At 51.7% G+C, this 140,411-nt stretch overlaps 2 protein-coding genes across 11 annotated transcripts; one reads left to right on the top strand and one right to left on the bottom strand.

Moving 5' to 3' along the window:
• Nucleotides 1-41,297: 41,297 nt before the first annotated feature.
• ACOX3 (acyl-CoA oxidase 3, pristanoyl) lies at nucleotides 41,298-95,494 on the bottom strand. Of its 5 annotated transcripts, none has more exons than XM_010384414.2 (18): nucleotides 95,369-95,494; nucleotides 90,516-90,673; nucleotides 89,905-90,138; nucleotides 89,023-89,097; nucleotides 88,462-88,551; nucleotides 85,241-85,384; nucleotides 82,286-82,374; nucleotides 75,992-76,088; nucleotides 73,375-73,557; nucleotides 71,002-71,124; nucleotides 68,741-68,861; nucleotides 66,046-66,168; nucleotides 65,610-65,723; nucleotides 57,761-57,876; nucleotides 51,144-51,318; nucleotides 49,579-49,646; nucleotides 46,163-46,249; nucleotides 41,298-42,087 (listed from the first exon to the last, which is right to left on the bottom strand). In XM_010384414.2, the coding sequence occupies exons 2-18, from the start codon at nucleotides 90,657-90,659 to the stop codon at nucleotides 41,968-41,970; spliced, it is 2,103 nt and encodes a 700-aa protein (XP_010382716.2). In that variant the 5' UTR covers nucleotides 90,660-90,673; nucleotides 95,369-95,494; the 3' UTR covers nucleotides 41,298-41,967. The 5 variants fall into 5 exon arrangements, with proteins under 5 accessions (XP_010382716.2, XP_030776127.1, XP_010382717.2 ...); XM_010384415.2 differs by having other exon boundaries at nucleotides 41,365-42,087; nucleotides 95,325-95,484; XM_010384416.2 differs by having other exon boundaries at nucleotides 41,365-42,087; nucleotides 95,337-95,484.
• A 5,879-nt stretch (nucleotides 95,495-101,373) lies between these two features.
• On the top strand, nucleotides 101,374-140,024 carry TRMT44 (tRNA methyltransferase 44 homolog). 6 transcript variants are annotated; one of them, XR_004054060.1, is made up of 13 exons: nucleotides 101,374-102,034; nucleotides 105,115-105,229; nucleotides 108,535-108,754; nucleotides 111,425-111,493; nucleotides 112,352-112,459; nucleotides 114,193-114,264; nucleotides 117,883-117,989; nucleotides 119,604-119,787; nucleotides 122,130-122,562; nucleotides 125,299-125,415; nucleotides 129,978-130,694; nucleotides 133,467-133,732; nucleotides 135,376-135,548. XR_004054060.1 is itself a non-coding variant. In XM_010384413.2 (11 exons), the coding sequence occupies exons 1-11, from the start codon at nucleotides 101,416-101,418 to the stop codon at nucleotides 130,205-130,207; spliced, it is 2,274 nt and encodes a 757-aa protein (XP_010382715.1). In that variant the 5' UTR covers nucleotides 101,374-101,415; the 3' UTR covers nucleotides 130,208-130,764. The 6 variants fall into 6 exon arrangements, 2 of the variants coding, with proteins under 2 accessions (XP_010382715.1, XP_030776108.1); XR_004054058.1 differs by lacking the exons at nucleotides 133,467-133,732; nucleotides 135,376-135,548 and adding an exon at nucleotides 139,694-140,024; XR_004054061.1 differs by lacking the exon at nucleotides 133,467-133,732 and having other exon boundaries at nucleotides 135,376-135,547.
• Nucleotides 140,025-140,411: the final 387 nt, after the last annotated feature.

Below are 140,411 nucleotides of genomic sequence, written 5' to 3'. Positions count from 1 at the left end.
TCCAGAAACACAGGAGTCCAAAATGTCTCTTCCCAGACACGCTGAGGAGTAGAACAGTGCCAGCAGGCTCCAGGGATGAGGGACCAGCTACCGCGTTCCCTTTCCCAAGCCTCAGTTTCCCCACCTGTAAGATGAGGGATATGGGCTCTGACTTTCTGAGTTTGGAAAATAAAGTGCTCCCCAAACTTGGCTTTCTCTGCCTCAATTTTTCTTAATGGAGAGTCAAAACCCCCAAATTACTTTCATCTAAGGGATGCTTAGGCATGGGCACACAGGACCCTCACACCTCGCTGGTGGCCACAGCCTCCCGCTGACACTGCAGTACAGTTTGGCTCTGTTCATCTGTTCAAGAGTTAAAAGCTCATCCCCTTTGACCCAGCAATTCTGCTCCTAGAAGCTCATTCCAGAGAATCACATACATGTGTGTGCCAAGAAGCACCTGCTCATGGGAATATCCATCCGTTCAGTTGCTAACAAGCCCTCACTTGGCCAAGCTCAGATTCTACTGTGGGGGACGGTGACCTTGAGTGCCCTTAGGAAAACAAATTGTCGCTTCCCCAGCTCCTGCCTCTATGAGTCACCCCGCCTATGTGCTCTGCCTGCAGCCACTTGCCCTGGCAGGAAGACCCTTGGGCAGGCCCCACCATGGCTCCACTCTGGAATGCTGGGCACTTTGCCCCACTGTGCTCTACAAGCGCCTCCCTTCCTTCTGGGCAGGTGACCAGTCTCTCTACACCCCTCAGCTGGCTTTCAGGCTGCATGCTCCTCTTTACCAACCTGTGGGTGGAAACGCCCAGTCCTCTCCAAAACACCCTCACTCCAGTCTCTAAACCAGGTTTAACAAACTGATGATGGACCAAGGTTGATACACCCAGCACCCCTTAGTCTCCCCTTGATCCCTCCTTCAGAGAGGTTCTGGGAACCAGAACAAATTCTGGGCAGAGAGAGTCCCATCTAACACGCCCATGACCATAGTGATGCCATGTTGACCACTCACCATGTGGAAGGCATTGTGTGGAGCACTTGATGTCCATGATGTCATCGGATCCTCAAGTGACCCTGTAACCTCATTTGTGGTCCACTTTTGCAGATGAGGAGATATGCTCAGAGAGGTGAAGGGACGTGCCCAGGATGCACAGCTGGAAGTTGGCAGAACTGAACTGTGAGACTGGGCTTATCCAACTGCAAAACCCAAGCTGTGTATACCACGCACGCTGCCTGTAGACACCCCGCACCCTCAGCCTCTGCCTTCACTTGTTTTTCAAATGACTAAGGGTCCCACCTTTGAGTCAGGATCTCTGAGCTGCAACCAGCCTTTGGGACAGGCTTAAGTTCAGAGACTGGCAGATACAGGCTGCCAATAAATATTTGTTGAATGAATGAATGCTTTGTGGCCTCTCCAGGATTGGGTTAGAGCTGGCATGCACACTCCTTACCCTCTGTTTTCTTCATCAGACCTCCCTGAGTACCTGCTTTGGGCTAGAGGAGACAGGGATTCAGAGAAGAGGCAGGTGGTCTCACTGTTCAACTCCCCTGCGCCCTCGGCACAGGCTAACTAATCATCAAATGCCGCTCCTGTGCAGGACGTGGGTGCAGTCTCAGAGGTCCTGAGGTTGTCGGAGGACAAAGAAGCAGGCTCCGATGATGCTCTGTCCCCACACCCTTGGCAAGCTCACCTGCAAATGGCTTCCATCATTCCAGCTTAGGGCCACTTCTGTCTGTCTGCCTGTGGTAACCTCAGGCCACAGGATCAGCCTGGGAGTGCGCCAGCCTGTCCGCAGTGCAGGCCGGACATGCTGGAGAGGCAATGTCTGCAGTTGCCCTCTGCTAGGAGGGGCAGCAGCTTATGGGTGAAATCAGTTTTCTCGTGCCTTGGTGGGGTGTGCTCCACAGTCTCCCAGAGAGCCCCACTAGGAGTGAGCCCCAGTTGCCCACAGCTGTGACCTGTGTGTTGATGCATTCTCCTTCCCCTGGCTCACTTGCCCGCACCCCTACCAAGGCTTCCTGGGATCAACAACTACTTACTCCCAAAATCTTGCTCCCTGGTCAGCTTTTGGGGAAGCCAAACTGTGCTTATTAATGAAGTCAGGAAGTGGCAGAGAGGGGACATGGCCCCTTCCCCAGCCTGATCCCCTCTACCAGGTTCCATTGCAAGGGAGGAAAAGCTCAGTGACCCATGATGGGGCTAGTCAAGTGCTTTAAGTAAGGGAGCAAGCTCTGTGGGCCCAGGAAATCAGAGGAGGCTTCCTAGAGGAAGTAGCACTGGATTCTAGCCTTGAAGGCTTAGCAGAGTGTGAGGGGCAAGTCCCTAAGTGCCTTTAGGCCTCCCTGAGACCTTTCCACTCTGGGTTCTGTAAACAGAGAGAGTTGACTGTGAACTGCAGTTGAATTTCTTGACAATATCCACTCCATCATTTATTATAAAGGCCTTTTAAAGTAAAAGACCCCAGCTGGAGGAATGATCCCCTCTTGGATGGGATCTAAGCCATGGAAAATTGGATGCTTCCCAGGTGTTCCATTTCTGCAGATATAAAACACAGAGGGGTCCAGATCCCAGGCCAGCCTGAACTGAGCTTCTCTGCAGGATGATCTCCCCACCAGAACCCCTGGACAGGAGGGTCTGCCAGATCCCAGGGAGGAGATGTGTGACAGCCAGCCTTGGTGACACTCTTGGGGCCCATCCAGTCAGTTATGAAAAGGCTCTGCTGCTAAACTCATCTGCCTCAGCCTGTCTGGCCTGTCTTCCTTCTGCATTTCTTCCTCTTAAAAAAGTTTATTGCTCTTTTCTAATGTTAAAAGTAACACATATTGATTGCAGAAAATCCAGAAAAACACAAAGAAAAAAAATTAAAATCACTCATAATGTCAACATGCAGAGACATCTACTAATGTTTGAGTGTGTGTCCATACAGTCTTTTTTTTTTTTTAAGTTCTGGACAGAGCAAGCAAGCAGTCTTTTTTGATATCCACAGAATAACTTACTAGGGTCTTGATTGGAATGGCATCGGGTCTATAAAGACTGACATCTTGACAATATTTAATCTTCCTATCCATGAACATGGGATATCTCTCCATTTATTTAGTTATTTGATTTTCCAGTCTTTTATCTATGTCTGAATTTTGTTGATTGAAAACACTCTCTAAGTAGGTTTCAGTCCTGCTTTCTCCCTTAATGTTATGTCATATTAAGCCTCTCTGTAAGCAGAGATATTAATTACTGCTTCATTTTTCAATATGTGGAGACACAAAAATGTGCCTAACCATCCACCATTATTGTACCTCTAGGTTGTTTTCAGGTTTGTCACTAACTATAAAAACAATAATAAAAACATGCTTGACTTTTGTTCATTAAAATTTCAAAGCAGTTCAGCAAAAAGCTTAGAAAACAGCTCATGCACACTCAACCAGCCATCTATATTACTGTGCAATCTGTGCCCACTCAGTGTCATTGCTGAAACCTACTGTATGTCAGGCCCTGGGAGAATCAGAGCACAGGAAACTCCTAAAAGTATGGGATCAGGGCAAGGGTCCATCTGCCAATGATCAACCAGGCTAAGTGTATGGAGTTGACCACTTCCTTGAGGCAAGATCTATGATTTTTCAAAAACAGCCTCAGATTGATTTCTTTGGGGACTTTTATGAGACTCTATTCCACTGTTGACACCTTCAGAACTCACTGTTGCTGAAAACCCTAAAACTTTAGAACAATTCCTTCATCCTATTTTCCTGTGATTTTTTTTTAATGAACTTCTTACTGGCTGTAACCTACATGCAGAAAAGGGCTCCAATTGTAAATGTACTGCTTGATGAATTTTCACAGCAGGAATACTCCATGTAACTAGCACCTGATCAGAAAGAGAACACTACCAGCCCCCCAGGGATTCCCAAATAAACTCTAGTCCTGTGATTCTCAATCAGGGGCAATGTTGCCTGCAGGGGCATTTGGCAATGTCTGCAGACATTTTTTATTGTCTTAATTGAGAGGAATGCTGCTCGCATCCAGTGGATAGAGGCTAAGGATGCCGCTCAGTATCCCATGGTGTACGGGACAGACCCACAGAAAGAATCGTCTGGCCCCAAATGTCCAAAGTGCTGAGGTTAGGAAACCCTGTTCAAATCTACCCTAATGTCTAACTGCACAGACTAGTTACACTAGTTAGACGAGTTGTGCTAGGCAGGCTGGTTTTCATTTACTCCAACAACTGTGCCTGGGTAGGTTTTGTCTTACAGAGTCAACTTCTGATTCCCATAGGTTACTTCCTATCTTCTTCCCAACTGAGCCCAAACTCTCATCAAATCCTGTCTGATTTAGGGCCAAAGCTCCCCGATGGCTCCCACCCCTCACTCCAGCCCAGATGCGGAATGGTGCCTGACCTAGAACAGACATTCCAAGGTCATGAATGAATGAATGGAGGGATGAATAAATGATGCTACCCCTGCCTCAAAGCCTGCCAAGTCGGAACAATGCTCCCCCAGGGACCAAGGCAGCTCACTGTGGTGTGATCCCCACAAGGCCAGGGGCTCTCAGGAAACGTGAAAAGCTGTCTCTCAAAGTTGAGAAGCCCTGGGGAGGAGTGATGGGTGAGCATCCCTGGTATTTCTCCCATGCTGGGGACCCAGAGATAGGCCCAAGAGGCACCAGCCAGCCCCAGCACTCCCCAGCACTGTGACTGACCTGGAAACAGATGAGCTGCATGACAGGGATGTCTATGGCTAGAGAGGCAGAAGGAGGATAATCCCTGGAGGAGGCCAGGAGGCGGCCGGCAAAACTCAAGGGACCAGGGGGACCAGGAGACTGGTCATACGCCCTAGAGCTCTGCCTGCTTTGACTTCCCAGGAAGGCAGGAGACTGGACGCTGGCCTGGGAGAGGGAGGGATGTGCCGGGTCCGGGGAAGGCAGTGCCAGAAACAAGCCCAACAGGCACACAGGGTCACTGGTCCCCCCTCAGCAATGTCCCCTCATACTCACGGCAGGCTGGTGGCTGTGCAGAGGAAGTGACCTTGGAGACAGCCCAGGCTAGGTGGCTCTGCCCTCCTGTGGGCCTGGGCCCCACCGTCCCTGGGGTGCAGAGCTGCTGGGGTAGTGTCAGGTCCCGCAAGATGCTGTCCTGTACTTCCACGGCCCTGAGAGAGGGCAGCTCCTTAAACTGGGGCCCTGGGCCCCACCCTAGTCCTAGCTCTGCACAAGCCACCTAGCTTTCCAGTTAGGGCGTGGGGGCGTAGGAGGGTGGGGTAGGCAGGAAGGACTTGGGAAACAAGGACCCGCTTAGAAGGTAAAGCCTCCAGGGCAGGGCCCCTCGCCACTTGTCTGCGGAGCTCCAGCCCCAGCACAAAGATACCAATGACACCCTGCACAGAACTGGCACAGATGTCAGGGAGTGTGTGATGGGCTACTTAGCCCGGGCACCAACCAGGATGGGGCAAATGGGCGTGGCCTCGCGTCCTGGCTCCCCCTCCTCCAGCTGTGAGACCCTGAATGAGTCAGTGCATCTCTCAGGCCTCAGCTTTCTCCTCTGTGGAATGGGTACAGGAGTCCCCACCTCACAGGCTCATCACGAGGAGTCTCAGATTCCCTGTGGGCAAGTGCCATGCACAGTTGCTCAGCTGAGGCTGGGAGGGCATTCGCTCTGTTCACTCTCTCCTTCCTTCTCTAGCGCGTGAGTCTGAGGCATGAACAGCAAAGAAGGCCACCTCCCAACCCCTCAGCACACACAAGTCTGTTCAAGGAAGACTTAGGAATAGCTGTCCCTGCTTCTAGACTGGCCAGCTGGCCATGGCTGAGGTCCCACAGGCTGGCAGACCTGGGCGGGGTGAGGTAGTGTCTGGTGCCGGGCCTGGGTCTGGTGCCTGCATGATGAGGGCATGAAAGCAGGGCCAGGTCGTGCACGGGGCAGCCTCCAGGGAGGCTCTATGAAGCAAGCCAGTGCCCCTGAGCCACTTTCCCACTTGGGACCCTTGACCCGTGCAATGGGAGAGAAAGCCCAAGCCGACCTCCTGCCCACAGGACTGAGAAGGATGCAGGTGGGAGGTCCTCAGGCCCAGCAGCACTCCTGGGGCCCTGCCAGCCAGACCATTCAAGGTCACAGGGACAGAGAGCCTCACTTGGTTACAGCAAAACACCTGCAGCCAGAGACATTGCAGAGAGTCACACATAGTCCCACAGACAGAAGTTCACAGTCCTGGAGGCACCCTGGGCCCTGGGCAGACCAGGAAGCTTCAGAGGCCCCGGGGCCTGGGTATTCGGGCCTGGGTGGGAACAGCCGTAGTGGGGAGGCCTGGTCATCAGCCGGTGTGTCTGCAGAAGGCTCTGGCGGCAACAAGAGTGACACCTGGTCCCCTCTGAGGAGCCAGCTCTGGCTGTGGGCTTGAGGCTCATGGTCTCCCTCCAGCTCTGTGCGGTTCGTGCTCTGTGCTCCCGGGGATGGGGCCAGGCCATGCGGGAACAGGACACAGCAGGGAACCCTGGATGGAGCTGTCACAGTGAGCTGCCCCAGACCCACAGGCAAGAAGACCCCAGAGGCCTTTGGGGGAGGTGAGGCTGAGGCAGGGGCGGAACCAGGCTCACGGAGGCCTCCATCTCCCCCATGGGCACCAGGAGAGGAGCAGACACAATGGCTTCATCCTTCAAGTTTTAAAGAAGGAGCCACTGAAGCTTGTGACCTGGGCATGAGAGGCATCCAGGCTGTGGCCTGTGGCCTGGGCACAGAGAGAGGGGCTGGGGAGCTGCGGGGCAGGCAGGAGGCCACTGGTCAGTGTCTGTGACATGCGCATCCACACACACCCTGGACTCACATGTCCACACCCATTAAACTCACACTCACACGCCTCACCCCACTACGAAGGCCAGGCCCTGGAGACATACCAGCAGCTGACCGGGTGGCTTCCCCTCCACTCTCCAGGGAGCCTTCTCCAGCCATGTCCCACACATACCATCTCTGAGCACCAGTGTCCAGAGGAAGGAGCAAGAATAGCATGTCCATGTCAGCAGAAGGTCAGGACCTGTCCTCATGGCTCTGGACATGCAAAGCCACCTTCCCCTGGAAAGCTTGTCAGAACAAAGAAGGCTGCTTCAGAAGACTCCCAGGGCTCACTGTGGCGGGCAGAAGGCCAGAGGAAGGAAGGAAGGGGGCTGACAGGCCCCCAGGGACTCACAGTGAATCTCTCCCGAAAGCACTGCTTAAGCACCATTCATGTGCCCAGCCCAGTATTGGTCACTTGAGGGCATCGGGGAACAAAATTCTCACTACCAGCCAGGAGCTCTGGGACCATCAAGGGCCGGCCTTTACCACAAGGCTGCTGAGAGTGGAGGAGGCTTGTCTCTGAGGCGCAGGTGTGGCCAGGGCCCTGCCAACACAGCCCTGGATCCAGCCGTGCCTGGATTAGGCATGATCTCCTGTTAGCCTTATCCATTGCTGAGGCAATCAATGGCCCCTTTGGCTGAAGGTGATCTGAATTGTGTTTCTGCATCTTATGATCAAGAGAGTCCAAACAAACCCAGTCATCGGTGAGGGTTTTCTGTATCTGAAAGTAATGATCTGAAGATTTGGTCCGAGGATGCCAGGGAGGAAGTGGGTGCCAGTGAGTCAGCCTCAGGTGCTTGCACCTGGCTGTGTCCTTGTGCCCCCTCTGCCCATCTGACCCAGGCCACGTGATGACTCCCATGGTCCCAGGAGCGTTTGCTTCAATGGACGTCTTCCTCCATTAAAACAAAAGTTAAAACTACATTTTATAGCTGTGTTGGTACAAAGATGAACACTATCCAGGCTGAATTCATTATTATACATGCATCATTATTATATTCACTTTTTCTTCTGACTTTGAAAGAAATTGAAACATTTCCATGTGTGTTTTCTTAGCTGGATGGGGAGTCAGCCCTCACCTAGCTGGGATCCGAAAGGGTTGGTCCCTCAGAGACTCAGATGTTGTATTCTATGGACAGAATGTCCGTGTCCCTCAGAGTTCATGTGTGGACACCCTAACCCACAATAAGATTGCATTAGGGGGTGGGGCCTTTGGGAGGTGATAAGGTCATGAGGGTGGGGCCCTCACACAGGGGATTTGTGACCTTATAAGAGAGGCTTGAGAGAGACTCATGCTCTTTCCACCACATGAGGATACAGAGAGAAGGCAACTGCCTGCCAGCCAGAAAGAGGCCCTCACCAATACCCCACCATGCTGGCACCCTGACCTCAGACCTCCAGCCTCCAGCACTGTGAAAAAGAAATGTTATTTGTAAGCCACCCAGTATATGGTACTTAGCTCTAGCAGCCAGGATGGACTAAGACATATACCCACCCTGCAGCACACCCCGAACACAAGGCAACCCTGCTGCAGAGGCAAACTACCCACTGGGCACACTGCTCAGGAGCCCATGAAGGGGACAGGGGGTTGCTGGACACCTGCTAAAATGCCCACGGGCACTGGCACAGGAGGGCCTGACAGAGTGAGACCACTGGACCATACAGGAAGGAAAGTCCACAAGGATGGAGACCTGAGAGGTGTGATCAGAAGAAGGTGATGCTAGTAGCCCAGATGGCCCCTGGGGACGTAGAGGGAGCACCCTGCAGAGCACCTGGCCAGGTGCTCAGTGACCTCCTCACCATCACCACCCATCAGCCCGATCTCAGGCACCCAGAAATTACTCTGGACACCCGGCTCCCTCACCCCACACCTCCAGGAAATCCACACCCTCCACAGCCCTTATTCCAGCATTCCAGACCCTCCACATTCTTGCCCTGCCCGTCTCTGTCTCATGGCCACCTTCCCAAGCCGTGTTCAACTGCTGGCAAAAGAGAGATGTCTGGAGCAATCCTCACTGCGTCTGGAAGGCCCCAGGCTACCTGGTTCAGGTTGCCGGACAGCATCCACGGCCCAGTCCTGCCCAGGGCCTGGCTCTCGCCAGCGTTCACAAGCTGGCTTTCTGCACCCCCTTTCTGGAAGGTTTGGGTTCCCTGGTTCAATCCTGATGAGCACACTGGACTTGGCTGTGATGGTCCCAGGAGGACAGTGAGTGATGCTGCCTGACAGGGAGGGCAGGGGCAGGGGAGGTGCCAAGTCCTCATGAGAACCACAGGGAGCCGGCAGGCCCAGCTCTGCTTTGAGGGAGGCTCCTGCATCCCAGAATGCTGCAGCTCTGAGGTGGGGACCAGGGGGCAACAGTCTGCATCAGGCCTTGGCTTCTTGAGGATGCACCAGAGGTCTGCTCCAAGCAGAACCTCAGGAGGTGTCCATCAGGAGCGCCCAGGGAAACCAAATTCCCCTGGCTCTTTTGCAGGCCACCCAACGGGTGGCAGTAAAAATAATAATAGCAAATACGGGTGCTGCTAAGTGCTCGCCAAACCATGTCCCATTATTGTTTTGGTTCTCAAAATATCTCTCTTCTTCCCGTTTTGCAGAAGAGGAAACTGAGGCCCAGGTTTCCAGATCTCCTAACCGTAGTGTACATAGTTGTAAAGGCAGCATTGTGATTTTAATCTTACAACCTGTGCTCTTAACCAAGACAATGCCACTTCCAATTCAAAGTAGACAGGAGGGGACAGAGTGTGTTCCCTCTCCAAGAGTTACCTGCTGCAGCGGGAGGCTCTGGAGCCTCGGGTGCCCTCCAGGGTCTTACAACCTCACTCTGGGTCCGTTCTCAGAGAAAGGCACAAGAGACACTGGGATGCATTTGGCAAATGCATCCTCAGTGTTCGGCTGGGTCAGGGTCATGTCCTCTCTGCTGCCCCTTGACTCCCCTCCCCCTCCTGCCAAAAGAAAGCCAATGGACAGGGAAGGGGGCTCTGTTTATGGCTGCACCCTCCAGAGCCACTGGAGGTCACAATGAGTGCAGACCTCTGGGCTGAAAGGTGAAATCCGGCATTTGCATTGCAGTTGACAAGGTTTGTCACCGAAGCAACTGAGTTTGTTTGCTTATGTGCAAGGGAAAGCCCAACACAGAGGCACTAGGTTTTTGCAGTGACAAAGACTTATTGCCAGGCAGCTGAACAAGGAGACGGGAGTTGAGCTCACATCTGTCACCCGCCATACCGGCCTTGCCACCATGGATTTAAGGGAGAGATTCTGAAGTTGGAATTTCGGGGCTGGACAGTGACTGGCTGGAAGGAAGGGAGTTTGGGGAGTCCCTGGGGCTTGGGCTGTTGCCCTAGCATTCTTCTTCATGCGTTGCATGGTCAGAAAATGGGAACATCTAATCTGGAGGTGGAGTTGCTGTCCCTCTGACGTCAAAAAGGCACTCATGGGGTGCACAAGTCTATTCTGCGCAGACTCCAGTCAGCCATGCTGGTTCCCCTCAGTCTCAGCTTAAATGAAAGGCACTGCAACAAACTTTTCTTTCTTGCTGTCCTGCAAGACAAGCTCAGAAAATTTTGTTAGTGAGCAAATTCTCTTAACCCTCTGGGGCTGGGTTTCAGGTGCTTACATTGTTTTTCCTCTTGACTTCATCTGGGAAGTCAGGTTTTCACCCCTATTTTAGAGATGAGAAAGGGAAGCTCAGAGCACAAAGCAATGTGCCTGACTCCCAGTGGGACCTCTGTTCATTGACTCTACAGACACTGTGTGCTAGGTCCTGGGTGTTGGTGAGGCTGGGACCCAGCCTGGGTCTTCTGACCCCATAAGCAAAAGGTTTCCTGGGGTAGTAGCTGCAGCCTCCGAAGAGGAAAGATCCTTCTCCAAGTTCCTGGAAATATTCAGAGCTTTGCAATGCAAGGCGTACTCCTCCCAGGGACCCTCCTGGCTTCTCTGGAGCCTTGGGCAAGTGACCAGGGCTCACCTGCCCCTGGGGTTGTGGCACTATACGATTGGATCTTTCCCAGTTGAGGTTCTTTCTGGATCCCACCACCCTGCCCACTCCTCCCCTAGAGTGATCGTCCTGGTGCTGTGCTCAGTGTCCACTGAACACACCACACGTACAGCCAACATTCTCTTCATGAGTGCTACTCCATGCCACGGGCAATGCGAGCCTGGGGGATGTGGACACAGACATGCTGGGTTGAGGCACTCAGCTCTTGTCCCAAGTGGTGCTGTGCTGGTAAACGTTTAACAACCAGCTCTTGGTTGGGGCAGTGTGACGTGCAGCATTCGCCAGTTTCCACAGTGAGAATACTCCCCTTACATTGCCAACACAAGGTTGCTGGTGCCGAGTTGGGAGGAGATGCACGCAGTTGGCTCTGCTAGCTGAGCAGGGTGAAGCCAGCACCAGGACACCATTGACTAAGGGCCATGGAGACCCAAGAGGTGGCTGTTGTAGGAGAGGGCCAGGGCCAGGTATGTTTTAGGTGTGTCAGGAAAGTCCCCTGCTCCAGGCGGGTGGATGGGGAGAGAGCAGTGCTGTGGTGCGGGAGAAGATAGTTCCGGAAGCACCACCTGCTGTGGGCCTACTTCACAACAGGCACTGTGTTCCGTGTGCCAGACACCACCTCAGCCAATGCTCACAGCCAACAGGTGAGATAGTTGTGACAGTAATACATATTGCACTTTTCATTCGCTGACATTGTAATGCCCCAGTGCCTCCACATTAGATGAATTTGAGGGAAAAAACAAAGTCACTATTTCAGCCTTGAATTATTCCGGGGTTTTTTTAGTCTAATCTCCATGACCATATGTAAAACCAAGACTTAACTTTTTTACTATCCAAAGAACACAGGAATGAGGGCCAAATAAGACTTTTCTAAAAGTCAATCATTTATTTGTTCATTTAAATTTTATATAGGTAACAGAAGAGGGAAAGGTCACATATAAAGAATTAGGAATCAGAACAGCTTTGGACTTGATGATAGCTATACTGACAACTGGAAGGTGATGAGGCAATTCCTGCAAAACTGCAAAACCTCTGCCTGCCTTTTTCTGTAGGAAAGAAATCTCCAAACTAGAATTCTATACCCAGCCAAACTATCAATCAAGCCTGCAGATCTGATAAGGTTATTTTCAGGCATTTAGGATTGCAATGATTTTTACTTCCCCAGAACCCTCATTAGAAAGCCAATAGAGCATGATTTGCACAAAAACAAGGGAGATATGGAATAGCTGATATGTCCCAAGGTCTAGAGAGGAGATTTAGACAACAGGCAGAGAGTTTGGGGTTAAATTAGCATTAGGCACACACACACACACACACACACACACACACACACACACACACACACACTAAAACAATATATCTTTACAGGGAAAAGTTAAGAAGGGAAAAGTAATCATAGTATATTACACAGCTCTGCTCTGAGTTACATTCACATAATCATGCATATCTATGTGGTGAGTTCTTACAATTTTATGTTGCCTCAACATTGATTTTGAATAGAAATTGGACTTTCTCACACAGAAACAGGACTCAATCACCATTGACATGGTTTCCAGTTCTCTACTTCCTCCCAGTTCCTTGATGTGTCGATCCAGATATCTGGCATATCCAACTTCCTCCTGGTGAGCATCTCCCTATGGAACATCCAGATACAACCTTCTTGACTCGCCCCACTGACTCACCCCACATGGACAGTGCAGACATGCCACAGTAGCCACCTCTCAGTCACAGCATGACTCCTGGAACTTGTGCCTGCTTGCTTCAAACCCACCGATTAAAACTCCCTGCAGGAAATCTGTTTAAATAATGCCCTAGATGCCAATAAAGGCAAGGCTCCTTCTGTCTCTCTCCCTCACATGCTCCCTGAACTCTGTGTGTGTGGCCTCTGGGCTTGCCATGTACCCCCAGGACCTGTAAGTAATAAAATCTTTATTTCCATCTTGTGTTTCTCCTAATCATTGAAAGGCTGCTTTCCATCTCAAAGATCTTAAACTAAAATAATCTGATACAAATCACACTCCCTTTGTGCTTGGGGGTGGAGTGATGGGAAGGAGGATGTGAGGTTAGGGGCAGGAAATGAGGGAAAGCTAACACCTCCTCTTCCATGAGGGGAAGTCAATAGGTATTGACTAAGCTGGAAAATTGAAAAGCAGCAATATAAGAATGTTATTTAGGAAAACAGACGCAAATACAGGCATACCTTGTTTTATTGCACTTCACAGGTACTACATTTTTTTACAAATTGAAGGTCTGTGGCAACCTTGCATTAAGCAAGTCTACAGGCACCATATTTCCAACAGCTTGGGCTCGCTTTGTGTCCGTGTCAGCATTTTTAAGCAAGAAAATATTTTAAAATTAAGGTATATACATTTTTAGACAGAATGCTAATATTATATGCTTAGTAGACTACAGCATAGTGTACACGTAACTTTTATATGCACTGGGAAACCAAAAAAGTTGTGTGACTTGCTTTATTGTGATACTCACTTTATTGCAATGGTCTGCAACCAAACTTGCAATATTTCTGAGGTATTCTTACACAAACAGAATTGGCTTAAAAAAAAAAAAAAAGGAAGGAAGTGGTTGCCTCTGGGGAAGAATAATTTGAGTGGGTGAGGTAAAGGGGCAGGGCACTGCTGGTTTTTATAGCAAGCCTTGGGGATTATTTAACTTCTTAGATTACATGCACATGCAACTTTTTTCTATGATCTTTTAAATGTTTAAATTGATACATAATAATTATATCTGTTTATTTGGTACATGTGATATTTCAGTACATGTATACAATGTGTAATGATCAAATCAGGGTAATTGGGATAGCCATCACCTAAAACATATGTCATTTTTTTGTGTTGAAATCATTCAAAATCTTCTCTTCTAGCTTTTGTTAAATATTTAATAAATTATTGTTAACTGTAGTCACCCTAGTAATCTTCCATTCATTCACCAACTTCTTCCTAACCCCCTCTCCCCTACCCTTACCAGCCTCTGAAAATTACTATTCTACTTTCTATGAGGTCAACATGTTTAGCTCCCACATATGAGTGAGATCATGCATTATTTGTCTTCCTGTGCCTGGCTTATTTCATTTCACATAATGACCTACAAAATCCACGTTATCTACAGATGACATGATTTCATTATTTTACGTGAACAAATTGTATTCCATTATGTATAACACGCTTCCTTACCCATTCATCTGTTGATGGACACTTGGGTTGATGCTGATTCCGTCTCTTGGCTATTGGGAATAGTGCCACAGTAAACGTGGGAGTGCTGCTATCTCTTCAACATTCTAATTTCATGGCCTTTGGATATAATCCTAGTAGTGGGGTAGCTAGATCACAGGGCACTTCTATTTTTAGTTTTTTACAGAACTTCCATGCTATTGTCCATAATGGCTATACTAATTTACATTCCCACCAACAATATACAAGAGTTGCCCTTTCTCCCCAGCCTTGACAACATTTTTTGGTCTTTTTGAATAGTCATGTTAACTGGGGCAACATGACATCTCACTGTGGTTTTGATTTGCATTTTTCTGATGATTAGTGATGAGCAACATTATTTCATATGTTGCCCATTTGTATTTCTTCTTTTAAGAAATGTCAATTCAAACCATTTGCCCATTTTTCTCTTTTTTTGTTTCCCTTTTTAATTTAAAAATTATTACTTGTCATTTTCAATACTTTTTATTTTTTCTTATTTTTCTTTTCATATCACAGCCAAGACCAACATTTGCTCATTTTAATTGGATTATCTGATTTTTGCCAAGTTGTTTTGATTCCTTATATATTCTGGATATTAATTCCTTGGTGGATGAATATTTAACAAATATGTTTTCCCATTCTGTAGGTTGTCTCTACTCTCCGTTGATTTTCTTTGCTGTGAAAAAGTTTTTTAGTTTGATATAATTTTTTTCGCAAATAGCTATTTGGCTATTTCTACTTTTGTTGCCTGAGCTTTTGAGGTCTTACCCAAAAAATCTTCATCCAGACCAATGTCCTGAAGCATTTCCTCTGTTTTCTTCTAGCAGTTTCATAGTTTCAGATGTTACATTTAAGTTTTTAATCCTTCTTAATTGCTTTTTTATATGGTAAAAGATAGGGGTCTAGTTTTATTCTTCTGCATATCAACATCCAGTTTTCCCAGCACCATTTATGGAGAGACTACTCTTTCCTCAATGTATATTCTTACCACTTTCATCAAAAAATCAGTTGACTGAAACTGCACGGATTTAATTCTAGGTTCTCTATTCTATTCCACTGAGTGATATGTCTGTTTTCATGTCAGTACCATGTTGTTTTGGTTACCATAGCTTTCATTACTATAATATATTTGCAGTCAGGTAGTATGATGCCTCCAGCTTTGTTCCTTTTGCTAGGGATTGCTTTGGCTATTCGAGCTCTTTATGGTTTTAGATGAATTTTAGGATTTCTTTTCTATTTCTGTGAAGAATGTTATTGGTATTTTGATAGAGATTACATTGAATCTGTAGATTACTTTTGGTAGTATGAATATTTTAACAATATTAATTCTTTCAAATTCTAACAAAATTAATTCCATGAACATGGAATATCTCGCAATTTTTTGTGTGTCCTCTTCAATTTCTTTCATCAGTGCTTTACAGTTTTTGTTATAGAAATCTTTTACCTCTTTGGTTAAATTTACTCCTAGGCATTTCATTTTTTGTAGCTATTGTAGATAGGATTGCTTTCCTGATTTTTTTAATATTGCTCACGATTGGCGTATAGAAATGTTACCGATTTTTGTACGTTGATTTTGTATCCTGCAACTTTACTAAATTGATCAGCTCTATCAGTTTTTTGAGGCATCTTTGGGGTTTTCTACTTTTTTTTCTTTTTTTTGAGATGGAGTCTTGCTCTTGTTGCTCAGGCTGGTGTGCAATGGCGTGATCTCTGCTCATTGCCACCTCTGCCTCCAGGGTTCAAGCGATTCTCCTGCCTCAGCCTCCCAAATAGCTGGGATTACAGGCGCCCGCCACCATGCTCAGCTAATTTTTGTATTTTTAGTAGAGATGGGGTTTCACCATGTTGGCCAGGCTTATCTCCAACTTCTGACCTCAGGTGATCCACCCACCTCAGCCTCCCAAAGTGCTGGGATTACCAGTGCACCTGGCTATCTTTGGGTTTTTCTAAATATAATCATGTCATCTGCAAACAGGGACAATTTGACTTTCTAATTTGTCTAATCCTTTCTTTCTCTTGCCTCATTGCTCTGGCTAGGAGTTCCCGTACTATGTCAAATAAAAGTGGTGAAAGTTGGCATCCTTTCAACTTTTCCTATTTGGTATGATCTTAGCTGAATGCACATTCACCTTTGATTAAAAACAAACTTAAAGAAAAGGCTTTATGATGAGCCATCAACTTTTTTAAGGGACAGCTCAAATGGTGGCCTAAGGGAAGTTTGCCACAGGCAGCGGATGAAGACCCTTTCTTCCCATCTACACATCAGGAGGAGGAAAACACAGGCCCAAGTGTCCCAGATGCGTGGAGAAGTCATAGTAGAGGAGGCAGGGGCTTGGGATGTGGGGCTGTGGTCGTTGACAGCTTCCAGAATCTTGGCCTCACCTCCCCTGTTAGATCTTAATGGACGCCCTTGAGGGCGGGGCCATGTTTTCCTCAGTCTTGGACACAGGCCTGGACCAGCTGCTGGTGCTCAGGCCTGCGTGGCTGGCTGACTTGGCCAGCTCTTGTTTCTGTGGGGGACTTTGTCCTGCTTCCTCCACCAGATGTAAAGCCAGTGATTGTATTTTTCTATTTGAAGGCCACAAACAGAGGGAAGGCCAAGGCTCACTTGTATTCTGAGAAAAAGATGTTCTGGTCTCTCTACACCCTGTGTGGGAACAAACAACTCCTCAATATGGAGGAGCGGCCAGAACCATGATCCCAGGTCCCATCTGTCTTTGGGCTTTGGGCTAATTTCCTCCAAATTACTGGCAAATTCTCCAGTTCCCACGACAGCTGCAAACACTTAGTTTTTTTTGTTGTTGTTGTTTTTAATTTTTTTTTTTTTTTTTTTTTAAATTTTTGAGACGGAGTCTCCCTCTGTCTCCCAGGCTGGAGTGCAATGGTGACATCCCGGCTCACTGCAATCTCTGCCTCTTGGGTTCAAAAGATTCTTCTGCCTCAGCCTCCCAAGTAGCTGGGATTACAGGCGCCTGCCAGTATGCCTGGCTAATTTTTACATGTTTAGTAGAGATGAGGTTTCACCTTGTTGGCCAGGCTGGTCTCAAATTCCTGACAGGTGATCCACCTGCCTCGGCCCCTCAAAGTGCTGGGATTACAGGTGTGAGCCACCGCGCCAGCCTGCAAACGTTTTGTTTTCTCCCTATGAGCCTTATGGCCAGATACACCAGATCCAGTTTTCAAATCCCTACATCTGCCCTAACCCCTGTGTGCCAGGGCAGTGATTGTGCTCCTGGGTGGTGAGGGGGACGTGGAAGGGATTTAACATGTGCTTGGTTCTGTGCTGGGCATTTTGTAACCCGCAGTACTGGGATTATAGGCCTGAGCTATGGTGCCCAGCCTGAAGTATGGTTTTATTCAGTGGCTCTCTCACACTGTCTGTCTCTGTCTCGGCTGCCCGCTCCGTCTCTGAGGCTCCCGTCGCTCCCACGCCTGCAGCTGCATTCCCTGGCCTGCAAGGCTGGCTCTCCCTTACAGGGTCAAAACCTTCACTCTCTCTCTTGGGCACAAGTCATATGCACAGCATCAGCAGGGCAGTTACACCTTTTACAAACAACAGTGACTCTGAGCCAGGTGATGAGCCTTCCCATGTTATGGCTGTCTGTGAAACCGTTTTGCGATGTGTGGATTCATCTCACAGAGTTAAACCTTTCTTTTGATTCAGCAGGTTGGAAACATTCTTTTTGTAGAATCCGTGAGGGGACATTTCAGAGCCCATCGAGACCTGTAGTGAAAAACCGAATATCCCGCGATAAAAACTAGGAAGAAGTTATCTGTGAAACTGCTTTGTGATGTTTGTTTTTTAAGTCCTGCTCTTGCCACTAGAATGTAAGCTTCAGAAGAGCAGGACTGTTCATTCTGCCCTCTGTGCGCACCCAGCCCGGAGTGGTGCCCAGAGCAGGCAGGTGTGCGGTGTGCACGCGCTGAATGACTGCCTGGTGGGGATGAAGGGCACAGGAAGGACACGCAACCTGATCTTTATTCTAAGGAGCCTGCACTGGAACAGGATTAGACTGAAGGTGGCTCTGATGGAGGGAAGCATGGAGGAGGAGCTGCTGGCCTGGTGGGCTCAGGAGGGCCCCCTGGAGGAGGTGAGCCAGTGGTCGCTGTCACATTCAGAGACCCTGAGGATGTCTGACTGCCCTGCGAATTGGGCTCTGCAGAGGGCAGGGGTCTGCTGATTCGCTGTTGTACCCCAGGAACGACAGGCACCCCATCCACGGTGGCCTTTGTCCAACAAGTATTCATTGGACGCCTGTCATATATGTGGTTCTGAAGACCCGGAGGAGAACCGCAGAGCCATGGCCCACCCCTCATACCCACTGAGAGCTGGTCCCTGGTACAGAGGCAGGCTCCTGGGGCGGCAGAGATGGGTCGGGGGCAGGGCGTGGGGGAGTTGAAGGCACCAGTGCGGGTTGGTCTGGGAACAGCTCCTGGATGAGGAGAAGCTGGGAGGACAGTGACAGGAATGATTCTGGAGTGGAGGGAACCGCTTGTGCAGAGGCTCTGAGCAGGAGGCCCGTTGTCCCGCTTTCCTGGAGCAGCCTCAGGGGGTTCTGGAAGGCCTGGCCAGATCCGCACAGAGAATTCCAGCCAGGCAGGGCCGGGCGCTTGCGAGCTGACCTGCCCCAGAGCAGCTGTCAGTGCTGTCCGTGGGTCCTGCTGCGACCTGCCAAGGGGCCTGCTGGGGATGAGTGGAGGACTGGTAGTATCAAAATCCCATTCCGCTGTTGTGTTTTGGTTTGGCTGTGTGTGTGTGTTTAAGAAGAAACAGCTGCAAGGCTGAGAGAAAATGGATGTTTGGAGAAAGTTCTGATGCTCATAAACTCAGGGCTGGCCACGGTGAGCCCACATACCACGGGGCTGAGCTGCCTGGTCCGGGGTCAGAAGTAGAACCTGGCCACAACAGTGACAGGCCTGCCTCCTTAGGCCTCAGACTTAGGCCAGCACAAATTCCTCCTTCCTTCTTCCTCTCTGACGAGCTCACAGCCCTCTCTGCAGAGGGGCCTCAGACCCAGCACACTCTGTGGGTGTCCCACGCACGGCTGGGAGCCCAGCCCCTGGGCAGGCAGGGTCCCCGGACATAGCCATAGCATCCCGCTCAGGGATTTCTACCCCCTGAGATCCCTCCGGGAGTGGGGCTGGCCCTGTGTGTCCTGGGGTCCCCCAGGCAGGACCCTCCTGCTTCATTCTGTTGGCCGCGTGGCAGCAGCCATCACCTTCTACTGAATCCCAATATGAGCTGGGGCTGCCATCCCATTGAGTCCTCACAGGAGCCCTGCCATGTAGGTGATGCTGTACCCAGTTTACAGATGAGAAAACTGAGGTTCCGAAAGTCTGTGCCACTTGCCAGGGTTCTGGAGTCATGGCCAGGAACTCTGACACCAATACACGAGATCTTTCCCTCCTGGATATCCAGGTCAGGCCCAGGAAAGGGACAAGAGCTGGTGGGTTTAGGGGAAAGGTACAGGCCTGGCAAACCCAGAACAGGATTCAGGCTAGATTCCTGCATCAGTGCTGAGAGCTCAGGGATGCTGAGCTCCTGAGGACAGAGCCCAGGAAGCTCGCTGAGCTTCCCCATCCCTCCCTGAAGGGGGCTGGCTTCTTCCCATGCTCCTTTAACCGCCATCTGCCTCTGCGTCCACCCTGCACACCCACGGCAGGGCGGCAAACCCAGAGCACACCGCACGTATTGGGGCTGTCTCTCCACCCTTGCTGTGCCGCTTGTCATTGCGAGACTTGGATAGCAGCTTCATGTCCAGTAGTGGGGAGTGGCTGAGTGCTGGTGATCACTGGTTTCATGGGATATTAGGTCACCATCTGAAAAGAGGTGAATGAGGACAAGACAGTGCCTTGGGAAATACAGCCGAGGTCAATGGAGGAAGTGAGAGGAAAAGGCACATGAGTGACAGGAGCATAATTATATTCAGAAAATCCCTCCAGGAACAAGTCTGGAAAGAGACCCCCCCAGAATGACGGCGTGTGTTGTCTGGGGGTGAGCAGGTGAGACTCCAGAATGACGGCATGTGTTGTCTGGGGGTGAGCAGGTGAGACTCTAGGAGATTGTTTTCCTTGATTTTGACATTTTACGTGAAGTATTTATTTTGTTTATGATTTTATAAAGAAACCTTCACAGAGAGAAATGACCTCAGCTAGAAGGAAAAAACCAAAGGCCTTTGCGTTCCAATGCCCTAAGCAGACGGAGAAAATGAGGCACAGAGGGAGACAGTCACCCAAGGCTCCACAGCAGAGAGGAGGATTCAGGCCCCTTAATGCATGGTGGTGCTGTTCCCACCACACGGGCTGGGCCAGCAGCTGGGGGTCCCAGGGAGGACACAGCCTCATCCCCAGGGCCTGGCCAGGCAGGGATGGAGGTGGAGTCAGGGGGGAACTAGGCAAGGCCTCCCAAGGAGCCTGGCCGTGGAGGGATGAGTGCCCAAACATGATTTGCCTTGAGTTGGAATCACTCCTCCACGCCCTGCCCCAGGGGCTTCAGGGGTTCAAGGCTCCACCTTGCAATCCTTAGGTGGACAGAACACAAATGGGCTGAGTCCCTCTTTGCAGAGGTGGCGTCAGCCTGGGCAGGAAAGAGGCATGGGCCGTGGAACCAAATCACCTTGATTTCAAACAGAAAAGCGGGCAAAGGAGTTGGGTGGGCATCTCACAAAGGAAAGTGTCCCACAGCCAGTCAACTTGGGAAGCTGCTCGGCTCTGTCAGTCATCAGGGCATGCAAATTAAAACCCCTCGAGATCCTCCTGCGCGCCCACCAGAAAGGACGACGTGAAGCGGCTGGAACATACCAGGTGGCGGTGAGATCCTGTGGCAGGGGAGCTGCGGTGGATGCAGCTGCAGGGAGTGGGAACTGGAATAAGTGCTTTGGAAGACTGGCAAGAGCTACTCAACATTCACAGGGGTGTCCTGAGCAGGTGGACGCCCTGTGGATGTCTTGTTGGGTGCAAGAAGCTCCCTGAGGGCTCCGCTCAGCAGGGCGTATACCCCTGGCTAAAGGACACAGGGCCCTTTTTGTGCATCTTTTCCCTTCTGAAGATCCCCTGCCTCGCTGAGCTTCCCTGTCCCTCCCTGAAGGGGGCCGGCTTCTTCCCATGCCCCTTTAACCGCCTTCGGCCTCTGCGTCGTCCACCCTGCACACCCAGGGCAGGGCGGCAAACCCAGAGCACGCTGCACAGCCCTGCTCCCACACAGACCTGCTCCCACGCGCCCATGGCCGGCGCCGCTCGGGCTGGCTGGCGTGTTTGGGATCACTGTTTAGAGGACAGTCCTGATACGTCCTGCTGTGACACACGTGCTGCCTCGCCTGCTGGCCCTGGACTTTGCTCTGATGTGTGGCCGAGCACGCTTGTCATCAGAACCCTCTCGTTGGCAGGGGACAGTGGATGCAGGGCCGGGACCCAGGTCCTTGCTGTGTGATGGGAGGCACGTTCCTAGCTCTTTCTGGGCCTCAGTTTCCCCATATACAAAACCATGGGAGAGGCGGAAGATTTCCAAAGGCCCTCTTAGGTGCCACCTCTCCTGGCATACTGCCTCAGGTTCCCCTGCCTCCTGAGAGCCAGACAGCGGGAGGTGAGGCACCGCGGTAACCTGTGCCTCCGGAGGCTGACCCTCTGCCGGGGAGTTCAAACACAGTGTATCATGTACCACCCCCAATTACTCACTTGTTCAGAGCCCAACACATAGCACTTAGTAGGTATTTGCTGGATAAATGGCTTATTGCGAAAGGGGCTGGATGGAGGTGGGAAAGCCACGGGGTGTGTCCAGGCGACGAGCTGGGGTGTATGTGGGGATGCTCTGGGTATATGTCCGGGTGGAACCAGAAGGGATGGGAGCACTAGATGGAGATGGTGGGAAGGGCTGTATGGATGCGAGGGGGACTGAGTAGATCTGGAGGAGGGTCAGGAGGGATGAGGGGTGAACACTGGGTTAAATGGGGGAAGGGGCTGGGAGAAGTTGGGGAGGGGTCTGGGAGGGTGAGGGAGGCAGGGAGGGACTGGAAGGCTGGCTCTGCTAGACAGCAGCCATCACAGCCTTCTCATGCCTCTGAAGCTCATTGTCCTAGAGTTTCAAGGTCAGGTCAGGCAAGTGCGGAGCCCAGGTGGGGGCTGGAGTTTGTGGAAACCAGCCTGGTCTTGGAGCACGTCAAGGAAACGAAATCACTGCCCGGCGGCCGGCCAGGGGGTACTTCTCCAGCCTGCCTTCGGGAAGACGGTGAGCAAACACAGACCAGACAGGGCTGAGGCCAGCTGCAGGGCAGGGAGCCGCGCCGGCCTTGTGCTGTCCCCACAAAGGGCTCCTGTTCCCTAGGCTGGGATGGTGTCGCAGCTTCCTGAGTAGTGTCATCTCGGCTCCCTGAACTCCTGGTAGGTGGGCCAGGCCGTCCTGGGGTGGAAGGCCCGGACTGGGGGTCAGAAGCAGCATCCCCAGAGCTATTATCCTCCTCGTCATTGTGGCTGCAGACAGGGGAACTGAGGCAGGGCCTAAAACCAAGGGCCCTGCAGAGATGCCACCAGAACTGCAAGCCTCCGCCTTTCCTCCCTGTGCACTTTCTGTGATGGTTAGGGTTAGGGTTAGGGTTAGGGTTAGGGTTAGGGTTAGGGTTAGAGTGAGGGTTAGGGTGAGGGTAGGCTCACCTCACTGCACAGCCAGAGAGCACACCCCAGTGAAGGAGCCGAGGGAGGTCTGAGCCGCCAGCTGCTGCCTGTTTCTCCACGGGTGCTGGTGAGGGTGGACTTCCCCAAGCCCACCTTGAGTCTGTTCCTTGACATGCTCCTTAGATTGAGGCTTTAAAACACTGCCTGCCCCAACTACTCAGAATCAGAAAGAATCACCCAACTGTGTTCTAACACTGGGTATCAATTCCCTGCACACCTCCATGGACTCAGCCCCATCTCAGAAGTGAGGGCAGAAGGAAGGAAACTTCTAGAAGGAGGAGTTTGCTGCAGAACTTCCAGAGTCCACAGCACTGAGTCATCTCCATGCCCCATGCCTGTGGTTCTCTGTAGCACATGGTGGGGGGTGGGTGGGTGGTGCAACACCTACTTCTGATGCATAGAGTGTCAGCACTGGAAGGGCCCCTACCCCACACCCAGTGCCCAGTGCCCAGTGCCCAGTCCCGTGGGAGCTCCTCATTTGGGGCAGAGACCAGGGCAGAGGCAGCGAGGGCTCCTCTTCTCCCTCACTCAGGGGCTACAGGCTGGTCACTTGAGCTCTCTGGAAATCAGTCTCCTTATCTGGAAAACGGGGCTCACCTGGACCTTGTGACGGGCATGAGATGATGGCATCAGATAATGTGCACAAATGACCCTGTAAGTCATAAATTGCTTGCCGCGTCTCTCCAGCGACCGCCTAGTGCATTTTGGAGCCCAGGGAACTTGAGTTTGCATCCCAGCTCCTGACCTCCTGTGGCCCACGTCCTCCCTGGAGCATGGGCTCTGGAGGCTGGAGGGCTGGTGGAAGAGAAAGTGAGATGGCAGCTTACTGGCTTCTGCATCAGGCCCCAACTCTACCCTGGTCCTCCCAGCCTTGCACGTGCCTCCTCACAGCTTCCCTTGAACATCCTGTATCATCCAGCAGCCCTGAACCGTGTGATTTTTTTCCTCTGGGAGGTGACAGCCTAGACCAGAAGTTGAAGCCTGGCCCCAGGGTGTGGTGTACCCCACTGTCAGAGGGACCTCAGATGAGCCACTAAGCCTCTCTCTGCCTCAGTTTCCTTATCATCTAAAATGGGTGGAATCAGCTAGGCACGGTGGCTGACGCCTGTAACCCCAGCATTTTGGGAGGGCGAGGCGGGTGGATCGTTTGAGGTCAGGAGTTCAAGACCAGCTTGGCCAACATGATGAAACCCCATCTCTATTAAAAAATACAAAAATTGGCTGGGTATGGTGGCGGGCACCTCTATTCCCAGTCACTCAGGAGGCTGAGGCAGGAGAAATCACTTGAGCCTGGGAGGCAAAGGTTGTGGTGAGCTGAGCTCACGCCACTGCACTCCAGCCTGGGTGACAGAGCAAGACCCTGTCTCAAAAATAAAAAAAAATAAATAAATAAAATAAAATAATCATCTGGTCCCTGGCTGGGCTCACAAAAATCCCACAGGGAATGAATGATTATCGGTCTGCTGGGGCTGCCATAGTGGCGCTCTACAGACTGGGGGCTGGAACAACACACACTTGTTTTCTCACACCTCTGGGGGCTGACAGTCTGAGATCAAGGCGTCGGCAGGGTTGGTTTCTCCTGAGGCCTCTCTCCCTGGCTTGCAGATGCCGCCTTCTCTCCGTGTCCTCACCTGGTCATCCCTCTGTGTGTGTCTGTGTCCTCAACTGTTACAAGGATACCAGTCAGACTGGATTAGAGCCCTCTCTGATGACCTCACTTTACCTCAATCACCTTTTTCTTTTTTTGGACACGGAGTTTCACTCTTGTTGCCCAGGCTGGAGTGCAATGGGACAATCTCAGCTCACTGCAACCTCCGCCTCCCAGGTTCAAGTGATCCTCCTGCCTCAGCCTCCCGAGTAGCTGGGATTACAGGCATGTGCCACCACACCTGGCTAATTTTGTATTTTTAGTAGAGACGGGGTTTCTCCATGTTGGTCAGGCTGGTCACAAACTCCCGACCTCAGGTGATCCACCCACCTCGGCCTCCCAAAGTGCTGGGATGACTGGCATGAGCCACTGCGCCCAGCCTAATCACCTCTAAAAAGCCCTGTCTCGGCCAGGAGTGGTGGCTCACGCCTATAATCCCAGCACTTTGGGAGGCAGAGGGGGGCGGATCACGAGGTCAGGAGATCGAGACCATGCTGGCTAACAAGGTGAAACCCCATCCCTACTAAAAATACAAAAAAAAATTAGTGGGGTGTGGTGGCATGTGCCTATAGTCCCAGCTACTTGGGAGGCTGAGGCAGGAGAATCGCTTGAACCTAGGAGGGAGAGGTCGCAGTGAGCCGAGATTGCACCGTTGCACTTCAGCCTGGGCGACAGAGCAAGACTGTCTCAAAGGAAAAAAAAAACAAAACCCTGTCTCCAAACACAGTCCCATTCTGAGGTCCTGGAGGTTAGGGCTTCAACATACAAATTGTGGGGGGATGCAATTCAGCCTGTAACACCTTGTGTGGTCATCACTCCAGGGAAGGACGTAAGGAGCCAGGACTCCCATAGCATTGTGTTTGCAAAGGAAGACCCGGGACCTTCAAGGTCTTTGTTGCCAAACTCCTCTCCCTCAGGAGAGGCAGAGGGTCATCTCCTCCCTGGAGTGGCTTCTGGCATGCTGACCTCACTTCTGGAGGGGCCAGGAGGAACCTGCCTGCGTTTCTGAAGCCCAGCTCTAGCACATTTCAGCAGAGGCCAGGATCCCATGCAGAGTGCCAGAGGCTGAGGGCAGCGGGCTGACCTCCCTTGGCAGTTTCAAAATCTTTATTTGGTGCTCTCTTATTTTATGCAGGATTCCTATATAGGAATAGAAATGCATACCTTAAAAAAATGCCTCGGTTACTGTAACTGGCAAGTGAGGATCTCTGGAAAGAGCATTTGTTCATTTAATAGGACTGGAAGGGAGCCGCAGCTTCTTGCTTTTTTAATTTTTTTTCCTGGTGATGGTTTTTAAAGCATTTAAACTGCAATGATATTGCAAGAGTAAGAATGGACTTTTCCCGGGTTGGCAGACTCCATCTAGCCATGGTAGCCTGCAGCAAAATTTCTGCGGCTGCCCACATGTCCTGCCTGGTATAGAGCTGGCTTCATCCAAGCTCCTCCGCTCACCACTGACCTTGGCTGAGCACCTCACGGGTGGGTCCTGTGAGGGGCACAGCAAGGAGACATCCGTCCCTGGTCAGAGGGACAGAGGGGAGCCGGCCCCTCATGCACAGCCCATAGCTGGGAGACAGCAGAGCCCGCATCTCCTGTGGGGAGGGCAGCGACCCACTGGTTGGAGTGGTGAGGTCACGCCTGGAAGTGCAGCACTGGCGCAGTGGCCAGCATGGCCCCCTTCCTGTTGCACCATATAGACCTGCCCAATTCATTCCTTTAATTCATTAACACACTTCTTCATTCACTCACTTCACTTGTTCATCACTCCCCCATCCCACTCCAGGGCTTGCTGAGCGCTTTCCCGGTGTCTGTGTGCAGCCCTGTGCTGGGAGCTGGACACAGGGACCCTCCAGACCTGGGCCTTGGGCTCCACAAGCTTCCAGGCCGCTGAGAGGAGTAGCCAGGCGCCAGTCAGTGCTGTCCTGAGGACTGGGGCTGCTGCAGCCAATGGTGACAGAGGCACCAAGTGATTCCTTCTGGAGAACATGCCACAGCTGGGCGGGGAGGTGACGGGCTCCTGTGACCCTGACACCAGGGGGAACTTGAGTCTTGCTGCCTATATTACATTCACATCCACGCAGAGGCTGCTGGTCAGGGATGTGGGGAAGAGTGGGGAAGGCACAGATGGGACGCACCCGCCCCCGCAGTCATCCTGGGTTGGGAAGGCCTAGATGGCCGGGTGTGGGGGTGGTGCTCACACAGATATACAAAGGCCAGACTCCACAGGGGCCAGGCCTTCTGTGCAGGACCGGGATTGGCAGACAAGGGCCCGCCCAGAGCTCACACTGCAGCCACCCTAGATCCTGAGAAAGCCCCAGGCTGAGAAGGGAGAACCGGAAGCAGAGAGCAAAGCCGGCCTGGGCACACACGGGCAAGGGCACAGAGGACACAGGGCAGGACTGTTGTCCTCACCTCGGCAGCTTCCCCGGTGCACGGATGGCCCCTCCCCCGCCCCCAGGGACACTGACCACCTCCCTTTCCTCTTCAGAATTCAGACCCAGTGAATAGGCAGAGGTCCTGAGACTGTGGCCATCAGAACTGTCTAAGAGTACAGGAAGAAGCGCAGATTCCTGGGCCCAGCCCCTAGGGTCCAGTCTAGCCACAGCCCCTTTGTGTGATCAGGACTGTTAGAGATTTTCACATATATGATCTCAACCTATGCTTAGGACTCTGGAAGGCAGGTAGTTCTACAACCTTTACAAAGGAGGAAACCAATTTGGAAAGGTTAAGAAACGTTCCCAACGTGCCATTTCACGGCAAATGACAAAGTTAAGATTTGAACCTGGGCCTAACTCCCAAGTCTGTCTGCTTTCTATGCTCCTGTGCCACATCCCAAAGGCTGGCAGAAAAGACATCCACCAGGGTCTTTAAGGATGACAACGGAGGCAAATGTTCCTAAAAATTATTTTGTTTTTAGAAGCCTTGCTCTGAAGCAAAGAAAAAAACAGAGATGTCAAGAATTTTTTGGCAAACAAATAACGCATCTAAGAACAAACACCCAGGGAGGACGCGTGGGCAGCTGTTCTTGGGTTGTTTTCATTCCCCAAGTGCTCGGCCCTGTAAGACTCGACATGTGTTTTCTCTTGCAAAGCAAACAGTTCAGCACAATGTGGGCCTCCTGGCTTGAAAGGTTTCAGATGGAGCTTGTGAACCACATAAAAGGTTGGGCAAATCTTGCTCCCAACTCAGTGCAGTGGCTGGGCACAGAGCCCCCAGGGACCGAGCAAACCTCCTCATCTATCTCCTAGGTCTGGGTGTAAATGGAGGGGGTGAAGGGAGGAAGGTCCTTTCACAAGTCACTGCACATTTTCCCTTCACGACACAACACAGGGCTCCCACTGACCACTGTGCAGCTGGGGACATCCTCCTCCAAGCATCGCAGAGCAAACCAAGTCCCTTCCTGGGCGGCTGCTAGACAGGCTGGCGGGATGGAAATGAGCTGAGGTCAGTCCTTGCACTTCAATGGGTGCAGGTGGGTGGAGCCTTCCTGGAAGCCACAGGAACACCGGGTTCTGGGTTCTCACGCAGAGCGGCCCTGACCTCCCGGATTTAGGATCAAAGCCCACAGCCCAAGGAAAACCCTCTAATGTAAGCTGCAGGACAGCAAGTGGCCCCAGAGGGGAATGCAAAGGCGAGAGTGCCGGCCACCACGGCACAGCACATGCGGCACAGGCCCGCCCAGGCCAGAGACCGAGCGCGTCTTCCCCTCCTCACATGGAGAGTAGAGGCTCCGGCAGGGCCACAGGGGAGCCACCCAGCTGGGCTCCTCCGCAGGTGCCTCTGGGGCCAAGCAGTCCCCACTGTGGCCAATGCTGGGGCTCCGTGCAAGGAGTCTGTTGTACCCAGCCCAGCTGCCTCGAGCAATTAGGAGGTGGCTCCCACACCAGGAAGGACGACCCCAAGGTTCCTAGGTCTGGTCCAGGGAGACAGGATGCTCACAGGCGGGCAGCAGGTCCAAACAGAAGCCTGGGCTCCACTCCAGCTATGGCCCCAGGGCTCAGGAGAGCCACCCAGGGTGGACAGAGTCACATCTGTGCATGCCCAGCTTGCACCGCAGAGGGACCCAAAAGTGCTCTGCCCTGGTTTTTGTACCCTGGGTACCACTGGGCTCACCGAGAAGATGCGTTGCAGAGTATTCCATCTGGGAGGACCGAGGCCACACCCAGGGCTGTTCGGGTCACTCCCTCCTTTTTCCAGGGTGTTGCATTCGGTCAATTCTGCAGGAGAACTGCAAGCCAGAGAGGGAAGAGCCGTCATCCATCCAGGGCCCTGTCCTCCTGCAGCCACGGCCTGTAGCTGTGCTTCCACTGTGGTCCGTGATTCCCATGGCATGCCCCACTCCGTAGGGTGGCTTCGGCCTTATCATGGTGGCAACATGGCTAAGGCCACCTGAAGCTCCTCAGTGGCCACGGCAATGTCCCCCAGAAGCAAGAAGCCACTTCTGTCCCAACGTCCCCAGCCAGTCTTTAAGACTGAACCCAACAGGACCCTTGGGCGTGGCCTCATCACTGAGCCAGTCCCTGGGGCCAAGGGGATGGAAGGTGCTGGAGCACTTCCACCAAGGTGAGCCAGTGCCAGTGCTGGGGCAGAGCGGCTTCCCAAGGCTTGGGGCTGTCCACATCCAGGGAGAAATCTGGACAGAACTGGGGTTCTGTTAGTGAGAAGGAAGGGTTGGAAGTTGGACAGGAAGCCCACAGGGTCCACCACATAAGGAGGGAAGCCAAGACTCCCTGACTTCCAGGGGATCCGTGGCTGGGACACGCTTCAGATGGGGCCACGGCCCTATAGGACCCATGAAAAGCCTGGGAAGTGTCTTAGTAAAAGGCCCACATGAACAACGTCAAGCAGGAAGGCAGCTTCTTGTGACGAGGTGCTCCTATGGCACATGCTGTCCCCACACAGTGCTATGTGTAGCTAGGTGCTCACTAAACGCTGGTCAGATGGACACTCCCTGCTGGCCAGCAGCCCAGGGGCTGGAACCACCTGAAACCTAGAGGGCGGGGTGGATACACAATGATGGGGGAATGTGATTCACGTTTGGGCTGAGCCGTCAGAAGTGTATCCAAACCAAGTTTCCAAGTGGCTGCTCCATGTCAACTACACGTCCTAAAATGAAAGCGTTCCCACGCCTCTGCCACCGTCAAGATCCTTAGCGACGACAGCTGCAAAGACCTCAACCCCAAGATATTTCTGGGCTTTCACAGATGATGGGGTCTGGCTGATTTTTATCTTCTTCATCCGCCTGTAGTTTTGAGATGTCTCTGCATGCATGGATCCCAGCTGGTTCCATGTAGCCGCAGGAAGCTCACTCTGTGTTTATGCTCAGGGTGAGAAACTTCTCTCTTTCTGCAGGCATCTCCCTTGGTGAGTCACAGAGATTTCTGGCCGCAGGCACAGTCACGGGCACACACTTGTGTCCACTGCCAAGCAAGACTGTCTTTGCAGTCCACCCTCCACACAGCATCAAACTAATGTGAAGGCTGAAGGCATTCCCATAATGGCAGACACCAGGCAATGGTGCCCCAGCACGCTGTGGAAGATTGTTCCGGCAGGGCCAGCAGATGTAATTAGACGGGAAAGTTAAATGACGGGTAAAAGTTTTGGAAGGTGTATTACTCCGTTCTCACTCACGCTGGTATAAAGAACTGCCCAAGACCGGGTAGTTTATAAAGGAAAGAGGTTTAATTGACTCACAGTTTAGCATGGCTGGGGAGGCCTCAGGAAACTTACAGTCATGGCAGAAGGGGAAGCAAACACGTCCTTTTCCACATGATGGCAGGAAGAAGAAGTGCCGATTAAAAGGAGGAACGTCCCTTATGAAAACATCAGATCTCATGAGAACTCATTCACTATCACAAGAACAGCACGGAGGTGACTACCCCATGATTCAATTACCTCCCACCAGGTCCCTTCCATGACTCGTGGGGACTATGGGAACTCCAGTTCAAGATGAGATTTGGGTGGGGACATGGCCACGCTATATCAGAAGGGTAAGGGTAAACCATCACTATTTGCCAATGATAGAGAAGGAAGATCAAAGAGAATCAATGAAAAGCTGTAATAATTAAAATAAGGTTTCAATAAGGTGACCAAAATAAACAGACCAAAAACACACAGCTTTTTATGAAAAACAGCTTGAAGAAATAGTCTTAGATGGGACGACTACTTACCATGAAGATACAGACACTCCTGCTGTGAATCTAAAAGTTAAACAAAACCTCCAGACAAACTCCAGAGAACATTCTTTAATATGGGGGTGGGAGAATGCCCAGACTTGACAAATAACACCAAAGTTCACATACAGAAGACATTTTTGGAAAAGATGAGAAATGAGGCTTTATTTACTCCAACAGATATTAAAAGTATGAGAACTACAACCATGAAAACAACAGAAGCTGACGTGAGAAACAACAGTAAATTTAAACAGTGCAGACACAGGTCCAGCGACAATGATTTCAGCACTCATACAGGTGGCGTTTCGCTCAGTGCAGGGTTCAGTGGGCGAAGCATTTCAGATCCTTGTTTCACATCACATCTCGAAATACATTCCCAGTCAATTAAACACTGAAACGTACTCAGAGAAAAAGAGATGAAAATGTAAATAATCTTGGTGTGGGAAAGGGCTTTCCAAGCATGACCTCAAAGGCTAGAGCATAAAATCTTCATTTTAAAATGTGCATGTATTTCTGATTTAAAAATGTAAACTTTAGCAGGTTACATCAAAAAGAAAAAAAATACAGTTAAATGGCAAATGATGCATGAGGAATAATGATTTACAGTGAATATGTTACAGGTTTGCTGTGCATAATATGTACACATATTTTACAAGCCAACAAAATATTTTCAAAATGAAATGCTTTATTAGAGAATAAGAATGGGCAGTTACCACAGCAGAACAAATATGAACAGATTTCAAGCATAGGGGAAGGCATATTCAGCCACAGGAAGGGCAATAAGAAGGAAATCTATACAGAAGACACCAATTTTATGTTCCCGTCAGGTCGGTAACAGGCAGAGAACAAACAGGCCACTGCTGGCAAGACTCCTACATTCTAGAGGGAGTGAAGGCTTCCTGTTGAACATGCTGGGAAGAGGAGACTTACCAAGCACTATCTGCAGGCAGGGCTCTGTTGCTTTCATGCATTAACCCGTTTTAACGCCAACAACAGCAGGAACTTATTCATTTCATCAGTGAGGGAAGTCCCACATCCAATAGATAGTGCAGCTGGTGTCCACCCAGGAGCCTGCCCTAGACTCTGCTCCTTCATTCCCACTTGTTGCTCCACCCACCCCACTGCCTCCCACCCTGCCAGTATCAGAAACCTCCCCTGTGCAGAGTGTGTCTCAGCAAAGCCACTGGGACCAACCCACGTACAGTGATGCATGTGCACGGATGGCTGCCACGGAGCAGAAACCTTGAACTCTCCATCTCTCAGGAGGAAGTTTGCTAATCTTGTACATTCATGTTACTTGACTGGGAAAATGGCTGTGACATGACTTTAAGTGGAAAAAGATGTCCACAGAGTATGACCCATTTCTGATAGGAAAACCACACACACACACACACACACACAGAGGAAGAAAGTGAGCAGAATGGTGCATGCTAACATGATCCCGGCCTGTGAGTGAAAGAAAGTGGGCAGAGCGGTGCACGCTGACACGATCCCGGCCTGTGAGTGGAAGAAAGTGGGCAGAACGGTGCACGCTAACATGATGCCAGCAGGTGAGGGAAAGGAGAACAGTGCACACTAACACGTTCCCGGCAGCTGAGAGCAAAGTAGACACCAGGGCCAGGAGACGGGGGCCCTTGAGGGGGCGCAGGAAGGACTTTGGGGCAGGGGCAAGTCACTGTCAATGTCCGGCTTCTGGCTTCAGTGCTGAGTGGAGCATCACGGGCATGAACCAAGGGGTACAATGAATCAAATTCTGGGCCCCTGTGGCCCAAAAGTAAATCAATTAAATCGGAGGGGCAACCATTTCTCCATGTGGAGTTACAAGTGATATCTATTTTCATCTTTAAACTTTTCTACCTTACCAAAATAGCACCTAACAATCACGTTAGTTTTACAATCAGAAAGCGAGTGGCAGAAAGCCATGACATTAAACTGAACATTTTTATTCCAATTATTCAAGTTTTTCCTGTGCAATGTTTTCAAATGTTTTATTTTCAAAATGACCATCACAAAAAAATGTAGTTTCTAGAATGTCATGGCTACACCTTAACCTACTCCACTCTTTTTTTTTTTTTTTTTGAGATGGAGTCTGGCAATGTCACCCAGGCTGGAGTGCAGTGGCCGGATCTCAGCTCACTGCAAGCTCCGCCTTCCGGGTTTACGCCATTCTCCTGCCTCAGCCTCCCGAGTAGCTGGGACTACAGGCGCCCGCCACCTCACCCGGCTAGTTTTTTGTATTTTTTAGTAGAGACGGGGTTTCACCATATTAGCCAGGATGGTCTCGATCTCCTGACCTCGTGATCCGCCCGTCTCGGCCTCCCAAAGTGCTGGGATTACAGGCTTGAGCCACCGTGCCTGGCCTAACCTACTCCACTCTTGCAGTGGGGGCAACAGTTTTGGGAACAGGGACCATGTGTGGGGGCTGCACCCTTGCAGTGTGTGGCCTGGACACGGCCCAAGCCCTCCACTGCGCACAGACGACACTTTCACATTGATTAGTATGCATGCCCATCAAATCCTGCTGTAAACCAAAACTAAAGTTCAAAGTCCCCCAGCGGACTAAGTGGATCCCCTTTCAGCCAAGGGGACCCAAAGATACCTGAAAACCAAGTTCAGGCCATGAATGGGAAGGAGGGTTGGGGAAGCCTCATTACACCCACCCCCCCCCCTTTGGAACTTAGACACAAATGACCAACATTAAAATGACAACAGAAATCCTAGACTGACAAAACAGACTCTTTGTAGCAATAAGATACCCAGTTCAACCGGACTCCAGTATGGCATCACATGACAGAGAGTAGCCCTGAAGGAAATCAAAGTATTTTATATTTCCTTGACATATTTTGAAATGGCCCTTGCAAAGCTGTCTCTCGTGGGGGAAATTTGCATTCTACAGAGAATCTGCTTCCCTTATTAGGCTTTTTCTGGAGAGTCTGATACCTTTTAAGGTCCTGTAAGAGACATACACATCTATTCTCTCTGAAGCCTGCTATCTGGAGGCTTCATCAACATGACAAAAACCTTGGCTTCCACAATCACCCTCCCCCCACCTTAACTCAAGCTGAGTTCAACTCTTTAGACAAAGCTCAACTCTTTCAACCCACTTGCCAATCAGGAAATTTTTGAATCTACCTGTCAGAGATGTGTGAACCAGAGCAACTCCATCTTAAATATGAGCTGGGTAAAACAAGGCTGAGACTTACTGGGCTGCATTCCCAGATGGTTAGGTAGTCTAAGTCACAGGATGAGACAGGAGGCCAGCACAAGATACAGGTCATAAAGACCTTGCTGATAAAACAGGCTGCAATAAGGAAGCTGGCTGAATCCCACCCAAACCAAAATGGCAAAAGAGTGACCTCTGGTCATCCTCACTGCTACACTCCCACCAGTGCCATGACAGTTTACAGATGCCATGGCAACATCAGGATGCCACCCTATATGGTCTAAAAAGGGAGACATGAATGATCTACACCCTGATTAGTATATCATCAAGAAATAACCACAAAAATGGGCAATCAGCAGCCCTCAGGGCTGCTTCGTCTACGGGTAGCCATTCTTTTATTCCTTTACTTTCTTAATAAACTTGCTTTCACGTTATGAACTGGCACTGCATTCTTTCTCGCGTGAGATCCAAGAACCCTCTCTTGGGGTCTGGATTGGGACCCCTTTCCTGTAACATCTTTCTGGTGACCATGGAAGGAACCATAGTGTGGAAACCCTTGACCCAAAGGGTAACTTTGGGGTAAGTGGTGGTGTCTGGTAACATCTTTCTGGTGAATCATGGAAGGGATGATACTGAGGAGACCTCTCGATCCAAAAGAAGTAGACTGCACCACTGATGGGCGGACTTTGAATAAGTGGTGGGGTACCTGGATAAAGGATGGGATTGGGTCAGAGGCCCAACTTGGGGGACTTAGAGTCTCTCCTAAAACACAGTGGGTTAGAGGGGGCTCTTAAGAAAAGGTAAGGATGCCTGACCCACCCTGGGTTAGAGGCTCCTCTCAGATTTAGGGGGCTAGAGGCCCCTCTCAGTAAGGTCCCTCTAGGTAAAGTCCCTTCTGGCTAAGAACAGGTTTGGCACTACGGGATGTTAACTGCTATTGTCTTTGGATTATCTGCCTTGCACACTTTGCTGATGGCTGTGACAGAATTAGGCATGTACAGGATTGTGGGACTTGGGGAGTTTTATCCTCCCTAAACGGGGAAACTTGAGAGCTGATGGGACTGTGGAAAAGATCCCTTCAGGACCGACAAGCAGCCACCGGAACTCTTCAGTGTGGCTGCAATGGGTAGGTCTTCCTCTGACCTCCCTGAGCGCCTCGCCTTCTCCATGCTGCCTCAGGCAATGCTTTTGTCTCGCTGTGCAAACTGGTTGAATAAATCGTAAAAATAATTGTTTATCTCCTGTCAAGTTTTGATTAATGAATAAAGGATTTGTGAGGCTAATCTTCAGTTGTAGCCAACCAGGTCTGGTGTGCTTTGCGCGTCTTTCTGTATTGTTCTGTCATAAAGAGGAGTGCCTTGGGATAGAGCACGGACTTAGGATACCTGTAAGCCTGCTTTTCAAGACAGCTCAGCAAACTGGTCAGTTACAAACATTGCTGGAGGTCCCTGAAAAAACTGGATGAAGTTTCCTTCTTGTCTTCTACCTTCTTGGGAGCTTGACCTTGTAACCACACGGCCGTGCTTTCTCTTTTCACAATGGTGGCCCAGGTTCAGGGTTCAATTCCTGGCTTGGAAAATAAGTTCTTTATCTCCTATGTATTTATATGTATTATGTGTGTGATGTTTATATATGAAAGAGCTTTAATTGGTTTAAAAATAAGTGCTTAAATATTTTGTCAGAAAAGTAAAAAGTGTAATGCCTTTTAGTTCATGCGACTTAAGTAATCTTTGGGAAATAAGGAGTTTTAAAGATTATTGGTAAAATAAAAATATCTTCAAACATGTAAACATGTGGTCTAAATTATGCAGGTCAGATATTAAGTTTGCTAAATGCTTTAAGGTCATAAACTGCTTCTTTGACTTTTAAAATTTATTCAGTTTCCTACTCTGGAGCATTAGATTCCAGATAAGGCCAGCGACATGTGGAGTTCGCCATGCCTCTAAGCTATGCTGGAGTCTGCCCTTATCTGCACTTCTGCCTGGCATGTCCTAGGCTAACTTCCACACCTGGTACACAACTAGAATCCCCAACTTACCAAGGTTTTCACCAAAAGTAAGTCACTAAGAATTAACATTGTAACATGTAATTAAGACTGCTAAAAAAAGTTTTATGTGCAAGATGTGTAAGAAAAGTGAAGTGTGTCTTTTGGTAAAAGATTATAAGAAGACATGGGAATGTGAATTTTTCTTACCTAGATGAAAGGGTTAAAGGATTGTTTTAGGCCAGGCATGGTGGCTAACGCCTGTAATCCCAGCACTTTGGGAGGCTGAGGTGGGTGGATCACGAGGTCAGGAGATCAAGACCATCCTGGCTAACACGGTGAAACCCCGTCTCTACTAAAAATACAAAAAAAAAAAAAAAAAAGCCACACGTGGTGGTGGGCGCCTGTAGTCCCAGCTACTTGCGAGGCTGAGGCAGAAGAAAGGCGTGAACCCAGGAGGCGGAGCTTGCAGTGAGCCAAGATCACGCCACTGCACTCCAGTCTGCGTGACAGAGCAAGACTCTATCTCAAAAAAAAAGGATTGTTTTAAATTAGAATCAAGCTGAAGGTTTAAGCAAGTTGTGGAAGGCTTGTGAAAAGTTAATCTTGTAAAAGAATTCTGTGTCTGAACAAATTGGCTAAAGTTAAAGCAGTATTATTCAGTTTTTCTGTAAACTGAACATTGGAATAAAAGCACAACAGGTTTTTTCTTAGAGCAAAAACCTCCCTATGATCTGCTCTTTAATAAAAATGTGTAAAGGGTTATCAAAGGCTTATGAGAATCTTACCTTATGGCCAAACTGATTAAGATTGAATATATTTGTCTATAAGATTTCATTAAGAATTAATTGGGGCTGGGCGCGGTGGCTCAAGCCTGTAATCCCAGCACTTTGGGAGGCCGAGACGGGCGGATCACGAGGTCAGGAGATCGAGACCATCCTGGCTAACAGGGTGAAACCCTGTCTCTACTAAAAAATACAAAAAAAAAAAAAACTAGCCGGATGACGTGGCGGCGCCAGTAGTCCCAGCTACCCAGGAGGCTGAGGCAGGAGAACGGCGTGAACCCGGGAGGTGGAGCTTGCAGTGAGCTGAGATCCGGCCACAGCGCTCCAGCCTGGGTGACAGAGTGAGACTCTGTCTCAAAAAAAAAAAAAAAAAAATTAATTGGGTTTGACATCAATGGTGCACTAATGCAACAGTGACATTTGGCTTATTTGGTACAAAAACCACTCAGGAAGCATTATCAAATGTGAAATGGTGTTTGGTTTTCTTTGGGCTATATTTATATAAATGTGTTATTGGTATATGTTCCAAAAGTATGGGAAAATTCTATAATTCTAATGTGACTTAGTGTATGTTATTAATAATTATAATTGTTACAGAAAATCATTGTATGCCAAGAAGGCAACCAAATTTCATGTTTTTTGATTGTGGCTCCCCTAAAACATTTTGTTATCCATAGACAATTGTCTTGTTGTAATCCTTTTTAGAAGGTGGTTTATAACCAACTATAGAGCTCCAACAGGTCTTCTTAAATGCAGGTTTTTAATAACTTTGGAAATTGTGATATTAGAAGAGAGAAAAAACTTTCAGAATTCTCATAGAAAGCTGAAATGTTAATGAATATCAAGCAAAACAGGAGTTAACTAAATTAACCGAACCAATAAAACACTGATGTTTTTAACTTAAAATGTTGCTGATCCTTTGTTTTGTTTTTCAGAGTCAAGGAAACTTTTCTTTTGAGCTATTTACAGCTTTTAGCAATTGAGTAAAATATACTCCTGAGTAAACTATACTCCTGTGAACAAAATTTGGAGCATATTTCTCTGATTTCTTCAGAATTTGGAAACTGTTTGCAAGTATTCTTCATTTATGACAATATAGTTATTTGCATAAGTGCAATAAAAATCTGATTTCTTTTGTAACAGGACACAATTGGAAAAACTGGTTATTTTACCAAGCCTTTAACTGGAATGGGATGCTTTGCACTAAGGAATCAAACTTGACTTGTAAAGCCAATAAAAGTCCCTTGGGGAAACACCTCATATTTTGTCTTCACAGTCCCTGTATGGGGTTCCTGACCTGTGGTAAGTAAAGAATGTCACTTTCTAACAGGTCCAGGAGCCCCAGGCTATCTTGAGGCCTCAAGAGGAGGGGAATTTATTCAACTCATAGGTATTTGAGGGTACAAACCCGTGGCAGGGCCTGGCTCTAAATCTAATCTTATCTGAGATTCCTTCTATGGAACAGAGTTTCATCAAAGCCAATTTAAAAAGAGCTTATGTGAAAAACAATTATTCTTGCTGTACTTTATACAAATAATCAGGCCAAGTATAATAAAGCAAATCAGTCTTACCATGATTTGTCTTTAGTAAAAATGGAAAATGGGAAACTAGAGAAATTAGTTTCAAGAACTATGGCACACTTCTTAAATTCTAATTTCATCAGTTGTTTTTAAGTTTGTTTCTGCAATTTAGGCTAACCCTGTGTATTCCTGTGAACCAATCTGTGATCTCTGCCTGCTGCTCAGAAGAAACAAGAGGGATGGGTAATGTAAAAATCTGGATCAGTATTCCAATTCTGGGCACATTACAATCAGCTAACAACCCCATGTCAGCCTGGTTCCACCAATTGCTCAGTTCATGGAAAGCCTTCTAATTCGGTTTACTTGTGATAGTTTTGCTTATTCTGTTATATTGCTGTTCTACCCTTTGTGTAGGAATGCAGGATAAGCTTACTGAATGTTTTCTTAAACAATAATCTTTCAGATATCACCTTTTGTCAGAACTCAAGTTATGAATGGCTTTCACCATTCCAAGGCTTTCTGGCTGAGCTCTTCTCTACCCTGAACAGAAGAGACCTTAATAGGCAAGGGTATCATTGACCCTATTCAGCCTAAAAAAGTTACAGAAGATGGTTCTTCACCCCTCTGCAACCCTTAGGATTAAAGGTTCTCTTATAAAAGGGATGGGGGAAATGTCAGAGGTGTGTGAACCAGAGCAACTCCATCTTGAATAGGAGCTGGGTAAAATGAGGCTGAGACCTACTGGGCTGCATTCCCAGACACTTAAGGCATTAAGTCACAGGATGAGATGAGGTCAGCACAGGATACAGGTCATGAAGACCTTGCTGATAAAATGGGTTGCAGTAAGGAAGTCAGCTAAAACCCACCAAACCCAAGATGGCCAAGAGAGCGACCTCTGGTCGTCCTCACTACTACACTCCCACCAGCGCCATGACAGCTTACAAATGCAACGGCAACGTCAGGAAGTTACCCTATATGGTCTTAAAAGGGGAGGCATGAATCCATCCTTGGATTATTATATCACCAAGAAATAACGATAAAAATGGGCAACCAGCAGCCCTTGAGGCTGCTCTACGAAGTAGTCATTCTTTTATTCCTTTACTTCCTAAACAAACTTGCTTTCACTTTACGCTATGGATTCACCCTGAATTCTTTCTTGCATGAGATCCAAGAACCCTCTCTTGGGGTCTGGATGGGGACCCCTTTCCTGTAACACACCTATACCTAGAAGCTCGTTTTCAGACCTTTCTGGGCTGAACCAATGTGCACCTTCCATGCACTGACTAACGTCTCTGCCTCTAACTTCTGTCCCCCTAAAATGTATAAAATCAGGCTATTAACTCAGCAATCTTAGGCAGCTATTCTCGGGACCTCCCAGGGCTGTGTCACAGGTCATAGTCTTCACATTTGGCTCAGAAGAAACCTCTTCAAATATTTCACAGAGCTTGGCTTTTTGTCAACACTGCCAGTAAAGTGTGCCAGCTCCCAAATTTGAGGAATGAGGACCTTTCCAACAAGTGGATATGAAAATGCAAACCACATGGTGACATTGTGGCCACAGGCATCGGAAAGCTCTCCTGCATGAGAACCTGTTGTGTCTGACATGGTGACATTGTGGCCACAGGCATCACAAAGCTCTCCAGCATGAGAACCTGTTGTGTCTGACATGGTGACTTCATAGCTACAAGCATCACAAAGGGCTCCTGCATGAGAACCCGTCATGTCTGACACTAAAGTCAAATGTGTTTATTTCTGTAAACCTTGAACATACCCTTGACCTTGAACAACTTCTATGACCTGCTGGTGGAAAAACAGGTAGTTTCAGACCAAACGCTGGACTAGACCACAAACCAAGGTCCCAAGTGATAAAAAAGACAAAACATGAAAACCCTTCCAGAGATGCCCAAAGCTCAGTTACTTGGGAGACAAGGACAGCTGGGGCCTGCTCCAGAGGGCGGTGAGGCAGGAGTGACCGTGACTCCAACTCAGGCTGGCCACCACCAAGAATCTAGCTGCGGGCACATCAGAGGACTTTGGAGCCTGTTCCTTCTCGCTTAGAAAAGCTACAGGTCTAGGCAAAGGATCCATCCACACACACACACACAGTCTGAGGTGTCCTGTGAGGGGGACCCCTGGTGGAAATCTGCATGACCCTGGCTGACAGCCCACCCAGGCCCAACTGCTCTCTTGGGCTGGGACCCCCAGGCAGTGGGGCTGGGGACCCCTGGGCCCGTAAGGCCTGTGGGTGGCAGCCTCAGTGTTGAATGAGCTGCTCCGACACTGGCAGGCACCACTGACGTGTTCTCTGGGTTTGTACTAGGAACCACCCCATGGAAACCGCCAAGGCCCTGAGCACTCTCTCTCATTCCCGTTCTCTCTGAAAGCAGGAAGAGTATCATAGACAAAACACACTTAAACCATGAAGAGTTTGTTTAAACCCAAGGAAACTTCTAAACCAGAGCAAGATGAATGCAGGTGGGGGTGCTCCTGGGTTTAACTGATGATGGACACCAGCGTCTCAGCCTACCTATTGCGTCTGAGCCCTGTGCTGGGGCCCTCGGGCACCAGGGAGGTCCCATGGCTTCTGATCCCACTCGGCCACCTCCTGCTGTCTGCCTGCGGCAGTGTCCAGCCTGTTGGGGCCGGTCTCCTCCTCTGCAGACACGGCTAATGGCACAACTCACCCCACATGGTTGGCTGAGGGTCCCATAAGATGATGAATCCTGAGTGCTCAGCAAGGTGCTGGCAGGCGGTAGGTGCTCATCAAAGAAGCCACTAATTACCCCTCAGAGGCCCCTGGAGCCCCAAAGGGGTGGGATGTGGTGGTGGGGTGTCCTGCCCCTTTTCTAAACATGAAAATGAGCTTGAGAAGTGGTTTCCAGTGCTGGAAATTCAGTTTTTAAAAACATTCTGGACCATGCCCTTCAGACGCTCAGAAGTTCTCTGGGCTATTCGGAAAAATAAGAACTGATCCTAGTTGGTTCAGCACCGTCCTGAGACACACTGGGTCACATCTGTTTGATGAACTGTGGTGACAAGAGCGTGGCCACAAGGGTCAGGGGGCACCAGAGTGACCCAACTCCCTGCTACTGATGACAAAGGCCTTCCATGCCCTGAGAGGATGAGAAGTTAAGAAGCAGGACCCAGACACCAAGACAGCACTGCTCTGGGAACCTAACACTGGGAAGGGCAGCCAAGCCCACGGCCCCGCGGGGAGGAGGAGTGACCGGGAGAGGCGTGCACCGATGGCCCTGGTCTGCTGCAATCAGGCTGTGGCCAGCGCCATGGGGACAGGCCACATGTGTGCAAGGACTTCCTGGGCAGACTCTGCAGGAACAAACAGATCAAACATGTTACGAATAAAGTGATTTGTATATAACTGGCAGGGGGGCGGGCGTTGGAGACTGAATTGCCCACTCAAATCATTACTTTTTTAAAAAACATTTCCTCGACGGACATTTCCAGCTCCACAAAAGAAAGTAATCAAATAGATGTTCCTCCTTAAGTCTTAAACCATGACATTCAGATGATCTATGTGCAAATTAATAAGGTTATGACATAATTTGATTAGGTGACAAAGCCAAGGGACAGCTGACAAAGAACCAGACTGGCACCACTGACTTCTTAATGAAGTGGAGCTCTGTAAAAAATCTAGACAAATCACAGGTTGTCTGACCAGAAAACCCCTGACTATGGGCTGTCTACTTTAGAGTCAGGAGCTGAACCCTGAAAACTGAATGTGCGAAATTCTAATTATCAAAAAACCCACAGTGTGTCAGGCAGACATGATCATGTGCATTTCTTTTCCACGCTGCAAATCACCACAATCCCAGATTAGCCCAGCCAGCCGGGGGCCTCCCTCCCGTCCACCTGGGCGGTAAGGTCGATCAGCAGTTCAGGCGCAGAGGTGCGGGCTCAGAAGGCAGCAGCAATCTCCAGCGTGTTCTGGAATCAGAAGTTGAGGTCCACATCTTATTAGTTCCCTTCGTTTCATTAGACTTGGCTGAATGTGTGCCGGTGCCACTACAGCTTTGATTTCAGACTTCCTATAACAGGTTTGTTCACAGAAAACTCGGGCCACCAGGACGCCCGTTCCAACACCTTGCTTTCCTGCAGGACAGCGCCCCAGAGGTTTTTGTAGAGCTGCAAACAACACGTACACAGCAAGTGAAGACAAAGAAATAAGAAGGAAAAGATTCCTAGACAGCTGAGTGTGCAAATGCAACTCCTCAAAGTTTTTGTTAAAAACACAGGAAATTCAGCCGGGCGCGGTGGTTCATGCCCGTAATCCCAGCATTTTGGGAGGCCAAGGTAGACAGAACACCTGAGGTCCGGGGTTCGAGACCAGCCTGCCCACCATGGAAAAACCCCATCTCTACTAAAAAAAATTCAAAATTAGCCAGGCGTGGTGGCACGTGCCTGTAATCCCAGCTACTCAGGAGGCTGAGGCAGGAGAATCACTTGAACCTGGGAGGCGGAGGTTTCAATGAGCCAAGATTGCACCATTACAGTCCAGCTTGGGCAACAAGAGTGAAACTCCATCTCAAAACAAACAAACAAACAAACAAACAACAACAAAACAGAAATTCTCTCACTTTTTAGAGAAATTTTAAAATGACTTAAATTTATATGAACTTTTTTTTTTAGTAGAAAACAATTAGGAAAATTCAATTATAAAGTACCATAAACCATATTTATAACGAAAATCACCCCCTCGCCCTCTTCTTTGGAAATTATTGGCTGGGTAAGGTGGCTCGTGCCTGTAATCCCAGCACTCTCGGAGGCTGAGGAGGGCGGATCACTTGAGCGCAGGAGCTAGAGACCAGCCTGGGCAACATGGAGAAACCCCATCTTTACAAAAAAAAAAAATGCAAAAAATTAACTGGACATGGAGGAGTTCACTTGTAGTCCCAGCTACTTGGGAGGCTGAGGTGGGAGGATTGCTTGAGCTCAGGAGGTTGAGGTTACAGTGGGCCGTGATCGTGCCACTCCACCCCAGCCTGGGTGACAGAGTGAGATCCTATCTCAAAAAAAAAAAAAAAAAAAGGAAATGATTGTGGGCAGTAGACACCCTGTTTCTTAGTAATTGCAGCCACCACAGGATTCTGCAAGGCTGCATCGACCGCCGCTCTGAAATCTGCTCTCACACCCCAGGCCGCACAGGTGGCACATGGCCACCAGCAGCAAGACGCCCTCACCTGGTGGCCTTTACTGGCTGACTCCTGGACCTGGGCCACCACACCCTGCTCCTCTTGTCCTGCCCCAGGCCAGCACTCCCCTACAGGATGTGCAGACTTCACTGCTCTCAGCCTAAGCAGCCTCACTGGGAAGATGGGGGGAGATGCTCCTGTCTTGGAGGAAGGCTGTATAAATAAAGGGCGAAGGGCGGCTAAGCAGACACTTCACCCGTGCAGGTGGGAAGGGGCAGCCCAGCCCATCTCCAGAGCCTGGGAGGTGGTCTATTTTGCATCCAGCTTATGTTGACCCTTTTATTTAGAAGAAACCCCTCTGCCTGTACCCGCTAAATGCACTTAGCTACCCCTCCTCCCCACTCTGCTACTCTGGGCTCCACAGACACAGATCCAGGCTGCTGCTCCACAGGGCCTAGGTTCCAGCTTATGTTTCACAGTTTGGAGCAGCAGGCTTGGTTTAAGGATGGTCTCAACTCCCCTACGGCTCTGTTTGTTCGTTTACAGTGAATTTCTTTTCTTTTTTTTTTTTGAGACGGAGTGTTGCTCTGTCGCCCAGGCTGGAGTGCAGTGGCCGGATCTCAGCTCACTGCAAGCTCCGCCTCCCGGGTTCACGTCATTCTCCTGCCTCAGCCTCCCGGCGCCGCCACCTCGCCCGGCTAGTTTTTTGTATTTTTTTTTTTTTTTTTTTTTTTTTAGTAGAGACGGGGTTTCACCGTGTTAGCCAGGATGGTCTCGATCTCCTGACCTCATGATCCGCCCATCTCGGTCTCCCAAAGTGCTGGGATTACAGGCTTGAGCCACCGTGCCCGGCCCTATAGTGATTTTCTTACCTGGTAGCTCCTGGTTAATACACCAGTTCCTTGCAACTGGGAGAAATGTACTTTCTTTTTTTTTTCTCTGAGATGAGGTCTCTATTGCCCAGGCTGGAGTGCAGTGGCACGATCACTGCTCACCACAGCCTCGACCTCCCCAAGCTCAGGGGATCCTCTCACCTCAGTTTTTGTAATTTTTATGGACGGGGTTTTGCTATGTTGCCTAGGCTGGTCTCAAACTCCTGCGCTCAAGGGATCCGCCCGCCTCAGCCTTCCAAAGAGCTAGGCTTACAGGTATGAACCACCACGCTCAACCAGGAATGCACATTTTATAAACCATCCTGCCAGCAACACCTCCAGTCGACTCTGGTTTTAACTGTGGAACCCAGAGCCAGAGGGGCCCCTCCATCATGGGCACGGTCTCTCCTCTCCTCGGTTGTTCCCTGCCTCTGCAGAGCAAGGCGCAGCGAGTGGACGCTCAAGGCTGCTCCTGTACGGGGCAGACAGTCCTGTGTGCTCGGGGATCCTCCATGGCGGGTCTGGCTCCACTGTCTCTTCGAATGCCTGTCTACCTGGTGAGCCCCCTACCTCCCGGTGAGACTGCCTCTCCCAGGGAGGTGGGTAGGGCAAGTCCCCCTCCTACATGCTCCCCCAGGACCCAAGGCTCCCCCCAAGTCTTCTCTCCCTACAGCAGGGCACAGTTTCTTCAAATCCTGGCTCTGCCACTCCCTGGCTGGGAAACCCACTGGGCTTCTCTGGATCTCAGTTCTCAGCAGCAGTGATCATCTGGGCTATATGGGCTCAGAGGATGGTCAGTGGCCAGCCCCCCGATGCGGGACAGCAGGCCCTCCACAGAGATGACCATCCATGCCTCTCCTACTACTGGGAACTCTCACCTCCTGCCCTGCTCACCCAGTCCCTGGCACTACCTGCTTCTTGGCACACCTAGCCCAACCCAGGTGTAGCCTGGGCCATGCTGAGGCCAGGCACTAGGCCCTCCCTGGCTAAGCCAGTAAGGACTCATGAACGGACTTCAGTATTCCCTGAGAACTGAGGAGGAGGGGGTCCTGCCCACTAAGGCTCAATCTCCATTTGAGCAGAGACCCAGGTGCTGGCAGATGCCTCAGCAGAAAGAACTCAGTCGTGGGGCCAGGGGCCAGGGATGCGGTTAACCCCTCTGTGGCTCACAGCCGGGGGACCGCAGGGCATGGGACGTGAGCACTGACACGCCAAGTCCCTCTAGCAGAAGATGGACACAGCCCTATAAGCAGTGGGGTGCTGGAGGGCACCCAGTGGACCCGTGAGCGTCGCCCCTCGAGGGCATCATCAGGTGGGAGGAAGACACAGGGTCAGTGATGAGGCCAGCAAGGGCCACACTGCAGTGCCTGGGGCACTGCCTCAGCTGGACGCCACAGAAGGCCTCTCCAAGGCAGCAACAGTCAGCTTATACTGAAAGAATGCAAGGCACTCCAGGCAGCCGGAGCAGCAGGCACAAGGCCCTGGGGTGGGCACGGGCCTGGCACAACAGATGGAGAGGCCAGTAAGGCTGGATCTGGTGGGCAGGAGGGGAGAGTGGGGTGAAGGGCCCTGGAGGGATGCAGTGGCTGCCTGGGGCTGGGGCGTGACAGAGTCAAGGAGGCTGGTGCAGGCTCCCTCAGGGGAGCAGCCTGACTCCATCTGCTTTGAATGAATCATTATGGAACATAGGGGGCTGGGGAGCCACAGGGAGGCAGTTGGGGGAAAGTGGGACAGGGGAGAGTAACCCCAGTGACAGCCATGGATGGTCAGAGGGGACAGAGGGGCCTGGGGATTCCAGGACAGGGATGGGGGAGAGGCCTGCAGGGCCAGGAGCCTGCATGGTCAGATGCAGGTAAGACCTGGGACCGGGGAGGCCAGTGGGGAGTGGCAAGAGGGCAGAGGCCACAGTGTGTGGACCTCCAACCTCTGCCTGTGCAGACGGGCAGTGCCACCACCCCATCTCGAGAGGAAAAGGCGGGCAGGGGATGGGCAAATCCCCTGCAACCACAGAGCCAGCATGGCGAAACACCAGAATGAGACTGTCCAGACTTGTCCTGGGCCCTCCCCACAGAAGCTCCCCCACATGTGACCACTTTCCAGAAGCCACCAGACCCCTGACCCACAGGAGCATCTCAGCTCCGCAGAAATGCCCTTCGGCCCTTGGGGCACCCCTGCGAGGCCCTGTCCTCCCTTTACCTCGCCGTCGGCTCTGCCAATCGGTGAGTCCAGAACAAAGTCAGGAGGAGCGATCACGTCTACCAGGGCAACTGCATCGTCTTTCAGCTGTTGGAAAACAAAGCCCAGACACTTGGCACCTCCCGGGAATTTCCATGGTGACCAAAGGGTAACAGCCCTGTCCGTGTTTGCTAGGACCCACTAGCAACGGGTAACCTGAGCGGCACGTGTGGCTCTGCTGCCAATGCATGATCTCTTCACTGGCCTGGATTCGAGTCCCTTGCTGTGTGCTGGAATGTTTTCACCATGCTGTTTTTCACTCAGGACTTCCAGGGCTTGTTTCTTCCCAAAAAGGTAGAAAAGGCCCTTAAAAGTGACGACCCTGCAGCTCGTGAATTAGCAGCTGCCTCCAGAGGCTCATTTCTAAGCCTTGGCTTATCTGGGCAACTGCTGTTCCAGTAAAGGAAAATATGTCCAGAAAACATGTAATAGAGAAGGCATTTATGAGCACTTGGAAAAGCCATAGCATATGAAGCCTCCTCGGTTGGCAGTGGTTTTATTATTCTCCTATTCCACTGGACAAATTATTCTTCAATATGACACATGAAATTTATATGAGTGGATTCTCAAGAACTTTCTTAAAACGCAAAAAAAAAGGCTGGGCGCGGTGGCTCAAGCCTGTAATCCCAGCACTTTGGGAGGCCGAGACGGGCAGATCACGAGGTCAGGAGATCGAGACCATCCTGGCTAACACGGTGAAACCCCGTCTCTACTAAAAATACAAAAAAATTAGCCGGGCGTGGTGGCGGGCGCCTATAGTCCCAGCTACTCAGGAGGCTGAGGCAGGAGAATGGCGTAAACCCAGGAGGCAGAGCTTGAGTGAACTGAGATCGCGTCACTGCATTCCAGCCTGGGGGACAGAGCAAGACTCCATCTCAAAAAAAAAAAAAAAAAAAAAAAAAAAAAAAATTCTCCTCAAAATATTATGAAATGCCGTGGCTACACTGCATGGAACCCAGGAATGGGAGACATTGTTAATGATATGGATCAAAGGCAATCGGTCAGCACAGAGTAATAAAGGCCACAATGGAGGAACTGAGTGCGCCTCCGCGCTTCAACACCGTGCTCTGCAGCGTGTGGCCACCTGGTCCTGGTTCACGTGCCTCGGCACGGAGGCCGCAGACCAACGCCACTGCTCCCGGAGAGAAGCTCTTGGCAGAGCACAGGTGCTGAGCCCAACAAACATGTTCCGTAAGAGTCCAGGTAGGAGATGTTACCGGCTTTGTGGGCCATGGTCTCTGGCAACTGTCTGCCCTGCCATGGAAGCACAAAGACACCCGCAGACGACACTCAGGTGAACGGCAGGACTGAGCTGAGTTTGCTGGCCCTGGCCTAGCAGATGGCTGGCACCCTCTCCACCTGGCTGACCGTGGCCTCCCCAAGAGAGTGGTGTGGACAGGCACACACAGAGTGGCACACAACGGTCAGCCAGCCTTGGCCATAGCCTCACTGGGAAATCAGTTGTGGCTTTTTTTCTGTTTTTTTTTGAGACAGGGCCTGGCTCTGTTGCCCAGGCTGGAGTGTGATGGTGCAATTACGGCTCACTGCAGCCTCAAACACGTGGGCTCAAGCTACCCTACCTCAACCTCTTGAGTAGCTGGGACTACAGACATGTGCCACCAGGCCTGGCTAATTTTTTAAAATTATTTTTTGTAGGTCGGGCATGGTGGCTCACACCTGTAATCCCAGCACTTTAGGAGGCTGAGGCGGGTGGATCAAAAGGTCAGGAGATCGAGACCATCCCGGCTAACATGGTGAAACCCCATCTCTACTAAAAATACAAAAAAATTAGCCAGGCGTGGTGGCAGGCGCCTGTAGTCCCAGCTGTTGGGGAGGCTGAGGCAAGAAAATGGCGTGAACCCGGGAGGTGGAGCTTGCAGTGAGCCGAGACTGCACCACTGCACTCCAGCCTGGGTGACAGAGCGAGACTCCGTCTCAAAAAAAAAAAGAAAAAAAAATTATTTTTTGTAGAGATGAGGTGTCACTACGTTGCTCAGGCTGGTCTCGAACTCCTGGCCTCAAGTGATCCTCCTGCCTTGGCCTCCCAGAGTGCTGGGATTATAGGCATGAGTCACCACACCCAGGCACTTTTTATAAACAACACCTCCCCACTATGCCCCCCTCTCTGCAAGGTTACCCCTGTGCTTTCCTTGGCTCACCTGCAAACTCCGAAGGCCTCCACAGGGTCAACACTGCCCCAAGCAGGTAAAATTTGGCTCTTGGAGGAGCCAAGGAAAACCCCTCCCTGTGGCCAGTTCATGTTAAGAGGAGTAAACGTGGCCACAAACATGTACCACAATTAGACACGCCCTTCTCCAGAACCGCAGGCTCAGGGAAGGGGCTTATACAGTGAATCCCGAGAGAGGCTCAGAGCCAGTCACAGGGACATTCCATTGGTCCCAGATCAAGTGTGAAAGCAGCGACAGGGGAGATGAAAGGCCATGTCTCCAGTCACTGGAGACACCGCGCTAAAATGCAGCAGTACGCGGTCCGGTTCCTACCAGCAAAAGTAGAGTGACGTCTCCGTGGACACAGTGGCCCTGCCTGCCACGGCAGCACCAGCACCAGCACAAGTGGCTCCTCAAATTCAGTGCAATGAAAGGAAATCTGAGACCCTCACTCACACAGCCGCCTTCCCCCCACCCAGCATCTACCGTGCTAAACAGCACAGCAAGGGGGTTTCTGTTCCTGGATGGAAGAGAGCTGCCAGATCAGAACGTGGGGTTGGGGCCCTCTGATTTCCTGGGTGACATAGGTAAAAGGATATAGTAAACAAGGACACTGCCAGGAAACAAACTGGAGGCTGAGTCCCCTGAACGCTCAGAGAATTCTCAAAGTAGCTGCAAACGGTGTATGAGAGGGCCTGGGTGTGTGCAGATCTGGAGATACCCCGGCAAGTTTCTTTTGCAAAAATTTCTGATGTGGGCATATTTTCTTGTAATCCTCCAGTTTTTACTAAACCCTGAACAAACATGAATGTTTGGGTTGCAAAGGCAGTGTGTGTCCGCTCTGGGTGATGCTAAGGGGGTGCGTGACAGTCTGGGTGACGCTAAGGTGGTGCCTGTCAGTCTGGGTGACGCCAAGGGGGTGCGTGTCGGTCTGGGTGACGCTAAGGTGGTGCGTGTCGGTCTGGGTGATGCTAAGGGGGTGCACGTCGGCTCTGGGTGACGCTAAGGGAGGGAGTGTATGTCAGTCTGGGTGACGCTAAGGGAGGGAGTGCATGTCAGTCTGGGTGACGCTAAGGGAGTGCGTGTCAGCTCTGGGTGACGCTAAGGTGGTGCGCGTCAGCTCCTCTGGGTGACGCTAAGGGGGTGCGTGTCGGCCCTGGGCGGTTGTGTAACAAGAATGTAGAGAACACGGCAGCACCTACAGCTCACCTGGGAACACAGGGCCAGGACGGCGTTCTCCAACACTTCTCCCGCTTGCTCACCAGAGAAGTATCCGCCTGCAAGCATAGCCTCGGTCACGTGGGGGCTGGGTCCTCAGTTCAAAACCAACCCCAATGCCAACATGCCCTGAGTGCACTTTCCAAATTGGCCACACAGGAGGCCTGTTTTGGGTGAACACATCAGTGTCGTTGCTGTCCCCAGTCCAGCTGTGACCCGAGGAACGTGCTGGCTCAGGGACCAAGTTCTGACACCCTTTTCCCACTCAGGCATTGATGGTCTCTGGCCCAGGGCAACGAGGGAGGCAAGGTCCCAGGCTCGGAGGTGACGGGTGGCACCTGGGCTCACACCTGCTGGGGCTCCGGGAGGCTGGGTGGGTTCCTCCCTTGGGAGGAAGAAAGGAAGGGGACTCCTGGGCAGAGCGAAGCAGGGGTGCATGGCAGGGGCATGGGTAAGGGGGTACCTGGGACCACCCAGGGGAGTGGGGAGGGGGGCGGTGGGCGCCTGCGGGGACTCAGAGGCTACAGGGGGACTTAGCCCTTGGTGTCGCCTGCAGGGACTCAGAAGCTGCAGGGGGACTTGGCTCTTGGTGTCGCCTGCAGGGACTCAGAGGCTGCAGGGGGACTTGGCTCTTGGTGTCGCCTGCAGGGACTCAGAGGCTACAGGGGGACTTGGCTCTTGGTGTCGCCTTCAGCCGCTGTGGTTTCCGGTGGGGCCCTAAGAGGTCCAAGGCCGTGGCCTTGTGCGTTCGGGAGCGCATCTGTGGTGGGATCTGCGTTTGCTACGATTTTTGCTGGAGAGAACTGTGTCATCACTTAGGGTTTTTCTCAGGCAGCAGGGGGGCTCCTGCCCTGTGCTCGCCCTCTCTGGCAGGCACTCATGTACCTTCCTTGGTGCACCTGAGCACTGTCAAGGCCTTCACGGGGTCAGCACCATCCTCTAGGGGGTAAACACTGGCTCTTGGGGTGGGGAGGATCTTATTCTTATTCTTCACAAGCCCAGAGATGCAGGACATGAATGGATACGCGGTACATCCTAGTACCAAAGAAGCATGGGTGCCATCCATTGGGAAGAACCACCTAAAAAGACTTGCTGGGGGCAACAACCAACAAAAGGTCGACAAACTTTGGTTTACCCCATTCCCACCAATCCTCCAGGAATCAGCCCCAGCACCCCGTCCTCCAGGAAGTCTTCCAGGGTTCCCAAGTCTAGACACTCCTGGCTCGTGTCTCTCTGTGCCTTATGGGACCTAGGGGGTGGGCTTCTGCTTCCTGCAGAGACCGGCAGACTGCCTGGCACGAGGGGGCCTTCTGGAAGCGCTCTCTGAACTGAACCCCAAGTGAAAGGAAAATTGGGTCTCTCGGCACCACCCTGATGCTGTTCTGTCCCATATGCCTCTCATTATGGAAGTGGGTTCCTCATCTGTCCACAGCACCCTCCGCCATGCTCAGTAAGTCCTGTGGAAGGAGGACAATGCTGCAGGAAGCAGCTTCCTAGATACAACAGCGGGGCCCTGACTCTAGGGAGGACAGCAAGCCCGCAGTCAGAAGCCTCACCTCGGTAGAGCAGGGCCGCATGGCGGCTCAGGGACCACAGGGCGTACAGAGCACTGAGCCGCCCCAGCACGGCCCGCAGCGAGGGCGGCACGCAGGGCTGGTGCACGTGCTCATGGAACCTCTGCACCACGGTGAGCTCCAGGAAGGCCAGCGCCAAGGGACGGCCGTGGGACACCTGGAATACAGGATGGCACCATAAGGCACCATGAAGGTCCCAGCCCCGCCCAGATTCCCGGTGGAGGAAGTTCTCAGGAAACACGAACGTGGGTCTGCATTCCCGTGCAAGTCCTAGGACAGTAACATAAGGTGAGGCAGCACACAGACGCCGTGCAGCATAAGACATGTTTCTAGAACACAATGGAAAAGGCCTATGTGAAGATGGAGCTGGGAGTGCTCTGGCTCCACCGACGCCCTCCAAGGCCTCAATCTCAGCTCAGCTCCCATCTGGGACTGGGAGAGGCACGGTCATTGCACACGGGGCCTGGGGCAGGCCTCAGGATGCTCTGCGGCTACAGTGTGGGCGCCCACCAGGAGGCCCCTGACGGCCCAGGACCTGGCTTCTTCCACACAGGAAGACACGGAGGAGCTGGAGAAGGGGCTCGTCAAGCTCCTCCCTGAGCTCAGAACTGACTTCGCTTCTCCAAAGGAACTGCCACCCCCTCCTCCAAAGCCTCCAAAGCAGGCGTCTCTCCTTTCTCCCCATGCTGTACGTCCCCCGCAGGCTCTGCTGCTCCCATCTTTATGTCCATGAGTGCCCAATGTTTAGCTCCCACTTATACGTGCGAACATGCAGCATTTGGTTTTCTGTTGCTGCGTTAGTTTGCTGAGGATAATGGCCTGCAGCTGCATCCATGTTGCTGCAAAAGCCACGACTGTTGGTAGTGATGGCTGCACGGTATCCCGTGGTGTCTATGTGCCCCATTTCCTTATCCAGTCCACCGCTGTGGGGCACCCGGGTTGATTCCACAGTTTTGCTATTGTGAATAGCGCTGCGATGGAAGTACAGGTACATGTGTCCGGCTGGCAGGATGATTGCTTTTCTTTGGGGTATATACCCAGTAATGGGATCGCTGGGTCGAGCGGAAGGGCAACTCTTAGCTCTCTGAGAAATCGCCAAGCTGCCCTCCACAGTGGCTGAACTAATCTGCGTTCCCGTCAACTGTGGATCTGTGTCACTTTTCTCCATAGCCTTGCCAGCATCCGCTATAATATCAAAAACATTTGCTGATAATCATCAACTTCACTTATTAGCCTTTCTTTCCCTGTCTCCCATTTATCATCTCACCAGACATTTTAAATTAGAAAAACAATACACATATTGCTTGACTTGTTAGGATGAGCAGGTGCCATTTTTAAAATTAAAAAAAATCCAGCCAAGGGATGAAATACAGCGTATGGGGGACCGACTGTTGCAGGAGGACCCAGCTGCACGCCTGGCCTATGATGCTGCCCCAAATCTTCCCAGAACACAGCAGGGCGAAGCACGCGGCAGCAGGGTCTCCAGTCACAAAGCCAGTGTCCTCCAGGGCCCCGTTGGGATCAGGAGCCTTGGGAAAACAGAAACCGGGAGAAGCTGCTTTCCTGCTCTGCTTCGTTACAGCCTGACTGGTCCTGTCCCAAGACCCCCGCTGGGTCCTGCACACTCATGGGTGGGCCGTCCCACTCCTGAGTGTGCCACTCAGAAGAGTGCCAGGAAGGCCTGTCTTGCTCCCTGCTGTCTGAGCATGGAATGTGCCAGCCCGGGGCCTTGGGGCTTCCTGCCCTCTCCTGATCTCACACGTGCTATAGCTCTGGGCCTTGGTTTTGGCAGGATCTGGACTTGCACTAGGGCCGTGGGGACTGCACGACAGACCCCGGCTAGGACTAGCATCCAGATTTCCCAGAGCCCTGCCAAGTGAGGTGGGGCAGCCCTCAGGCTCCCGCCGGAGGCCTCTGGCAGGAGGCTGATAATACAGTCCTGTGGGGAAGTTGCCAGGCGTGGTGCTGCAGCTCCAGGCCTCAGCCCCTCCTCCTTTCACCTTCCATGAAACAAGCGGGCGACGGCACCCGCACCCCCGCAAGCTGCTCCTGCGTCCACGAGAACACGGCAATTCCATTGAATCCTGCCCACACCCCAAAACAGGCTCCCACACCACAAGGGCCTCTCCTCACGCCACGGGTCCTCTGCGAACCCCAATCCCAGGCAATCCCAGCAGGGCCCCGGGCACAGAGAGGTGGTCCTCAGAACCGAATCTGAGTCTGAGCCCTGTGCCCCGCAACACTCTCCCCCTCAACTGCAGTCGCCACGCCGCTTCAGTGTGTTTTTCCATGAAAGTGATACAGCGTGATACAGCGATGGCACAGGCCAGACAGGCCGCGGGGGCCAGAAAGACAGCCTCCTCTGGAACCTTACTGCTGTCAAATAATACATCCCGAGTGCCAGTGAGTTTTGAAACAGAGTCACTCGGCTCTGCAGCTGTGCAAGAGAGCAAAAGGCATCATGGCTCCAAGCCTCAGTGCTGTCTCCCGTGTGGTGCTACTGGGGTCAGGGCAGCCCTCTCACAGGAAGTGCCTGCGATGGCAGCTCTATTGTGCTCGACGGCATCTCAGTCCCCAGGATTTGCCTGCATGACACTGTGCTGTTGTTCCAGGAAAGGTCCACTAAGGCCAGCAGTCACCGGGGGGACACAGGCTCCGAGGATGGGCTCCCTAAACAGTGTCTGCCATGGCAACCAGCAGAGCCGACCACAACATTAACCAAGGTGGGCTGGGGCCCAGGAAGCATCCCACGCGGTATGAACTCTGCAGACCCTGGGGGGACAGTAATGCCTCAGGTGCAGTCCCTCCCCCATGGCCAAAGTGTCCCCATAGCTACGGTTAGGGCTGGCGCACTCCAGCCAAGAGTGCTCACGGCACCCACAGACACATCTGGGAGTCCCCCAGACAGGGCAGGGGCTGGACTGTGTGCTCTACGGGGATCTTCTGGACCACCTCAGCTGCCCTTCCAGAGCTGCCAAACTGTCCCCAGCTAGGACTGGGACAGGCATTTCTCAGGCTCGATGCAGCTATGGTCAGCTGTCCCTTTACAGCAGTAAACCCGGACACCCAGGAAATCTTCAGCACAGGAGAGAGGGGAGGGTCTCAGTCTGGTACACTCTGATTTCTGAAGTACATTTTAAGAGGCAATGAATACTTTAGGCAAAAAAACAAACCCAAATGGTCCAAAGTCAGACAGCAGCCACGCAGCCTGGGGAAAGGGCTGGGCTCTGTGACAGCTGGCCCGGGTGCAATCTTCAGCACAGGCGAGCTGGGGGACCTTGGGCATTTCTCTTGGCCTCAACTTCCTTCACTCCCAAAGCAGACAACATGAAACAACCCAGGTACAGAATCCAGCATGTGGCTCAGGGAGAACAAATGTCCTCGTCCTTGTCCGCCTTCTGATGTGCAAATCCCTGAAGGGAACCTGGAGCCCTTGTGACAGGGGTTGATCCCAGGGTGGAGGCAGGCTGCGGGGACGCCACCACCCACCTTTTTATTCCCAGGCTGGAGGCAGGCTGCGGGGACGCCACCACCCACCTTTTTATTCCCAGGCTGGAGGCAGGCTGCGGGGACGCCACCACCCACCTTTTTATTCCCAGGCTGGAGGCAGGCTGCGGGGACGCCACCACCCACCTTTTTACTCCCAGGTTGGAGGCAGGCTGTGGGGACGCCACCACCCATCTTTTTACTCCCAGGCTGGAGGTCAGGAGCGGGAAGCCACCACCCACCTTTTTACTCCCAGGCTCGAGGCAGGGTGTGGGGACGCCACCACCCATCTTTTATATCTACTGGCTGTTGAACATGTGAAGGTGTCACTCAGTGGAAAAATGAGAGAAATGCATTTTTAAAGACCTTTCTGCGCATGCCTGGCTTACGGTGGGTAAATGGTAGATAGCGGTTATTGGCAAGAGCCAGAAAATGTTTAAAGGTTAATAAATTTTCCCCACCAGGTCAGAGTAAGCACACTTTTAACAAAAATGGCCAGTAACCTTCTCAAAGGACACAGCCGTCACCCTCCACGAATGGTGCTGGTGCCTGAGCCCAGCCTGATGCCTGTGGAAATATGGCTTTGACCTGCAGCTCCTGGCCCTGGCTCCAGGTCAGCGGCTGCTAGGGCTGGTTTCCGACCAGGCAGGCATCTATCTGAAGGAATTCCTTCCTTCCTGGGGGTGTTCTCTGTCAGCGACATGCCACGTGGGCTTCCCCAGTCTGCTGTGTGGCTTCTGATTTTGTTCAGAGCATCTTTTGCAATGCAGAAATGCTGAACCTTTATGCAGCCAAATCCGATGGTTTTATTTTTTAACAGCTTCCGGCTCCCCTCTTCCTGAAAAGGCTGGTCTAGGCTGAGGCTTTCTTCTCATGCCGTATTGCAGGGGAAGGGGCTGCGTTTCCCATGGGCCCCTTAGCATCCAGCCCAGGCCCCAAGGGCTCTCAGCTGTCACAAATGTCCCCTGCTCTTGAAAACTCCGCGACCCAGAGCAGGTCTGGAACACGAAGCCCCACCCTGGCAACTGCTTTCCCTCCAAGGCCTTGTGGCTGGTGTCTGTGGGTGTCTGTCAGCTCCACAGCTTGGCCCAGGGTCACCGTCTCAGCCGGACTCAGAACCCAGGACCCCTCCTGGCCTCTGCCGCAGGACTCCCTGAAATTCTGTTACCAAGTTCTCAAAGGAAAAGCTGAAGGTGAGTGTTTCTCAGCAGCCAAGCCACGCACTTGGGGTGTTGTGGGGTCACACATGCTGCGTCCCCAGCATAGGCCGGGGCTGGAAGGGGGTGCTAAGGACCTACCAGGCAGTTCTAAGCGACACAGGTGTTGTTAGGAATGGGGGTCCTTTTGTGCCCTCCGTCTCTAGGGGGTCTTGTTTCACAACTCACTGGAGAATCTCCATTCCATTAAAAAATTCTTTTTTTCTTTTCTGAGACAGGGTCTTGTTCTGTTGTCTATGCTGGAGTGCAGTGATGTGATCGCGGCCCACTGCAGCCTCAACCTCCTGCGTTCAAGCGATCTTCCTGCCTCAGCCTGCCTAATGTGCTGGCATCACAGACATGAGCCAGTGCAGCAGCCTATTCCACCTTAACACAAGGATGTGGCCTGCAGAGGAGGGAGCGGTGGAAGCTGATAGGCATCCATTGGTTTCTGAATGATCCAACCTGCCGTGTTATCAGCCAGGGTAGGTACAGAAGGCAGCCTGTTCTGGAAGGGTCACTTCAAGCCTCCTATTTTTGGTCACTATGGGCCTAAACTACAAGTTTTACTGACCCTGGCCACCTGCTGACTTCTTTTCAGCTATAAATTCAATCTAGATTTCTTTTTTCTTTTTTTTTTTGAGATGGAATCTTGCTCTGTCGCTCAGGCTGGAGTGCAGTGGTGCGATCTCGGCTCATTGCAACCTCTGCCTCCCAGGTTTAAGCAGTTCTCCTGCCTCAGCCTCCCGAGTAGCTGGGACTACAGGCACCCGCCACTACACCTGGCTAGTTTTTCATATTTTTAGTAGACACCAGGTTCACTGTATTAGCCAGGATGGTCTCAATCTCCCGACCTTGTGATCCACCTGTCTTGGCCTCCAAAAATGCTGGGATTACAGACATGAGCCACTGCGCCTGGTCCAATCGGGGTTTCTCTGAGCTCGGCAGGAGCCCATCCTTCCCGCCTTCTCTCCTCATCTCAGGGCAGTTGTGTGCAGCAGGTTCTAGAGCTGCTGGCCTGAGGGCCGGGGCTGCCCCCAGCAGCAGGCTGTGGGATGCCAGGCCTTCCCAGAGACAGGCAGACGTGGACCTGGGTCCCTACAGCGGCTTCATTATTGAAGCTGACCAATAACCTCATAAACTGACACTAGGGAGAAGGGGCGACAGCAGCTCTCTCCGTATCCATGGCTTCCCTGCACGACACTCATGGCTTGAGATTCCCCATAGCTATGGTTACGGCTGGCGCACTCCACCAAGAGTGCTCACGGCACCCACTGACACATCCAGGAGCCCCACTGCCCCCAACAGCTGCCCCCTAGACAGGGGAGGGGCTGGGCTCTGCTCTAGGGCAGACAGCCGGGACAGGGCTGGAATCACACGTAACCAGGTTCCTGGCATGACAAGGCATTTTGTAACAGGCTGTTTTTTCCCTGTGGCTTCCCAGAACACGGAAGACAGCCCTGTCCAGGTGTGAGACCCAAAGTACTTTCCAAGGCCAATGACAACCCACTCACCATTGCCACCCCAGCCCCTCGGGAAGGCAAGAGCAACTTGTGGAAAACCAAGCAGGGTGCTGGCGTCACTCCCGTGAGTCAGGAGGGAGCACTCTGAGTGTCCACAGTGGTGTCCCTGCCCTTCTGTGCATCCAAGGCTCTCACAACCCAGCGCGTCACTGCTCCGGGTTACGGGCTGGGACCCGTCAGGAATGGTAAATGTAACAACCATGACCTCCCTAGCCCAGCAAGACAGGTGCCGCCATCCCTGGGTTACAGAGGAGTTGAGCAAGCAGCAAAGTCATCAAGTCATCTGCCCAAGGTCACGGGAGCTCGGGGTCTGGGGCCTGAACTGCCAGGGACACAACGGCCGGGGAATTAAGAGCAAATAATACAAAAGGGAAGTTTGAAAACAAATACCTACCTGGCAGTTATTCCTTGCTTCAAAGTCACTGCTTCCTGATCTTTTCTCTTGGTTTAACTTTTGATAAGTCTCTCGGAGCAGGTAGCAAACCAGCCACTTATATGCTGCCAGGGCGACTTCGGAACGAGAAACAGAAGGAGAAAAAGTAACAATAGAGAATCCAGCATTTGTCACGACTCACCCCCAGGGACAAGGCACTGCCAGCATCCTGCAGGTATGGTGTTATCTTCATGACGAGCAGGTGTATGGGGTGGGTCTGATTTTATAGGTAGGGAAACTGAGGCACAGGGATGGCACCTGCCCAGGGCCCCTCTGGCTGGAGGCACTTCCTGGCTCAGCCTGGGGCTGTCCTGAGTTCTACACTGTTCCAGCAGCCTGGAGGCCACAGGGACACCGTGCCGCCACTAGAGCGGACCCTTGAGTGCGACGGCAGCACGTTCTCGCACGCACCAGGCTCGGTCTGTGTGAAGCGTGGTGCTGTCCCCGCAGCATCGGCCAGGACTGCATGGGCAGCAGGACAATTGCCCGGCGGTGGTGCCCAGTGGCGAGAGGAAGGGGTGCTTCCGTTCACCTCCCCCTGCCTGGCCCTTGGACCTCACTGCCTGCTGGAGCTGTGGAACTGGGGACTGACACGGTGGGGAAGGGGGTATCTGAGGCCTCGTACCCTGGGGGGCCCCTCCCACAAGGTTCAAAAGGGCAGGAGGGAGCAGATGCAGCAGACAGGGAGGCCCCGGGGTGGGGTGTCAGGCAGGACAGCTGGAGCCCCCTCTTCATCCTCCCCTTCCCCCGGCAGTGGTGCCCACATCTGCAGGGCCCCCTACAGCGTGGCCAGAGCTGGCCTCCCACAGTACTCCCTATGGACCAGACATGGTCCTGAGACTCCACCAGGCTGTACTGCTACTACCCCGCTGATGAGGACATGGGCCCAGGCACATGGCCAGCATGCAGGGGAGAGGTGCGGACCAGCCGCACATGGAGGCCACGCTCACATCCACTCCCTGCCCAGGCACAGAGGGCCTGGCGCCCGGACACGAGGCGCCTCCAGGCTGCAGGGGGCCTTCTGCCTGGCAGCCGGTCTTGCTCAGAGATCCCAGGCAGGAGAACGGGGTCAGCCATGCTGAGTCTGAGCCCAAAGGCTGAACTCAGGGGGCCTTGGGATTTCCTTCTATGTCACACAGCCCAGGTCACCGGGAAGGAAACACCCAACACTGCAGTTCCTGCCACAGCACACTCGACTGCTTTCGGCTGTTACATCCATTCACCTTCACAGCATAACTGAGAAGCCCGTCACAAACCAGAGCGGGCCGTTCCCCAGGCTCAGACATCAGGCGGCTTGCTGGAGGTCTCAGCTCCCCAGCAGGAAGGAAAGGCAGGTGCCGCTGACCCCGCAGGCGGGGCGCAGGCAGGGTTGGGCGGAGGTTTCCTCCATACAGGCATCTTCAGGGAGCCAAGGCTCCCCTTGCCAAGTCCTGCCAGGCATGAGGCGTTGAATGGTGGCCCCAACTGACTCCCACAGCTGTGAATGTGACCTTTGTTGGGAAGAGGGTCTTTGCAGATGTCATGAAGTTGAGGTATTGAGGGAGGTCATCAGAGACTCCTGGACTAGGGTGGACTCTAAATCCAATGACAAATGTCCTTACAAGACGCAGAGACGGCAAAGTCACAGAGGAGGCAAAGGCCAGCATGATGCAGCCACAGCCAAGGACTCCTGGAGCTGCCAGGAGCCTGGGCAGGAGGAGCCCTCCCCCGAAGAGGGAGCGGGGCAGCCCTGCCCCATCCTGCCTTGGGGTTTCCGCCTCTGCACCGAAAGAGTCACTGTCTGCTATCTTTGGTGCCCAGGCTGTGGCCCTCTGCTGCTGGCAGGCTGCCCAAGGCTCATCCTTGAGCCTCACATGCTACCCTTCAGGACATTACAGGAAAATTCAGGTCCATTTTGCAACCAATGCTGAGGGGAGGCCCTCATGACCACCGCCTGTTCCTAAAGGCTCTGCCATATCCCAAGCTCTCCCCCAGCAGGGCAGATGGTCACGAACAGCAAGGAAAGGTGGACGCTGTGCAGTTGTGCTTTCCATGACTTATTTACACAGCAACAAAACCAAGGAAACGGTCTGGCCAGAAACCGCTTGTGCAAATTCCTTCTGACCACACCAGAGGCCCCCGTGTCCCACCACCCATCAGCCATAGCTGGGCTTCCCTCCCAGCCTGTCCTGGCCGTTCCCAAACACTGCCCCGGGAGGGGTCCCTCTGTGGTGGACACTTCACGGCAGTTACCCGAGTTTTCCAATCTATCTCTGCAACCAGAATTAACCCATGAGGCCTCACGTCGACGGCCAGTGAGACTGTGCTGTGGGCTGCAAGTGAGACGAACACTTGAGAAATGAGTTATGTTCGCACCGTGTTCTTCCTTACACTCTGCTTTTGGTTCTTGGTTTTTCATTAAAAAATAAAGCATGTCAGTCTGATGTGTTCACATGCAGAGGAGAAGATCCCCCAAAAAGCAGATGAAAGCAAACGAAATGTGGGTGCCATGTGTGTCATTTCCAGAGTTAATCTGGAAGCGAAACAGTATCGCCGAAACAAAGTACGTGGAAAACCAGCACTGAAGGGCAGCGAATTCTCTTGCTTGGAATATGGCTGCTGGCAGCCCGATGACACACCCAGCGTCAACAACCTCTGTCCTCAAGACTCTCCCAGAATCCTGGGTCACCACAGCCTTTCCATGTGCCACACACCAGACGAACTCGCGAAGGTGCCCCCAGCTGCCCTGTGCACCCAATGACCGCCCCTCGACCTGCCCCCCTCCCCAGCTGGGACTCTGTCCTTGACCCCATGGAGAGCTCTTCGCATGCACTGCCTGCCTTTCGGGTCTCGGTTTCCTCTCCTGTCTCTGAGTCCAGTCCCCTCTGCGTCAGCATCAGAGCACTCCTAACTCGGATTCTGACCTAGGCAAGCCCTGGAAAGTAAGGCCTGGAAGGCGGCCCCAGCTCCTCAGCCAGATCACGGGCCTGGGTCTGACCACGCCCACCGCTCTGGTGCTCCTGAATGGCCAATGCTCTCCAAAAGCACAACGAACAGACCCTCCAAGACACCCTCAGGTGCCGGCTTTGTGGGAAACATTCCTTGACCCACCAAGGCAGACCTCACCTGCACCTGTGTCTGTTGTTTCCAATGAAGTGTTCAGGACAGTGGCCCTCCCACACACAGCAGCCCCCCTCCGAGGGCACCATGGCCTGGCACCTGCCAGGCAGCACAAGGTGACCGCATTCCCTCTCCACTGTCTTGCAGAAGGAAAACAGGCTCTGAGAGATTAAAGCCTAGCTCAAGGTCACAGCGGGGGGCAGTGCTGACCCAAGAGCCTGTGCTCCCATCCTCTGGGAACACCGTCTGCACCATGAACCCCACTGCTCATCTCACATGACCTCACCATGCACTCCACGTGACTTCCCTGCTCACCCCACGTGACTCCACTGCTCACCCGTGACCCCACTGCTCACCTCACATGACCTCACCATGCACTCCACGTGACTTCACTGCTCACCCCACGTGACTCCACTGCTCACCCGTGACCCCACTGCTCACCTCACATGACCTCACCATGCACTCCACGTGACTTCACTGCTCACCCCACGTGACTCCACTGCTCACCCGTGACCCCACTGCTCACCTCACATGACCTCACCATGCACTCCACGTGACTTCACCGCTCACCCCACGTGACTCCACTGCTCACCCGTGACCCCACTGCTCATCTCACATGACCTCACCATGCACTCCACGTGACTTCACCGCTCACCCCACGTGACTCCACTGCTCACCCGTGACCCCACTGCTCACCTCACATGACCTCACCATGCACTCCACGTGACTTCACTGCTCACCCCACGTGACTCCACTGCTCACCCGTGACCCCACTGCTCACCTCACATGACCTCACCATGCACTCCACGTGACTTCACTGCTCACCCCACGTGACTCCACTGCTCACCCGTGACCCCACTGCTCACCTCACATGACCTCACCATGCACTCCACGTGACCTCACCGCTCACCCGTGACCCCACTGCTCACCTCATATGACCGCATTGTGCACTCCACATGACCGCACCACTCACCCCATGTGACTCTACCACTCACACATGGCCCCATGTCACCTCTGGCCCACATTCTGTGACCTTGCAGTACACACATACACAGTGTCCAGGTAGTGAACACTGCAACTGCTTACTACGAATGCACACCAGCCAGCTAAAGGAGAACAGGGCCCGTCTCAGGAAGCAACAGCACAGGCCCCGAGGCACAGGGCTGTGACACTCAGCTCAGCACACGTGTGTGTGCAAAAATCAGAGGAACTCAACAGAAAACCCGGACTTCCCTACCCAAGTCAGAATAGGAACCCCTGAAGGACCAGCCATGGGCTTGGCAAACCCTCCACCCTTCCTCACAGGCGAGCGCAACCCTGGAAGAGGCCTGTGTCTCTTCAATCCTGCAGAGCCTGAGGGCCCCACATCACGTACACAGCTTTTACCAAAGATCCACATGACGCAGGCTGCAGTTAGCCCTGAGCCCTGGGATCTGTGACCAAATGCCCTTGAGATGATGGGGCTGGCAGAATCCACAAGCTTCCCTGCGGCGTGAGGGATGATGGTGATCTCGCTCCCACACCACTTTCCACAAGTGAAAGTCATTTGCCTTTGTTACTCTGGAAAATGTTTTCACTTTGTGGCATCTTGTAAACGTTAGGGCAGTTGCAGGAAAAGCAGATGACTTTGGTGTCTCTCCCGATGATGGAGAGACTGTAAAATTGCTTTTGCTTTCACAGTCTCAGGGGAAGGGGAGGGAAGAGGAGAGGGTGATGGGCACATGGAGAAGCTGGCTGCGCCTTCTATGTTTTGATTTTATTAATATAGGGAGTGATGGTTTTAGGAAAAAGGTTTTGGTTGGGTTGAAGTTACTACAATGACTAGGTCATTTTCTAGTTCTTCCTGTGGCAACATTTGGGAAGCTTAGAAAATGACCTGCGGCCGGGTGCGGCCGCTCACGCCTGTAATCCCAGCACTTTGGGAGGCCGAGGCGGGCGGATCACGAGGTCAGGATATTGAGACCATCCTGCGTAACAGGGTGAAACCCCATCTCTACTAAAAAATACAAAAAAATTAGCCGGGCGTGGTGGCGGGCGCCTGTAGTCCCAGCTACTCTGGAGGCTGAGGCGGGAGAACAGCGTGAACCCGGGAGGCGGAGCTTGCAGTGAGCCAAGATGGCGCCGCTGCCCTCCAGCCTGGGCGACAGAGCCAGACTCCGTCTCAAAAAGAAAAAAAAAAGTGACTTGCAAACATCAGAAATAGGTCATCAAACGTGTCCCCATTTCCTACTGGCACCCAAATAGGCAGGCTGAGGTCTGCATGGTTAAGTCAGAAGCTGTAACCCAGCGCAGGGCCCACGGGAAAGCAGTGACGCGGACGCTTCCTGATGACGATGCTGACAGTGCAGGCAGGGGAAGGCGCCGGGAAGCTGGCCTGGCCCAGGCTCCACACTGGCTTCAGCTATGGCTGTGTGTTATTTGCCGTGTGAACAAGGAAGTGGCCCACAGGGCTGGAGACGGACAAGGGCACACGCTCGGGGGCTGCTATCACATCCACGGCGTCGGTCCTGAAGGCCGGAACGCGTCCTCCACGTGCGCCTGTCCCCTGCATGGGGGAGGCCTGCGCTCCCTCCTCCCGAGGATCCAGGGTCCTCCCAGAACCCCTGGGGACCCTCACATTCTGGTCTCCTGAATGCAAAGCCGAGCGCGTCCTCCATCTCCAAATCCCTGCTCTATCTGCCCAGCTGAGTGTGCGGCACCTTGAGAGCGGTTCCTGCCCAAACTCTGTGGCTGCTGAGCTGAGCACTGATTTGGCGCCAAGTGCTGCACTAAGTGCTTTACGCGCTGAACTCAGTCCACCCTACGAAAACCTTATGAAGGGGATACCATTACCATCCCTGTGCTGCAGATGAGGAAACTGAGGCAGGAAGGCTGAGGATTTTGCTGTAGGTTCCACGGCCGGCAGGAGGAGGACCGAGATCAACCTCCGGCAGCCTGGCGGGAGCTGATGTCTCGCTCTGGAGAGTGGGCCTGCTCTTCCAGTCTCGGGTGTCACGGAGGGGTTAGTTTCTACCTGGCCCACCGGGACAACGCATTGGGACCCCTCTCGGCCCTTCTCTTCTGCACTAATAGGTGCTTTGGTAGCAAAGCAAAGACGTTCACTAAATACCGCAGAGTGAGGCGATGGGGAGATGGAGGCGTCGCTGCGGCTTCAAACTGTTGTCTGTGATGTGCGGCTTGACAGATGGGGGCTGTGGTGGGAGGAAGGCATTTGACAGGGACACAGGTGGCATGGAGGTGGGGGCAGCTCCAGCCCTGCTTTCTGTCAAATCTCACCCAGACCACTGGGCAAGAAGCATCCAAGAGATTCAGAGCTTTGCAGTCCCACAGGCTTGGGTTTGAATCCTTGCTCTGTCCCTGCCTGCACCCAGGCAGCCGGAGCCGAGTGCCCTTTAGGAGTGCCCTGTAGGAGACGCAGAGCTCCGCCGGGTGCTTCTGTGTGGGGGCGCAGGGCAGCCCCTCTCACCTGTCCCAACCGCCTCTCACGTCCATTTCCACAGAGCAACCAGAGTGGCCTTTTTCCATGAGGAATACTTTTAAAAATATGAATCATCAAAACAAGTAGCACACCCCATTCCACCAGGCCTCTGGTGCTCACCTCCCGTCATTCACAGCAGGGGAACAAGATGCACGCTCGCATCGAGATGAGCTCCGCACGGGCTGGGCCCTGTTGCCTCCTCCTCCTCCTGAGACACCTGTCCATCGGGCGTACTCATGGCTGCCCCTGCCTTTCACTGAGACCTCAATTCAAAGGCCAAGACCCTTCCAAGGTGGTCACCAGCCATGCTCCACCTCACCAGCCAGATCACTGCTTTGCAGAATTCCTGCTGCCCTAAGACTGAGGCCTTGGGATGTTTTTGTGTCTGCTGGTCTAGACTGGAAAGTCCCACGAAGGCAGGCACGGGGTCTCGGTCATGCCAGCCGCTGGCCCCGAACTGCAGAGTGAGCGCATAACAAGCACGTGCAGAATTAACCAGGGAACGCGAGAGCAGCTGCTCTCCCGAGAGGGTTCCTGTCAGGATGCAGTGCAGTCTACAGGGAAGCTGCTTTGCTTTCCATGCTGCCAGCACAGCCGGACGCCCCATTCCCAGCTCCTTTCCACCTTTCTGAGCAGACCCTGCGTGGGTGAGGTGGAGCCTGCAGCAGCTCCCATGACACACCTGCAGGAGGCTGTCCATGGCCAGCTCTGTGCAGGCCCCTGAGAGGAGGCCCCACCCCGACCATCACACCCACGGGAGATGAGCCTGTGCTACAGGGGCCGAGGGAAGGAAACGTGTGAGATGCGCCAGGGCGGGAAGGGGCATCTGCTGTTTGGGGAGCCAGGAGGGGCTGGGGGTGGGGAAGACCCACAGGTGAGGTGGCTGGGAGGGCCCAGGGACAGCAGCAGCCCAGGCACCAGGGCAGGGGGCAGAGGCTGCTAAGTGGACAGAGACCAGGCCAGGTGGTCTCTCACACCCTTTATCCTATGGGAGGGGAAGGCAAGAGGCAAGGCATAGGGTGGTGAGTGGGCGTCCTTCAATTCATCTGTGGAGTCAGTATCTATCTTGGCATCGGGTGCAAAGAGATATTCCACGAGCCATGCGGGGCCTCCCACCACCACTGCTGCCCCAGCTGGAACTGCCAAGGGCCCCCTCACCGAGGTACGGTGTGTTTCCTGGTGGGAATGACGGGAAATCAGGAGGCCAGGGGAGCCCTCCACCTGCATGTTTACCTGCGGAGTCCAAGCAGTTGGCAACACTGGAGACCTCAAACTTCTGGTCAAGGATGCTGGGATAGGCGTCCAGAAAGTCCACCGACTTCAGCGGACTGCGGAAGCAAGCTCCATCTAGGACATACATTTCAGTGACTTTGGTGGAAGATGGGAACCCAAGCCATTGGGGACCCCAAGCCAGGGGCACCCCAAAGCATGGAGAGTGTCCAGAGGACCCGACGGCCACAGACCCATGAGCCAGGGTCTGGGTCTCAAGGACCCTCCCCATCCCAGCCTTTGCCCGTGCCTTGGGGAGGCGGTCGGCACTATCTGACAACATTTCTTTCCTTCTGCAAATCGAGGGTGCGTTCACAGAAGCTGAATCAGTGGGGCCAGGAGAACCCACCCCCGCCAGGTTGGGTTCCAGGGCCCCCACCAGTATGCAGCGGAGCCTCACCCTGGACCCGGTGTGCCAGGAGGCCCAGCAAATAGTTGCTTGTCTGCTGCAGCAGGACGTTGTTGTCACCTTCGTATGTGCAGTTGGGATCGTTGTCATCTCTAAGGACACCCAACCGGTTCACTGCAACAAAGCCACAATAGTACCATCATTTAAGATGCATATTTGTGAAACAGCCAGTCACCATGTGAGAATTTAAAATGCCCTAAGAGGCTGGGCGCAGTGGCTCACACCTGTAATGGCAGCACTTTGGGGGGCCAAGGCGGGTGGATCACTTGAAGCCAGGTGTTCAAGACCAGGCTGGCCAACATGGTGAAACCCACCACACTCGGGTGTGGTAGTGTGTGCCTGTAGTCCCAGCTATTCGGGAGGCTGAGGCAGGAGAATCGCTTGAGCCTGGGAGACGGAGGTTGCAGTGAGCTGAGATTGCGCAACTGCACTCCAGCATGGGAGACAGAGTAAGACCCTGTCTCAGGGGGGGAAAAAAAAAAAAAAAAAGCCATGAGTTTGAGACAAGCCTGGGCAACATAGTGAGACCCTATCTCTACAAAAAAATGAAAAAAAAAAAAAAATTAGCTGGGCATGGTGGCAAGCACCTGTAGTCCCAGCTACCCAGGAGGCTGCGGTGGGAGGATTACCTAAGAGCCCAGGCATTTGAGGCTGAAGTGAGCCATGGTCATCCCACTGTACTCCAGCCTGGGGGACAGGGCAAGACTGTCAAAAAAAAAGCCCTAAACCCAGCTTGACCAGACACAAAGAACTGGCACCCCTGCTTCAAGTCCCAACTCCAGCTCCTCCTCACTGCTGTCAGTAAGCCCTGCACGGTCATCCCACAGAGCCTCCCCTGGCATGGGGTCGCTGACAGGAGGGAACCATCGCAGCAAGCTGACGCCCCCAGGGCTGCCCTTCTTCCTTCCGTAACTAAATGAACTCTTCTTTTAACACAGGAAATTTCAAGACAACTTTTTTTTTGTCTTTCCTATCAATTAGCTGAATGCCTTCACATAGGTTATAAGGCTTGCTTTCCAGACCCTCACGCACTCGAGCCTGCTTGCTCTGATGAAAAGTGTTCTCTGAATGTGAGGCTGGGATGGGCCCAGCAGGAAGGGAGTGGAGCTGACTTCTCACACTCACATACTATGACCGATGGATCCTGAGAGCATGAAAGGAATCTTATTGCAGCCATACTGCCAGCAGGCTTGTGATTAGGCTTGTGACCACCTAGAACACCTGATCATTTTCTCCTGACTTGCTGTCAAATCTTGCCACGTGCCTCCTGTCATGTAACAGGTTGGCCCCTGAACAAGAGCTGGGAGAGGCCCCAGCAGAAACATTTGCAATTGATTTTCTAAACCTAGATGGAGCTTCGGTTGTATTGGTCTCAATCCCAGCATATGTATATGTGTATATATATGTATACGTATATGTATATGATGAATCTTGATTCCATTGTCTTTGTTGTCTGCAGTACTGCAAGATTCAATTTCCTTATTCGACTACTTATAGAATCCCAATGAGTTACAATGACAAATAAAAACTACTAAGGGCATTGCGCAGAGGACAAAGCACGCAAATGAGTAACTTACATACAGCCATGGCTACCCACATGGCAGTAAGCGACAAAGGCAGAGTGTGGTGGGAGTGAGGGGCTACGTTGCTGCCGGCCCATGCTGAAACAGGTGCGAGTTAGAACTGCAATGGTGGGCGGATGATCGCTGAAAGTGTGTGTGTAGTTCTAGACAGAGCATCGCCAAAACTCTCACAAACTTGGCAAGGGCCTAAAGTGCTCCTGGAGGGCAAAAGAGTTTTGCAGATGCTGTGGCTGTTTTGAGTGTGTACATGGCCTTCTTTGAGCAACCAGTTTTTGCCAGTTAATTATTTACGATTAGCACACAGGAAGTTTTGCAGATAAGCTGTAAATAATGCTGATGATAATTCTAATGATAACAGCGTTAGCAAATAAAAAAGTCAGTGGCCACACACTACAAGCCAGATACCATGCTTATACTTCATACGTGTTAATTCACTTAATTCTGGCAAGAACCTATGTTGTGGGTACACTATTATCACCCTCACTGTAGAAATAAGAAAACTGAGCACAGTGAGGTTAAGCAAACTGCCCACAGTTACCAGGCTGTTAAGACAGAGCCAGGACTCAATCCCAGGCAATCTGGTGGCCCCTGTTCTTAACCACACAACAGCTGCCTCGGTTATCGTCAATGCTGATATAACTTACTCTTTTTCTAAGTGTAAGAATTTTCTATCCAAATAAAACATGGTGCTAGTTTACTACCAAGCTGTTAACCAAACAGTTAAAATTCAAATGAGCAGATCAGCTGCTCTCTGCCTGTATTTTGGCCAAAGCATCAGGCATCTGAAAGCAGTGGGATCTATCTAGGGCAGGGGTTGGCAAACTTGTTCTGCACTGGACCAGAGAGTAAATATTTCCAGCTCTGCAAGCCACATGGTCTCTGTCACAGCTGGGATTACTCAACTCTGCCCTTGCAGTGCGAAAACAGCTGCAGGAAATGTGCAAATGAACGGGGGTGGCTGGCTGTGTCCCAATAAAACTTTATTTGCAAAAACAGGTGGCAGGCTGGATTTGGTCTTCAGGCCACAGTCTGCCAACCCCTGGTCTAGAGTCAAAGAGTAGGGTTAAGGACAAGAAACCACCATGCGCTTCTCCAAAACCTACTGGCTAGATAGCCGTGTCCTCCACACGCCTCCCGGCATTCCTGAATTCCTTGCTGGGCGGTCCACGAGGCCAGGGGCTTGCTGGCTGATGCCAGAGCGTGGATCTCACGTCCAAGCTCTGCCTTTGGGTGAGGGAATCCAACAAGAACAGGTGAAAAGAGACTTTTGACACCAAAAAGTCAGACGTCAGCAGTAACATCAAACCACCGTATCACCTCTAGTCTAATACAAGACATCCTGAAAATGACAGAAGAGGAAACCTAATTGTAATTAGAAATAAAAAAGGGTCTTTATCCAAGTATGGATACACTGTGGTACGCTCATACCATTTCACAACAATGAAAACACCGCTCCACACAGCAAATAGCTTTCAGGGCCCTGACATGGCTCCCAGAAGCAAACTGCAGAAGAATGTACATCATGGCCCAGTTTATATAAAGTTCACAAATGTCAAAGTGAATGACACGCCATGGAAGGTTGCAACTGTTTGCAGTGAAACCATGAAGAAAGACCAGAGAATCAGACCCAACACCACAGACAGCGCTCCCTCCCAGGACAGGGAAGGGCCGGGACCAGTCCATTCCAGAAGGCTGTAAGCGCCTCGGTAACTGACAGTCTGCTCTGCGTGGGTGCTCACTGTGCCTCCCTCAGGCCTGACATGTTTTATTGAGACTCCTTTGCTGTCCATGGCCACACAACCCTGAATGAGCCTGATCTTGGAAGCTAAGCAGGGTTGGGCCTGGTTAGTACTTGGATGGGAGACTGCCTGGGACCAGCAGGTAATGCAGGCTTTTCTTTTAAGGGAAAAAAAAGAAGAAGAAGAAGACTCCTTTGCTTCTGCTTGATATCTAATGATGAAACCTTAAGAGACTGGGCCAGGCACAGTGGCTCACGCCTGTAATCCCAGCACTTTGGGAGGCCGAGGCAGGCAGATCACTTGAGCCCAGGAGTTTGAGAACAGCCTGGGCAACACTGGCGACACCCTGTCTCTACTGAAAAATACAAAAAATTAGCCAGGTGTGTTGGCAGGCACCTGTAGTCCCAGTTACTCTGGGAGGCTGAGGCAAGAGAATCGCTCGAACCCAGGAGGTGGAAATTGCAGTGAGCCAAGATCGCACCACTGCACTCCAGCCTGGGCAACAGAGCGAGACTCCGTCTCAAAAACAAACAAAAAAACAAACAAAAAACTTAAGAGACAGATTCAAGGTAAAAGAAGAATTTTTACTTTTAAAAAAGAAATAAATTAAAAAAGAAAAACAATTAAGAGGAAGACACACACACACACACACACACACACACACACGTTAAGTCCAATGACCCATTTTATGAGTGTTTTCAACTTCACATAAGGGGCTGAGTCGAGGCCCTCCTCTGCCTGGGTTAAACCTCTGAGTTTCAGAAACAATGAGCCCGGTCACCCTTTACAACATTATTCACAGGGGAGTGTCAGAGCTGGCAAAAGCTCCACTGACTCACGCTCCCAGGAAGACACAGGCTTAACCCCTTCAGTGGTCAGAAGCGCTCCCTCCTCAGGCCTCCCGAGCCTGGGATTTGCTCTGCCATCAATCCTGCAGGTCATCCCTTTGCCATCACCTGCCGTGAATGCGGACACCAGTAATCTTTCAAGATATGCTAATTAGATGCAGGCTTTTTCTGATGTTGTACGTAACTGCAATCTGCGGCGTTTCTCCTCTGCTTTCAAACATGGTTATTTCTTTCGATTCACATTTCACTCTTGCTCAGGAGGCAGCAGGAGGGACAATGGAAAATCAGTTCATAACCATCTACTAAGAAATCCGTTCTCGATGTCTCTTTATGCTGAGGCTGATCTCGGGATTTGCACGCTTGTTTCTGGCACAAATCCTCTGACTGTCAACTCAAATCCAGTCAGTGGGATTCAGACCTTTGTGCAGCTGTTTACAAAAGGCTCAGAAACCATGAAAGCCACTGAGGGGCGGGTAATGTGGATTTTGCAAAACCGTCATGTTCTCAAAAGAAGACCAACAGCTGAACTCACAGACTGGAACCAAGAGTCGTGTCAGCACATCCTTGAGAGGCAGGAGTGTGGACGCGTGCCCAGCCCGTTCAATTGCAGCACAGGCCAAGAGCTCCGAGTGGGTGGGAACAACTGGAGGAATGTGTCCTAGGCTCTGTCCTCGCAAATCAAACGACTGATTTTGCTTTGAAATGAAGGCTGAATCTGTGCTGCTCCAACTGTGTGAGATTCAAATGATGCTGCTGAGGAAGCAGACACCACCTCACCTGTCTGGCGCTGCGGTCTCCTGAGGCAAGTCCTCGCTGGAACTCCACCAGGTCCAGGAAAAGTGACTTAGAGAAGTGGTCTAAGGCGTAGGCAGCTGCCAGATATGGAAGCAAGCGGCATTGCTAGAACAGACAAGACACCTGCGTGAACACATCACGGTTCCCATGAAGGGCAGCCCATCCTAGGGACCATGAAATCCAGTGCAGGGAGAGGCCGTCAGGGCCATGCACCCACTAGTGCTGAAGGTCTCCACGTGTCTTCCCGGCACATCAGAAAACCTTCACCCTGACACGCTTTCAACTCGGCCAGTTCGGCTTTCACCCATGGCCCCTGACGGACAACCCCAAACGCAATTCCCTAAACGGCCACTATTCACAGCTGTCCCATCAAAGTCACTACAGAACAAAGTGCCGGTCCATCTGTGAACTCAGAAGGCTGCACTGCTAGGGGCCAACTCCCCGGCACATGGACTGACTGGCTGACAGCATGTGCCTGTGAGGACGAGGCCGTCACCCTGGGACAGATGGGAAAGCTGAGGCCCACACAGCTGGCAGCCCCTCGAAAGGCAGAGTGCATGTCTTTTTCACTTTGTCTGAAACAGGATAGGGTCCACCTGTTGTTGGATGGGTGGGTGGGCGGGTGGATGGATGGATGCATGGATGGTGGGTAGTGGGTAGGTAGATGCATGGGTGGGTGGGCGGGTGGATGGATGGATGCATGCATGGTGGGTGGTGGGTAGGTAGATGCATGGGTGGGTGGATGGATGAATCCGTGGATGGGTAGATAGATGGGTGGGTGGATGTGTGGACAGGTGGGTGGATGCATGGATGGGTGGGTGGGTGGGTGGCTGGGTACATGGCAGGACAAGCCTGAGAGGATCCTGAGGAAACTGCCATCACCACCACGGTCTAACATGTCAAGAGTGCTGAGCTGACATGGCACCAGCTGCCTCCATGCCCTAACTTTTTTAAACCTCACACTGATCCTAGGAAGAAGTTTTATCATCAGTTCTAATTTACAAATGATAAAATGAGAGCACAGAAAGGCTAAGGACCTTGCCTGAGAGCACAAAGCCAGCTGGGGGTGGACCTTGGTGGTGAGGTCAAGCATGGTGACCCCAGTGCGCTCTCTTGACTGCCGTGCTGCCCTTGGCACCCAGAGTGCTGTGACCACACACGGGAGGGGATGGGTGCCACACAGGCTTGAACAAGAACACTTACTAAACAGGATCATAGCTCTGGTCAAAGGATGTGGAAAAAAACAACTGCAATTGTTACAATTTCCTTTAAGTTTCACCCAAATCTACCTTTGCTCATGCATAGCTTGGTCCGGGACCTGGGCCTGAGTTAGCCTATGCACTTTAACTGGATTTCCTATTTGACCCTCAGTTCCCCCACCGGTAAAATGGTAGTAATCCCAACCCTCTTAGCTGTGAAGACCAAACCCAGAGCACAGGGCTCATGCCCTGCAAGCACCACAGGAACGTTCACTGCGAAAATTCATCCCCCTTCCGTGTAAGAACATCTGTGCTTTTCCATGCTGCTGCCTGGGCTGCATGTGTGCACGTCCACAGCTGCCCCATCTCTGAGGATGTGTAGGGCCCACACTCTGTGCCCACGCCACTGTTCTAAATGCCATCGCAGTGAACAGGGCTGTACGCTCAGCTGCTGCTTCTTCCAGATCACCTTCCTGGCATCATTTCTTAGGGATGGGATGACAGTGTCAAAGAGCATGCACAGGGCATGCAAGGCCACTGCCTGCCAAGCTGTGGCGGCCTCACCTGAACGTGCGGCTGTGCACACATCCACCTCCCAGAGCCGCCCCATACTTGCTTCCTTCTGGCCGGGTGCGGTGACTCACACCCGGAATCCCAGCACTTTGGGAGGCCGAAGCAGGTGCATCACCTGAGGTCAGGAGTTTGAGACCAGCCTGGCCAAAATGGTGGAACCCTGTCTCTACTAAAAATACAAAAATTAGCCGAGCATGGTGTTGCATGCCGTAATTCCAGCTACTCGGGAGGCTGAGACACGAGAATCACTTGAACCTGGAGGCGGAGGTTGCAGTGAGCCAAGATCATGCCCACTGCACTCCAGCCTTGGTGACAGAGCAAGACTCCATCTGAAAAAAAAAAAAAAAGACTTGCTTCTTTCCATCTTCCTTATTTTGGCTACTTCATATATACTCTTTATAAATTAATAACCATTTATTGGAAGTCCTGTGGCCTGAGATGCCGCACTCCCGCTAACTAATCATCCTGTTAATTGCCTTAAGAGCTTTGATCAACTCCCAGTAACCAAACTGCAACTATGTAAAAGAAGTGAATTTGCATATAAAATAGAAAGACAATGAAAGGATGCTTGAAAACCCTGTACCTGCATTGGATACTCAAGCACTGCTATTTCCTCCTCCTCGGTGGGTCCAAACTGACGCCGAGTGGCTGAGAAGCGAAGAGCGATGGCCATGGCCAGCTTTAGGTTAACAACGGCCAGGCTCAGGATGGAGACCCGGCCCGACGACAGGCCCCCCAGGGACACTCCGAAGCGCTGCCTGACGTCCTGCGGAAGGAAGGAGTGCAGATGATGAGCGCAAGCCCGGCTGCACGGCCACCTTGGACAGAGCGGCCTAGAGGCGAAGGTGCCCTCGTTTGTTCATTCAGAGTAGACCGGTGCCCACCTGCCCATGCCTCATCCCCAGGGCGCCCCAGGCACAGGACAGTGCGGCAGCAGGTACAGGTGTCACTGATGAACCGTGGATGGAATGGGGATACTGGGGAGAGGATACTCAGCTGCCTGCAGAAGAGAGAGGCATTCCTCGCAGAGGGAACGGTATGACAGCACTGAGTAACCTCTCACTTTGCGGACTTGCAAACCATCTGCCTGGAGATTCCAAGGCCCACCTTTAACCTTGGCAACAATCAGATGTGGCTTGTATGCCAGAGGGCAGGGGCGGAGTCCATTAAAGGCAGCCATTCCAGGGGGTTTCACGGACACCTCTCCTTCCTTGTGTGCCTGTGAACAGGCAGTTCCTTTACGTGCGTCTAGCTGGAATCTTCCATCCACTACCTCCTCACACGCATCACCGGCGTCAGCAGCGGCTGTTGCTAAGGTCTGTCCAGGCTGTTGTGGGCACATCTAATCTACAGCCCTTGCCACATGATCTGACCGTCCTTCCTGCCCTGCCCCTTGCTGCCCCTATCAGGCCCGCTCCTCTGAGCATCCAGGTCCTTCTTCCAAGGCAGCATGGTAATTGTGTGTCTGAGCGTATTAATCACACTCTCACATAGGAAATCACAGTCTCATTGTGTTTAAAAACATATTTAAGCCGGGCGCAGTGGTTCATGCCTGTAATCCCAACACTTTGGGAGGCTGAGGTGGGCGGATCACCTGAGGTCAGGAGTTTAAGACCAGCCTGGCCAACATGGTGAAACCCTGTCTCTACTGAAAATACGTAAATTAGCCAGGCATGGAGGCAGATGCCTATAGTCCCAGCTACTCCGGAGGCTGACGCAGGAGAATCACTTGAACCTGGGAGGCAGAGGAGAGGTTGCAGTGAGCTGAGACTGTGCCGCTGTACTCCAGCCTGTGTGACAGGGCAAGACTCCATCTCAAAAAATATATATACATATATATTTAAAGTGATTTTCCTTTAAGGGTATAAAATATGATTTCACTGCCTTCATGCATTCACTGTCATGTTTGAGAAATCTGAAGTTCAAGTGTTTTTTATTCCACTGGAGTCAGATCTGGAAGATTCTAGAATTTTCTCTTAGGAATTCCTCAATTTCTCTACCGTGTGCCTGGGTACGTGCATAGGTACTTTCTTACTTTTCCTCTTTGGTCCTCCATGAGTCCCTTCAACCAAAGGCCTTCTTCTCCTCTCTCATTTAGAGACATTTCTCTCCTTTATTTCTCTAAACTTCACTTCTTTCCTTCTTTTTTGAGATAGGGTCTCGCTCTGTTGCCCAGGCTGGGGTGCAGTGGTGCAATCATGGCTCACTGCTGCCTGACCTCCTGGGCTTAGTTATCCTACCACCTCAGCCTCTTAAGTAGCAGACTACAGGCATGTGCTACCATGCCCAGCTAATTTTTGCATTTTTAGTAGAGATGGGGTTTTGCCATATTGCCCAGGCTGGTCTGGAACTTCTGGGCTCAAGCAATCTGCTCATCTTGGCCTTCCAAAGTCCTTACGGGCATAAGCCACTGCACCCAGCCTTCATTTTCTTTAATCCTCTCCTTCTGCCTTCCAAAGGACAAGTTTCCAATCCCTAATTCATCCTCCTGAGACAGTCATCCCATCTGCTGTGCTTGTTCTTCCAATCACTTTATTTTTAATTGATGTTGGATCTCCGTTTGTGAGCGGCTCCTGGTCTCGTGTTACTGCTCCCATTCTGGGCACCCTGTGTGTCTCTGGGCATCCCCATCACTCTCCTTCTCCATCCGTGCTTCCTGCATGTCAGATGTTGCATGCTGCTGGGGACTGGTATTCCAAGGGTGTGTGCTCGGGGTGGCCCACCTGCTGTAAGCTCATGATTCCTGAGAGCCATCAGCTACGACCTGGGCCATCACTCCCCGAGACCATGGTGTCTCTTCTGCTCTCCATGAACTTAAGCCAGGCAGGCGTGAGTTCTGGACACCAGGGAACTCTGTTTGTCGTCCCCCTTTGTGGACAGTTCGCCAGGAGACCCGTCTCCTTTGAATCTTCAGGAAAGCATCACTGGAAGTGGGCAGTCCTCTGACTGCGGCCCTCGAAGGCGAGTGGGCATTGTCAGGCCCAGACTCACCCCCTGTACACCAGCCCCTGGTGCTGTGGCTATCCCAAGAGTCCCCTTCTAGTGGGAGCACCAGAACCCAAACCAGGAGAAGTATGCCCCAGCGACGCCTGGCCCACGAGGAGGGGTCTCCTTTCCAGGCGCAGGGAGGAGCACAGAGCCAGGCCCTGCAGAGGAAGGCACTGGGAAGTGCGGCACACAAATGGACCCCATGCCTGTACCTTAAAGGGGCTGACGTAGGTGCCCTCGGGGGTGACGTCTCCCATCCGGTTCAGGAGGCTCTGGCGAGGAACTCTGACCTTGTGGAACATGGCGAAACTGTGTGGGGAAGCAGCAGGGCTTCTGTTAAACGGGGGTCCTGCCCTGAGGCTCTTCTCTTCTCCCCCAAGGGCAGCCAAAAAGGTGATACAATCCCCGAAGACAAAGAAAATGGCAGACGGCACGCCAGCAGACAGGAACGTTCAACCAACTTTCTATTCAAAAAAGTAGTCTAGGCAGGAACAGTGGCTCACGCCCAGAATCCCAACTCTTCGGAAGACCGAGACAGGAGGATTGCTTGAGCCTAGGAGTTCGAGACCAGCCTGGGCAACACAGTGAGACCCTGTTTCTAAAAAAAAAAAAAAAAAAAAATGTAGGTTAAAAAATAGGCCGGGTGCGGTGGCTGACGCCTGTAATCCCAGCACTTTGGGAGGGCGAGGCAAGAGGATAACCTCAGGTGAGGAGTTTGAAACCAGGCTGACCAATATGATGAAACCCCGTCTCTACTAAAAAAAATTAGCCAGGAGTGGTGGCATGTGCCTGTAGTCCCAGCTACTTAGGAGGCTGAGACAAGAGAATTGTTTGAACCCGGGCGGCGGAGGTTGCAGTGAGCCAAGATTGCGCCACTGCACTCCAGCCTTGGTGACAAAGCAAGACTCCATCTCAAAAATAATAGTAATAATAATAATAATAATAATAATAATAAAAGCATTGTGCATGTAGTAAGTTGTACTCCAGGTACAGAACTCCAGATATTCAACAGAAAAGACAGGAACTGTGTTTCTAAAGATTGGAATCTCTGATTCTCATACTTCAATCTCAAACCAGAATCCACAATGTGATAATATTGGCAAACTGAGGTTTAAAACTCTTAAGTCAAACAAAATAAGTGGTGTGATGGCATCGGTGCTCCCTCAGCAAGCAAATTCACTTCTTTTGAACAGATGAGCTCAGGATTACACACACATTGTTATGGATTATGATGTATTAATAACCAAAGATATCTGCTATGGTCATCTGGTCAGGAAAACCTATTTCACAACAGTCTAGGGAATAAGGCTATGCTAGCTTATGAATATTACATAAACTGTGCAAAAACCCCCCAAAACAAACTTCAAAATATCAACAGTTCCTATAGCAACTTATCTGATTCCTAAGATCACATGCAATGCCTTAGGGTAGCAGTCCTCAACCTTTTTGGCACCAGGGACTGGCTTTATGGAAGACAATTTTTCCACGAATGAGGGGGAGGTGGGGGTGGTTTCGGGATGATTCAAGCACATTATATTTATTGTGCACTTCATTTCTATTATTATCACATTGTAACACATAATGAAATAATTATAAGATTTGCCATAATGCAGAATCAGTGGGAGCCTGAGCTTGTTTTTCTGCAACTAGATGGTCCCATCTGGGGGTGATGGGAGACAGTGACAGATCATCAGGCACTGGATTCTCATAAAGAGCAGCACTCGCCCTAGATTCCTCACATGCGCAGATCACAGTAGGATTCACGCTCCTATAAGAATCTAATGCCGCCACCGCTCTGACAGGAGGAGGAGCTCAGGTGCTCGTGCGAGCAATGGGGAGTGGCAATAAACACAGAGGAGGCTTCGCTGGCTCACTGGATGCTCACCTCCTGCTGGGTGACCTAGTTCCTAACAGGCCACAGACCAGTACTGCAGGCTTGGGGACCCCTGCCTTACAACATAGTCTTTTACTAACCCACAGAAAACACCATCTACAAAGAACAATCCCACATGCTGGGAGGGTACTGGAGGCACCTCCGTTTCCTGCATGGGCTCTTCCTTGAGTCCTGCTCTGGATGCCCCATACCCCCGTCGTCACCTGGTCCCGGGCTGTCAGCTCTGCCAGCCTGGCCCGATTCGCTTCCTCCCCTCCATCCCCACCCAGGACCCAGCACCTCCATCCCTACTCAGCTCTCCTGAGCGGATTTCCCGCAACAACCACATTGGCTCTTTCCTAGCTGCACCTCTTCAGCCCGTCCTCCCTGTGGGAGCAGGGCCCTTTCCCAAAGGCCTTTGGAATGGCAGAGGCCAATGTGGAGAGTCCCCCCAAAGCCGACCTCCGTCCACCCCTCTAACAGCATCGCCGCCTTGCCGTGAGGTGGTCCCGCCTGCCTGTGGTGCCCCATCCACCAGACTCTCTTCTGGCCTCGTGCCCTCCCTGCAGTCACTGCTGACACCAGGCAGCCCTTGGCTCACCTGGGAATTCTATGCCCCACCCTGGGAAGGGTATGAGGCAGACCCGAGGGTGGGGTCCCTCGACCGTCACCTTTCCTGGTTCCTGGGTGAGCTAGCTGCCTCTCAGCAGTCTCCCAGGGCTCATCCCCTTCTATGAGGGGGCCACCATGCGTGGGGCCTCCCAGACTCAAGGGACGGGCACGTAAGTGGCATGGTATGAACAAGCCAGGTGGGGTCAATGACATCCTCTGAGGCATAAGGGCCAGGCCAGGATCCCGACTCCTGAGACAGCCTGAGGGAGAGACACAGCACAGTTTCCATGCTCCCAGAAGGAGGAAGGCCCTGGGGCCGGGTGGGGATGGGGCTGGAGCTCCTTAGGGAAACCCGGGCAACCTGGCGAGGGAAGGGCTCTCAGCCGCTTTGCCGGGCACCTGCCCACCTGCAGGAAGTGAAGGGGAGTGGGGGCGCCAGCTCCTCCAAAGCCCTGGGCCCGACTGCCCAGCTGGGTGGCAGCTTCCCCCATGCCACAGCTGCACACTCAGAACACCCCACCTCGTGAGAAAAACCTTGCCTCAGTGCCAACAGCCCCAGCGTGCTCCAGCCTGTTACTTGAAAGTCACAGAATGCCTTTTCCAGTATGATCTGGTCACAGTCAGCGCCCTTTTCAAGGAGTGGAAATTCTTCACCCATTCTCACCACACGGAATATATTTATATTTGCAAAAACAGTCCTGTGAGTTTCAAGGAAAGCAAACTTTCACGAAGTCTCATGGGATCCCTTCTGTTCCACAAAAGCTCTTCCAGTGGCAGTCAGATGTGGCCAACTCAAACGCAAGCCGGATCCCCGGCGGGCGATGTGTGCGTATGTCACAAGTGTGTGTGTGTGTCACTGGACATGCACATGGCACAAGAGGCCTGAGTGTGGCGCAGAAACCCTCACCCCAACCCCAGGAGCGCCCAGGCCTCAGCACTCACCCCGCACCCCGGGCCTCCCGCTTCATGTCACAGCAGCTTCCTTCCTCCCTTGGGGCCTCAAAGGGCCCCCAGCCTAGCCCAGCCCAGTCTGCCAGAGCAGGCCGTTGAGTTTGGCAGGCCTCCTCCCAGCCACCGCCTCAGCTCAGGGCAAACACAACGAGAAAGACCCTTAAGTGCAGCCCACCTTAAGAGTCTGGCTGAAACTATTACTTGAAAACATCTTCATGGTTTTGCTTTTAGAGCTATTTGGCTAAAATTAATCCACACAATTTACATGTACCTCGGATTTGTAGGCAGTCATCCCACATACCCAGGAGTTCTTGTAAAGTGACAAAATCTAACCTATAAATTGTAACCACTTTTTTCAAGATAAATGGTTTCAACATTGGTAACAAAAATCACTAAATGATAAAGCGTTATCTTGGAAAAGATGGACATCGAGGCCGAATTCAGCCGGGAAACCTGGAGGGAACGCCAGTATCACTGCGCCCCCTGCTGGGCACACTGCCCAGACCCGCCAGCCCTGGTCAGGGAAGGTGCATTTCTGGAAAGGGGCAGAGAGCAGGCTGCCTGCATCACCCCTGCTGGCTCCCATCCCAGCCCGACCTCCGCCTTCAAAGGCTCAGGGATCAAAGACAGGCACATCCCACTGCATTCCTGTCACCCTCCAGAAAGCCACAGTGGCAAGGCTCTGGAGGCACGGGGACCTGGCTTGGTGGAGCAGCTCCAAACAGTGTCAAAGGGTTGTCGTCATTCATGGCGATCCTATAGGAGACTAACCGTATTTCTGAGTCTTACAAGAGCCTTTACTGTATCAGTGTGATGTATTAATCATTAATGGTTTGATCTAATGCTCCTTTGACTATTATCCCAGTAAGAGGTGTGGATTCAATCTCTAGAAATAAGTTTATTAGGGGGGAACTAAGTGCAGGGTTTCTCTGCAATGTCCCAAAATAATGTCAAAGCCTCTCATTCATGAAACTGAAAGAGCAGTGAAGAGCCTTGCTCATACCCGAGGCCACCCACTGGATGTGACAATTCACCACCGCCATACGCCCGGGAGGAGACGCCTGTCGGGCCTCACGTGCACACATAGGACACTTCAGTAGATGGGGTAACAGTGCCTGTGGCTGCAGAGACCTGAACGGGATCAGCCGGGTCTAATGAAAGGATGCAGGTTCTCCAGAACAACACAGTGCCTCTCACACCCCATTTCCTGCATGGCGCTTCAGAGCTTCTCACCCCGAGGCCAGAGCCATCCTTCTCAAACAGACCAAACCGCACCACATTCTCGATGGCTAGGGGCTTCCCGCTGCCCTGAGGGCGAAGGGCCTGAATAGCAACCCTCCATACCCACCACATGGGCACCGTCCATGCCAAGCGCCTCCCAAGCACCCTGAGAAAGTAGTCATTCAAGAGAATTGGCAGCCGCAGGTCAGGGGTAACTCTCCTCCTTGCCAACTCCAACATTAACGAGTAGATTCCTCGTATTAATGTTAGTATAAGCCAGTGAGAACCTAGAACTCTGCAGGACAGGTGGAGTTAGGAGGGCTGTGCATATGTGTCTTGTTTCGCTTTTTTTTTTTGCCTGAAATCACAAGAATTTGCTTTTTAACAATGTCCTTTTACTTTCTTCTTCAGTTGACACTGTATACAAATCAATCAAGATTTTCCTCTTTAGTACAGTTTGGGGTCCTGCCTGTTTTAAAGGACTAGCAGAGATCTAAGACACTCCCTGCCTGTCACCCTGACTTCTTAGAAGAGACAGGCAGAAGGAGGTTTCTCCACGGCTGGGCAGATGCCCACTGGCCCATCTTCTCCCTCTGGAGACAACCTGGTCACAACAACCAGTTATTTCCAGCAGCTCCTGCAAGGCAGCCTCCTCTCCTCTCCACCAGCCTTGCTATGAAGCCGCATATCTAGAAACACTCTTGAGACATCTTGCAGGCCATCAGGCTCAGGCCTGGTCACACCTTGTCCCACTACCCCCAAGCTATAAATCATCTCATGGGCACAGAGGGGTCTACACCCTGCTGGGTCAGGCTCTCAGGGAGGTGGCGTGTGGAGTCCAGCATTCCCAGTGAGGGAGGCACCAGCCGGGCCAGTAGCCAGGAAGTTCAAGCCCGGCCTGCTCAGGCAGGACCTGGCAGGGCCCTGGCACAGGGTCCTCTGTTGTCACTTGCTTTACAGATGAGGAAACACCAAGAAAGCTGGTCAAGGTGACACAAAGGGCTGGCTGCACACCTATCTCATTCCAAAGGTCATGCTACTAACGACCTGGAGCCCCAAAATCCAATCCCTCAAAGACCCTCAAGGCCCTTGTGGCCTGGCTTCCCTACCCTGCCCCCATCCCAGCACCCGCCTGGGCCTGACACTTCCCACTGCTCTCTCCACCTGAAATGCTGCACATTCCAAAATCACTGGCCGCTTCTCCCCGGCCACCCAGGCCTCCATGTGGCCATCAAGCATTCATTAGTCTTTCCAGGCCCCTCCCCAAGCCAGGGTCTGCACACCCATCCAACCCTTCAGCCAGGCCTTGGCCACACCAACCCAGTGTCACATCTGTGCTGCTAAATGGTTATCTGTGGGCTGATGAAACAAAGAAACCTGCGGAATTATCTTTCTAACCACTGTGACACTGAGATTACCCAGAAAGGAGCAAGCCTACTCCGGAGGCAGAAACTGCAGATATGGGTCCCTCCAGATCAGCATGGATGTGTGTGGAGGCCGAGCCGGGGGAGGCTCAGGATGCTGGCGAGGACTTCACACAGAGGAGGCGGCCCCCCAGGCAGGGGCCCCACCAGCTGCGCGCAGACGCCTGGGTCTGATCTGAGAGTGGGGAGCCGCCTGCCAAGGTGAAGCTGGTTTGCTGAGGTCTCTGATCAAGTTGGCCTCCCAAAGTGGAGTTCAAGCAGGACATGGCCAGTGCACGCACAGGGGCTAGGCGTAGGTCCCCACAGCGTTTCAGTCTAAGAGGGCAGGGCGCGGCACCCATGGAGCCGGTGAGATCTCAGACATGAGCGACACGCAGCCTGGGCCTCGGCAGGAAGCTCAGGGCTCAACAGCCTCCATCACTCACCCGTTATCCAGACCGTTCTGCCCGAGTTTCTTCCCCATGTCGCCGACCATCACTCCGGGCATGGGAAGAAGGGTCTTTGGGTCCCGGATCTATACAAAGCCACAGAAAGCAGCAAACAGCAACTGTTACAATCACACAAAAATCAAAACAAATGTGTTCAGAAACCCACAGGGTGGGCCATGGGCTCAACACTGGGCAGCTGTGGGTTAAACCATCCTCCAGAAGTGATACATCCAAGTCCTGACCCAGGACCTGGGAATGGGAGCTGATTTGGAAATAGAGTCCTGCAGATACAATGAATTTAAGAGCATCAAGATGAGGTCAACCCGAATCACCCAGGCGGGCCCTAAATCCCACGGCAAGTGTCCTGTGAGAGTCAGAAGAGGAGTGGGCGTGGGGAAGAGGGAGCCACGTGGAGACGGAGGCACAGAGTGCAGCGCTGGGGCCACAGGCCTGGGGCCACCTGGAGCTGGAAGAGATAGGAAGGATCCTGCCCTGGAGCCTTTAGAGGGAATGCCGCCCTAAAGATTCCTGCATTTCAGACCCCTGGCCTCCAGAGTTTGGAGAGTACACTATGCTGTTCCCAGTGCCCTGGTTTGTGATGCTTTGCTGTGGCAGCAGCGAGAGACTAACACGGAGGCCGGTGCTGCGGGGAGGACGTCAGGAATTTCATATTCATGTTTTAGACTCAGGACTTCCCGCTAGATCTTACTAAAGTGATAAAATGGCTGCGCAAATAGGTGTAGTAGGAGAAACGGCTATGATTATTCTAGTCAATCACCATGGCCCAAGATACAGGGCCAGCCAGCTCATGGCTGCACACTGTGGGAACTCAAGGGAAAGGATGTGGAGCTTCATCCTTGGGCACTGTTACCGCAGGGATTCCCAACCATGGGACGCGCCACCTTCCCCTTCCCCACCAGGGGACGCGGGTGGTGTCTGGAGAGATGCTGGTTGTCTTAACTGGAGGGAGCTATGACAGAGTGGGCAGAAGCCAGAAGTGCTCAGCCCAGCCAAGGGCATACAGGGCGCCCCAGTGAGCGCTACCCAGCCCACACTGTCAACAGTGCCAAACTGGAAAAGCTGCTTTAGAGAAGCACGGAAGTGGTGCTGCTGGGAATTTAGCTATGTGCATGACCTGCCAGCTAGCTTCTGTTTATGTCTGTGAATTCACCATCTAACTTCACTGAACTCTAAAATAAAGAAACACTCAAAAAGGGCTAAAACCCAAATGTAAACATCCTCTCCTTTTCTAAAATTTTTCAGCAAGGCCCAGTAAAGATTCAGACACTGTCTCACACACACACACACACAAAAGAAACCTGCAAAAGATGCCCGCCCCTCCACCATCAGCTCAGGTCTGGGACATGGAGCACAATCCTGTCCAAAGAACCCCAAGACCACTGTTTCCGTCGCTCCTTATCAGGCAGGAGGCCGTGGCTCTGGGAGGGGACTCGGGTGTCCTGAGCACTTGGTGCAATGGCGCTCCGACGGCGAGAGGAGCGACACAATCCTGCGGAGTGTTTTCAGGACAACATAAATGAGTCTAAAACACTGTGGTTCTATGGCCCAAAAATCAGACACGCCGAAAGCTGCTGAATTCTAGCCCAGGCAACTCCCGCAAGAAGTCCACTCCAGGTAGAAATCTATAATCACAGAAACAAGGTAAACTGGTCTCAGGCAACTACGATGCTGTCATAAAGATGTATGTGGCCTTGTCCCTGCTTCCCAGCACACAACTCCTAAAACCCTTGACTCTGCAGTGGTCAGAGTCTTGTGCGTGCTCATGAGATGGCTGCAGACCCCTAGGTAGCTTCAGGATGAAGACCAAGGTGCAATTAGGGGGATGGTCAGAGGCACAGGCCTACAACCTGGACTTGCCATCGACATCCAAAGGGTTGGGGAGCTTCTTGTGGGACTGAACCCTCACTGTGGGGGGTCTGAGGCTCACCCCAGGTGAACAGCATCAGTATGGAGTTAAATTAGAGGACGCCTCGCTTCTTTCTGCTGCAGAGCTGCGTGCCGGTGGGGAGAAACCCACACACATCTAATGTCAGAGCGTTGTGTTGGCTGCATGACAGGAGGAAAAACACTTCGGTTTTGTCCTGTATCCTTAAAATGAAAAAAACCTCTCTGGTCTGCAATAGCTCAAACGTCAGGTCAACTGAAAAATAACATGAGCAACAAAAGAAAAAAACAAACATAAAACTGGACTTCATGGAAATTGAAAAACTTTGTGCATCAAATCAACTGGATGGTCTCAGCCGGAAGCCTTGGCCAGGCCCTCTCAGCTGTGTCACTGGGGGATATTGGGCTGGTTGGTTCTTTCTAAGGCATGGGCAGGGCTGTCTGCACCATAGGCGGAGCTGCGGGATACACTGTGGGTGGGGCTGCCTGTGCACCGTGGGAGGGGCTGCGGGATATACCACAGGCAGGGCTGTCTGCACTGTGGGCGGGGCTGTCTATACACTGTGGACAGGGCTGTCTGCACTGTGGGTGGAGCTGTCTGTGCACTGCGGGTGGGGCGGTAGGATACACTTTGGGCAGGCCTGTCTGTGCATCGTGGGCAGGGCTATCTGTACTGTGGGTGGGGCTGTCTGTGCACTGTGGGCAGGGCTGTCTATGCACTGTGGACAGGACTGTCTGCACTGTGGGCAGAGCTGTCTCTGCACTGCAGGTGGGGCTGTAGGATATGCTGTGGGCAGGGCTGTGGGATACATTGTGAGCGAGGCTGTCTGTGCACTGTGGGCAGGGCTATCTGCACTGTGGGCAGGGCTGTCTGCACTGTGGGCAGGGCTATAGGATGCATTGTGGGGTGCTCGGCAGCAGCCCTGGTCCACTCACCAGATGCCAGAAGCATCCCCCACCCTAGTTATGACAAAAATGACTCCGGACATTCCCAATGCCTCCTGCGGGTAAACACTGCAACCACTGAGGGCCACCCCAGTGTCCTACCTGCACGATAAAGGGATGCAGCCCATGGCACTGGTCCCCCGGCACGTGCAGCTTAGCAAACACCACTGCATGAGTGGCTGTCTTGCCCATGTTGCCAACCCAAAATTTGGCAGCTTCGAAATCAGGGGAATGTATGATGAATTCCTGCACAAGGGAAAAAGGTTGATTATAATTAGCAACTGAAGCACATGCAGAATTGGTGTTTTCCTTTTAGACAGGTTCCATTTTCTACATTCAAAATCTCTGAGGCCAGAGTCGAAACTGATCGCACATTTCAGTTCTTGTATGGCACAGGTAGGCCTCTTCTTTAAACAGAGCCTATTCCTGGGCCTTGTGACTTAAAGAACCTTTAGATGCAAAATACCCCACAGGCAGGTAAATGCTTCTGGGGAGTTTTCATTATCATGCACAGTCTTCGGTCCCTGACCACACCCCTCAGGTGGAAACCCTGTCCTGCAGTCCACTCAGTCCTTTAGGACATCTAATTCACAACACACCGCTGCCCTCTTGCTGTCTCTCCCATCCACAGCTCCATGATTGACAGTTATATCCCAAACGCCCCGAGCACAAGGCAGCCGCTCAGCACATCAGAAGGAAGGAGGGAATGAACGCATGTGTGAACTAGCAGAACGGCTGTGGCATCACAGCGTTCGGTGTTTGGCTAGAAGGGGTGTGGACGGATCCCCCAGGAACACTGAGGGTGCTGCGTGGGTCGGGAGCGAAGAGCACATGGGAACAGGCAGGAGCTGGGCTGCTGGAGCTGGGCCTGCCCCAGGGGCATCTGCTGGGAGCCCTGTGAGTAAGGCTGGGAGGGAGGATGTGGACCAGCAGCGCTGTGTAACGTGGCCAGGATCTGCAAGGGAACAAAGATGAGCGCCTTCAGGCAGACAGCCTACAGGTGGCCCACAGAGCCGCCCTGGGCCGCCTTGGGAGACGCCGATCCTCCACACGGTGCTTGCCAGTCACTGCCAGGGGCTGTTGGCAGAAAGTTTTGGTTCTGGTTCCAGCCCCTGCAGGGAGGGAGGTGCCCGGGAGGGCTTCCTCCTGTCCAGCCAGTGGGACTTTGTAAACCGAGAGTAGTGAACAATCATCCTACAGATTCTGAAGTTTCACTGAGAAGTAGGAGGTGGGGTGGCTGCCAGCCATGCCTTCTGTTCTGTTCTCTCAGGGGACCACCAGCTCTTCGCCTGCCAGAGGGAGGAGGGCTCCCGGTCTCAGCCAGGCTCTCCTCACTCGCTCTTTAGCACGTGGCAGTTCTGACACCTCCACCCGTCACTCATTCTCTGCAGTGCAGGTGTGCACTGCAACACCAGCCCGAGCCGGCTCCTCGGGGCCTGCACTCCTCCACACAGATCTTTCCCGTCTCAGCTGTCTGGCTGCCTCCCTGTGCCCCGGCATACCAGCTTTGCTCTCTGGAGGGCCTCCATGGCACCTGGCACACCTCACTTCTCCCTGTTGGTGTCTGTGTCTCCCCCCGGCCCACAACTTCAGGACAGCAGAGACCTGTCTGCTGTGCTCACCGCTTCCTGCCCAGTCTCAGAAAGCTGTGCCTCACACACAGCAGGTACCCAGCAATGCCTGTTGTCCAAATAAATGCTCAGCCAGCAGCCCGGCCTGGATCCCAGGCACCCCAACTCTACGGATCTGATGCCACACTCTGACCTCCGCTTAGGGATCAAATGCCAAGAAGGAGGTGGAAATGGGAACTGGTCCTCTGATGCCCCACCCCAAGGGTACCTGGGTGCTGTCATCCATCTGACTGTCAGAAAGGGCCCTACCTCCTGGCACTGCAGGCCACAGGCAGAGGGCAGCAGGAGGAGAAGCAGCCATAGGGCGAGAAAGACCTGGGTTCAGATAAAGATATCTTGTGGCTTAAAAGAAAGTTCCCAAGAGAGCCTCATGCCCTACTTTATTTACTCCCAGCCCCACTCTGAGCAGGAGCCTTGGCCCCACTCCCAAGGGCCCAGAGCAGGGGCACCCTGTGAGAGGACCACCTCTTATCCCTGCTGGGCCGGGGGTCCACTTGGGTTCATTACTGGGCTCTTCCATGCAGTACCCCAGGCAGAGTCCACACAGCCCATGCTGTGGAATGAATGGATGGATGGAAGAATGAATGGATGGATGAGAGAATGAATGGATGGATGGAAGAATGAATGGATGGATGACAATGAATGGATGGAAGAATGAATGGATGGATGAAAGAATGAATGGATGGATGGAAGAATGAATGGACAGATGAAAGAATGAATGGATGGATGAGAGAATGGATGGAAGAATGAATGGATGGATGGAAGAATGAATGGATGGAAGAAAGAATGGATGGATGAAAGAATGGATGGATGGATGACTGTTGAGCATATCCTGCAGGTGCAGAGCTTCACTTCCTGCCACACAACAGTCCTCCCTGACCACTGCCAATGGGAGAGGGTGGAAGGTGGGTGAGGAAAGACTGGCAGGGAGACCTGGGCCTCAGGGACAAGTGGAGGCCAAAGAGAGTGACGTGGCGGCAGGGAGGCAGGGCCAGGGGAACACAGCAGGGTGGGTGGGGACCCTCCCCATCCTCTGTCCCAGGCTTGCGTCCCTCCACAACACTGGCAGCCCCAGGGCATCCATCTGTAGCCCATCTCCCTCCCCTGCGCCCCTCCTCAGCACTGACAGCCCCAGGGCATCCATCTGTGGCCCATCTCCCTCCACCACACCAGAAGCTCCCAGGCAGCGGACTCGATGCAGGTACCAGAGAGGTCAAGAGGATGGCAAGGGCCCGAGGAATCAGACTGCGGTGGCAGAAATGGACAAGGCAGGCTGTTCGCAGAGGGACAACCACAAAGGGCAGAGGGCAGGGAGCACGTTGTATCCACGGGGTCCACCGTAGAACCACGGGCCATGTGAACAGTTTATGAATCCACTATGAATAGGCAGCCAGGTAAACAAGGCAATAAATTTTACAGAATGAGGGCTTCTTCACTGCACTCAAATTACACACAAATCCAAACCACGATCAATTCCCCATAAAGCTCGTGGTGGGCACAGGCTTTGTCTCCCAACGCCTGGTCTCCCGAGCCCCACTTTTCAGTGTGATGAATCTCAGTGTGTATTTCTACATATGTGTATGTGGACAGGCCTCTTGCTTTAATTTTTTTTCTTATTCCTGGCAACCACATTTGCACTCATGACATCTCATACACTCCAAACCCAGGGAGCTGGCGGAAGGTAACACCTACCTTAGTGGCAGGATCGTAGTGGGCAGTTGTACGAATGGCCTTGGTATTACTGCCGTGGCTTAATTCGGTCAGAGCAAAACATCCAAAAATCTAAGTCAAAGCACAAAAGGATGGAAAAGCAAGAAAAGTTATTTGTGCACACGCCCAGAAGGCATCTGCTGCCATCTTTCCTTTAAAGATGAAACCACATATCAAAGCCCCAAATTTCCATCTACCCAACTAATGGCTTGACTGAGTCGTGCTGCCATGCTTGGCTGGCAACCACAGCGGCCTAAACCAAACTGACCGCAGCTGTTCCAAGTCAGCAAGCTGGCAGAAACTGCTTGTCAGGAGAAGACAGTGGGAGGCCTCAGCGACAATTCACCTGGTGCTAGGAAGTCAATGTGCCTGTGTTTGCTGAAGAACAGTGCTAGCTAATGGGTGAGAAGCCTGAGAACACTAGGGAACAAGAAGAACATGAGCCCCCTAGGCACCCCCTTCTACAATCGTCCCTTTTCACAAATCTCTACAAAGATCAAGCAAGAGAACTAGGCTCACAATTCGCCGTGAACCAGAACTTACCTCCATACTGAAGATCTTTGGAATATATGTGAGATGTCTTTCAGAACCAGAACTGTAAACTGCTGATCCAAAAACCTGAAAGTATAACATCGTCCTATCAACAGGGAGCAGGTAAGAAGAGTACGGCTCTTCCGGGACATCACAACAGACGACGGCACGCCACCACCACGCCCACCCTGGTTCCCTGCCACAGTGCACTTTCCCCAAGGTGGAGAATGAAGCTCCGAGAGGTCAGCCAGCAGCCCAGATGCCCCAGGCCAGGGTCTCCCGACACACAGCGGCCCGGGTCCCCCTGTGCCAAGCAGCTTGTGTAAGGCACATAGAATCACTTGGGAGTTAAGATGCCTACGAGGAGTCCTGGGGGTCTGAGGACAGCAGGGAGACAGAACAGGAGGGTGTGTGGAGCGCAGAGGCCACCAGCCCATCAAACATTGCAGGCAAGGCTAAGGGCAAAGCCATTTTGCCCAAGCTCAGCTCTGCTGGTATGTTACAAAGGAAGGAAAACACAGGTTTCTTACTTTGGCCTTCTTTTTTTTTCCTTTTTATTATTTGTCTCTTTTTTTGTATGAGGCAAAAAAAAAAAAAGGTCCCACCAGCTCCTCTTCTGATGGGACTTGAAGCTTCACCACATTGTATTTTATTCAAGGACTTACGTGTGTAAATTTGCAAATACATGATGGTGGATGGGCTTGAAAATAAAAGAATGAAAAGGGGGACTGAATTTTTTTTAAAAACATTAAAAGAGATAATTTTAAAAATTTGCAAATATAGCTGGAAAAACTGGAGCTTCTCTGCCTCCTGGTTGGCCCTGGGACAGGCATCCCTCAAGGCTTAGCGCAGCAGCGCGAAAGCCGTGTCCTTCTCCCCAGGCCGCACACTCACCAAGCTATGGAGGAGGTACTTGACGGCCAGAGAAGAGTCATACATTCCCAGGCACTGAATCAAGGCGGGGACCTTCAGAGGGCTCTTGAACATGTCTTCCACACTGAGGAAGTCATACTCGAAGATCCGCTTGCATCGAAGGAAGTTCAGCTCACGATACTTCTCCAAGGACAGATCGGCTCCAGGGGAACGGGCGAAAAGAGGGTCGTTCTCGAGAGCTGAGAAGATGGTTTTCTGGAAATGCAAGAGATGGGGAAGGTTTATCTGGAGTAAAAGACGAACTCTCCATGTGCCCTTATATAGTTTACCTCCAGGTCACAGGCTTCATGGGACGCTGTCTGACTTAAGAGACAGCCAGACAGAGATACGACTATCATTCCCAACGGACTAGAGGGCTGGAGGCTTAAGAAACATCAACAATCCATGTTCATTTCCAGACTCCTCATCAATTCCGAGGCCTCTCCTGGGGTGCAGAAAAGAGAGAGGCTGTGCTGCCTGGGATGAGCCTCACCCAGCAGAGGAGAAGCTGTAAGAGCCAGAAATTCCATTGTGCTAATGAATTAAGACCCCACTGGGAAAAAAGACAAGCTGCACGCAACCGCACACCTCACCTTAAAGCGGAGCATGTCCTCCCCTTCCGTGAACAGCGCCAGCTCCTTCCAGCTGAAGGACGCTCTTGCTCGGTAGGCGTCCAGGGGTCCCCTGGGAAATTCTGGGAGCAGAGCTGCGTCACCTCCTTCTACAGGGGGTACCATCGTGTGATGAAAGCCTGCACAAAACATGCAGCCTGAATCCATGCGCTCCCATCTATGGGTTCAAACCACCCCCACCAACAGGAAAGCCTGCAACACCTTACAAATCAGAGAAAAGCAAACTCGAAATCCAAAAGGACAGCAAAAGAGAATCACCCTGTCAATGGCTAACATCATTTTCCCAAAAGAAAAGGTGAGCAGAATTCCCTCGTCCACTCCTGAACACAGATGCCAAGGACACAGAAGAGAGCCAGGCACAGCCTGGGGATCACCAGGCACACAGTGCAGAGTGCAGCACAGAGTGCAGAGGGTTCGTCGGAGGCCTTGCTTTCTGTTGCACAGCCTTGCCTGAGAGCACCATGCCCTCTTGGGAGCACCCTGGACATCCAGACCCATCCCCAAGGCTCACTAAACCCAGGGTCAGGAAGCATTCCCTCTGGAATCCAGCCAGTGCCAGCTGGTCCACTCTGGTCACACACGATGGTACCTCACGTCCCCACCCACCGCCGCCGGTCCACCTGGACACAGGACCTCTGCCACAGAACTTCTGATCATAGGCTTCTGCACTGATTTCCCCTCGACATATAGACACCTGGCTTCCCACTAACACAGCAGGCCTCCCAAACTCAGCTCTCTTGACCAAATATCCATTCTGGAATTTTCTGGATAGACTGGGTCCTTTTCCAAGTGGCTTGGCTGATGAAGGTATTGAAGGGAATGGCTAGTGAACCCAGGTCTGGCTGAGTCCTGCGCGTGGGCCCCCCACCTTCACTCCTTAAGGCCTAGAGGAAAGAGGAACTTTTGAGTCCTTTGAGCTGAAACAGCCTGCGGTGCTGGAGCCTGAGTCTGGCTTGCTCTTCTGTCCTATCCTTCCTTAGAATCGGAGGAAAGCACTGGGCACCGGCCGGCCAGTTAAAAACGATCAGCGTGGCTGCCGGACTTAAGACTCAGGTGTGAGGCTTTCTGGGAAAACGCTTTCTAACCCCCAACCCTTCTGGGTTGAGCATTGGTCTGCTGGAACCAGCTTCCACTTTCAGTTTTCTTGGGGAAGCCATGGGCTGACTAGAGGCAGAAAGCTGTCATCCCAAACTCCCGGCATTGGCAGGTTCAGATCATGGCACAGCCAGAAGTCTCTACGCAACAGTCACCCATGCGTGCACCCTATCTATGCGCGCACCCTATCATGCGCGCACCCTATCTATGCGTGCACCCTATCTCTCCTTCTGACCCATACCTCCTGGGTCTCAACCACGACTTTCTTGAAAGTGTAGCCCCCAAAATTCTCCTTACCTCTGAATCTACTTCCTCTGATCTCTCCTAGGTACTAATGCTTCAGACTTTCACTTCCTCTCCCAAGTATTAAAGCAAGTCGTATCTCCAAAGGGATCTAAGGAAGTTCTAAGCTATGTCCTTAGGCACCTAGGGTATGAACCCAGGGAGTCTTGTCCCTGGTGTCCCTCCCGATTTAGGTATACAGCTCTCGACATGGGATGTTATGTGGGACCTACCACTGTTGCCAGGGCCCCAAGTTTGTAAATGGCTAGGAGGACTGCTCTCCCATTGTGTAAGATGCTCTCCTCCCCCAATTTCTACCCAGCTTACCTCCCCCACCGCAATACAATCTCCAAGCCTTAGCTCCTTGGCCAGGGCCTTAGAACTGATGACCCAGTACTTTAACAACTGGAACTATGTCTACAACAACACAATAGATCAGGATGAAGGGAGGCAAGGGGAGTAGGGAGGGGGGAGGGATAGCATTAGGAGATATACCTAATGTAAATGACGAGTTAATGGGTGCAGCACACCAACATGCCACATGTATAAATATGTAACAAACCTGCACGTTGTGCACATGTACCCTAGAACTTAAATTAAAAAAAAAAGGGGGGGGGAGGCACATGTTCCTATAGTGGCAAATGGGGCAACGAGCAAATGTACTTTTGCTGTGTTCCCAAAATCCATCTACCAAGAGAGAAAAAGAGAGGGAAAGAGAAATAGAGAGAGAGAAGAGAGAGAAAGAGACAGAGGGGGAAGAGAGAAGGGCAGAAAGTCAGAGAGAGAAAGAGAGACACGAAAAGTAAAAGAGAGAAAGGAAGAGAGAGATATACAAGTAGTTAAGAAAAAAAAAACAGTGCACCCCATTCCTTTAAAAGCCAGGGTAAATTTAAAATCTATAATTGATAATTGAAGGTCTTCTCCGTGACCCTGTAACACTCCAATACCACTTTGTTGTCAGTTAAACAGTGTAATGCAGACATTAGGAAAAAAACTTCAAAACTCCATCTTAGGCCCAGAGTAAAACATACAAACCCTATTGAACTTGGCAACCTCGGTGTTTTTTAAAATAGAGATCAGGAGGAGCAGGCAAACCCTGCTGAACTTGGCAACCTCGGTTTTTTTTACAAGAGATCAGGAGGTGCAGGCGGAACAGGACAAATGGGCCCTCAGGCTAGCGGACGTTTGCTCGTTGCCTCCATTTGCTACTATAGGAATATGCACCTCCCTTTAATTTACTCAACTGCTTTCATCCTGATCTATTGTGTTGTCATAGACATAGTTCCTGTTGTTAAAGTACTGGGTCATCAGTTCTGAGGCCCTGACTCAGGAGCCAAGACTTGGAGATTGTATTGCAGTGGGGGAGGTAAGCTGGGTAGAAATTGAGGGAGGAGAGAATCTTACTTTGGAGGCTCTGGAAAAGGGAAAGGCTGGGCAAATCGAATGCCTAATAGGGCTTGCTTGCAGTGCGGTCTACAAGGACACTTTAAGAAAGACTGTCTGAATAGAAATAAGCCGCCCCCTCATCCATGCCCCTTATGTCAAGGAAATCACTGGAAGACCCACTGCCCCAAGGGACAAAGGTCCTCTCAGTCAGAAGCCACTAACCAGATGATCCAGCAGCAGGACTGAGGGTGCCCGGGGCAATCGCTAGCCCATGCCATCACCCTCACAGAGCACCAGATATGCTTGACCATTCAGGGCCATGCCACTGTACTACCAGCTCCCCTTACCAAGAGTTTCTATGGAGAATGTGGCTTCCCAGAAACACTGACTGCCCCATCATATAGGAGTTTTTCTAAAGGAAACCCCACTTTCAGCGCCCACACCTATATGCCCCTGCACTTCAGGCCATACATTTCAATCCCTGTATCTTTAACCTCCTTGTTAAGTTTGTCTCTTCCAGAAATCAAAGCTGTAAAACTACAAATAGTTCTTCAAATGGAGCCCCAGATGCAGTCCATGACTAAGATCTACAACAGACCCACGGACCGGCCTGCTAGCCCACGCTTCGATGTTGATGACATCGAAGGCACCCCTCCTGAGGATATCTCAACGGCACAACCCCTACTACGCCTCAATTCAACAGGAAGCAGTTAGAGCGGTCATCACCCAACCTCCCTAACAGCACTTGGGTTTTCCTGTTGAGAGGGGGACTAAGAGACAAGACTAGCTGGATTTCCTAGGCCAACTAAGAATTCCTAAGCCTAGCTGGGGAAGGTGACCACACTCAGCTTTAAACATGGGGCTTGTAACTCAGCTCACACCCAACCAATCAGGTAGTAAAGAGAGCTCACTAAAATACCAGTGAGGCTAACAACAGGAGGTAAAGAAATAATCTGATCATCTATCACCTGACAGCATAGGGGGAGGGACAATGATCAGGATATAAACCCAGGCATTCAGGACGAATCAGGCAACCCCCTTTGGGTCCCCTCCCATTGTACGGGGAGCTCTGTTTTCACTCTATTAAATCTTGCACACTCTTCTGGTCCGTGTTTGTTCCGGCTTGAGCTGAGCTCTCGCTTGCCATCCACCACTGCTGATCGCGGCTGTGGCAGACCCTCCGCTGACTTCCACCCCTCGGGATCCAGCAGGGTGTTCGCTGCGCTTCTGATCCAGCGAGGCACCCATTACCGCTCCCAGGCTAGAGGCTCGCCACTGTTCTTGTGTGGCTAAGTGCCTGGGTTCCTCCTAATCGAGCTGAACACTAGTCACTGGGTTCCATGGTTCTCTTCCGTGACCCACAGCTTCTCATAGAGTTATAACACTCACTGCACGGCCCAAGGTTCCATTCCTTGGAATCCCTGAGGCCAAGAACCCCAAATCAGAGAGCAAGAGGCTTGCCGCCATCTTGGGAGCCGCCCGCCACCACCTTGGGAGCTCTGGGAGCAAAGACCCACCAATAACAATGCCTGGATAGTGCCCAGCGTCTAGACAGGGTCTACTGTGTGGGCTGCTGCATTCCAAATACGGTGAGGTCTGGCTAGTGCCCAGGGTCTACTGTCTGGGCTGCTGCATTCCAAATACAGTGACGCCTGCCTAATGCCCAGGGTCTACCATCTAGGCTGCTGTCATTCACATGAGAGGCTCGGAGCACCTTCTGGCACAGAAGTGGGGGCTTCAAGATCACTATTCTGGCAACAGCCTCCACCAGTCTTCTCTCTGCGGTGCTGATCACTCTCCCTTTCGTGAACAGCTGCCCATTTCAAGGTGCAAAGCCCTCTGAACGCCCAGCACGTGGGCCACCTGCACTCCCGGCCCCTGCTCTGTGTAACCCTGGCCCCGCCACCCGCCAATCCGCACAGCTCCCACGCCCCCGGGCCTGGCATGTGCAGTGCCCCCTCTCCCGCCCCGCCGCGACCGCGCCCCGGGGGCTAACGCAGCCTCCACCTTCGGGCTCACCGCTCCCCGCTGCTTAGCACGGTCCAACTCACGCAGCAGGCGCTCAGGGGATGCCTGTCGGCTCGCGACCAACCCGGCAGGACGAGGAGTAGCTGCCTGCGCAGCGCTGCTGTCTCTGGCCTGGCCCCACTGCGCTCCCGCAATGCCTCTCGGCCACCGTCCGTCCCATGGGCGGGGCCGGGGGGAGGAACGCGGGCGCCTTGACGTCATCGTGCCGCGCCACCTTCGTCGCCCGGGAAACGTGGACGCCGCTGCCACCCGGGCAGGGCCGGGAACCAGGAAGCTTCGCCCAGGCGCTCCCGGGCACTCTTGGCTTCTCCGCCTTTAGGCAAGCCCTGGCTGACCGACTCTGGCGAGTCGCTGACCTCTCGGAGCGCAGTAGTTCTGAGATGCAGTTCACACCCCGACCCTTCCTGGGGCCCACTTCAAGGCTACTGGATCAGGACCCCCAGTCTGGGGCCGGGCATTTTCAAATTAATCAACAGGCACTACGTGATGGCTCACACCTGTAATCCCAGCGCTTTTGGAGGCCGAAGCGGGAGGATCGCTTGAGGCCAGGAGTTTGAGACCAGCCTGGGCAACAGCAAGATCCGGCATGCCCACGGGCTTGCTGAAGTTTGAGAACCGCGGTTCTACAGAGTACCTCAGAGAGCCACTAGTGGAAGTGGGCGCTTGTTGACCAGAGCAGCAACCAGCTCAGTCACCCACCCTTTACTTGTTTTTCTTTGTCTCACACTTTCCACTTCCTCACTCGTGCACTCCGAGATCAGCTCCATATTCAATTACCTGCACCCAAATCCTTGTCTCAAGGTCTGTTTGGGGAGATCCAAACTAAGACACACACACATCTCTTATGAAATTTACAGAGACAGAATCAACTAGACTTAGTAATTCGCCATTTAAGAACAAGGAAGAGCCAGGCGCTGTGCGCCATGGTTCTCTCATCTGCAGTCCCAACTACTCGTGAGGCTGAGGCGGCAGAATCACTTGAGCCCAGGAGTTTGAGTCTAGCCTGGGCAACATAGTGAAACTCTGTGTTTAAAACAAAACAAAACAAACACACACACACACACAACGTGAAAAAAGCACAACAAGGAAAAATAAATCCAAAGGTTTGCATTTACAGGGAACTAAAAGATGGGCAGTGCAGCTCAGTTATGGGGAGGAGAAAGATAAGGACAATTTTAAATGTGTGTCAAGTTTAAGATGTTGGTAGGACATCTGGGTGGGGATACTCAGCTCATGTTTGGAAATTCTGTCTACTTCTGTTCTACTCTGAAATACCTTCTCCTTGATTCCATGACAACATTTTTCTTCACAGTTATTACTCTTATTTAAAGCAGACCTATAATTATGGGTATCAGTGGGAGCATCCGATTGCAGAAGCAGGAGGAAGGGACTGAACGATCATTTCAGGCCTGGCAGGTACCCTGCTAAGCAGTCAGAAGTGATCCTTAATCCAGACCAGCCTTCCCAGCCAGGGCTCTGTTGTGTTGTTGCAAAGGTCCCTGAATCCTCAGGAGCAACCAGGATTGCCTGAAGACAAAGCCATCATGGTCTAATAAAAATACACGCCACTGTTTTTCAAATGTTTGGAGATACTGTTGAGAATAATAAAATAACCATTTATTGCAGAACTCACACCTCCTTTAGGTCACAATTTCTGCCAAAATTACAACTACTAATAAATTGAGTTCACATGTGTTACTGACATTAGAAAAACATCTTCCGGCTGGATGGGGTGGCTCACACCTATAATCCTAGCACTTTGGGAGGCCGAGGTGGGCAGATCACTTGAGGTCAGGAGTTTGAGACCAGCCTGGCCAACATGGTGAAACCCTATCTCTACTAAAAACACAAAAATTAGCTGGGCATGATGGCAGGCACCTGTAATCCCAGCTACTTGGGAGGCTGAGGCAGAAGAATCGCTTGAACCCAGGAGGTGGAGGTTACAGTGAGCCAAGATAGCACCATTGTACTCCAGCCTGGGAGACAAGAGTGAAACTCCATCTCAAAAAATAAAAATATCTTCCCACTGGGAAACGATTTGGGTCCACTGCAGGAGTGAGAGGGAGAGGGAAGCCATTTCTAGGTAGATACTGGAAGGCAGGCTAAAGGGGAAGAGCTCAGGGCATCTGGTAGCCAGTACAGGTAAGAGACAAGGGCCTGAGATAAGGCCATATTGGTGGAGCCGGAGGCTGGAGAGGGAGCGGAGTGACTTTTTATTATTGGTTCTATTTAAGTTAGGGCATCATCACAAATGACATGGAGAAAACAAAGCACAGGTTTCCAGCCTTGGTCAGGTCCTCAGGCTCCCCTCCCTTCTCTGCTTCTCCCTTTTCACCCTCCTCTTCTCACACTTGTCTGCCTCTACCCTCTGGCTTGTCAGGGCTGGCCTGTAGCACTCTTCACTCTCTCCATTTAGTTTCCCAGATTGGCGTCTGCAGGCAAGACTGTAGTTCTCAGCTTCGACCATGGCTTCACCTTGGGGCCACCTTCTGGTGTTTGCCTGCTCACCCTGTAGCACTCTCCATCCACCGTGCTCCTCTCCTGGGCCTGAGGACACTGCTGACCTGCATCTGACAGGGAACACGGGCCTCTCTGTGAGTCAGGGTAGTGGGGAGGTAGGAAGAGAGGAAGGGGTCATGCAATGCTCAGTTGTATTGCTGGGACCTGGGTGGATAGAGAAGCCACTGGGACTGGCACCAAGGGAGCAACTTTGGGGAAAAAAACAGGGGAATTTGCCTTTCTTTATACATGTTTGTTAGCTATTTCTGGGTGAAACGGCCAGGAGCTGCACGTGGACCCCTGGTGTGAACAGTAGGGGTGGGATGAGTGTCATCAGTAACTCAGGGGACAGTGACCCATGGGAGAACTGCCAAAGGGCCCCACCCACCCCCTCTCTTGTTCATCTTGACTTCTGTCCCACTCTGCTCCCTTCGGCACACCCATTCCCTGCTCAGTTTTAGACCTTGGTGCTATTGACTGTCATTGGCCATTGTGGTTATTTGCACACATTGTTAAAACTAAAGTTGCCTCCCACCCTCTGGTCATTTGTCTGCCTTTATCCCTTCTGTCTTTCCCACCACCACCTCCCTGGCTGGTTCCACATTCCCAAAAGAGTGGCTGGAAGAAGTCACCAGGTCCTTGGGAAGGGAATGGGTTGTGATGATTCGACACCAAGAAATGACCCGTCACCCGTCACACCAAGAAATGACACCAAGAAATGGCCGAGAAAAGCTCGGCTACGGTCACCACCACCCAGTAGCCACCTCACTTCCCCTAGTCACACCACATTAAGTGGTAGGCAGCTGAGAATGGTGTTGGGAAAGAGTTGTGGAACATAAATGCGGTTTTGTATAAGATGCACATACAAATGGCTGTCCCTATGGCAAATGTTACCAGTATGAGCCAATGAAATTTTTTGTTTTTTGAGATGGAGTCTTGCTCTGTTGCCCAGACTAGAGTGCAATGGTGCCATCTTGGCTCACAGCAAGTTCCACCTCCCGGATCCACCCCATTCTCCTGCCTCAGCCTCCCGAGTAGCTGAGACGGCAGGCATCCACCACCACGCCTGGCTAATTTTTTGTATTTTTAGTACAGATGGCGTTTCACCGTGTTAGCCAGGATAGTCTTGATCTCCTGACCTCGTGATCCAGCCACCTCGGCCTCCCAAAGTGCTGGGATTACAGGTGTGAGCCACCATGCCTGGCCGGAAGTTTTTTAAATTACAAACCCAACATATTCAATTTAAAGGGTTTCTATGCTCTTAAGGTCTTGGCATCAGGTGAGTTTCTGGCTGAGGCCCTGGAAGGTAATGGGGGCTGCTGTGAAGTGACTGGAGCCGTCATTCTGATCAGCACACCAGGGCTGCCATTCAGGGTGTTCAGAGCAGCCAGGGCCTTCCAGCTGGAGCCTTCACTGCTGCTTCTCGAGTTCCAGTCAGCTTCCAGCACTTAGATGCTGACGACTCAGAATGGAGAGGCTTTAGGGGTCCCATGTGAATGTCTCTAGTGCTGTATTGTTCAACAGTAGCCCCTAGCCTCATGTGGCTATTTAAATGTGCATTAGTTAAATAAATTCAATTTCCCATAAATCTAATTTAATCAGTTGCCTAGTTGCACTAGCTGCACTCAAGTGCGGGTCAGTAGCCAAAAGTAACTACTTTATTGGACAGTGCAGACATAGAACATTGCCATTATCACAGAAAGTCCTATAGGACAGTGCTATGTAGACACTATTTCCAGCACCAGGCAGTGGGTCCTTGACCTAAGCCTGGGTATCTCCAGCTTTCTCCCTGCTCCCTATACTCAGCAGCCTCTGGCTGGGGCCTGCTTCCCCACAGGGAAACAGTCGAGATAGTTCTGCCGTCTGCACCATTCTCCTGACACACTCCCTCATCTCCGTCACTGTTTCATTCGGCAATCATTCACTATGAGGTCCTACTGGATTAGGGTTGGCCCTAATCCAATATGAACGTTGCCCTTATTAGAAGAAGAAAAGAGATTCGGAGAAACAAGAACACCACGTAACCACGGAGGCAGAGATTGAAGCACTGGAGGCATAGGTCAAGGAATGCCAATGACTGCTGGCAACCACCGCAAACTAGGAGAGACGAATGGATTCTCAGAACCTTTAGAACTATGAGAGAATAAATGAGTGTTGTTTTAAGCCACCAAACTTATGGTAATTTGTTATGGAAGCCCTGGAAAACTAAAACAGCATAAAAATCAATTACTGTATGTGATCAAACACTGAATGGGCTAGGGTGAGCAGGTGTGTCTGCAAGGATATATCTCATTTGCCTTTTACTTAATTCTACCGACATTTGGTCTGTGCTTTTCTCTCTAATAAAACACATGATTTGAATTATTTTTTCATTTACCTGACTCCGACAGAGATCCTTTAGGGAATGGCAAAATCCCATTGGAGGGACTAATGTACAAAAATAATTAAGAATATTAGAGGTTTTTGGATTTCGCTAGAGATTCTGCAGACCAGCTGCTGATGATGTTGGACTAAATTGGCAGTATCCAACCTTCTTTGTTCCTCCTGGGGACGCATAGTAAGGAAGGAGACCTCTACTACTCCTGCTGCCCTCCTCCCCTCACACCTTGCCTAGTTCACAAGACAGGAGGAAAGAGAGAAAGCAAAAAGTTAGAAAGAAGCAAAAGTAAGATAAATAGCCAGACAACCTTGGCACCACCACCCGGCCCTAGAAGTTAATAATAATAATAATAATAATAACATCAACCCCTGACCTAAACTACTTGTGTTACCTGTAAATTCCAGACATTGTATGAAAAAGCACTGCAAAACTTTCTGTTGTTAGCTGATGCATGTAGCCCCCAGTCATGTTTCCCACGCTTGCTTGATTTATCACGACCCTTTCACGTGGACCCCTTAAAGTTGTAAGCCTTTAAAAAAGGCCAAGAATTTCTTTTTTGGGGAGCTTGGCTCTTAAGTCGCAAGTCTGCCGACGCTCCCGGCCGAATAAACCTCTTTCTTCTTTAATCTGGTGGCTGAGGAGTTTTGTCTGCTGCTTCTCCTGCTACAGTAGGTGACAGATGACCTTCATCCCTCATGGGACAACGTTACATCATTCTTATGAAACAGCCATGGCTGCGCTCAGACTTAGGAAGGCACTGACTGTAACGCTCACACTAAAAGCAAACCAAGTGGAGAAAAGTGAGCTTTCATAAGAGGACTCATCTTCAACGTTCACAAACTTAGGCTCCCTGACTTTTATCGATAATCAGTACTGAGAACAATGCGTTCCAGACCCGCTGGCTCGCTGATGTTTGATTCTGTAGCTATACCACTTCCAGAATTCTCTCAAAACTCAGCTCAGATCATGTTACTATCAGGCAGCAATACCCCTTGGATGGATCCCCCAGGGAATAAAACAAAGGTCAAATTCCTCATCCACACACTCCACAGTCCACAGGAAATGAGCTCCATCCGTGCCATTCTCATTTCAGGCCCCAGCACCCCGCCTCCATGACGTCAACGGGCCGCGCCACCGGGCTGCGTCATCTCGGCGCGCCGCTTCCAGGGCTCTACAAACCTGCCGGCTGCCATGGCTGAGGTGGGCCGAGCAGGCATCAGCGACCCAGGCGCGCTGCTCCCACGGGGCTTCTGGGCTGCGGTGGAGGTGTGGCTGGAGAGGCCGCAGGTGGCCAACAAACGGCTTTGCGGCGCCCGCCTGGAGGCCCGCTGGAGCGCTGCCCTGCCCTGCGCCGAGGCCCGCGGCCCAGGGACGAGCGCAGGCTCGGAGCAGAAGGAGCGGGGTCCGGTTCCCGGCCAGGGTTCCCCCGGAGGGGGCACGGGTCCCACGCTGCGATCAGGACCCAAGCAGGGCATGGCATGTTGCGAACTTGAGGAGGCCCAGGGCCAGTGCCAGCAAGAGGAGGCACAGAGGGAAGCTGCCTTGGCGCCCCTGAGGGACTCCGGGCACCCCGGCCTTGCTGAAGGAGACGAGGGCGACTTCCCCGCCGCAGATCTGGATTCGCTCTGGGACGATTTCTCCCGAAGTCTCGCCTGTGGCAATTCGGAGATGCTGGCCTTCCTCACCTGCCCCGGGGCGGGATCGCAGCCAGAGGCGCAGCGTGAGCTCGACGTGGTTCTCAGAACCGTCATCCCGAAAACTAGCCCACATTGCCTCCTTACAGCTCCCAGGAGGGAAATAGTCGTGCAAGGTAAGAGTGTTTTGGTAGTAGACGGATACGATTAGATAAAAAAAAAGCATTCACAGAACTTCAGGTCAATGGAAAGGTCCTAAGGGTACTTGTTCTGCCAGTTGTTCTGCGATGCCCTAGGGAGGTTGTTAGGTGTTTGATAGTTTTTTGAGTGGGCGCGTAGAAATGTGTGTCTTTAGTTCAGAAGATGGGATAATTGGTTGGGTTGGTGTCTGGAAGGCTTCAAAGAGACAGTGAAGGACTAACTGGATATTGCGTGATAACTAGGAGTTTAGCAGGTAAAACTGTAGGTGTAAAAGTGTTGGGGACCAGCCTCAACACCATCTGTAGGGTACCCAAAGTCCGGTGGCGACGAAGGAATGAGACGAGACAGGTTAAGAGTGCATAAAGAGTGGGGGCCAGAGGGCCAATTGCAAAATGGAGGCTGCAAAGGACCCAGAGTTCTGGTCTCCACACTATTTATTGAGTACAATCACTTAGATCTAAGAAGCGGACGTTCAGGGTGAAACAGTGAAAAGGAGGCAGTGTGTCATAGTAGTGGCGTTTTAAATGAATCTCCTTTGTGCTCATACAGCATATCTTTAACTTATCGGAGAGTAACTAGTGGGAGCGGGGTTAACTAGGAGCCCGCATGTCTGGCCGCATTTCAGTGCTTCAAATGAGTGTCTTTCTCCTTGAACACAGCGTTTATAGGTAAGACAGTAGGTCTCGCTCGGAGCATGGGAACATCGTGGCAATCAGAAGGCTTTCCTCCTCAGAGGCCTCCTGTGGCTTTCCACAGCTTATTGTCCCATATTTTTATGGCCAATTTATACAGGCGCCCCAAAAGCCTTTTCCCCAACATAAAGGGAGCTATTTATGCTGAGACAAGAAACTGAGAAAGAGCATAATTACTGGATGGATGGGAACCCACTAGTCCTCAGCGTTTGTTAAATCTCTCGCATTTGTGTTTACTGCCCGTGACCTTGACAGTTAGCCTCAGCCACTCTTACCTCAAACTTTATTCAGCAGTGTGTGTTTCCTATTGCCACTGTAACAAATTACTGCCAATTTATTGGTCAGTACAAAAAATTGATTCAGTTTTGTAGGTAAGGAATCCCTGTTGGCTCTGCTGGTTTCTCCACTCTGGGTCTCTCTCACAAGGCCAAAATCAAACAGCCTGCTGGCTGGGCTCTTATTTGGAGGTTCTGGGAAGGAACCTGTGGCCAGGCTGGTCTTGAACTCCTCACCTCACGTGATCCGCCCGTCTTGGCCTCCCAAAGTGGGGTTACAGGCGTGAACCACCGCGCCCGGCCATGATTGTACATTTTTAAATAACGAAAAGAGTGTAATTGGTTGTTTGTAACACAGAGGATAAATGTTTGAGGGGATGGAGGCCCTATTCTCCATGATGTGATTAGTTCACATTGCAGGCCTGGATCAAAACATCTCATGTACCCCATAAATATACGTATATATACCTGCTATGTACCCACAAAAATGAAAAATTTAAACATTTAAAAAATCGAAATTTGTCATTGTGTAGTGACAACAGTGACAGCAGATTTGGGGTTGCCACACTGGGTAGGGAGGGAGGGGATGCTGCTGGCTTCTAGTGGGTAGAACCAGGGCTTCTGGTAAACATCCTACAGCACACAGCACAACTCCCAACAAGAAGGAGTTATCCAGCCACAAATGCCAGTGACGCTGAGGCCGAGAAACCCTGATCCAGAGGATGGGGAAAATAATACTGGATGATAAAGATGTGAGTTTTATTTTACTTTATTTATTTTTTGTATAAATAGGGTCTTATTATGTTTCTTAGTCTGGTCTCTAACCCCTGGTTTCAAGTGAGCCTCCCACCTTGGCCTTCCAAAGTGCTGAGACAACAGGCATGGTCCATCACGCCTAGTCCTCTTGCAGTTTTTAAATGAGATAATTCATGGAAAGAATGATGCATTGTGTCAGTCCTCTTCTCTCTGGTCTCATTCACAGTAAAAACTGTGGTTCTGGGAACTGCAAGGCCCTGTGTCACCTGGGTGGGCCCTGTTACCCTTTGATTTCACCTGCCACCACTTGTCACCTTGTCCACACCGCTCACCTCCATTCCCCATGCACCTGAGCACACGCCTGCTCCAGGGCCTTTGCAGTTGCTGCTCCTGTGTCTGAAACACTCTTCCTCTAGGTGCCCCATGGCACACTCCCTGACCTCCTTCGGCTCTCTGCTCAAATGTCACTTTATTAGGGAGGACTTCCCTGGCCACCCTGGATTGCATAGCAGTAGACTCTGACTGTCGGAGTTTTCTCGGCCCCACACTGCTTGCTTTCCGTCTGAATCTACTCAGCCCCTTCAGCCTCTGCTTCCCTTTGGCAGGTCTTGTTCTTTCATTTGCTGTGGAAGGTGAACCGCAGTTGTGCATACTTGGCCTTTGAAGTGTATATTCCTCTTTAACTGAGAGTTTGCCATTTTTTTTTAAATATCAAAGGTAAACACGATTGATTTTAGAGATAAAACTTTATACCACCAAACCTTAAGTATCCACACAAACTGACAGAATGCTGTAAGTTTAGCTAAGGAATATGCCACTCTGCTTATATTTTAATGGGAAGGTGACTGCGGAGTCCCTCCATGCAGCGAGGGCTCCACACAACATAAAGCCGTTGTTAGGAGGGCCTGGACTGATGTCCACTTTCCTGAACTGGCCTCTGATGGCTGAGCAGTGTTCTGTGCCTTGCTCACACTCAAAGATCATGGTCAGGCTGTGGCAGACATTCAGCTAGGGCAGAGGTCCCCTGTTTTCTCTGATTGTAGCTCTCAAGTTCCAACAGAGTCCACGTTGGCTGGCTCTTCCCTCAGGTCCTGGCTCATGCGTCCCTCAACAGATACCTGCTGAGAATGGCTGCCGTGTGCCTGGCACATTCTAGGCTCTGGGCTGTAGCAGTGAATGAAAGGCAAAAGTTCCTCTCCTGGAGTGCCACTGTGGATAGAGTACTGGGGGATTGAGAGCATCGTGCCTGACTCATCCCTATTTTTAATACTGCTTCTCATGAGACGGTAGCTAGGCAGTTGTAATTTGTCCTTCTTCTCTTTTTCTTTCCAGATGTCCTCAATGGAACTGTAACATTTTTGCCTTTGGAAGAAGACGATGAGGGGAAGTTAAAGGTTAAGATGAGCAATGTATATCAAATTCAGCTCAGTCATAGCAAAGAAGAATGGTAAGAGCTGGACAGTGGACTCCTAGTTTTATGGTTTCCATTGAGGATTTCTTTAGGTAGCCAAAGGATTCTGGGTTGCCAGAGAGCTTAAGGTCCTGTCTCTGAGATGGTTATGGTTTGTAGGAATGCAGTTGCTAGCTCGTGTGCCCATGCCATGTTGCTCTTCCTCTTGGTGCCTCGAGTCTGGGTGGTCACAGCCTGGCTGGGGTCTCTGATCTCCACCTTCCCTGTGGCTGTGATGTTCAGCAACCCTCAGTGTTAGCTCTGAAGTCAAATACACTCAAATTCCTTTATTGTTATTGTTGTTATTATTGTTATTATTGAGACAGTCTTACACTGTTGCCCGGGCTGGTGTGCACTGGTGCCATGTCGTTGCACTGCAACCTCTACCTCCTGCATTCAAGTGATTCTTGTGCCTCAGTCTCCCGAGTAGCTGGGACTACAGGCACCCACCACCACACCCAGCTAATTTTTGTATTTTCAGTAGACAGGGGGTTTCGCCATGTTGGCCAGGCTGGTTTCAAACTCCTGACCTCAGGTGATCCACCTGCCTTGGCCTCCCAAAGTGCTGGGATTACAGGCATGAGCCACCATGCCCAGCCTGTTTTGTTATTTTTTATGACTTTGTAATGGGGAATAGTTGATGCTTCCTTTTGTAGTAAGTATTCAGTGATACTTACTATAAAGCAACAGTTTAATCAGCACCCTTAATTCCATGTAGTATTTGGGCCTGTACAGAAAGTATGAAATTTAATTCATAGTGTTTTTTGTTTTGTTTTGAGATGGAGTCTTGCTCTGTCGCTCAGGCTATAGTGCAGTGGTGTGATCTCGGCTCACTGCAACCTCCGCCTCCCGGGTTCACGCCATTCTCCTGCCTCAGCCCACCGAGTAGCTGGGACTACAAGTGCCTGCCACCATGCCCAGCTAATTTTTTATATTTTTAGTAGAGATGGGGTTTCACCGTGTTAGCCAGGAAATGGTCTCGATCTCCTGACCTCGTGATCCACCCACCTCAGCTTCCCAAAGTGCTGGGATTACAGGCGTGAACCACCTCGCCTGGCCTTGATTGTTTGATATTTTTAGAACAAAAAAGTCAGAGGAGGGGTGAATTCATTCATTGCTCATCAACTGATACTTTCCTGAGTGCGACATCCAACCTGTACTTTCTGAAACAGTCTTGGGGATAACGTCTGAGTAACTGGAATGAGTTTGCCTGAGGCTTCCTAGAAGGCAGAGGGGTGTGGTGAGAAGAGCGTGGGCTTCCCACTAGCAGTGTGGTCTTGGGTATGTGCTCTACCTCCTGGCCCTCAGTCTGCTCACCTTGAAATGGGTTTAATCATTCCTGAGCCTCTGAGGAGGTGGCAGGGCTGGGCCTCACATAGACCCATTGCAGCCTTCGCGTTTGAAAAGGGCGCTCAGGTCCTGTAGCATGAAGCCCTTTGAGAACCATCCAGAGGTTGCCCCTAGTTGTCAGGGGATCCTGCCCTGAGGTCCCTTCCTGCCAGCATGCCCTTGTTGGAGAGTGGGGAGGGACAGTAGACACTAGGAGAAGCCAGGCTTACCTGTGCCAGGCACCTCCGTGCTCGGCGATGCTGAGCTGTGTGCCTGTTAGCCCGAAGGTGGTGCCTCTCTTGGGTGCAGTGGGCACCCAGCGCAGGGCGGGGTTGCAGGAGGTGCTCGGCATGTGCCTGCTGCATTGGAGTGACCTTCACTGCTCTTTGATGAGCTACCGAGGACATGGCTGCTGCCCCTGCCTTCCCAGGGATTTCCAGTCGTAGCCTCACCAGGCAACTGTTCCTCGCAGCCTCTGGGCACAGGTCACACTTGAGGGGCCAGCTGTATTGCCTTCTGAGTTGAACACAAATGAGGGGCTCCACTGCCGATGTGTGTGCTTCCTCGCAGCTCGATGCGTTTTCAGCAACATGTGTTACATGCCCAGCACGTGCTGGGGCTGGGCACCCAGCGGGAAGCGAGTCTCCCGGGGCAGTGGAGAATATCTGCTGCTGTACCACGTGGTGCAGGGAGGAAAACAACCGAGCAGGACTGTGTCCCCTCGTTCGAGATGGCAGCGTGTGGCCAAGGCATATGGGAAGGCCTCTGAGAAGGGACGTGGAAGAGAGGCGGATGAAGGAGGAGGCCACGTGGACCTCTGGGGGACCCTGAGGAAGAGCACGAGGCCCAGGGAAGAGCGAGGAGTGCCCCTTGGGCAGAATCTGTCTGCAGCGCGCAGGGGCCACCAAAATTAGTGTCGGGCCCAGCAGGAACGCTTCTGACTGAGCAGGACAGACCTCACAGTCCCGAGGAAGGAATTGGGCCAGGGGAAAGGTTCAGACCCACTCTGGGGTTCACTCTCTGGAGAATCTTCTGGAAGTGACTTGTGTCCCTCTGATGCACCATGGCGGCAGAAAACCTGGACACCACAGCGCTCACCAGACGGACCACTGGCCGTTGTCCCTGCACCAGGGCCATGCTGCTGCTGCGCCCTCAGCGCTCCTGTTAGGCCCTCCGGCTCCTCCCTGCTCACCCAGTGGCTGGGATCTGCTTGTTCTCAGGAATGTCCATTGAATGGCGCTTTTATGGTAGCTTTCTCTCATCTGCCCAGCAAACTTAATGCCCTCCCCTTCCTTATGCTGCCCCAAATGCAGCCCTTGGGCAGTGTATTGTTATCTGGGTTCCTGTCTGTCCCGCCAGCCCTCCCAAGGATTGTGAGCTTTTACTCATGTATTGAATGCATCCATGAACAGTGTCTGCCGTGTGTCAGCACTGCTGGGACCTGGGGGCGGAGCAGTGAGCAAGACAGACAGAAGCCCTGCCCTCGTGACCTTCTGATGGCAGAAGACATGCGAAAGACAAAATAAGCCAGCAAAATGCACAGCGGCCTGTGGCTGGGCACTTCACTTTCTAGCAAGTAGCATTCAGTGAGCCAGTATACTCATTTGAGTTGCACGTGTGAAAATGCGTAAAGAGTAGAAATGTTAGGAAAATCCTCGGACGCTTAGACTCTGGTCCTCGTGCATGAAGCAGCAGGAGAGAGTCCTTTATTTGTTCGGCTGCCTCAGGGGCTTTACGGGTGTGTAAGTATGTTCTTAACAAAGTTTGCAAGAAAAGAGGGATTCTCTGTGCTTTTTACATGTTTTTCTCTATTAGATGAAAGTTCTGTAACTAGTTCTAGTTCCTTTTATGTTTTTGGTAATATAATTATAGATGTCTTAGCTTCTGTTCTCTTCATTAGGTAAATAAATAGATAATTTTAAAATAAGAATTAAACATATCTGTGCTCATTCATATTTCTCTTATTTTTAAAGGTTCATATCTGTTTTAATTTTCTGTCCAGAAAGATGGCATTCAGATGGAATTGTGTATCCCAAACCCACATGGCTTGGAGAAGAGTTGCTGGCCAAGTTGGCCAAGTGGTCTGTAGAGAACAAGAAGAGTGACTTTAAAAGCACCCTTTCCCTCATCTCTATTATGAAGTACAGCAAGGCTTACCAGGAACTTAAAGAGAAGTATAAGGAAATGGTTAAGGTAATTTTGGTGGAGAGTATCTGTGATTTTTCCCCCTTCATGGTTTTGGTTTTTTTTTTTTTTTTTTTGGTGACAGAGTCTTGCTCTGTTGTTCCCCCCCCCCCCCCCAAAAAGGACCAGAGTGGCTGGGCACAGTGGCTCAAGCCTGTAATCCCAGCACTTTGGGAGGCCGAGACAGGTGGATCACGAGGTCAGGAGATTGAGACCATCCTGGCTAACACGGTGAAACCCCGTCTCTAATACAAAAAAACTACCCGGGCGATGTGGCGGGCACCTGTAGTCCCAGTTACTCGGGAGGCTGAGGCAGGAGAATGGCGTAAACCCGGGAGGTGGAGCTTGCAGTGAGCTGAGATCCGGCCACTGCACTCCAGCCTGGGCGACAGAGCGAGACTCCGTCTCAAAAAAAAAAAGGGCCAGAGTGAAGTGGCGTCATCTTGGCTCACTGCAGCCTCCGCCTCCCAGGTTCAAGAGATCCTCCTGCCTCAGCCACTCCAGTAGCTGGGACTACAGGCACATGCCACCACGCCTGGCTAATTTTTTTGTATTTTTATTAGAGATTAGGCTTCACCATGTTGCCCAGACTGGTCTCGAACTCCTGAGCTCGGGCATTTGGCCCATTTCGGCCTCCCAAAGTGCTAATATTACAGGCGTGAGCCACCGTGCCCTGCTCCCCCTTAATTTAAATGAGGTAAAATAAACTCTGCCAGGTAAAATTGTTTTTCCTGTTGCAGGCTGTACTTTGACATACTTAGGGGTGCACACAACAAAAACATAGATACATAATGGAAAAGGATTGATCTTGTACGTTATTTATTTTCAAGAGACCTAAAGGGAAATATTTAATTGAAAAGTAGTGGAACCTTGAAAAAAAAAAAAAGGCTAAATTACCATAGTTCTTTGTATAAACCTAAAGATATTTTAAGAAAATAGATGAAAAGTTCAAGTACAATAGAGCAGTTCCCAAAAGGAGATGCATTTCATGATAACGTGCTTAAACTTTCTGAGATATAGAAACAGCGTAACAAGAAACATCTGTGTATTTATGCCCAGCTTAAGGCAGAAAGAAAGCATTGCTGGTAGAGTCAAAGCTACTTAATATTCTTTCAAGTTCCCATCTTCCTCCCCCTCGGAGGAGTAACCACAATTTGTCATTTCCATGGTTTTCTGTTTGTTTGTGTTTTGTTTTTGAGACAGGATCTCACTCTGTCACCTAGGCTGGAGTGCAGTGGTGCACCCACCGCAGACTCAACCTCCCGGGCTCAAGCGATTCTCCCAGCTCAACTTTCCTGGTCGCTGGGACCACAGGCGCATGCTACCATGCCTGGCTAATTTTTTGTATTTTTTGTAGACACAAAGTTTTGCTATGTTTCCCAGGCTGGTCTCAAACTCCTGGGCTCAAGTGATCCGCCTGCTTTGGCCTCCCAAAGTGCTGGGATTACAGACATGAGCCACTGTGCCCGGCTTCCATGTATTTTTTTAATCAGTCACCTCTTGCTCTGTAACAAAAGCACCCAGAAGTCGCCGGCTGAAAGCTGTGACCTTTCATTATTGCTGAAGCACCTGTGGGTCGCAGGGGTTGGCTGACTGAGGCTGGGCTCCCTCCCACATCCTGGCCTTGTGGTCCTTTGCCATCTTGTTAGGTATTCAGTACCATCCAGAAGGTACTTTTTGTTTTTCCAGCTTTTGAAATTGTTTCTTTTTTTTTTTTTTTTTTTTTTTTTTTGAGGCGGAGTCTCGCTCTGTCGCCCGGACTGGAGTGCAGTGGCCGGATCTCCGCTCACTGCAAGCTCCGCCTCCCGGGTTTGCGCCATTCTCCCGCCTCAGCCTCCCGAGTAGCTGGGACTACAGGCGCCCGCCACCTCGCCCGGCTAGTTTTTGTATTTTTAGTAGAGACGGGGTTTCACCGTGTTAGCCAGGATGGTCTCGATCTCCTGACCTCGTGATCCGCCCGTCTCGGCCTCCCAAAGTGCTGGGATGACAGGCTTGAGCCACCGCGCCCGGCCTGAAATTGTTTCTAGTGAGACCTTTCATCTGGATTGTCTAAGGCACTATGACTGGAAATACAAATTTCAACTTTTAACATGGGCCATTGGTTTTTCCTCTTTTGCCTAATGCCACTTCTGAACATGACTGCTTTTAATAATGAGAGCTCAGTTTTGCACAGCTAGTGCTTTACAGTTTTCAGAGCACCTTGATTATCCTGTGTGTTAGTTGAGGCATGGGCTTTATTCCTGTTTGACAGGTAGGGCGACAGCAGCCACTGACGGACCAGGGGCTGGAGCACTGGTCTCCTAGTCCATGGCTCGCGGCTTTCCCTGCCCTAGTTTCACTCCCACCCCTTGTTTCCTTGTTCATTGCCCTCATCTGCATAGCCAGTGAGCACCGTGTAGCTGAGTGTTTCCTGTGTCCGCTGTCTCAGCTCAGCGCCTTAGGTGCATTCTGTTGATTGTGAAATCTTGCTTTGGATTGTAGTGTTCTCGGCATGCCTTGCTTCTTTATGTAAATCTTTTATTGTAAGAAACCAGTTGTGAATTCCTGCCTTTGAGCTTATATTTCCTATTTTAGTACACGATTAGTCCAGTTTGATTGATGCTTTATAGGGATGCTTAAGTGTTGGGAAATGGTGGTGGAAAAACTGAACAATTACGTTTGCTCTTGAAACTGTTTTAGGTGTGGCCTGAAGTCACTGATCCTGAGAAGTTCGTGTATGAAGACGTGGCTATCGCAGCATACCTGCTGGTAAGGGTGTGTGCAACCTTAGCTTCTCTGGAGTGGGTGGAGGTTGCTACAGGCAGATGTTCCCAGTAGTGAAGGACATTTTCCAAATCCGTAACTGCTGGTGCTCACAGTTCTGCTGGCCAAGGTTGGTTACCCATGTAACGGTTTGACTTCATATGGTCCTTTTGATGCGTCTAGAACAAGTTTGGGTTGAAACTTGACCTCGGGTTCAAACTTGACCTGCAGGTGGAACTGTATGTCCACACTCAGCAGTCATCGTGGAGGCACCGTTTGGCACAGGGAAGCACTGAGGAGCACGTGTCTTCCAGCCCTGGCCTAGAACCTTCTAGTCCTTTCCTCAGCTGGCTCGCTAGCTGGCTATATTTTGACATGCCCCCTGATTTAATCATCTTGGTTTACTTATCCATAAGAATGTTTAGAGTAAGCTGGGTTCAGTGGCTCACGCCTATAATCCCAGCACTTTGGGAGGCTGAGGCGGGCGGATCACTTGAAGTCAGGAGTTTGAGACTAGCCTGGCCAACATGGTGAAACCCCGTCTCTACTAAAAATACAAAAATTAGTTGGGCTTGGTGGCAGGTGCCCATAGTTCCCGCTACTGGGGAGGCTGAGGCAGGAGAATTGCTTGAACCCAGGAGGCGGAGGTTGCAGTGAGCCAAGATCACATCATTGCACTCTAGCCTGGGTGGCAAGAGCAAGACTCCATCTCAAAAAAAAAAAAAAAAAAAACAAAAGAATGTTTAATGTAGATAATTTCCAGTTTCCTTTCACTCAGAGTTTTCTTTGACCAGTTGGTGTCTGAATTATTCTTGCATAGAGTGAATTACTACCTGACTTTGTTATGTTTTTCTCTTCACTTAGATTCTATGGGAAGAAGAAAGGGCCGAGAGGGGACTAACTGCCAGGCAGTCCTTTGTGGACCTGGGATGTGGAAATGGCCTCCTGGTCCACATCCTGAACAGTGAGGGGGTAAGGCCCGGCTCCATCACCTTTTCTGGTAACTTGTCCAGAGTTTCCTCAGGTCAGGCACAGGGTTCATTGACATCTTTTTCTGCTGGTACAGCCTGGATTTGGAGTTAGCCAGCTATCAGAGTAGGTAGGGACTTATAAATTTCTGTTAATTTGATAAACAGCTCATAAAACAAAGGAAATGTGATCATCGAATTGGACCTAAGAGGAAGTCCCCAGGCCCCGGCGTGGACCTATGAAATGACAGGCTTTGAGTAGCGTGGATGGTTTTTACTGTCAGAAATTTCTTTTGAAACCCACCATCTCAAGGAGCTGGAGGGAGATAAAAAGCAAGGTAGGTTCTGCACTTTAGAAGCTTCAGGCCAGGCACGGGGCTCACGCCTGCAATCCCAGCACTTGGTCAGCTGAGGCGGGAGGATCACTTGAGCCCAGGAGTTTGAGACCAGCCTGGGCAACATGGTGAAACCCATCTCTGCAAAAAAATAAAAACAAATAAGAGAAGCTTTAGTTCTGGCTCGGACGGCCAGTCATGTATACACAGACCACGGTATGGAACAGTGTGGTAGTGGGTTTTGCCCCCATTTTCTGGATGTTCAGCTGATGGAGTGAAACCAGTCTTGGGCTGAGAGCGGCACCTGCCCAGGGAGCACTGTCAGTGGGGGTGGGTCAGCTCTCCATGGCTTGTGCCTGGAGCTTCCTGCCAGCAACTCGTACCCTTCCCAGTGCGTCCGGCGTACCAGGTGCTATTACCCCATGATACGATGGCGAGCTTAGCCACTTCCTGCTAGGGATCAACAGCTGGAACCTGCAGCCAGTCTGGTGGTCCCAAGCTGATTTTCTTCCTGCTGTACTGTACAGTGCTGTACTGATGGGATGCACATATTTGCCTACACCTCCAAGAGCCTGAAATGGTTGTTACAATGCCCTTTTCAAGTGTGTTATTGAAGAATGAGTTTCTAATCATAATACCTGTAAGCTGGTTGTGGGGGTGGTAGCGTATCAGGTGGCGGCTTGGAAGCTGGTACCTGGAGACAGCTGGGAGGTGTCTCATGCACCCCTCCTCTTCTGCAGGCTTGGAATAAATAAGTTTGCCCTGTGAGAGCCAGTGAGGGTGGCCAAGGTGCAAGAAGAGCAGGCAGCTGACCTTGACTAAGAGCAGAGAATTGACTCACGTTCTCAGGTGTGCTCCCTGGGGCACTGCCCTGGAAATGTTCCCACACTAAAGGCCACTGTGGTCACTCAACTCCATGGCCCTTTTGAAGACTCATAATGAACGGTAGCAGAGTACACCTTCTTACCTGCCTCGCAGGGGTGGGAGTGTCTGTTTCAGACAGCTGAGAAATCGTGCTTGTGCCATCCGTGAATGCTAATGACACACTTGAAAAAGGGCATTGTAACAACCATTTCAAGCTCTTGGAGGTGTAGGCAAATATGTGCAGCCCATCAGTACAGCACTGTACAGTACAGCAGGAAGAAAATCAGCTTGGGACCACCAGACTGGGCTGCAGGTTCCAGCTGTTGCCCCTAGCAGGAAGTGGCTAAGCTCGCCATCGTATCATGGGGTAATGGCACCTCGTGCACCGAACACACTGGGAGGGGTACAAGTTGCTGGCAGGAAACTCTTCTCTTGCCCTTCGTCCTGCTGGCAGTGCCTGCAGAGCTTTAATGTGTTCTCGCTAACTTATTATGAAGTACTAAGCTTAACCTTTGATTTCTAAAATTAATGTTTTCAGCATCCAGGCAGAGGGATTGATGTCCGGAGAAGAAAAATCTGGGAAATGTATGGACCACAGACACAGTTAGAGGTACTGTCTTTGTTATGCATGCCCTTGATCTCAGCATGGCTTAGCCCCCGGTGGGAACTGCTGTAATGAATGTGTCTCTTTGTGTAGGTCAAGCAGACATGCTGATTGCAAACCTTCACATTCATCTAAGTGCTCTGAAATTAGAGAAGAGAGAAAGAAAGACGAAACTAGACCTTGCAGAGCTTTCTGGTTAAACTGACTGAAGGGCGCTGACCTCCAGGCGAACGTGCTGTCTCTCCCTGAGTCTGTCGGTGCCATTTGTATCTTGTGTGGGGTGCTCCCGTGCCACCTTGAGGTGGGGGCCGTGCCCCGTGCCCTTTGTGAAGTCTTCTTCAAGGCCTCCCAAAGGCTGCTTTTTGCAGTCAGCAAGCAGTGACTACCATGCCTGCCAGGACTCCACCAGGATGGGGACACCTGCAGATGAGCCACCTAGGGTGGTGGCTGTGCCAGAGCTATATAGGTTTACAGGGCTGTGGGGACTCAGAGCCCTCTAAACCTTGACCCCACTCGGGGCCTCTGAGAAGGCTTCTTGGAGCACCCCCATGGGCAAATGGAGGCAGCCAGGTGCCTGGCATGGAAGTGAGATGCCCCCTGTGGGATCACCTCCAGGCACACAGATGATGTGCAGGGCAGACTGTGCGGCCCCACCTAAGTTCTCTCATATCTTTGGGCCAGTCCTCTTTACCCTTCACTTTCCCTTTTTTAGGACTTGAAAGGGACAGTCTCACTTTTCTTAATGCCCCTACCCAGAGATAATCACTCTCTTTTATTTAGGGAAATCAATATGTACACATTTAGAGTTTTAAAAAATAACAGAACTTTGACCCTGGCTGCTTCTGTTCGTTTAACATCCCATCCTAGGCATTTTCTGAAGTCTTTGACAATTATTTAGACAAATATTTAGACAATTATTTGCAAGCACGTTGTTAATGGCTGAATAATGTTCCATTGAATTGAAGGTAACAGCAACACAAACACGACCTCATCCACATAGTTAAAGGCTTGGGTGTGAGTAGGTCACAGAGCCTCATCTACCAGAGGGCAGAATGTTGCTTTATGAAATTAAAAAATGTGGTTGATTTCAAAATTCCATGTGTCCCCAGGTGAAAAAGCACCTATGGGTAGGAAATTCAGGCAACAGTGAGTAGGCCATCTGTGTAAACCCAGACCCTAGGGAAGAGCTGCTGGGGGTGCCCCTTAGAAAACGGGCAGAAGCTCTAGTTATTTAGCTGAGGTTCCCCAGCAGCCTGCATCAGACTTTTTAGTGGGGTCATCTGACCTGGGGAGACCCTACCCCAAGCACTTAGTTAAGGAAGGCCTGCTGATGAGAGTTCTGTATTGTAATCAAGTGTGTAGGGTTTTTTCCTCGTTACCTCCCAATCTTCAGTCTCGGTGCTAAAATAGCCGTGTTAAATAAATGCCAGGAGTTCTGTCATGCTTTCTGCCCTGGAGGAGCATGGCCAGAATGAGGGTGGTTCTGTTGACATGTGCGTGGTGTTTGTGGATTTTCTAGTGAATGATTTCCTCCCAGCTGCAGTTTCCATGAACAGGTACAATCTAGAAAGTCAAAGGCCAAGTGTACAATACAACTTTTTTTCTTTCTTTCAAAAACCTCATTTGATTGTAAGCAAGAAAGTGTTAAAAAACTAAAAACACCTGTTTATAACAACAGCATGGTGGTGATCACAAATTGTCTTAATTGTGTGAACCTATATATGAAACAGGAATATTGGAATTTGCTGTGTTCAAAATGCCAATTAAAACTTCATAAAGGCCAGGCATGGTGGCTCACACCTGTAATCCCAGCACTTTAGGAGGCCAAGGTGGGCGGATCACCTGAGGTTGGGAGTTCAGGACCAGTCTGACCAACATGGAGAAATCCTGGCTCTACTAAAAATACAAAATTAGGCCGGGCGCGGTGGCTCAAGCCTGTAATCCCAGCACTTTGGGAGGCCGAGACGGGTGGATCACAAGGTCAGGAGATCGAGACCATCCTGGCTAACATGGTGAAACCCCGTCTCTACTAAAAAATACAAAAAAACCCTAGCCGGGCGAGGTGGCAGGTGCCTGTAGTCCCAGCTACTCCGGAGGCTGAGGCAGGAGAATGGTGTAAACCCGGGAGGCGGAGCTTGCAGTGAGCTGATCCGGCCACTGCACTCCAGCCTGGGCGACAGAGCGAGACTCCGTCTCAAAAAAAAAAAAAAAAAAAAAAAAAAAAACAAAATTAGCCGGGTGAGGTGGCGCATGCCTGTAATTCTAGCTATTCAGGAGGCTGAGGCAGGAGAATCTCTTGAGCCAGGGAGGCAGAGGTTGCAGTGAGCCAAGATTGCACCACTGCATCCCCGCCTGGGCAACAAGAGCGAAACTCCATCTCAAAAAAAAAAAAAACAAAAACAAACTTCATAAAACAGGTGGGGCTTTGATATCTAGTGCTGTTGGCAATATAAAATATGATTATGGTCTTTACTAAATGTCAGTTATGCTTTAATTTATTCACGCCATTTAAAGAGACAGATGGGCAAACAAATCTAGAATGAGTGGGAATCAAGAATAAATAGTCCCAAAGGTTTGACATCTCTGTAGATTATACATATACCCTTGAACAATACTATTTTCAGTATTTTAACATCTTTGTAAATAGAAGCACATGTGCTTATTGAAGAACCAGAGAGATATAGAATTTCAGTTTTATTGTTTTACATATCATGTCTGCAAAACACTCTCGTGTTGCAGTTTTGCTGTTGGAAAGAATAGCCTTGAAGAGGGAGTGTCTCAGAATGGCTTCCCCGTTCCCATCAGAGAATAACTTCTGTTTGCTTATCTTGGGGACTCACCCTACCCCTGGAAAATTAAGAAGATTTTCAGTGGTTGTGTAGTCTCTCTTCCACCTCTCTCTTTCCAGTTTTTACTGACAGAATTGCTATTGAGACTGTTGATTTCAGTAATTAATGATGGCCTGGTAATGATCAGAAAGGGTAGGGTGCCTATTCAAAGTTCTTAAATCATAAAAGCAAGCTGTCCTCGGCTTAACTGCAGAATTTGTCAGAATGGTTAGAGTGCCTCTTCAAGGGGATCTTAATCACTTTATGATAGTTTACAAAAATAGCCTAATGGTAAAGAATTACATGTATTTACATGTGTAAGTTCCCCTCTGTCTATTCTTAGACTTGGTTTCCTAAATTGAAAGGCCTGTGAGGTGAGACCCCTGTGTTGTATTGTGCACTTAAATCACCCTCAGACTTCTCTGCCTTCCATTCACCTCCTCTGAAGCCATTGCTTGTCCCCATACTCTGCCAGAGGTGAAACCATTCAGTGGCCGTCTCTCCTAGAGCTCTTATGCCTATGGAAAAATCAGCTTTTAAATGATCAAAAGGCGATTAGCACTCAGAAAAGAGTGTTAGTTTCTCCAGTGATTTCCCTAAAAGTTGCCAGCATTTCTTGCCCTCTAGGCAGACCTGGGGCAGATACATTGACTTCCCCGTTCCTGGTCGTGCAGCAGGTGAACTACAGCTCTGCGCTGTGTGACCCCAGAGCCTGTACCCTCCCGCTGTGTCCTGCCCACGCAGCAGCTCTACATTGATTCCCAAAACATTTTGTCTTGTTTTGTTATTCCTTTAGGAAGATGCAATCACACCCAATGATAAGACCCTTTTCCCTGATGTTGATTGGTTAATCGGTAACCATTCTGATGAACTCACACCATGGATACCTGTCATTGCAGCCAGGTGAGAAGCAGAGGAGTTACCCGGCGAATGACTGGGGAATGCTTCGTCTTCTAAATAGTGATGTCCAAAAGGGTAGCCACTAGCTGCGTGCAGTTGTCAAGCACATGAAGTGTGGGTATTTCCAATTTCTGAAATGTTTGCATATCGCCTGTATTGGGTTAAATTTAAAATAAATTCCACCTGTTTTATATTACCTTTTAAAATACGACTACTGGAAAATATGAAATTTCTCAGATTATTCACATTATATCTCTATTGGCCAGCACCGATTGGCACTGTGATTATTTCAGCATTTATATCCAGTGCCAAAAGAGGTGTCCTTTTTGGAAGTTTTCTTCTGAAAACATGAGGGTTTGTCTTTAAAGGGGAAGTCTACCCATCGGTGGCGCCTCTGCAGCCACAGTTGCCTCTGCACAGGGAGCTGTGTGTGTCAGAGGCAGCTGGTCCTGTGTCCGAGAGACTAGGTCACAAAGCAGGTTGTGCTGCTGCTCGTTGACGTTTCGTTGCTGAGTCTCTTTATCTCAGATTCTTCTGAGCTGTTTTCATTCTCAAGGAGTAACTAGGTTAAAGATCAGGTCTTTGCTCGGGCTTGATTGTGCTTCCCTGTAACAGTTCCTATTCAAAGCTGACATCTTAAAGTACTTCAGGAAGTTTTAGATGTCACTTGATAACAGTAACTGAAAAGTCATTTTTTATAAACGTAATTAGATTCATATTTTATTGAAAAGATATACTGTGTTGCCTTATTTCTAGAAATTAAGTTGGGGAAGGCTGTAATTCATCTTTTTTTTTTTCTTTTTTGAGTCAGAGTCTCGCTTTGTCGCCCAGGCTGGAGTGCAGTGGCGCGATCTCGGCTCACTGCAAGCTCCGCCTCCCAGGTTCACACCATTCTCCTGCCTCAGCCTCCCGAGTAGCTGGGATTATAGGTGCCTGCCACCATGCCCAGCTAATTTTTTGTATTTTTAGTAGAGATGGGATTTCACCGTGTTAGCCAGGATGGTCTCGATCTCCTGACCTCGTGATCCGTCCGCCTCGGCCTCCCAAAGTGCTGGGATTACAGGCGTGAGCCACCACGCCCAGCCTAATTCATCTTTTAATATGAAAAACAATATGACACAGCCATAAAGAAAAGGAAATCGTGTCCTTTGCAGCAACATGGGTGCAGTTGGAGGCCATTATCCTCAGCAAACTATTGCAGAAACCAAAAACCAAATGCCGCATGTTCTCACTTGTAAGTGGGGCTAAACATTGAGTACACAGGGACGTCAAGATGGCAGCAACAGACGCTGGGGACTACTGGGGTGGGGAGTGCGGGAGAGGGCAAAGGTTGAAAAACCACCCGGTGGTTACCATGCTCACTACTTGGGTCATGGGATCTGCCTTACCCCAAACCTCAGCATCTTGCAGTACACTCATGCCACAAAACCTGCACACATACCCCCGAAGCTGAAATAAAAGTGGACATTATATGTATATAAAAAGAAACAGTACTGGCCAGGAACATCACTTCCCTATTTGGCCCTGCTACGCGATTGCCGTGTGGCTTTGCGCTGAATGTCCTTGACTGCGTCTGCTCTGGATGCTTGACGCTCTGGTTGTCGGTTCTTTTTGAAGGTCTTCCTACAATTGCCGCTTCTTTGTCCTCCCCTGCTGCTTCTTTGACTTCATTGGAAAATACTCCCGGAGGCAGAGTAAGAAGACTCAGTACCAGGAGTACCTTGACTTCATTAAAGAAGTGGGCTTCACCTGTGGGTTTCACGTGGACGAAGACTGCCTCAGGATTCCTTCAACCAAAAGAGTACGTCCTGATTCTCGTTGTTCTTGGCGGTGTGTCGGTGTTCGGGTGGAGAGCTCAGGACTCTGTCACAGAGCCGTGAACCATGCTGTAACGTTCAAAACGTTCCAGAATATGCTGGTGCTGATTTCTGTGCCTCTGTCCCTGACGAGGCCCAGAGGCTTGTTCTGTCTCATGGTACCCTCCTTAAAGGCACCCCAGTACTCCCTCCTCCAGGCCTGCAGGCGCCCTCGCCAAGCCCTCCTTGTCTCTCCAGAAGCTCTGAGCGGCCCCAGGGGACCTGCCCAGTGGCGGCCTCGGTGTGGCTTGTGGCTGAACTCCCTGTGGAAAGTTCCTGCTCCTTCAAGTCGCAAATAATTGACTGCAATTGAAGTGTGTTTCAGAAGTTCACAATGATTTCCCATTTTCTCATTAAAGGCCTGGTTCATTCAGATTCACCAGAAATGTCATTTGGGCAGAAGTTGGCCTGGGGACTTTCTGTGAGCAGTGTGACTGTGCCTCTGAACCTTGTATGGACAGGGCAGACTTAGGCCCTCTTGCCGATCCAAGGGCTTGACCTTTCTAAAGAACCATGGAAGTGTTTACAGCAGCTCACCTCAGTCTCTGGTAACTTTATTTGACAACACTCTGTGGCTGGCAGACAGTGTGCTTTTAAAAAATAACCCCGTCGTGTCCAGGCCACAGAGTTTGATGGCTGCCTTAGCAAGAAAGGGCCCGGCTGATCTGAGCGAAGCGTCAGCTCTGCTGCTGCTTGTGGTTCACTCCGACTCATCGCAGAGCTCCACAAGCCTGTCCGCTTCTGTGAGACCAGGAGGCTGCCTGGTGCTTTGTGGAGGCTTAACAGGATGATGTCTTCAGAGCCCACGGCGGGGAGGGCGTGTCACGGGCACTCGCTGGCCGGCTGCAGTTATAGCCGTGCTCCAGGAGCAGCGTTGGCTGGTGGCACAGGCCTCAGGGCCACTGGCACTGTCACTGCCCTGCTACCATGGGAAGTTACCTTAGGACTTGCGCTGAACCGTCCCGTCATCCTCTCAGTGTCCTCTATTTTGGCAGGTCTTGGTCTTCTGAGGTCAGAACTGATTTGGGGAAACTGCTAAAGTTTGGGTCCTCTAGGCAGGTCCGAGGAACCTGTGGCTTTGATTTTTGCACTTGCTGTCCCATTACTAGTTGGTAGAGACCGTGGACTGTTGCTTCATCTCTCTGAGCTTCAGTTTTCTTATCACTGGCAGGTTCGGGGATGGAATGTGAGAGTGGATGTGAACGTGCTTTGTCATTTTTAAAGCAGTTCACACACAGCACATGTCTGGTGGGGCCTGGGTGTGTGACAGGCACTGAGAATTTAAAATCCCGCTGGAAGAACTGGGGAGCAGAGGCGTGGCTGTCACGTAGTGAGGAGGTTGGCTTCCTTATCACCTGCGCCTGGCCTTGTAGTTGATGCCTGGAGAGGAAGCCCAGAAATAAGGCGCCCTTGCCATGGTTGGCTGGGCCTGCTTGTCCGGAGGGGACTGTCTGAAGGGCATCCTCCATTGGGGTGTGCTGCGAAGGAAGGTGAGCATGGATGGAGTGCCTCTGTGGCTCCAGGCCCTCTGCTTAGCCCCCATGTGCACTTGCTGGCTCTGGCAAGGTGGGGACAAAGCTACCTCCCTTCCCAGCCCCTGGGACACTCTGCAGTGTTACCATCAGCATGTGCCCCCTCCCGGTGGCCAAGGGGTGGAGTGAGGGGTGGCAGCAGGAAACCTTTAAGACGGTGCGGCTGCCAGGCCCAGGAGTTGGATTCTGAGTTTAGGTGCCTTTGTTAGGTCTTGTGAAGCTCCAAGTGATGAGAGGGAACCATGGGCTCTTACTGTTTTTTGGGTTTTTTAAAATTTTTAAGTAACTTATATTGGTGTCAGTTTTTATTTTTTATTTATATTTATTTATTTTGAGATGGAGTTTTTGCTCTTGTCACCCGGGTTGGAGTGCATTGGCACAATCTTGGCTCACTGCCTCTGCCTCCCAGGTTCAAGTGATCCTCCTGCCTCAGCCTCCTGAGTAGCTGGGAATACAGGTGTGCGCCACCATGCCCGGCTAATTTTTGTATTTGTAGTAGAGACAGGATTTCGCCATGTTGGCCAGGCTGGTCTCAAACTCCTGACTTCAGGTGATCTGCCCACCTTGGGCTCCCAACGTGCTGGGATTACAGTTGTGAGCCACCGTACCCGACTGGTGTCAGTTTTTAAAATCAGGATTTTTTCATGATAGACGTTTAAAACTTGTGATTTGTACTCCAGGATGAAAGAATTCCATGGAGAATGTTGAAATAGACAAGCCAGCTAAAATACTTGCTTTGCTCTTTTCAAACGCAGGTCTGTCTGATTGGGAAATCCAGAACATACCCTCCCTCCAGAGAAGCTTCCGTGGATGAAAAGAGGACTCAGTACATTAAGAGCAGGCAGGGCTGCCCTGTAAGCCCACCTGGACGGGAGCTTTCCCCTTCTCCACTCCGGGTTGCTGCCGGCAGTGCTGGTCACTGTGACGGTCACCAAGCTCTGGACGCCAGGGTCGGGTGTGTAGCCGGGGCCTTGGCCGCTGAGTGTGGAGCAGGGCCCCAGGCCGAAGGACCCTGGCTACCTGGATTTCATCCCAGAGAAAAGGCTGAGCGTGTGAGGAACTGTGCCGCCCTGCCACGAGGTTTTATCGACCAAGTGGTTTTGCAAGTGGCGAATTTATTGTTAGGCGGAAAGCAATTAAACACAGGAAGTTCTCGAAATGGGAGTTTGAAGACCTGGAATGGGGGAGGTAAGCTGTCCACCACCTCAGGGGCTAGCACGCTCCCAGGTTTGAGGGCAGGAATTCACGTCTTCATAAGCGACATAAAATGGTGTGGCCCTGTGACTACACACACTTTGAAAAAGCCATTGATGGTGGGTGAATAGGCTCTCTTCAAGCAAATTCTTTAAAATTTTCCCAATAGTTCCTATAAACATAAAGGCCTTTGTTATTTCCAGGGAGGAAGGCCGAGGCCAGGCCAGGGAGTGACGGAGTTTGGACCCTTAATTAACTTTCAAAAAACAGGTTTAGGGGCTAGAACTACTCATTTTCCATCCAGAAATTATCCAAAGAGAAAACAGGTTACTGAGGGCAAGAAAAAGGCACTGTCCCCTTGAGTATGCGGTAAGATTTGGAGCTGTTGTGATTCGATAATTTAATTCTCTTTGAAATCCCCAAAACACAAAAGTCAGCCATGGCAAAAGGAGAAAATTACATCGATTGTTCTCTTGGGGTGAGTGGTGCGTTGAAATTAATGGCATTCAGAGAGCCAGCCGGGGCTGTAAGGACCTCACCTCCTTCCAGGCAGGGATGCTGCTTGGCCGCCAGAGGGTGGTGTGGAGCTGCAGCCAGAGCCTGGCTTCTCGCAGTTTTGGGAACTGGAGAAGAGCACGGAGCCCCATCCCCTCCTGGCCCCTCCGTCAGTGACTCCTGCCTGGCTGCCCATTTGAGGGAAACCCTTCCTCTCCAGGCCTTGCTTTCCTCACCTATGAATGTTGGGACAAAATCATGCCCGTTTCCTCCTTCATTCTTTGTCATCTTGCACCATGTGTACATGGGATGGGGCCAGGCCATTGAGCACAGACGGCCCCTCCAGAAATCATTCGAACCTGATGGTAGCTGATCAGCAGAGCCTCTAGCCATCTGGCAAGAGTGGCCCTGGCTCAGTGGCTGAAGGGGCCGACTAGCTGCTTGCAAATCACCAGGCACCGTGGGGTCTCTGAGTTGGCGCCTCTGACTAAAGGCACCCTGCTGTGGTGGGACTGGAGCACAGAGGAAGAAGGCTGAGGCTGGCAGAGCATGGAGCCCAGCACAGGCAGCTGGGCCCCAGAGCCCCAGGGACATCAGTGTGGTCAGAAAGTTCCCGTGTGCAGTAAGCAGTGACAGTTCTTGAGTGCAGTTTGACCTTTAAATTCCCAGATGACGGGTGCACAGATGTCAGCTGTACCTGGGATGGACAGCTTTTGGTGGGTGAGGAGGAAGGAGGAACAGACCTGGAGATGGAGAGCAGGGGTGGCTGAGTGGTGGGCTCACTTCTGCCTGCCCCTTGGAACCTGGGAACCAGGGCACCTAACAAGCCCCATACCCCCATCCCCTCCAGATTGGTGTCCGTGGGTCTGGGGATTGTTAGGGGCTCTCCATGTGGCCATGCTGTGAGAAGGGAGGAGCTGAGCCCTTGGCCTCTCAGCCTCCCGCCTCCCTCCTACCCACAGGCAGCCTTCAGGGCCTTTGGTCTCACCCCCACCCAGCGTGTCCCCAGACAGGCCCCTCTGTGTTTCTGTGCCTGTGGGCCATGTGTGGCTCTGGCTCCAGGACCTCACCCATCCTAGCTCCACCTCTGCCCCTGTGGGACATTGCTGAGAAACAGGGTGGGAAGGGACCCTGCCCTCAAGAGGCTCCAAGTCCTGCCTTGCTAGGAATCAAGGCCGCACACATCAAAGGATGAGTAACCAAGAGGCTGGATGTGCCAGGCCCAGAGGCACCCACGGCTGCAAGTGTGAGATTCCCCGTTATGGAGTCCGTGCTGGGCCAGAGGCGGGGGGACAGGGAAGGCTGACTGGGACGATATGTCATCTTTTTTAAAACACTCCCACTTCTCTCAGAATGGATTTGAGACAGACGAGAGGTTGACTCAGAAGAGTGGCCGGGCTGGGGTAGGAAGGACTCTCGCAGCAGCTGCAACAGCGGCTGCCTGCACCGGGGTCCTGGGTCAGCATTGTGGTGCCCTGATCTGTGGGGGTCCCACAGGCTCAGCTGCATGCAGGCAGGCACCGTCTCCTCTGCTCTCCTGCAGCTTGGAGGGTGCAGATAAGACGTGAAGTGCAGCACCCAGCAGGTAGGAAGTTCCTGGCAAATACACGTAGGAAAACCAGCTTTCATTCATATCCAATTTGATGTTTTGGTAATAAATGACTTTATTGTCACCAGGTTTTCTGATGAGAGCATTTGAAATACATGTAGGCTCTCAAAGCAGAGATTCGAATGGGAAAGAGACCATCACTGTGGTGTCTGTGCTGTTGCTTTTTCTTAACACCTAGTGCGGCCTTGGCCACCCTGGAGCCGGTAGCGCCAGGCCTGCTGCCGCGTGGTTGGAGCAGCCACTGGGGAGGCTCAGGCCCCAGGCCTGCCAGGTTGGCCTTCCTTCTTTAGTCTGAGAAACCCTGGCTCCAAACAGCCACCCCCTTCATGGGTTGAGAAGAGCTTGAGGTGACCACCCAGAGCAGGCAGCATCACCTGACGCCTGGCCCTGTGCAGGCAGGAGGCATGTGTGGGGCTGCGCCTCGTCAGGCTGTGCCACAGCTGGGTGGGGATGCTGAGAACACCGCAGCCCTCATGGTTTGGCTGCGGTGTGGTGTGGGTTGGTTGAGATGGAATCGTGGTCCTTCGTGCTGGAGTGCATAAGGCCTGAGTGTATGGAACTGCCTGTGTGACAGGTTTGTAATATTTTGTTGTGGTTTTAGGAAAAAAAAAACCATTTTTCCACAGAGAGCCTATCTCTGGCAGAAGTAGCCAGTGAGCTGGACACGGAGACCCTGCGGAGGCTGAAGCGGGAGTGTGGGGGCCTGCAGACACTGCTCCGGAATAGCCACCAGGTGTTCCGAGGTATGGGGTCTGCCCCTTCACCGCTTTTCTCTTTCCTTCCCTTTCCCCCTTTTTTCTGTTAAATAATGTTTTATTTTAGAGTGGTTGAGACTCTCGCAGAAGAATCTGGCAGAAGCACCAGGTTCCACGGTGCTCCACCCAGCTCTGACGTGGGTAGCATTTGACCTTGGGGTGGGACGTGGGTCACCCCGTTCCCTCCTGGCTCCTCTGGACCTTGTCCCATGCGATGTCCCCAGGCCGGTCTCCCTCCCCCTATGCTGTGCTTGCTGACACCTCAGCTCCACTTGCTCCACACAGGACAGAGCAAGTCGGGCAGCCGCCGGCCGGGCCCTTCTTGGCTGGGGGTCCTTGTTTGGCTTCGTCTTCTGCTGCTGCAAACTGGAAGCATCCAGAGCCACAGAGCCAGGGTGGGGAGTGGGAAGGTGAGCCCCTGCCCCACAGGCAGAGGCCTGGACTCCTGTGGCCCTCGCTCTGCGGGCCTGGGCAGGGGGAGGTCCTGGTACCCAGCTCCACTGCTGGGCAACGCCCTGTGACTCCAGGATTGCCAGGGCATGGGGAGGCAGGATGGCCTCCACCCGCTTGTCCATTCACTCAGCCGACCAAGCAAGACAGACACATCCCTGGCCTGCTGGAGCTGGCGGTACAGTGAGGGAGAGGGAGATGTAGCAGGTGTTCCCCCAGGGGCCGGCGGTGTACACAGTTCCATCATCTGCAGCTTCCAGGTGTGCACAGAGGGGGCAGGGACCGGGGGAGCCACAGTTTCCCAGCACCAGCGGCTGGGGCGTTTGCCGTAACTTGCTTCGTGGAGCTTTTTTTCCCCTCTTTCTGTTTAAGTATTTTAAAGTGAGCTCCAGCTAGCACCCTATTTCACCCCTAAGTACTTCCACATGCATCTTTAAAAATACTAGGTGTCTTGTGTCACCACCATGCCCTAAGCACACATTTCTGTGAGTCACGATGTGCAGGGAGAACTGGCCTGGCCCAGAGTGGGCTCAGGAGGGCTTTACTTAGGAAATGACACTTGAGCTGGGCCTGGAAGGAAAAGAGGAGTCAGGAACAGAGAACAGCTTTTAGGCAGAGCGAACAGCATTTGCGAAGAGCCAGAGTTGGGAGGAGTAAGAGTGGGAGCTGGTGGGGCTATAGCTGCCATGACCAGGGGAAGAACTGGGCCTCTGACGGATGGGTAGGGATGACACCGAGGTCACAATGGGAAGGAGTGGCCTGGCTCACACCCTAGCTTCTGGGTCCCCTGCCCATGAGGCTGCCATGGGGGTCAGGTGCAGTGCAGTATCTGGCTCTGTGCATGTGTGAGAGCACAGGTGTGCGCGCCATGCCTGTTGTGTACACAAGAGCAAAAGCCTATGGGTTTGTGCACACACACTGCATTTGGGTGCCCGCCTGCTCTTGGAGAGCTGAACTTGGCTTTCAGCTGAACTGGCTTCTTTAGGTGACAGTTGCTATTGGGTGGGGGGCCCATGAGCATGGTTGGAGCCTCTGTTTCCCGGGACAGGTGCAGAAGCATGTCCCTGAGGCTGCCTCCAGAGTAGACACTGGGCCTGCAGTGGTGGCTGGCCTGGCCTGCTGCCTGGAGTCTGTTCTTCCTTGCACAGAGCTTCAGGCAGTTAGAATATTTCCCACCTCCATGGGGCCTCTTTCTGTCTTTCCCAGTGCTTGTTTTTGTTGATTTCCTGAAATACTGTTTTTTTCACCCACGTGGGTGAGCCTGCCTGTATGTCAGTGTTTTTCTGTGCAGGTCACCCTGGGGGGCAGACTTGTTTTTGGAAACACTTCTGAGTAGGAGGCCTGGGGGTTGGGTTCCAAATAAACATTCTCCTCCAGTCATGAGAAAACTATGCTCTGAAGCTGGGTCTTATCTCTGTATGAGGTTTAGGTTTTGTTTTAAGCTAACGTGGCTAGTCTCAGAAAATGTTTATGAGAGTGAGGAATTGGAATGTTTCCAGATGGCTTCAGGTCAGCCAGCCTGAGCATGACCTGTGAGGGCCACAAGGGCCAGCCCTGCCTCTGTCCCCACCCCTTCCTGAGGCCACCAGGGGTGGCTCCATGCTGGCTGGTATGGAACCTGGCACCGTGCTGCTGGGTACACGCGGGGCCTCGTCGTATCCTGCACTTGGGGCAGAGCAGGCCTTTCCTCCTTGAACACGCAGACACGGCTCAGAGAGGTCAGCGTGCCGGCCCGAAGTCTCCCAGTGAGTGGAGAGGCCGTGCCACAGTCCAGGCCAGGACTGATCCAGCACTGGCACCCCTGAGCCTGTGGCATTGTCCAGGGACTCTAATCTTCAGCCCGTTCCTCAGAGCAGCTTGGTGAGAGGGAGTGTCTGCTGTCAGAAGCAGTGGCGGAGATGGCGGTTCCTGTGCGGAGAGAGAGTCCCAGGGGACGCGCACAGTAGGGAGGGAGGAGGCGGCAGGAACTTGGGTCGAGCAGACTGTAGCCCTGTGTTTCCATTTCAGAATGAGGAGCACATTTCCAGAGGAGGAGAGTCTTTCTAGCTGTTGGTTGTCTTTCTAGCTGGCTGGAGCGAGTGCCCCTGGAAGGCTGCCCCTTCTGGCACCTGGCCACATAGGGGCTCAGGTGTTGTGGGGGGGCTGGGAGCTACCTGCCATGTCCAGGGTTGTAGATGCGGGGAGTGGGTCAGCGAGGCTGGGCCAGCCTGGAGCCTGCCTGCGCCATTCCGGGAGCCTCATCTCTATCATGAGCGCCCGCTCCTCAGTCCTTAGACACCCTGCAGGTCCTGCTTCCAAAACATGGCTGGGTGTGCTCTTAACTCCAGAACCGCCTGGGAGGGTCTGCTGCCAGTTGGCCTGTCACGTTGCAGCAGGGAAGGGGGTGCCCAGGCTGGCTCTCAGGGTGGGAATCTGCACTCAGCCTTTGGCCACAGTGATCCCCACCCCCTTCTCTTGACAGGTCAGGGCGTCAGGCCAGAGGCCCCTCAGTGTTTGGGGTCATGTGCCCCATGGGGAGTTGGGGGGAAGCTCTGGCCCCTGGGGCTCCTCCTGAGCACTCTTCAGAGGGTTCCAGATCCCTCAGTGGCCGGGATGTGCCCTTCTGTGCTGCGCCAGGAGGTGCTGCTGTGGGGACATCGGCAGAGCGTCGTGGGACTGCCTTAACCGTAGCCTTCAGGTTAAGCAACCTCAGCTCCGAAGTTGGAAGGCGACACAGAGAAGTGGCCATGGGAGGGCAAATGGGGTCAGGCCTGGCCTTGGCAGTGCTTGCAGCCAGGCTGTGAGGTTGAGCCCCCAACTGTGTCCCTGGATGCAGCAAGGCGCCGCTCTCTGGGCTCATTTCTCTAGTTTCAGGGGGCAAACTATTTTTAAAGTATCAGTCTGTCAAAAGCACACAGGCTTGTTATTGCCACACACAAGGTGATTTGAAAGCAGAATTCAAGCTTTAATTCCTACACTTTCAAGTTCTCCTTGGAAGTTGGTGAGCCAGACTTCCTCACTGAGGCTCCTTTATTCCCCCGAGCCTTCTGTCGCGAGCGGTTTCCTAGCTTCCAGTGAGAACCAGGAAGGAGGTGGTTGCTTTGGCCACGTTTCACAGGGAGTTGTTGGCTTCACACAAGGAAATGGCCAAATGGGAGTGTAGGGGGGTATCTTGGCCCAATTTAGGGGGCAGGGTCAGGAGGCAGCCTGGAGGAGGCTCGCGAGGCCTGGCATCCGGGTGACGAGCGGGCCCACAGCAGCCTTCTCCTGGCCCCACCCCACTCTGATGTCCCTCCAGCTCCCCCGTTTGGAGATCAGCCCTGGCCATTGAGTCCCAGTGGCACTTCCAGAGTGGGTATCTAAACCACTGCGCAGAGGCAGGTACCCCTTCCTGTTCCTTTCCAGAGCCCCTTGGCCTCCCTTACTCCACACTTGCACCTGGAGGGGCTCCAGTTGGGAGGTGCATGTAAACCCAGTGCACCAGGACGGCACCAAGGAGCAGAGGCCACCCTGCAGCAGGCCTGTCCTTCGACTGTGTGGAGGGACCTGCGCCTTGCCCCTCTTTCTGCCTGTGATGCTGAGACAGTCCTCAGAGGTTAGGGCTGCAGTACGGATGTTTTCTCGTGTTCCAGCTCTCACACCATGTTCCGTCCTTCCTCCACTCAAGTGATCCTTCTAAAATGGTGGCTCTGCAGGACCTGCCACTCAGCCAGAGGGAAGGTTGGGGCCTCAACGATGAGGCCACTTGGGACCCAGCTCTGTCCTCTGCCCTCCCCTCTGGCTGTCCCTAAAACACGGCCTGTCCTGGTGCAGTCTGTCCTGGGACACTCGGGTTTGCTGCTTCTCTGCCTAAAATGCTCTTCCTGGGCCCGCGCGGGGCTGCCGCTCGCCTCCTGCAGGGCTCACCTTCCCCATCCTTGCCTGAAGACGCATCCCATACCTCGGTCACTCCCACTGGAGGCAGACTCTCTGTGACCAGCAGGAACTCTGGGCTGTGTCACGGTTGTATCCCTGACCCTGGATTGGCACCTCCCATGGCGTGGGAGCTAAGCAGAGGCCGGTGAATTAAGGAACTTTCAGGTTTACTTCTCAGTGTGTCTTTTCTCTGTTCCAAACCACAGTTGTGAATGGGAGAGTTCACATCCGCGACTGGAGAGAGGAGACGCTGTGGGAAACAAAGCAACCGGAAGCGAAACAGAGAGTGCGCTCCGAAGCCTGCAAAACCCGCCTCTGCTGGTTCTTCACGCATCACCCTGATGGCTGTGCTCTGTCCGCGGACTGCTGCCCGTTTGCCCATGGGCCTGCGGAGCTGCGGCCACCCCGGACCGCCCCGAGGAAGAAGATTCCATGAGCTGTGTCCTTGCCAGCCAAGGCCTGGTCTGTGGGGGCCAAACCAAGGAGAGCTTCCCCAGCAATCCTGAGTGCTGCGGTCTCTGCTCTGGCTGCGTTTCAGCCCACCTCCTCCCAGCTTTCTCTAGATCCTCACGCCGATGAACCATGTTTCATAAACATCACCCGCCAGAGAAGCCACAGTTACTCAGAAGCCCCCAGCTGGGTGCCTGGCTTGTTTCAGATGCAGCCACTTGAAACGTGCACAGCATCTTCGTATCACAAAGATCGTGTGTGGATCCTTACAGTGTCTCCTGGGGGAGAGCAGCCGAGGACGCCTTGCACAGGCCCCTCCCAGGGCGCTGTCCGACGCCTGCCCCACCATGTCCACCTCTGTGAAGAGGATGGGGCTCCCCGAGAAGCAAGATCGTATCTGCCAGCGTTTCTCACCACACTGGAGAGCAGCCACTCTGGAGCAGGGATCCACCAGATTGGTATTTTTAAAAAAGGTATAAGGCTTGCTATGTTGAGGTTGTTTTTACAGTTACGGAGAATAAAACAAAATACCCATAATTTCCTCACATGGGCCACTCAAGTGGCATGAAAAAAAAATCATAGGTGAATTGTTGACAGGGCTTTAAAACTGTAAATATCACAGATGACAAAAAGGTAAGACCTACACCTTCCTCCCTCCTCCACGAGACCCTCTCCCCAGAAATACTGCAGCAGTTCTTTTTAGTCCTTCTAGAAAAAAAAAATCCTGATTTGTTTCTCTTTTATTTTATTGAGAGATGGGGTCTTGATCTCTCGCCCAGGCTGGAGTGCAGTGGCACGATCATAGCTCACTGCAGCTTTGAACTCCCGGGCTCCAGCCATCCTTCTGCCTCAGCCTGTCAAGTGGCTGGGACTGTAGATGCACGCCACCATGCCTGGCCAACTTTTAAAATGTTAGAGGCAGGGATCTTGCTATGTTGCCCAGGCTGGCCTTGAATTCCTGGGCTCAAGCAATCCTCCCACCTCAGCCTCCCAAAATGCTGGCGTGACAGCTGCGAGCCATGGCATCTGGCCTCGATGTTTCTATTTAAAGTTATTTCTATGGTTTTATACAAAAGGTCACATGCAGTCCACACTGTTCTGCCATTGACTTTCTGCAGTGTACCCTGGTGCCTCTCCATTAGGTGTATCCACCTGGTTATTCGCGGCAGCCGTGTGGCATTCCGTGGCCGCGCCGCACTCCTCACTCCTGAGCAGTGAGAATAAATGGGCATCTGCTCTGAAGGCACCTCAGCTCTGCAGCACCACAGCGCGGTGCTGCCACGGGCCCAGACCCTGCCCTCTGAGTTCCGAGTCAGTCCCAGAGCCCAGATCCCAGGCTGAGGATGTGCCAGGAGGTCCCTGGCCCTGGAAGCGTCCACCCTTCGTCTTACTGGGAGACTGGCGCTCTGTGGCCCCTTGGGGCAGGCCCCAGTTGGTTGAGCCACTGCAGCTCTGGCTAGTGAAGCACAAGGGAGCTCTGCTGGGGCCTCTGGGGTCTCCACACTGGGAAGTTCTCCCTGCAGGGGACACCTAATGTAGAAGCCCCGAGGTAGCAACCAGGAGCCTAGCACTGAGGGTAGTGGAGCAGGAAGGTGGAAAGAACTCTCTTCCCAAAGATGAGCCACAGAGCCGCACCCTCCCTCAGCCCCTTGTTAGGCCCTGAGGCCTCTTCCTGCCAAGCCGCACCGGGGTTTGCGGGTTTTGTTGCTCAGCATATCCAGGGTCACGTACTTCAGGACAAGTGACCTGATGCCCCTCGGCCTCCCAGCCCTGCAGCCTCGCTGGAGCTCTCCCTGCAGCAGGAAGGGCTGAGCCCAACCACAAAGGGGCTTGGGGTGACATCAAGGGATGGCAGAGCGGGGAGTGCAGGGAGCCCGGCCCAGAGGAGCAGCCCTGCCACCGCCTCCTGGAAGGGGCACACCTGAGCTAAGCCCAGGATGCCACCCAAGCCTCGGGGCCTCCCAAGGTGTCCCCCATGCCAGAGTGCACCTGGCAGAGGCGTCTGCCAGGCCCAGGATAGCTCCAGGTTGTTGGGCCCCTGTTTCCTCTCCCCTTCCCAGGTCTTTCCCAAGCCCAGAGCCCCTGCTTTAATTTTCCAGTGTGGGGAGGCAGGAGAGTGGCCACAGAGCCTGGTTCTGTGCTCGGTGCGGCTGGACTCCAAACCTGGCTCCGGCGCTGCAGTCCTGGCGAGGGTGGTGGCCCTGGGGAAGACGAGCTCCCCTAACACTTGGCACAGCAGTTTCCAGTCATGAGCTGCAAGGACAGTCTCAAAGGAGCATCAGATGGGGCTGGGGGCATGTGGGGTGGCCCTGGCTCTCCCAGATGGGGTCCTGTCAGGCCAAGAGCTGTGCTAAGTAGGGCCCACCATGGCCATAGGCCCCTGTGTGTCACCTGGCATAATCAGCTGGTAGAAACGGCCCTTGGTGACCACATCACCTGACCTGACCTCCAGGTTCTAGGTACCGTTTCTTACTACCCCCCAGCACCACTGTGCCCCTGTCCACACGTCATGTGACTGGGGGTCCGGCACGGTTACCTTGCAGCAATGAACGATGCATCTGTGGATGAGGGTGGGCAGACAGAGGTTTGGCGGGGGATCGGGTGGGGCACTGATCATGGCAGCCTGGCTGTGGCCAGCCCCAAGGGCTTCCCAGTGACTTCTCAGAGCCTGAGTGGGTCTCCCCTGGACAGGTGGGATTGAGGGAATGCCACACAGGTGGGCATGAGGGGGAATCTCGCCAGGAGTACAGTGCGTCTACACTGCTTTCCAGACTAGCACCAGGCAGGCCCTAGGTCTCACTGGCTGAGAGGCAGCCTCTGTCCCCTGGCGCCCCGACTTGCCCCATCTGCTGCAGAGGAGACCCACCTGTGGTGAGCATTGTGGTCTTGGGGCCTGCAGGCACCCTAGTGGCGTTACCATGGTGACCGCAGCCCCTTGGACTGGTGCTGGGGATTCAGACACCAGGTCGCACAGGTCTTGGCTCATGGCATGGCCAAGCTCTGGGGTCTGTCAGGGTTGGCAGGGCAAGCTTCCTGGAGGAGAGGCTGAGGCCACGTATTTTCCCTCTCATCCTGCCTTCCGCTGGAGCTACTCTCCAGGGCCACAACTGTCACAGAACGAGGAACCCCGGCCTCGCGCAGAAGAGCCTTGTGTGGGTGAGAGTCCCAGGGAAGAGGCCGAGCCCTGTGCTGACTTGCCCCAGCTCATTTCTGCTTGACCCTTCCTTGTTGCTGGTTTTGCTCAGAAAACTGCATTGTGGACCTCATCGTTCTGGGAAAAGGGTGGTTCACGAGAAAGCACAGTCATGTGTCACTTAACAGTGCAGATGCATCCTGAGAAATGCGTGGTTAGGTGATTTCATCATCCTGCAACATGAGAGTGTGCCCCGCGCTCCCAGATGAGACAGGCTGCCCCACACCCAGGCCGTGGGGGACGGCCTCTCGCTCTTGGAACACACGTCTACACAGCTCATTAACTGTGCCGAATGCTGTACGCAGTTGTAATGCGATGGTAAGTGTCTGTGTAGCTAAACGTAGAAAAGGTACAGTGAAAATATGATGTAAAAGAGAAAACATGCTTCAGCTGTGGAGGGCACTCACCCTGAATGGGGCCTGTGGACAAGGCTGTGGGTGTCCGTGAGGGAGGGGGTGCCTCTGAGGCCCTGCTGCAGGCTGGATGAACAGCACGCTTAGGCCACACTCAGTGTATACTAAAAAATCCCTTCAGTAACACATTCACCTGAGCTTATTTCTAACTTTTTAATTTTATGAACTTTAAAAACATTTTTTACTCTTTTGTAATAACACTTAGCTTAAAACACATTGTACAGCTGTATAAAAATATTTTTCCTTTTTCTTTCTTTTGAGACGGGGTTGTTGTGTCGCCCAGGTTAGAGTGTAGTGGCGCCATCTCGGCTCACTACAGTGAGCCTCAGCCTCCTGGGCTTAACTGATCTCCTGCCTCAGCCCAAGTAGCTGGGACCACAGGCACATGCCACCATGTTGCCCAGACTGGTCTTGAACTCCCAGACTCAAGCGATCCTCCTGTTAGGGGTGGCGAATATCGCAGCTGTCAGTGGCGAATTTAATGAGTCTGCAGCGGCCTCAACTCTTGCCTCCTTGGAAGAAAGAATTCATCTGAAGGGCATAAGGCAGAAAAAGGAGACTGAGGCAAGTTTCCGAGTGGGAGTGGAAGCTTGTTAAAAAGCTTCAGAGCAGGAAAGAAAAGAAAGTACCCTTGGAAGAGACCCAAGCATGCACTCTGGAGGTCAAGTGCAGCATTTGACCTTTTGACTTGGGGTTTTATATGTTGGCATACTTCTGGGGTCTTGTGTCCCTTTTCCTGTGATGCTTACCTTAGGGTGGGCTGCCTGCATGCACAGTGCCCTCCTTGCAATCGGGTCATGAGCATTCACAGTGTGTTTGAAAAGTTGTATCTATGTTCACCTGAGGCTGCTTCCCTTTTCTGGTAGGATGCCCCAGAAGGTCATGCTCTGCGATTTTGTCTCCTAATGCGCATGCTCTAGCCCACTCACCCAATTCCTGAGACTTGACTGGAAGCCGCTGGTGACCAATTTCAAGTAACTTTATCTGTTGGGAAATTGCCTCTCCCTGGCGCGTGCGACCAATGATCATTTTTAGAGAGGCAGTGTGACAACTGCAGGACCATCACCTTGAGGACTAAACTGATTGTTTATCTTGCCCAAATTCCTATCTAAGGGATCTGGGGAGTTCTGCCCTGCAAATCATAAATTCTCATCAGATGGGTTTTATTTAACCCTGTATATTATGACTTAACTTTCTAACCTGACTCTGGCGTAACATTACAAGTCAAGGAAGAAAAATCAAAGTAGTTTACCTCGAAATGTGTTTCTTTGCCATATTTTGAAATGGCCCTACAAAGCTGTTCTGTGTGTGTGTTGGGTGGGGGGGCGAAATTTGCATCTGTAAAGAATCTCTGTTAACATAGCTAGATCTTTTTCTTCCAGACCCTCCCAATCCTAAAGAGATTAAAAGTCTAGCACCCTTTGAAAGGTCTGAATAGGAAACATTTGTCATCTATTGTCTCTAAGGGCAGCCACTATAAGACTTCAAAGAACTCTGCACTCTACAATCTTTATCTTAACCTGAACACTCCCTTTCTATCAATCCCAGGTCTTCAGACAAACTCAACCAATTGTCAACCAGAAAATGTTTAAATTCACCGATAGCCTGGAAGCTTCCCTCCCTCGCTCCGACTTTTGAGTTGTCCCCCCATTCTGGATGAAACCAACGTATTTCTTTTTTCTTTCTTTCTTTTTTTTTTTTGAGACGGAGTCTCGCTCTGTCACCCAGGCTGGAGTGCAGTGGCCGGATCTCAGCTCACTGCAAGCTCTGCCTCCCGGGTTCACGCCATTCTCCTGCCTCAGCCTCCCGAGTAGCTGGGACTACAGGCGCCCGCCACCACGCCCGGCTCATTTTTTGTATTTTTAGAAGAGACAGGGTTTCACGATTTTAGGATGGTGTCAATCTCCTGACCTCGTGATCTGCCTGCCTCGGCCTCCCAAAGTGCTGGGTTTACAGGTGTGAGCCACCGCGCCCAACCAAACCAATGTATTTCTTAAATGTATTTGATTGATGTCTCATGCCTCTCTAAAATGTATAAAACCAAGCTGTACCCCAACCACCTTGGTCATATGTTCCCAGGACCTCCTGAGGACTGTGTCACGGGCCATGGTCACTCATTTGGCTCAGAATAAATCTCTTCAAATATTTTACAGAAAACAAATACTTTACAGAGTTTTACTCTCTTCGTTGTCAACCTGCTCTCACTCACCTGACATTCCTGGTGGGTTGGGGTAGCCCTTTCCTGTCCCGCTGCTGCCCGCCTACCAACCTACTGTGTCACTTCCCCCTCGGCCTCCCAAAATGCTGGGGTTACAGGCCAGTATTCTTTATATTATATCAGCTTTTCTCTTTGTTTTTACTTTTAAACTTTTTTGTTAAAAATGAAAACAGAAACACATTAGCCTAGCTAGGCCTACACAGGGTCAGGATCATCAGTATCACTGTCTCCCGCCTCCTCATCTTGTCCCATCAGAAGGTCTTTAGGGGACTAGCACACCTAGGGCTGTCACCGCCTGTGATAATGGCTGCCCTCTGAATCCGTCCTGAAAGGCGTGCCTGAGGTTCTTCTTGAGGAAGCATCACTCTTTAAAGAAACGATCATGGTGATGTGTGCTTGGTTTCCTTTTTTCATCATAGATTTGCTTGGAACCAGGTAAGGCATTATGAACATTCCTCTCTATGAAAGAAAGCCTTCCGTGTTGAGGTCTATGCTTCAGACTTGTTAAGGTGCCTGTTGAGGTCTGCAAAGCTTTTGCTAAGCCCTTCACTGTAAATTTTCTTGGGGCTCATCTTGTTTTTTGCCAGTTGCCTTTTCTCTTGCCCCTTCTTCAGCTCTGCCTCCATCTTCCACTTCCAACAGCTCCTCTTTGGTCAGTTCTTCAGGAACCACCTGGAGGCGCTCCTCACCGCCATCCTCCTCCAATCCAGGCTGGAGTTGTTTGCCATCCTAGCCACAGCCGTCTTGAGTTTTGCAGCCTCCTCATCCTGGGCAAAACCTTTGAAGTCCTGGGTGAACTCTTGCGTGTCCTCCTCTGGATGCCACTCACGCACACCTTGGCAAGCGCGCCTGGGTCATCACCCCAAGCTCAAACAAGGTTTCTGGCACAGCCCTAGTTGCCATCCTTCCACAGTTGCATCAGTGCCTTCTCGGCAGACTCTTCAGCTGAAGCTATAGCCCGGGCAAAGGACCTCCTCAGTCAGGAGGCATTAAAAGCTGCTGTGAGTGCTGGGTCCATCGGATCAAAGGAGTGGTGTTTGGAGGGGGAGCCACTGTGACATAGGGGTGAAAATCACCAGTAAGAGGAGGATGGATGTGTGGGTGCACCACCACCAACAAGCAAGACCTTGAAAGGAACTGTGTTATCTGGCAACACAGGAGGGATGAAAATCACCAATAAGAGCAGGATGTGCAGGAGCAGCACCACCCACAAGCAAGACCTTGAAAGGTACTGTCATCCGGCAACTCAGGAGGGCCTCTAGGAAGAGGAATGGGCCATTCCTAACTCCCTTGTTCCTGCACTGCCCTGGCCCTGTGTGCTCACTGTTTCTCTTGAAGGACCTGGGGCTCTCATTGTGCAGGATCACATTCATAGCCTGCAACATGGCCACCAGGCAAGGCTGGTGTCCTGTCCCTAAAAGCCTGGAAGCCTGGCATTGACTTGACCTCCTTAAGGATGAAAGTGAAACACCTATACAAAAATTCTATCAGTGAGGAAATAATGACGGTGAAAGATCTGAGCTAACCCACCCCACATCTTACCTTTTCCTGAATTAATAGTGCTGGGCTAACTTTGGAAGACAGGCTGTAGTTTTGTTGTTGTTGTTGTTTTTGAGATGGAGTCTCGCTCTGTCACCCAGGCTGGAGTTCAGTGGTGCAATCTTGGCTCACTGCAACCTCTGCCTCCTGGGTTCAAGCGATTATCCTGCCTCAGCCTCCCGAGTAGCTGGGATTACAGGTGCCTGCCACCACGCCCAACTAATTTTTGTATTTTTAATAGAGATGGGATTTCACCATGTTGGCCAGGCTAGTCTCAAACTCCTGACCGCAGGTGATCAGCCTGCCTCGGCCCTCCAAAGTGCTGGAATTACAGGCGTGAGCCACCGCACCCAGCCTAAGCTGTAGTTTAAATTACTGTAGGCCTTGCCCCAAACTCAACTGCTTTTGTAAAGCTAATGGAAGGCATCAGACTGTGGGAGGAGAGGAGACCTGCCAAGGCACAGACATGAATGGTTGCCAGCCATTGTATCGGAGGGTATAAGACATGCAGCTTCCCCAATTACTCTTGCAAATACCATCACTATTGTAGAACCCAAGATTGGCCTTTTGTGGTATCTTTTCAGGTTTTCTGCATGTCTGACACCCATGGCTCCACTTGGACCCATCACCCCTGCTCCTGTGGCCCCCACAGAGGCAATTCAGCCCGCAGGAGGACAGCGTCGATCCTCTGATTTCATCTCTGCCCCAACCAATCAGCAGCAGGAACTTTTTACCTGGCCACCCCCATGCCTTCCCCGAAACTGCCTTTGAAAAACCCCTAACCTACAAGCTTTGGATGAGAATGATTTGAGTAGTGACTCAGTCTCCCACATGGCGTGGCCAGCCTTGTGTCTGTTAAACTCTTTCTCGACAAAAATGCCATGGTCTTTCTTTGTGCAGTGGACAGGAAAAATCCCTTGGGCAGATACAAAAGTCCTTTCAGGCATCTGTTTCCAGAATAGGGAGGTTTCCTCCATATTGAAGATTTGCTGTAGCAAGTAAATTTCCTCCATAATCGAACTTCCAGAACTCTTCAGCTGCCTTCACATCAGCACCCACAGACTCAGCACTCACATTGACATTATGTAATGCATAACGATCCTCGAATCATGTAAACCACCCAGAACTAGCAGAAAATCCGACACCAAAGTTGGGTCCAGCCTTTCCTTTCAACATTGCAAACTTACTTTTTGCTCTGGCCATGATTGCCATGGTGCTGAAACCGCCTCTGCAAAAATTATAACAGAAAACTATGACAGTGAAAGAGACGACTAACCCAGCTGGCTCCATCTTGCTTCTAACCTCCAAGCTGTCCTTGTTCATTCCCAGGCGTAGGCTCAACCAACTTTGGGAGGAACTTAGTTTATGGTGTGAAAGGAAAATAAATCTTGGGGCCCCAAAATCACTAAGCCAAAGGGGAAAGACAAGCTGGGAACTGCTTAGGGCAAACCTGCCTCCCATTCTATTCCTAAAAAAGGTAACTACTAAGATTAAAAAGCTGCATACCTCCCTCACAAGGACGTTCCTTGTGGACAAATGACAGAACCCGAAGCCACCCCTCTGGTCACTGAGATAGGTGCATCTCTGACTGCCTCCTTTGGAAAGGCCAATCAGAAGCTCAAAAGAATGCAACCGTTTGTCTCTTATCGACCTATGACCCGGAAGTCCCCTCCCTGCTTCGAGTTGTCCCACCTTTCTGGATGGAACCAATGTATACCTTACATATATTGATTGATGTCTCATATCTCCCTAAAATGTATAAAACCAAGCTGTTCCCGACCACCTTGGGCACACCTTCAGGACCCCCTGAGGCTGTGTCACGGGCACACATCCTTAACTTTGGCAAAATAAACTTCCTAAAATTGACTGAGACCTGTCTCAGATATTTGGGGTTCACAATGCCTTAACTTTGAAACAAAGACAATAACAACCCTTTTCCCAAACAAAGTCCCTTCCTGCCTGAGGATCAGACTGCCTTTGTAGGACTAACAAATTTGTCATGAGATTAGAAATTATGGTTTAGGAGTCATGCAGCTGCAGGTGGTGAGATTCTGAACCTCCTTAAATTGCTCCTGTGATAACCTAAGATCAATGCTTAACATTTTGCAGACCCTGTATGCAGTGGATCCGCTGGCACCACCCAAATAGATAAATTGGCCCATCTGGTCTTGTGGCCCCCCCCACCCAGGAACGGACTCAGCTCATGAAGACAACTTCAGCTCCCTAAGATTTTATCTTGGACCCGACTAATGAGCACTCCCAAGCTACTGGCCCTCTACTCACCAAGTTATCCTTAAAAACCTCAATCCCTGAGTTTTCAGAGAGACCGATCTGAATAATAATAAAACTCCCGTCTCCCACACAGCCAACTCTGCGTGAATGAAGCTCTTGATTGCAATTTCCCTGTCTTGATACATCGGCTCTGTCTAGGCAGTGGGCAAGGAGAACCCACTGGGCAGTTACAGTGCGGAGAGGGATTCGCTGCTCTGTCTGGTCTTCAGTCCCTGTCGCATCCAGGCACCTCTCGACTTTCTGTTAGTCGCCTTGCTTTCAGCGAAGTGGATCCTCGGCATCCGCTTTATAATGGTCACCTTGCTTTCACAGAGGTGGGCTCTTTGAGCAGCCGTCACTTTGTCCTTGCTCATCGGGGCTGTAGCTCTGGTGGAACGGGACCTGCCTGCCTGGCGAGCATAACCGCCTCTGATTTTCCATCTTCGTGGTCCTTAGTCGCTTGTCATTCCATTTTCAGGTCAGTCACTGGCAATAATGACTCTTACTGGTCTCTCACCAGCAGCAGTAGCTGTGGATCTCGTATGCTTGGGGACCG

The sequence above is a fragment of the Rhinopithecus roxellana genome, chromosome 2 (genome assembly GCF_007565055.1).
Source record: "Rhinopithecus roxellana isolate Shanxi Qingling chromosome 2, ASM756505v1, whole genome shotgun sequence".
NCBI classification, from domain to species: Eukaryota; Metazoa; Chordata; class Mammalia; order Primates; family Cercopithecidae; genus Rhinopithecus; species Rhinopithecus roxellana.
The sequence above is the reverse complement of the archived record's forward strand: the minus strand, read 5'-3'. Positions and strand labels throughout refer to the sequence as shown.

Coding starts and splice junctions, on each gene's coding strand:
- ACOX3 (XM_010384414.2), bottom strand. CDS start 90,659: ATGGTACCCCCTGTAGAAGGAGGTGACGCAGCTCTGCTCCCAGAATTT. Junction 88,552..89,022: donor CAAAGATCTTCAGTATGGAG/GTAAGTTCTGGT, acceptor GCTTTGACTTAG/ATTTTTGGATGTTTTGCTCT. Junction 57,877..65,609: donor CAACTGCTTGGACTCCGCAG/GTAAACATGCAG, acceptor CTCGTTCCGAAG/TCGCCCTGGCAGCATATAAG.
- TRMT44 (XM_010384413.2), top strand. CDS start 101,416: ATGGCTGAGGTGGGCCGAGCAGGCATCAGCGACCCAGGCGCGCTGCTC. Junction 112,460..114,192: donor ACATCCTGAACAGTGAGGGG/GTAAGGCCCGGC, acceptor TAATGTTTTCAG/CATCCAGGCAGAGGGATTGA. Junction 122,563..125,298: donor GAAGACCTGGAATGGGGGAG/GTAAGCTGTCCA, acceptor ATTTTTCCACAG/AGAGCCTATCTCTGGCAGAA.